Below are 121,896 nucleotides of genomic sequence, written 5' to 3' on the forward strand. Positions count from 1 at the left end.
CAACTGCTAGTTGCAGGAAAAACCATGAGAACCAGGGATCCTTACCACCCAGTCTTTGTGCCGAATAATATTAATTGGTAAATCACCTTCTTCCCATAGAGTAAAATTGGGTGTTTGGAAAACTTAGTCCCATGATCTGGCACTCAAGGAGATATGCACAGCAGAGGATCAAAAAGCTGACGATTTGGCCTCCCTGGATTACAGCCAGGAGAGGGTGGCTTCACTGTCCAAACCAGCGAGCCAACTTGCTTATGCTTTGGGGCTGGTCCCCAGCCCTCTGCACAGCCTGGCAGGCCCTGCACCAAGGCTCGTCCCAGAAGGAGATGGTGTGCACGGCAAAGCTCCGGCGCCAGTTGAAGTAACGGCGGTAGGCAGAGGGATTTCGGTTGAGGAAGCGCAGGTAGGCGGCCAGGGAGGAGGCACTTGGGAAGTCGTCCACGTGGATGAAGGCACCGCGGGGCAGAAAGCGCTCGTAATTGGCACGATTGGGGCCCAGCACCACCGGTACCGCCCCAGCCAGTAACGCGTTATGCCAGAGCTTCTCGGTGATATAATCTAGATGCTGAGAGTTCTCGAAAGCCAGGTAGAACTTGTAGCGGGCCACCGTGTGCAGGAGCCCAATGTTAGGCACTCGCCGCCGGGATCCACTCTTACCGAACACGTCCACAAACACGTGCTGGCTCAGCTGGTGGTAGTAGCGGACCCGGGCATGTCGCTCATCCCAGTTGCTCACCACCCAGGCCACTAGCCCGCGTTTCCGGGCCAGCGAGGGAACCAGGCCTCGCGGCTGGTCGCTGGGATGGGTCCTGGGGTAGAGGTAGCCATAAGGTACAAAGACGTCCGAGTCGGCCCGGTAAGAGAGCGTCCAGTTAAAGAGATTATCTTCCAGGTTTCGCAGCCCGGGGGAGTGGGAGGGTGACTCGAAGTTCATCCACACCCAGCGCTGGCCGGGGGGCCTGGGGCCAGGGGCAGCCAGGGCTTCGGCAGCCACCGCCGCAGCTTCCTCCTCGTCGTCCAACACCCGCAACTCCAACTCCTCTGCCGTGCGCACCCGGACGCGCCAGGGTGGGGGCCAGTCGGGGGGTCCATTCACGAGGTCTCGGTGGTGGAAAAGAACAGCCTGGGCCTCCCCGTAGGCCGCACGGTCAGTGAGCAGGCGGCAGCCGGTGATATTGAAGCGCAGCGAGCAGTCGGGGGGCGGCCTCATAGTGTTGACACGCCTCCTGAAGGGCTCCCACCACAGTAGCACGCCCACCGGCCGCGGCGGGGCTTTGGGGGCCCAGCGCAGCGGTGGCAGCTGCCCCCAGCAGACGTAGGCGGCCAGAGCCGTGCACACCAGGCAGGTGGCCGCCAGCGCCGAGGAGGTCCGTGGCAGCCCCCAGGCTCCGCGCCGCCCGCACCACCAGCGGTCCACGGGCCCCCACGGCTCCCCCATGGCGCGCGCAGACAGAGCCACCGCCGCGGGCCGCGCGTCCCCTGGCTTGAAGCAGCGGCGCCCGCTCTCATACTGCCGCTGCGGCTCAAGCCGTCGTTGCCTCTCGCCGCTGGCCCTGAACCCGGCGAGGGCAGTCCCGGAATCCCAAGGCCCGCAGGTCCCGCTCTCCTCTCCGCGAGTCTTTATGGGGCGCGCCGCCAGGGCGTGGTGAGCGGGCTGGGTAGCCCAACCGGGCGCCGCCGCGTCCCTCCCTTTTTCTGAGCCCCTAGCCCCACCGGCCCGGCCAGGCCCCGGGCGTATCCTGCTGCACCTCCGCCCACTTCCCACCTCCTTCATTGCTCCCGGACTCCCCGGCCACGCCCCACAGGTTCCCCACCCGCTACTCCCGAGCCCGTCTCAGGGGGCCCGGGGCCATTCTGCGCGCGCCCACTGCTCGAGTTTTGCGCCCGGGCCCGCCCAGAGCTCCCTCCCAGCTGCACTCCGGCGCTCAATCGCGGGCCCAAACCCGCGCCTTCCAGAGTGAGGACCCGGCTCATCCCTGGGTGAGTGCTGCCGGGGCGAGACCTTCCAACAGTCGCTGCGGCGCGAGGGCAGGCGCAGGAACCCAGGGTGGGCGGGCCGGGGATACCCAGCCTCTTGGCAGAACTGAAGATCGGAGCCCACTTCCTTTCTCACAGCCCTGCTGCGGCAAGCGACGCCTGCCGGAGGGAGGGACCTGGAGAGGTGTCGGTGACCTTGACCTCGTGACCCACCGAGACTGGCCGGCTGTGCAGTCATCTCCCCTCAGCGCGGACTATAGAGGTTGCGCGTTTTGTGAACTCAAGTTTTCAGGTGAATAGTTAAACCGTACTGTCGTAAGAACATTCCCTTTGCCTACCGCCCAGTAGAGGATAGATTTCTGAGCAATCGAAATACGTCCTTTGCTTTGCTCCCATGCTGAACACTTCTGACTTCCTGCACGTAGCATTCTTTGTACTAGGGCTAAGAGGACCCAATAAACCAAAGATACAGATAAAGGCCTTGAGGCCTTTGTCCTCAGGGAACTTCCTGCCTATTCAGTGAGGTGGATGTTTGAACCTCACCTGTAATTTTACTGAGCACTTAAGAAATAATTAACACGTTTAAGATTATGCACAACATTGGACTATAAACTGATGACTAAGATAAATATTATAGCACCCAAGTTTAGGATATAGAGAATAAGTAGCACACTGGCCTCTCCAGGTTTATTAATGAGGCAACAATCAAGACATTTACTTATACAGTCACTTGAGGAATTTTTTCCTCTACAGCTTGAATTTTAATTTCTGGGTTTTGGCCTTCATTTATGTTATTAAGCTTTTATTCAGCGAAATTCTAAATAGGCCAAAGGAGGCAGTTATTCTGCAGACCTAAGGAGAGGAGGCAGGTTTTGAGAAAACTTTTAGTAGATCGCAACTGTGCCGCAGCCCAGTGCCACTTAAGTTACCGGATGTTAAGGGAGAAACAGACTTCCTGGGAATGGGGTCAGCCTGTCAGGTGTTTTTGATGTTATGCATACAGAAAATAAACTTGGGTTTGCCATTTGGATTTTTTTGTGAAGAACTTTTTGATTAAAGTTCAAGTACAGGTTGTAAATGCTTTTATAAAAATGGCTTCCCAGCCCATAGTAAGAGTTCGGGAGCTTAACGGACAGCGTGTGGTGCTTTGGCTATACCCAGCAATCTAGGAAGATTTTCTCCTACACATTAAAACCTTTTGTAATGTTTCTATTTTTTTTAATTTCATAGAATCATTTTCAAGCTATTAAGCAAATTGTCATTGAAATCAGGAATTTCAGTGATGCTCCACTGTTATTTTTAATTAAAAAGAAAAAGCTATAAATGCACAAATAACTTTTTTCAACTAAATAAAGGAAAGGGCATATTGGTTTTTCTTTTTATGCAATTCAAAAATCTATACATCTATGCACATTCGTCCCCCACTGTTAAGTAAGGCATCTTAGATAGAGCCTGTCATTGTCTTCAGGACATGTTAACCTGCACGCTTGCCTCTTTCCCCCATACCCAGTGTTTCCTTATGTCCTCCAGATATTCCAATTAAACCAACTTTTTCCTGGCAGGATGGCTCAGATCTCATGAGTATCAACTTCCATTGTGTCCACAATAAGCGTTTAAAAATACTAATCTCTATTTTGCTCTCCTGATTTATTAAACCTTTCAAGGACTCTCCACAGCCTTCAGCATAAAACCTCTTCTCTTTAGCCAAACTAAACCCCAGTAATTCCTAACCTAATGTCCCAGTCAGTCCTCACTGCCTGGCCTTTGCAATATATTGCTCCTTTTGTTAAGACTAATATCTCAGCCCTCTTCCTCCCCCACTTTAACCATTCCTAATTATTCCAGGAGCCACTTTCTCAAAGCCTTCCATGAGCCCTTGCCCGGCCACTGTCTGTTTCTCTCATAGATTCTTGAAGGTAGAAATAGTGTTTTTCATCCCAGTTTCCCAATTGGTTAAATGATTCAATGAGAACAACTGGCATTATTGCTTTCCCTTAACACCTTTCCTCTCTTTCCCTCCTCCCCTCCATTCTTTTTAAATAGGAACAAACCATTGACGTGTGACTAAATCAAGGTGTATGACCTTCAACTAGTACAGTCATGTGCCACTTAACAACAAGAATATATTCTGAGTAATGTTAACATTAGGTGATTTTGTCTTTGTGTGAGTATCATAGAGTGTTCGTGCACAAACATAAATGGCATAGCCTACTGTCGTTGGCTACAAGCCTGTACAGCACGTTACTGTACAAAACAACAGGAGACAAATCAAGCACAAGATAAATGATACAATCAAGAGATGCAGCATTCACCAGATGTATGAGGCTGCTGCCGGTGTAACACAGCATACTGTTTACAACAAAATTTCATAAGTAGAAAGAGTATACTCTAAAATAATGACAAAAAGTATTGTATGGAAAATACATAAACCAGTAACAGTCGTTTATTATCAAGTATTATGCACTGTACATAATTCTATGTGTTATACTTCTATACAGCTGGCAGTGCAGGTTTGTTTACCACCGGCCTTACCACGAATTGAATAATGTGTTGCACTACGACCTTCTGATAATTATGATGTCACCAGGCAAAAGGAATTTTTCAATTCTCTTATAATCTTATGGGAACACCGTCGTATATGCAGTCCATCGTTGACCGAAATGTCCTTATGGGGCATATGACTGTAGTTTGTAGAGAAGTCATGATTGGTTTCCATGAATCCAGCCATACCCTCCTGCTACGAATCCCCTCCCCACCACACCAAGATAAGACTAAAGTAGGGACAGTCTGTGGTCTTGCACCTGACCAGTGTCTAGCAGCATTTATCATCTGAATAGATACTTGTTGAATGAATGAATGCTTTTAATGTATTAGTGAAATGATCTGTCAGTATCTGTATTCCCCACTAGGATGTGTGTAGGTATCAGGAGGAATTGGCTATGTGAATGACTTATTATGACCTTAAGAAGCCTCTTAAGCGTTCAGTGGAAGATTCTACACATGTATGAATCAGAACTCTAATGGCAGGCATCACAAACTCCATCAAATTAGGCTGGTTCTTATTGGCCCAGCCTGGACCAACGGCTCATTCTTGAAGCAACCACTGTGGTCAAAGATGTCTCTTTAGACCCTCTTCTTGAACTACAGGATAGAATCAGCCCCATCTAAACCTCAGAAACTAACAAGGGGGGAGGGTGGGAGTTCCCCAAAGGGAGAAATGAAGTGTTGTTGTTACCTGAAGAAGAGGGAAGGGATGGTGGGCAGGCAAAAACATAACCATTTGGAAGGAATTATTATTATTCTAAATGAACTGTAAATCACCTGAGAACTTTAAACATTCTATGATTCTTTTTAATTTGGTAACAACAAACACATTATTCTTTGTGTATTTAAAGGTCTCTCCGTTCCCACAAAATATTACACAGAAAGAACTGCTTTTCAGTTGCAAACATGAAGACAACAAGGCCAGGTATAAAGAAGGACTTTTGGAACCTGAAGATGGATAAAGCACCACAGAAGAGAGCTTCATAAATCAAGGCTCATTTTATCAAGCTGAATGAGTAATCAACTCACCATGTGTCCAAGAATGACCTATTCAGTTCCAAATTTAATATAGGACACAATGCATGGGGGGCAAGAACCAGGCCAACTGTGGTTCCTAAAAGTCTAACTCATTCTTTGTTCTTCCCCAGGGAAATAGTTCATTTTAAGCCTGTCTTGGTGTTCCCACTAGAGACATTTGGTCTTTCCTTGGGAAGCCCCAGAACACTTTCTGAGAACACGTTTCCTACCAGCACCAAGCTCTGTCAGCCTGGGCTCCATGAGCCTACCCTCAAGTAGGTTGCTGTTTTTGATTGGATCTGAGATTTCAGTGACTTAACATTGACCTGCTAAGTATACTTTCAATTATTTTGTTCTTGGAGAAAAGGGCAATTCAGAGTCCCCTCCAGTATTATGTGCTCACTGGGAAATGGCAAGCAGCCAGTGAACAGGTGTAGTTACAAAGGTTAATCCGTATGCAAATAGGTGGAGATTGTTTCCTTTGGCAGGTGAGTACGGAAATTATTATTAAGAAAGAATAGAGGGAGGAAAAAAGAAACAACTAAAACAAAAAAAATTTATTAAGATTTGTATAAATTCAACAATAATCCACGGTATATTGTTATTGCCGTATTAAATCCATGATAGAAAAATAAACCTAACGACAATTTACAAGGTCTTTTCCTTTTATCCAAGTGCAAAATCTTACTTCCTATAAAGGGCGCTGTTAGGAATAGTCAATATGAGAACTTACTATATTTATTTTAGGGTTTTACTCTTTTGTGCATTCAAGTTCTTCCTGTGTCCTTACTTGACTGAACAGGTAATGCGAGGATTTTGGATGTTCAGAAAAATGTATGTAGTGAAATTTTGACAACAGTCAGAAATAAACATGTTAATATCACACAGTGCAATGCCTCACACATACGAGGTATTTAAAAACTATTTGTTAAATAAATGAAGAGATAAACGAGTGAATAAATGAATGAACACCACTATTAATTTTTCATGAGGCACTAAACTTACTAAACTTCAATTTCTGCACTCATGAAGATTATGCAAAAGAATTTAGGCTATAAAATAATGACTAAGATAAATAAAATAGTACCCAAGTGTAGAGTGAAAATGGTAAGTATCATACTGGCCTTCCCAAATTCTCTTGAGGTTCACCAGTACTATCCTCCTACCCCCACCCCAAATCTACTTGGGTCCTCAGTCAAGTGAGTTGGTACAATGCTGCAGCTTCAGAAACTCAGATTTGTGTTCTGGGCTTCCTCTGGTACCTGCCCCACATCAGTACTTAGATGTGGCCATACTCCAGGCAACCAGACCCTAACCCAGGGAGGCAGCCCAACTCTCCGCAGACGGAGGAAGGGATCTTGACTACTCTCCTCCTCCCTCTGTCCTGACCCCACTTCTCACACAGACCCAGGGCACACTTCATGGAAGAAAATGGAGGGAAGATGCATTTTCCCTAGAAGTCGGATAATTTTGCCTTAACCAGTACATTTCCCCAAAGCAACCAATCAGACCACAATAGTGGTCGGGCTGGGTTCCATCCCACTCATTCCTGTGCTTCCTCCTCTAAAAGTGGTCTGAGGCACTTGCAATATTAAGAAATACTTGTTGGATTAAAGTAAACAAAATTAGTGACATATAAATGATTTTGGAAAAGTGTGGAAATGGAAGGGTACATGCATGTTGCTCATATGGCAAGGAATAAAATCATTCCTGAAGAAGTGGAACAGCCAAACTTTATAGTTCCAGGTCAAGCTTACTGTTGCCAAATAAACCACAACACAGAAATCTTGCATGATGCATGAGGGTGAAATCACATTGAAAATGCTGGTTATAATAGGATTATTTTCAACCACTCCATAAAGAACCTTTGGTCTGTTTTTACCCTTAATAATGTTTAGCACAATTCAACAAACATTTGGTCTTGGGAGAAAGAGAAAGACGGGTGAGTGAATGAATAAACACTGCCTGCATGGCCTAACTGTACTGCAGGAACTATTTCTGTCTGGCAACACCACTGGACTCTGCATAAAAAGGGAACTTCTTTCTTGAGTGAGCTCACTATTCAGAGACTTAATTTCCTGTATCACCCAAGACAGCAAGGAAATGGAAACTACTCTTTAAGTCAGAGAAGAGAAATTAGATGTGAATGAGAGAGGGAGATGCTGTCTCACCACCCATTTATAGAGCCCACTGCTCGTCACTTCTACCACTGAATAGCTGTTGTTTTGCTTTTTTGGCTCCCTTGAAGCTCCCCTGGGTCCATTTTCCAGTCCACAGTTTGAGAAAAAGCCAAGAGGATTATTGTTAGAAGATTTTGATATGATGACTTCGGGATTTGCTGTGTTCCTTTAAAAGATAAAAATACTTGAGTTTTTCTTTACTTTGATATATTACGGTATGACTCTTAATATTATCACCTTGTAGAGCTGGTTCTTACGTGTTTTCCAAGAAATACAGGACTGAGAATTGGCCTGTATTGACATTTGCAGGGCTATAGTAGGGTTAGACCTTGTTTGAGCTTATAAACCTGCAAAAGTATAACTTCATGCAATAAAATTTATTGAATGCCAATTATTTGCCAGGCACATAAGGTATACGTGAACAAACATTTCCGCCCTTACGGGATAGTAGCTATCACACCCATTTGAATTACAGCTTCAGAGCAATTCCAGACTTAAGGAGTCCAAAGGTTGATGTTGGAACCCTATCCACTTTCCTCTTGAAGAAACACTTCCTTGATTGACTTTGTCACTCTGTCACTTCTGTATTGATAAAGTGCTATTGTCAGAATACAAAGACCTTTTATTTCGATACCCTTAGATGTGTATCTTTTATTTTTTTTTAAATTAAATTTATTGGGGTGACATTGGTTGGTAAAATTATGTAGGTTTCAAGTGTACAATTCTGTAATACATCATCTATATATTGCATTGTGTGTTCACCACAAGAAGGCACCTATCTTTGCACCTTTGTTATCTCCATTTATAAGTAGTTAGGCAAGGTGTGTCAGATTGTCAAGGAAGTTTTTCAAGTTAAAGGAAATCAGGTTTCCTTTGGGGGAGGAATCTCTCCACTCCACAGTTTCCATTCTCCCTCTTTTAGTTACACAGATGTCGAATTATAAACCAGAAGAAAGCTATTTAGCCCACACGTGTGCTCCAAGCAAACCCTATAATTAAGTCAGATAAAACTAAAGGCAGTTGTAGTAATAAGGGTTCCTTTGGTTATAATTACAGGGACTTCCTGGAGGCAACTTTAGAAAAGAAAAAAGGCCAGCGTTGGAGACAAAATTTAGTATCATTTTAACTGGCATCATGTATTGTATAGGCACCAGAAAAAGATAAGGGTTTGTTATTTAAGAAATGTCATTACCATTGACCATCAAAACTGAATCGTACGAAAATAAAGACAAAACGTAACTGAGACACAGTAAGAAATAAAAGATATAAAGGTACCTTGGTATAGTCAGGGAAGATTTTTTCATAACATTTGTTGTGTTTGTCTCATATAGAGAACATATTATATGAAATTTTTAAATAGAAAAAAGTATAAAGAAGAAAATAAAATACTGCTCCTCTCCCATCTCTACCACAAGACAACTGCTATTTATATTTTGGTATTTAATGAATATACAGTATATATAAATTAAGATCATATAATACTATTTGTATTCAACTTTCCTCTTTTAATATAAGCTTTGTCCCATGCCTTTAAATGAACTTTGAAAACATGACTTTATAATGGTTTCTACTTACCACCAAAAAAAAAAAAAAAGTGTATATATATATATACTGGCTAAAAACTCCCTCACAGACAGTGCCATGTTAGCTGGTGCATTGTCCTGATGCAAGAGCCATGAATTGTTGGTGAAAAGTTCAGGTTATCTAACTTTTTCACACAGCGTTTTCAGCATTTCCAAATAGTAAACTTGGTTAACTGTCCAGTTGATAAAAATTCATAATAATGAATAATCCCTCTGATATCAAAAAAGGTTAGCAATATCGTTGCAACAAGTTCAAGAACTTAATTGTCAGACCCCATATATCACTAAAGAAGTGATCACAATCAAAAGTCCAGCAACCAGCTGACAGCATACTACACTATCACAGTATTATTGACTATATTCCCTATGCTGTATGTAACATCCCCATGACTTATTTGCTTTATGCTTGAACGTTTGAACCTCTTATTCCCCTTCACCTTTTCTCCCCTTTTTAAAAATTTTTCAATTACAGTTGACATTGAACATTATTTTATATTAATTTCAGGTGTACAGCATAGTGTCTAAACATTTATATATTTAAGAAGTGATCTCCTAACTCATCTAGTACTCCCCTGGCACTATATATAGTTATTACCACATTGTTGACTATATTCCCTATGCTTCACTTTATATCCCCATGACTATTTCATACAATAACTACCAATTTGTACTTCTTAATCCCTTCCCTCTTTTCACCCACCCCCCTCAACCCCATCAAAATGTTCTCTGTATCTATGAGTTTGTTTCTGTTTTGTTTGCTTGTTTCTTTTGTTCTTTAGATTCCACATATAAGCTCAATCACATTGCATCTGTCTTTCTCTGTCTGACATACTCTACTCAGCACAATACCCACCAGGTCCCTCAATGCCATCGCACATTGCAAGAACCCATTCCCTTCCATGGCTGAGCAGTATTCCATTGTACCACCATTGGAATGTACCACCTCATCTTTATCCATTCATCTATCAATAGACGCCCAGGTTGCCTCCATATCTTGGCCATTGTAAATAATGCTGCAATGAACTTATGGATTCACATGTCCTCTTGAAGTGCTTCAAGAGGCCAAGCCACAAACCAAGGCCAGCTGTCACTAGTGCTGGGCTTAGGGCTGCTCAGCCAGAGGTACGGGATATGCCAAAGCCAGATGCTGCTTGTTTGAGTTTTGTGAATATTTGAGAGATTTTAGGAAAGTCTGCAGCATGAGGCTGTTTGTACGGGAAAGCCACCGGAAGCGGCTTGGTTGTGCCCAAAAGTTGGGTGGGGCAGGGTCTCAGGGAATCACCCAGGCAGGTAAGACAAACAGTGTTAGCCAGGTTGATGGAGACTCAGATATGGTAGCCACCTGCATCTGCACACTGGGAGCCGGGAGGACTCAACAAAGAAACAATAGCTTTTGCCAGCTCCTCCATCCAGGAAAAAGCTGCCCCTCTAACCCTTGCCCTGAAGCAAGACACTCAGTTCCTCCCTGTACATCCCTGGTGACTTTCCAGCTGCTGCCCCAGCACTGGAGCTCAGAGCAAGTGAGTCCATCAGTGAGAATGTCCATGCAGGGGCCCTTTAAGAGGACGCCTAGTACTGCAGCCACCCATGTCCCATTCAACTACAATCTCTGCTGGTTTTCACAGCCAGAAATTATGGGGACTTCTCTCCCCAGCACTGGAACCCTGGGCTGGGGAGCTTAGTGTGGGGCTGGGACCCCTCGCTCTTCCAAAGAGGAACTCCACAGCTGAGATATCCCTCCTGATTTTTAATGGTCACACGTGGGTATGGGACCAGCAAGTTCTGTATCTCTGCCCCTTCTACTAGTCTTGAGCTGGCTTCTTCTGTATGTCCTTAGTTTTAGGGCTTTGGTTCAGCTAGACTTCAGGCGATTCTCAATGATAGTTGTTCTGTAGTTTAGTTGTAATTTTGATGTGGTTGTGAAAGCAGCTAAGCACAGCATTTACCTCCTCCGCCATCTTGACCAGAAATCTGTGATAGTATTTTTATTTTAATAAGACCTCCTTATTGAATGATTTCTATCACTTTAAATATTTCAGTTGTAAGACAAAGAATAGGTTGATAAGATAAACCAAGTGATATATTTCTTTAAAAGTAAGACTGAAAAATTATCTTTTCAGAAAAATTGTGTCCCATCTCATGCAGCTAAATAGTCTTCCCAGTTGTTTTGACTTTTTGTTTTCTACTCCTAATCTTTTCATCTGTGTGGCTCACAGATACTTTTACCACAACTATTTGGCCAAATTAGGGAGTGAGGTGCAAGTCTATGGCACCAACTTGTCCAGTGTGCTGCAGCAAATGTCTCTGGCATAAAGGGAGGAAACTCAAGGATTCCAGGTCCAGGAGCATATAAAATGAAGAATGAATGTGAGCAAATTATAAACATCTTTAGAAAAAAAGCATTTTTGTTTTATTCCTCACCTCAGAAGGAATGTTTCTATTGTATTTCATCAAGTATGAAAATGGCTGTTGGTTTAAGATTGCTGTAGATTATTATCATTTTCAAGAAGTGTTATAATCCTGGCATTCAATGAGTTTTTATTTTTAAAATGCTTAATAAATTCAAAACAGAAAACAGATCTATCATATTATACAGTAACTTTTTAAATTACCCTCTACATTTGGTGTTTAGATGGTTTCAGTTATTCATTATTACAAATAATCCTGGCATGAAAGACTATGTACGTGAATTCAGTTAGTAAGATGTGCGATGGGGCAATGAAGAACAGAGTTTAACCACAAAAGGAATCAGGACCCCAAAGTAGAATAAGGACAGATACCCTAGAAAGGAAACAGTGCCATGAAACCAGTCCTGGGTGGTGTTGGTGCTGCTCAGGCTAGAAGAAGCTGTTGTGGAGAACTCAGCCCAGGCAGTAGGGCTGAGGTTAAATGGGGGAGCAGGGGGGGACTTGTTTACCAGGCAGGAGTGGAGTGGAAGTGAGGGAGGACATCCCTGAGCCTGTTTGTAAAGTCACACTGCAAGCTCAAGTGCAAACAGGATATCATTTCTAAAGAACGAATAAGAATCAATACTGCCCACCCACAGCACTTTCTCTGTGTAATCCTAACATTACACACAAAAAGGTGGATGGTAAGAATTTTTAGAAGGTTAAGGTTTTCGATTTGTAAGAATAGTAAATGCTTTACCCCAACCCCAGGTGGGTTTTGGTGTTTATTTCTTTAATTGAAGATGTAATCTCTCCAATTTTAACCACTGGCCTGACCACTATTACTGAAGTAGCCGGTGATGAGAGAGTTCCATAAACATGGTGGTGTCTGGAACTGGCTTACATGTAGGATCTCTCCTGGTGTCTGGAACTCACTTACATGTAGGATCTCTCCTAAATGGAAATTTTTATATTAAATCTGGAAAAGTTTGACTCAAGAGGTTATTGACTGTTTCACAGTGTAAATATTTTTAAGTAGGGAAGGGAAATACCCAGTCAGCAAATCTTTGTTTACCTGACTTGATTTATTATATTAAAACTGGGAAACGAACTTGAGAACCAAAAACTGGAGGAATTTTTAAGGTGATCTTTGCATAGAGAGGAAGGAGAATGAAAGGCGTGTAACCAGAATACTAGGGAAAATGATTTTTTTAAGGGGAGGAGGGTAAGTAAATCACAACAGTTATATATAAAATAAAAAATCCAAAAAACCCAAATGTCAATAAAAAATGGAGTAATAAATTCAAATATTTAGTACAAACATATATAGATTTTTGATGTAATTATTTCAAGTTATATTTTAATGAATGAAAAATTATATAATGTTATGTTAACAGAGATAACGAATACAGATATTATACAACGTGATTTCAAACATGTAAAGTAAAACATATGCATAGGAAAAAATAATAAAATGATATCAACATGCTATCAGTGGTTGTTTCTGGGAATTGAATTATAGATGACAGATGAGTTTTTTTCTTTATTTTCCAATTTTTTTACTGCACATATATTGCTTTTGACAACTGGTGTGGGGCGGAGATTGGGTTTTTTTCCTCCTTCTTTTAACCTCTTTTTAACCTACTAGTATTAGCAAAATTCCTTTTTTCTTCTTTTTTTTTTTAAGACCTCGCCATAAATTTCCTGGCAGCTTACTATTTAGTGGACAAATTCTAGAAAAATGATGAGCTCTATCAAGGCTAGCATGAAAACGGTTGCCTGTGAGTCAGAGACTTTTCATCTACGTCATTCATTTACTAACCTGTACCTATACCTGGATTTATCTGTTTTATTTTGTTTTTAATAGATGAACATGATACCCTAGTAGAAGGTTAAGGTTTACAAAGTTTACTTTGAAGTAAAGACTCAATAAACGTGCCTTTGTTTGATCATGTTTTACATATTTAATAAAATAATCTGAATTAGAAGCCCAATGTATTCCAAATGTGACAACTAAAAACAAGTTTAATATTTTCCTTCATTGTTTTCAGGTTCTTAGCAAATGTCACCAATAGTCTCTCATTACTTTGGATTCATTTATAGATAGGAAGTTACACCAATAATAGAAACTATAGATTCATATACATTTTTCAAACACATCTTAAACTGTGAAACAAGCTTGGGTTTCTTCTCTGTTTTTTAGACATCAGGAGAAGGAGGTTTCTTCTCAACAGAAAAAAATGTACTCTTCTTATCCTAGTGTAAAGAAATATGTGAACAAGTAAGTAAGTTTTTACTCTGGGGAAATGCTCTTTAATCCCAACCCCAATTTAATCTAAATTTGATTTAACGTTCCCAACAGTACTTCATTTGGGAGAGCAGAATGTAAAAGCCACACCCACATGACCTAAGTAACTGAGAAACCACTCTTCCGTCTTGTAGACTGTCATTACTCAGAGTGTAGTGTCTGGACAAGCAGCATTCGAATCCCCTGGGAGCTCATTAGAAATGCAGAATCTCAGACCCCACCCCAGACCTACTATATCAGAATCTGAATTTTAATAAGATACCCATGTAACTTGTAGGCACTGGGCTAGACAATTTAGGGTTGTTGTTGTTATATGCCACAGAGTAAGAAGGAAATTGATAAATATAAATGAATAAAACTTGTTGGTGTGATAGAAGTGAAACTTCTGTTCACAGTCTCTACCAGAAATGTGTTTTAGAACTACAATTAGGTGATCGTGGTCCTAAATTTAAATTTTAAATGATGTGTACTGAGTGTTGGAAAACTCACAGCTATAATGATCGTGTTGTTCATGGGAAAGAGGAGAGCAGTACAAGTGAATAAGAAAAAAGATGACAAGAAGGGTTGACTGAAACTTTTCTTGGTTCACACAGTCAACAGGTTCCCTTGCTTCTCGCTGTATTGTGTGTATTCTGTTTAATTTAGCCGTCATGTGCATTAGCAGCAAGAATATTCTGAATGTGTAGTATGCATTCAACATATACTTCCGGGTTCATCATTCACTGATCATTCTCGTGACAAAATGTAACTCTGCCAGGCCCCGTGCGAGGTTCTAGACACACAGTGGTGAGTGAAAGAGACATGGTTCCTGTGTTCATGGAGCTTCTGATAGCGTATGAATTACTACTGGTCAATTTTTGAAAATTGTTTGTGGATTTTGTTCATCTATGGTATTTCTGTGCCTTGCATCTACCTTTTCTCGTCGATAATGAGAAATGTCTAATTCTTAGTTATCAGTCTGAGTCATAAAGATTCATCAGTTGTGATTTGTATAGCAGAGAGTAGCAGTTTATATAGCAAAATGCAGCTGGCAACTTACAGAAATGAAGCTAAAATGTATAATAATAAAAGTTACATATTATAACGATCACTATAAGGGCTTGACATGGCTGGGAGGTAGAAGACTGGGGGCTGCTAGGAAGATAGTGTGGATGAGTAACAATGAGCAGAAGCCATGAGCAAGTGTCTCCTAAATTGTATGGATGAAAGTAATGCAATTATGGTCGAAATGAAATACATATTTTTATCGTATGTCCCCAGTTGATGAATTGGGTAATCTATTAGACTTCCATATCTTCAAATGAAGGTAATTTGTTCTTCAAACCAGTCTTACAATATGGCATTTAGAAAATTATTCACCTTTAAAATAAATTGCTTCATGAGTTTTCTTGGACTGATGGATTTACCCACTATAATTGGGACCTGACAAATTGGTTGGAAAGTTGAAATAAACAGCCCCCAATGGGCAAGTGGCCCAGACTTGGGTTAAATCAACCATTACTTCAGGACACTGAAATCTTTGTGGATTTTGAGTGTAGTTGCCTCCCAGTTTCCTAACCCTGCATTCCCCAGTCCTGGCACATGAGCCTGTTTAACCACCACCCACAACTGGTTCCACTCTTGTTGTCCAGTGACTGGATTCTCTGCCATGATGGCCTAGAGATTACGAGCATAGTCTCAGAAGTCAGATGGACACAAATTTGTAGTCTGACCTTACTACCTCCCAGACATAGGATCTTGGGTAATATAATGTCTCTATGCCTCAGTTTTCTCACCTGGAAAAAGGAGATTAAAATCTCATCCCAGGTGATCGTGTGGATTGCATAACTATATAAGACACTTACTGCCATGCCTGGCACATGGTAAATGGTAGCTACTACTACTTTATTATTGTTAAACCCAGGTCTCCATACTGGTTCCTTTCTGCTACATGAATCCCCTTTAGTAACAAGTGTTTTTGTTTGTTTGTTTATTTACTTTGTGTCTCAGTCTCTTAGTGGCTATGTTTTCACCCTACTGAATTCATATTCTCCAGGCTGTCTCCCTAGGGACCCTCTTCCTTTGTGACACCTTTGCTGAGCTCTCACTCCACTCGAGATTCAACAGACACCCAGCTCCTGGACCCTGTTTGTCTCATAGAGGCAGTAGTGCCTAGTGGTTAAAAGCCCCTGGAAACTGGCTGCCTGGGTTCAAATCTCAGCGCTTCCACTTACTAGCCGACTGACTCTGGGAAAATTATTCAACCTTTCTGTGCCTCCGTTCCCTCAACTATAAAATGAATTGCACCTGTTTCATGTGATTGTTGTAAAGATTAAATAGATTATTATATACGAAGAGTCTAGCATCTTAAGTGCTACATAGCATGTGCTATAGTAAGTCATACCTTAGGTAACCCCACACTTGGCACTTTCCCACCTCTCTCTTCTCACTCTGGGGTAACCTCCCAATCGTAGAGCTATTTTTAGGATCTGTACACCGCATGTTATGTCCCTAGACTATCTGGACACTGCCTGTGCTTCCATGTCAAGACCTGATTTCGCTACATCCTGCCATAAATGTTCCTGGCGGACCCTGGCTGCGACAATGAGGAATGAGGAATGTTTTCTTCTCAACTTTATGTCTGTGAGGAATAGTACACTGGGCCCAACCTGGTGTCCTCTTATATAGAATAGGGTGAAATTAAGGGAGCCAAGCAAAGCGCTTGCCTTATTCTTCCTTACTTCCCTCATCTCCCCTTCCCTAGTGCCACCGATAAACAAAGATACCCCATCTAGAAGAAAGGATGGTGCAAGATTCCTCCACACTGAAGCCAACTTGTGCTAGAAATTCTTACGTAGATAAAAAGCAAAGGAAAGAGTCCGGAGTATAATTCAGCGTATGAATTTCTATCGTGTCCCTAGGATAAATTGGTTAGCTAAACTGTTACTGTTACACAATGAGGCAATGTGGCTAAACTACAAGTAGCCTAGGAGAAGCAAATCAAAACAAGATTGAATTTTGACTGAGAACTTTGAATAAAGCATACACCACGGTGTGTAAACTGTCCAGCCTCCTCAGGGGCTTTGGGGGAAGTAAAGGGTATTGGGTTCTTACTTCTCAGCCCTCCATGCCTCGAATAGTACTTGGCTTGTGGCAATAAAGAGTTTCTGCTCGGCATTCCTGGTTTCAAGCCTCCCACCGGGAGGTTCCTTTTAATGCTCCAAATCCCTTCCAGGGCCACTGTTAATATTTTCAAAAGTAAGATGATAATTATTAGCTTATTCTAGTTTTAGCACAAAGTATTTTTTATTTACTTGGTGATTATTTTTTTTCAGTCATTTGGATGGAGGCTTATTTGGTTTAAATAATCAAACCACCCTAGGTATTTATTATTTGCTTTATCTTTTATTCTAGTCCGTTCATTCAGTTACTCCCTGTGCAATTAAACCTCTACGGTGCTTAATTATATAAATAAGCAGATGAAAAGCCAATATACAAATATAAATAACAAAACACAAAAAAGAGTAACAATAAATAACAGTTAACATATAGACTTCACCCAGTCTATCTTGTCTGATCTTGATTTAATTCCTAGAGCACAAATATTTTGAAAGATAATATAACCCAAAGTTACCACATTAATTTACCCAATAAATCCAACACTTTTTAAAAGCCACGAACTAGAGATGTTGTTTAATCTCCCCTTGCAAGAAACAATAAACTCACTGGAAAACACCATAGCAAAATATTTGAAATGTGATGTCTATTCATTTGACCAAGGCAAATTATAGTCTTAACATACCATTCACTAAGTATTGGTTTAGTAATGATTTCTACTGGGCTTTCCTCCGTATCCTATAGTGAATTATTAAGTTTTCAGTGTCAGTCAACAAGCATTTGGTGAAAATCTACTTTGTAGAAAACTGTGACCCAAGTCAAGTAAGGTAGTGAATTCAGGTTAGTGCTGTAAGTTGTTTTTCCCATTTCTGAAGCTGCAAAATTCAATGCCAAATTATTGTCCACAGATCCAGGTCGCCCTCTGGCATCCACACTGACATTTGATCCCTCCCTAAAGGATTCTGTACCATGTAATGATTAGGGGCACAGCCTTTAAGGTCAGAGGCGATCTGGGTTTTAGTCTCTGCTCCACCAGCTACCACTTGTATGATTTGGGGCAAGTTATTTAACCCACTATGCCTCAGTTTCCTCATCTTTGAAATGGGTATAATAATAGCTGCCTTGAAGGATTATTATAGGATTTGGATGAAATGGATAAAAAGTGCTTTGCACTCAGTAAGTAGTAGCTATTATTTTTACAGTGTCAATGGTTTTCCTCTCCAATCATAGACTCAGATTCCATTTTCTAGCGGCACAGTCACTGAGCTGACTCATTGAGCTGGATGTCATTGCTTGCCTCTCCTTTCCCCTCCTGAATGGAGGAGCTGAATCAGCTATCTATCAAGATTAGTTTCTCCCTCTTCTTCAAAGACCTTCAAGGAATACTCTACAATCTCCTTCTGTCAAGACTTACAATGTTTCAGCTGTTCCTTATATCTAACCTAAATCTTCCCCCACCATTCAGACTAGTTTCCTCTTCTTCTATCCCATCTAGAGATAGAAAAGGGCTGCTTCCCAAGCCTCGGGGTAACAGACTCTCAGATTTAGGAGTCCACACGCTTATTAAATACTGCCCGTACGTGACACCCTATAAGAGACCAAGGAAATGGATTTAGATTTGTTCTACATTGTGGGAAGCTCTGGTAAATGGAAAGCAATTTAAAATCAGAAGTCAGAGCTATGTAGTAAAACCCCATCAAATTAGATAAAAGAATTGTACTAGTCTAATGTAGCTGTGCTCCTTCAGATGTAATCACAGGCATAGCTGGAAGTTTACAACTTAATAGGGAAAATACCTGAAATGTAAATGCAGATATTCAGAAATTAATGAGAAAAAAACTCAAAGCAAAATATAGTGACGCATAGGTATTTACTATACTCAGGGATAGAGGCTGCTGGAAAAAATAGCACTACTTTGATCTGATATGATGTTTAGGTGAAGAAGTTAATGAAGGGTGATATATTCAACTGGAGAAAAAGAGATCTGGAAAGAAGCATGAATACCCTCTGAAGAAAATGCTTCTTTAAAGAGAAACCCAACTCCCTCATCTCTGGCCATGCACATTCCAAGGGGGAGAAAAGAAGACAAAGTGGGGAGCAGGACCAGAGAAACTTCAGTGTTGACACGCTTAACCTGAAAAGGTAAAGGGCAGCAGGCACAAGAGAAAAGCTAAGAGAAAAGAATTCAATCCTTTCCCGAAGATCAGAATCTTCTAGAGATTCTTCTTCTTTCTTCCCTTTTCATGCCCCCAACCCCTTCTACTCAGAGACCTTTTTAGGTGTGTTTGTATCCTGAATTTTAAAGTTACTAACCCATGCTTTTATGCTGGAAAGTTTAGCTACTGGGACCTGGCCGGGTTTTTGGGGGAAGGCAAGCTCACCCTTTAAAAATATTTTTGTTCCCTTCAGCTGTCTCTGGACTGTGAATAATGAACATTAAAGCTTGAAAAGCCAGTTTACAGCCATATAGTCTATGCCTCCTTTGTGCAAACATGGTCAGAGATTTGACCAAAGGAAGAAAAATTTAAGTAATGTTATGTTTGGTGACTTCTAAGCACTGTAATTATCTTGACATGCCTTTGGTGTCTAGTAAATTCCTTGCATGTTGTAGGTACACAAAACATTTTTGTTGAATAAATTAATGAATAACAAACATATCTATACTTGCTGAGCAACATCTTACATTTGCTGAGTTGGTACTACACATAATAAATAAACCAGAATCAAAATTAACTTTGTACATTAAGGCACATAGAGACACAAATTAAGGGATTTGGCAGGGCACTATTGAAGGTCATTGGTAAGTTTCATTAATCAACTTTTTCATAACTACTTAACCTCTGCAGATTTTAGCCAGAAAAATACGAAAGTCCTTGTAATTTAAAAACATTAAATTAGATCATTAATTTATTTCTGCAAAGTTCTCTACAGAAGTTCTTAGGAATATGGAAATAATTTGAAGATAACTGGTAAAAATGAATGCTATCATTCCATGATGTATATCTCACAAGCTAACCTCTTCTTGTTAAAAAGTTGTAAGAAGGGGAAAATCTTTAGGAACTCACTAAGAATATGTGAATGATGATGTTCACTAAATTCTTACTTGTCCAGAAAGTTCCATAAGTTGCCCCAAATTCCATTTTCATCTGACAGAAGATCTGATAAGAAAATTGCATTTCTTCTCTTCAGGATGATGAGACTCTTTCATGTAGATCCCGGGCCCTCTCCTTATCTGACAGGCATGTGTAATGCCTGGGAAACCTTTATTCTACCACAAGTTTGAACCTAAACTGAACCTGAAACCAGAGAAAATTGTGTCAACTTTTTTTCTTTTTTTACCGAAGAGAGTACTATTTGCCACCAATACAATTCCAAACCTTTTTCATCTCAAAAAACATAATCTCATGTTTTAAAGAGAGACAGTATAACCCAATGGCTAAGAGCAAGGACATCAGCTTCTAACAAGCCTGCATTCGAATATGAGATATTTCACTGTTGACAATGGGCAAGTCACTCACTGTACCTCCCTGAGACTCAGCTTCCAGATCTGCAAAATGGGAATAACAAGAGCACAGCATGGTTGCAGGAATTAATAGAGATACTTTGTAAAAAACTCTCATGTCAGAAGACACACTGTGAATGATAGCCATTATAATAATAATTATCATTACCATCATCACCATCATTAATATATACATATATATAAATATACACATACATACACTGGGGGTGCCAAAAAAATGTATACAAGTGGTTACTCTGGTCAACATTGCTCAAGCAGTAGTTCACTGTAACCAGAAGTGTCTGGACGCTGATGGTAACCACTTTGAGGACCTCTTGTAATTGCAGAAGTCAAATATAACTTGTATTCATCTTTTGTTATCAGTATATATGGAGTATTACAATTTTAATACAGTTTTCCCTTCTTAAAATGTATATATACATATATATATATATATAAAGTATATATATTAAGTATATATATATAATATGTATACATATTAAGTATACACACACACACACACACACACACACACATATATATATATATATATAGAGAGAGAGAGAGAGAGCCTTAGCCCACCCGACCCCTCACCCCAGCATCCAATGCTTCTTACTGAGCCCACATGTCTCTCCATCAAGAGCCTGGAAGAAATCAAAAGCACATAGAAGAGAGGTCTTAGAGGCCTGGCAGCCCAATTTTTCTGTGTCATTGATGCCATTCCCTACATCCACGTATGGGGTACACAGTAACAACTACCTAGACATCTTGGCCATTTCAGTGTCTTCATAGCTCTTATTAACTGTGGTCATAACATGACCACAAGAACAGATGCGATAGCTCATTCAGCTGAGGGCCCCAGAAGACTGAACAGCTCTTTTTCCTGAGTTCCCTGTTGCTACACAAACAACAATGCTCGAAAAGAAATGTGATGTTCACTCTGTTAGACCTCCATAAAACCTAACTTCTGGATCTTTTGATCTTTTACCAATTTCGTTCAACCAAAGGAAAAGGAAAACAGCACAGAAATCATTTAAGTCCACTGTTTCTGGACACTTCCATAATTGTCGTCATTAGCTTAGTCACAGTAAAACGTACTATAATTAAGTTGCTTAACTTCAAGATGAATCCCCCTTTCAATAGATGGTATAAGCTCTTCAGTAAGTTCACTCACATGTATTTTGCCGTATGGTCATGTTTTGGTGTTTTAGCAATGGTTGAGGAGAATTCCAGCATGGACACGTTTTCAAATCTCGTTTGCACCAATCATATTATTGTGAACGCACATGGAGTCGATTGTTGAAAAATTCAAACAAAACCAACAAATGCATACATAATTACATAAATACGCTTGGATACATGTATACACCTTCGGGTCTCTAGAATTTAGATAGACTTGGGTATATCGAAGAAATCATGCTTTTTCTGGTTTGCAACCAGAACACAGGTGTAGTAAAAAAACACTGCTATATCTAACCCAAAATGGGAAAGGAAAAGACACATATTAACATCGATGTCATTGGACACGTCGATTCCAGCAAGTCTACCACTACTGGTCATCTGATCTACAAATGTGGTGGGATCGACAAAAGAGCCATCAGAAAATTTGAGAAGGAGGCTGCTGAGATGGGAAAGGGCTCCTTCAAGGCTGCCTGGGTCTTGGGTAAACTGAAAGCTGAACGTGAGCGTGGGCTCACCACTGATATCTCCCTGTGGAAATTTGAGACCAGCAGTGTTACGTGACCATCATGGATGCCCCAGGACACAGAGACTTTATAAAAAACACAATTACAGGCACCTCAGGCTGACGGTGCTGTGCTGATTGTTGCTGCTGGTGCTGGTGAATGTGAAGCAGGTATTTCCCAGAATGGGCAGACCCGTGAGCATGCCTTTCTGGCATATACACTGGGTGTGAAACAACTAATTATGGGTATTAACAAAATGGATTCCACTGAGCCACCCTACAGCCAGAAGAGATCAAGGAAATTGTTAAGGAAGTCAGTACCTACATGAAGAAAACTAGCTACAACCCTAACACAGTAACATTTGTGCCAATATCTAGTTGGAATGGTGACAATATGCTGGAGCCAAGGGCTAACATGCCTTGGTTCAAGGGACGGAAAGTCACCCATGAAGATGGCAATGCCAGTGGAACCACACTGCTTGAAGCTCTGAATTATATCCTGCCACCAACTCATCCAATTGACAAGCCCTTGAGTCTGCCCTTCTAGGATGTCTACAAAATTGGTGGTGTTGGTCCCATCCTTGTGGGCCGAGTGGAGACTAGTGTTCTCAAACTCGGCATGGTGGTCACCTTGGCTCCTGTTGATGTTACAACTAAAATACACTCTGTTGAAATGCACCGTGAAGCTCTTCCTGGGGACAATGTGGGCTTCAATGTCAAGAATGTGTCTGTCAAAGATGTTCGTTGTGGCAGTGTGGCTGGTGACAGCAAAAATGACCCACCAATGAAAGCAGCTGGCTTCATGGCACAGGTGATTATCCTGAACCATCCAGGCCAAATCAGTGCCGGATATGCACCTGTGCTTGATTGTCACACAGCTCAGATTGCTTGCAAATTTGCTGAGCTGAAGAAGAAGATTGATCATTGTTCCGGGAAAAAGCTGGAAGATGGCCCGAAGTTTTTGAAATCTGGTGATGCTGCCATCACTGCTATGGTTCCTGGCAAGCCCATGTGTTTTGAGAGCTTCTCTGACTACCCTTCTCTGGGCCATTTCCCTGTTCGTGACATGAGACAGACAATTACTGTGGGTGTGGGGGCAGAGCCCCAGAAAGTAGTTTCCAGGCTCTCGGCCTCACATAGACAGGTGCTGGCTCAGGTAGTAAATGGCCATCAACTGTGATGGGATGGCCATCAGCTGTGGCTAGTTGGCCGTCAGCTGTAACCAGTGAGCCATTGGCCACTAATATAACTGCCATGGCTACACTAGCAGAGAGAGGGAGGAAGAAGGGGGCTAGCAAGAAGATGGCGGCTGGGCTGGCAAGTGTGGATGGCGGTTTGCGGACAGTGTGGATCCAGCCTCCATTGAGAGTATAGTGCCGCCAGCGAGAATATAGTGGTATGACTTCCCTACCTATGGCTCCGTGGGTGTTCCTTTTTGGCCTCACCATATCCTGTGTTCTTGTATGGGGAGCGGGAGCAGAGACCCCGCAGGCCTCCCTGCATGACAAATGGTGCAGCGAGCAGGGTCCCCCGCATGACAAATGGCGCAGCGAGCAGGGTATGGTGCCGGCCAAAGTTCTCCAAAGGACGGTGGAGCAGTTTGTGTGTATGAACATTCAGTCTCTAGAAGACCAGGAGGAGCAGCTGCCGGAGAGCTGGACCCCCGTGGAGGGGTGGGAGGACGTGGACGGTTCTCCCACCAGCATAGGAAAAGCCATGCAGCTGCTGGAGAGATGGAGCCCCGTGGAGAGGTGGAAAGATGTGGACAGTTCCCCAACCAGCACAGGCCGGAGAAAGCGAAGGTTATTGCAGCCCTGTGGGCCGGGGAAGTTCCTGCTCAGGCAGCCCGGATGCGGGACTTATAGTCCCAGGAGGTAACGCTTGCTGAGTCCTCCGTGGGAGATGAGGGTGAGGTCCAGGTCATCCCTCACCCCCAGGACAGCCCTGGTGAATGACTATGGACTATGGGGAATTGCCTTCTATCCCTAATTTAATGGACCGCTTGACTGTTTGGGAACTGTTGTTAGTGGAACTGGGGGATATTTGCTTTTGTCTCTTGACTGGCCGCCATTGAGAATATGTAAGCACCTTGATTGTGAGTCGCTGTTGTTCCAGCAGGGTACCCTGAGAGGCACAGAGACAGTGGCAGTGCCCTGAGAGCCCTGGCTGAGTCCAGGAAGTCTGGCTGAGCCCTGAAGATACCCTGGCTGGGCCCAGGAAGTCGGGCTGTTCCCAGAGAGAGTGGCAGTGCCCTGAGAGCCCTGGCTGAGTCCAGGAAGTGTGGCTGTGCCCACAGAGAGTGGCAGTGCCCTGAGAAATCCTAGCTGTGCCCGGGGAAACTAGTGGTACCCTAAGAAGTCCAGGAAGTCTGGCCGTGCCCAGAAGTACTGGTGGTGCCCTGAGAAACCCTGGCTGTGCCCGGGAAAACGAGTGGTACCCTAAGAAGTCCAGGAAGTCTGGCTGTGCCCAGAAGTACTGGTGGTGCCCTGAGAAACCCTGGCTGTGCCCAGAGAGCCTGGCTGTGTCCAGGATATTGCATTCACCCCCAGGCTCCTCGCACAGGGCCCCTCGCGGAAGACGCTTTTCACGTAGATTGTGAGGCGAGAGCCTGTAGGGGTGGAGTGTGGGGGCGGAGCCCCAGAGAGCAGTTTCCAGGCTCTCGGCCTCACATGGAGGAGTGCTGGCTCAGGTAGTAAATGGCCATCAACTGTGATGGGATGGCCATCAGCTGTGGCTAGTTGGCCGTCAGCTGTAACCAGTGAGCCATTGGCCACTAATATAACTGCTGTGGCTACGCTAGCAGAGGGAGGGAGGAAGAAGGGGGCTAACAAGAAGATGGCGGCTGGGCTGGCAAGTGTGGATGGCAGTTTGCGGACAGTGTGGATCCAGCCTCCATTGAGAGTATAGTGCCGCCAGAGAGAATATAGTGGTATGACTCCCCTACCTATGGCTCCGTGGGTGTTCCTTTTTGGCCTCACCATATCCTGCGTTCTTATGGGGGGAGCGGGACCAGAGACCCCGCAGGCCGCCCCGCATGACAGTGGGTGTCATTAAAGCAGTGTACAAGAAGGCAGCTGGAGCTGGCAAGGTCACCATGTCTGCCCAGAAAGCTCAGAAGGCTAAATGAATATTATCTCCAATAACTGCCACCCCAGTCTTAATCAGTGGTGGATGAAAGGTCTCAGAACTATTTATCTCAATTGGCCGTTTAAGTTTAACAGTAAAAGACTGGTTAATGATTACAATGCATCGTAACACCTTCAGAAGGAAAGGAGAATGTTTTGTGGGCCACTTGTATTTTTGGTGTGTGTGGCAGTGTTTAAGTTATTAGTTTTTAAAGTCAGTATTTTTTTAATGGAAACAACTTCACCAAAAATCTGTCACAGAATTTTGAGACCCATTAAAACAAAGTTTAATGAGAAACCTGTGTGATCTTTTGGTCACCACTGTAACTTCCTATATACTACTTAGATAAGAGACTAAAGAATATGTTTGGTGCTACATAGGCTGAAACTTTAGAATTTGATAATTTTAATTAACATTATTTTTCTGGGTGGGAACTTTGGTTTTTTTCATCTTTTCTTAAAGGAATAAATCATCTGTTAATATAGTAAAAATCTATGGGAGGGGTCTATTGGTGCAATACTTCAAAGGTTAGGACAGATAAGCAGAGTAACTATTGATGTGTCAGTTACTGCACAAAGGCCCAATTCTGTAATATTAAAATCCACATGCTACATATACAATTTTTTATCATAAATATTGAGTAAATTTGTTGGTGTGTCAAATTTTAGTTTTCCAGTTTTTGGAATGTGAATTCTCACATTTACAAATACTGAGGTAGTTCAAAGAACTTGAAATGAGGCTTAAATAGTATTAAGCACTGTCTTGCTACAGGTAATTGTATCCAGATTCTAGGAAAAGTAAATGATACTGGAAATTGAAAAAAAGGAAATAGTATATATCATTGATATAAAGTCACAAATTCAAGTATATAATATAATATAATATAAGTAAGTAAAGCCAGGGGTAAGGAATAATTGACTCTCTTAGTCTTTTTTTTTTTCCTTCCACTTTTCTTGGAGGCATGGACGCCAAAGAAGTATTTTTTTTATGCTTCTACCATGAGGCGAGAAAGTCTGCAGTGAATGTGTGATCATAAATAGCTTGTGCTATGCCCAGCTTGATTGGGGAACCTGATGAGCAATGGTTAACAGTAGACTAGGCAGGCCAGCAGGGACAGCGTAACCCAACTCCAGTCACTGCCAGGTGTGAATGTCAACTCTGTTGTCACATCTTCCTTTATCGTCCCTCCTTTCTCTTCACCCAAAATAATCTAGAAATCTAGGTTTATATGTAAAAGGTCCTGATTTTTGAAATGTTGACAAATGGTTCGTGTATAAGGTCAGACAATTATGTTTGCGAACTCATCCTAGAAAAAGTGCTACATGCCTCACTGCTGAATATCACTATGGTCACCTTCAAATTACTCCCCTTGGGAAGTTATGCACAGACGCCAGCGCCTAGTCCACCTTTCAAAGCAATTTTGGAACTCTTTCTGGAATGGCCATCAGAGCTGTCATCGTATTACCCTTGATGTCCTGAATGTCATCAAAATGTCTTCCTTTCAATATTTCCTTTATCTTCAGGTAAAGAAAGAAGTCATTGGGGGCCAGATCAGGTGAGTAGGGAGGGTGTTCCAATACAGTGATTTGTTTACTGGCTAAAACCTCCCTCACAGACAGTGCCCTGTGAGCTGGTGCGTTGTCGTGATGCAAGAGCCATGAATTGTTGGCGAAAAGTTCAGGTCGTCTAACTCTTTCATGCTGCCCTTCAGCACTTCCCAATAGTGAACTTGGTTAACTGTTTGTCCAGTTGGTACAAATTCATAATGAATAATCCCTCTGATATAAAAAAAAAAGTTAGCACATTGTTGCAAGAAGTTTGCAAACTTAATTGTCAGATCTCATATTTATAATAAAAAATACAGTGCAGAAATACAAATCAACATGTCTACATGCTTGCAAGATGAATCTATCCTAGGAGTCAACAGCTTGGGATCCTAAGCCAAACTAAGATACCGCTGAGAGCCTAATGAGAGGTGCAATGTGGGGATCCGGAGTGGGTGTGGAGGATGGCTCCCTGGTTGTAGATTTGGACATCAAGCCACGTCATTCATTGCGATGGGTAACATGTGGGAAGGAGCAAATGGGGGAGATGTATGAGTTTCACTTTGGACATGTTGATCCTAAGTACTTACGGGACATCTAGGAAGAGAAATTTCACATGGAGGCGCAGGTTTCAGGGGCATTGCAGTGGTGTCGTGGTGAAAACTATGGGGATGGCTGAGATGATCTAGAAAGAGCTAATGGAGCAAGATTAGAAGACTGTGGGTAACACTCCGGGGAACATCAATATTTGGAGGTGGGGGTTAATTTTAAATGTTCTTAAAGAAGGATGAGAAGGAATATCCGGAGAAGTAAGAAAAGAATGAGGACATTTTATTTTAGTATCAAGGAACTTGAGGAAGGAACAAGGTTTAAGCAGAGAGCTATCAACTACATCAAGTGTACAGCAATCTCTAGCCAGCCAAGGTGCAGCAGTATCCACTGGAGTTAGCCATAGCGTGTCACCAGAGACACTATAGTGAGTAGAAAGTCAATGGCCTTTGCGGTCAGACCTGAATTTGGAATCCAGTTTTGCCACTTACTTAAATGACCTTGGATAGTAAAAACCTCTCAAAAATCTCAGTTTGCTCATCCGTAAAATGGAGATCATTATACCTGTATCACATGGTTTTTGTGAGGATTTGTGGTAAGCAAAATAAAGCCCTTGTCATCAGGTAACTTACGTTCTAGGGGGAGAGATAGTAAAAAACAAAGTATACAGACAAATATATAATTTCAGGGAATAATAGAAAACAGCAGAAAGTAATGTAAAGGATTAGAGAGTAACTTGTGAGGGTAGTAGTTTCTATTTTAACCTCGAAGTGAGTTTACCTCTGAGAAGGTGAAAATTTGAATTGAAATTTGAATCAAGAGGGGGAAGACATTTGATGGCCCAGGTGAAGTGTAAAGGTTCTGAGGTGGGAGTGGGTTTGGCATGTTCCAGAATATCAAGAAAGCCTGTGTGGCTAAAGTGGAGTGACAAAGCACAGATGAGTTCAGAGAAGTGAGCTCACCACACGAGGAGATTAAAATGTAAACTAAGATTAAGAAGGAAGCCATTGGAGAGTGTTGATACTGGAGGTGATGTGCAATGATTTATGCCTGTGAGAGAGCTTTCTGTTTCCTGTATAGAGAATTGACTGTAAGGGAGAACAGTAGAAGCTGTTAGAAGATGTTACTGCTGAATCTGCAAGAGGTGATGGAGGCTCGGGCAAGGTCGCACCTGGGGAGATTTAGGATATATTTCAAATGTAGATTCATCAGGATTCCCTGATGGACTGGATATGGCTTTTGAGGATTTCATTTCTAGGTGTTTGATTTTGTCAACCAAGTGAATGGTGGTACCCAGTTTTGAGATGGGGCAGACCTGTTGAAGAGTGGGATTTTAAAAGCTGGGGTATGGAATAGGAGTTCTGTTCTGGACATAAAAGAGGCTTATTAGACATCCGAGTGGAGAGTTAAGTAGGCTTTTGGGACTTCGGAGGAAAAGCAGAAGCTAGAGATATCAGTTTTGGAGTCATTAGCACAATCGGCGTGATCACCTAGGGAGTGAATATAGGTAGAGAAAGGGGCCTGTGAATGACTTCTCCAAAGTTTAGAGCCTGGGAGGAAGGACAGTCAGCAAAGATGAGAAAGAGTGGCACGAGCCAGACCTGGAGAGTAGAGCATAGTGACCTGGAGACTAAGTTGAGAGAGTGTTTTTAAAAAGAAGAGCAGCATCTGAAACAACTGTCAGATGCTACAGAGAAGTTGAGTTTGATGAGTTTGTGAATCGTATTTGACCTTCAAGAGGAAAGTCATCTGCAAACGGAAAGAACAGCTTCCCTGGACTCACGGAAGCAAACACCTAGTTGGAATGGGGAAAGGAGCAAATGATAAGTAAAGAAGTGGTGACAATGGGTCAAGTGTACTAACTCTTAACACCTATGGGAGCCATACAAGTCCCTAAAGGTTTTGTGCAGAATTCTGGGTGTATGTGACAAGCTGTGTTTTTCAGGAAGAGAAGCCATAGCTTTCATCACGTATTTAAAGGAGTGTGTCTCTGAAACCCTGCATTAGAAGGTCCAGTGACTGGCCCAGAACTGCCAACACTCAGACTAAGTGGGAAGAGTATGGCACCCTCTCTAGGTGCTAGTTTCTTGTTGTGAACAAGGACATGTGGCTTCCAGCCATTTAAAAAAAGAAGAAGAAAAACAGCAGTTTCTGTTTTCCATAAATAGAACCTCTGTAAAATTTAACCATACAGAATCGATTCTCAGCTTTGAAAATAGCACCTCTGTGCGACCTCTAGTGGATGTTACAAAAAACGCAACCAAAGCCTTATCCATTTTGTACGAAGGTATTCGAAAAGATTGCTTAGAAAAATGAATTTTTATAAACCGAATGATATTTCCTAATCACTTAGAATGTCTTATAATCAAATGTATCCAATAAGAATAATACAACATCCAACTATATAGAATAATACAATATCCAACTAAATAAGTATATAACTTATAAATTTATAAGTGTATAAATGAAAGTAAACCCAAAATATAATAGTAAATACTTAAAAAAGTAGTATATGTTTAAAAAAAAATTTTAAACACCAGGGAAATGGTACATGTAAGCTGGGTTTCAGAGAAATAATTATTAGGTTATTCTGAATTCATTCACGGCATTCAAACTAGAGTTTAAACTTTCCTTCAAGTTACCATAGGAACAAAATTGGCCACTTTGCTGGCCTCTCCTTTTGTAAGAGTGGGTGATACGGAAGGCCTGAAAGGAGTTTCTATGGCTGATTTTGAAACATAAAGAGAGAAAATATGTCATGGAGTCTGAAATGATGCACTTCTGGGACTGCAGCCTCCGCTCTTAGGAATCGTTAGAGAATTTGGGCCTTACCTGCCAGGCGTTCAACAATCCTCCTCAGAAAATGTCAAGTTCTCTGAGTATAGGAGTCATGTCTTACAATTCTTTTATTTCATCTAGCAATACTGGTACCCATGAAGGTTGCAGTAAAAACCTGATGATTTAAAGAACATGAAGTATGCACCCAGTGATCACTGTGAGAGTGATGGGCTCAGGCATCAAAATTAACACCAGCGAGGATTCTGGAATTTCTAGAGCATATCTTCTTTCAGTGAACCATCAGTGAGAGCTATCAATACCCAGACTGTATAATTCAGACACCATGTGTATGTGCAATAAAATCCTTGGATGAGTTGACCTATTTAAATGACAGATTCTTCTGGGTCAGTGATTTGCAAAATGGTGTCCCTGGACCAGCAGCATCAACATCACTTGGTAGAAATGCAAGTTCTTCATCCCCACCCCAGACCTCCTGAGCCAGTTACTCTAGGGACGGGGCCCAGCAATCTGCTTTTAACAGCATCCCAGATAATTCTGAGAACGTCTAAACTTTGGGAACCATGTAGTTATTGGTCATACCTATACTGATAAACATCGAAGATGTTATTGTGCTTTTCAGGCACTTGAGAAAAAATTCTGCTTGTCACTAAGTAAAAATAACTCCACCAAAAATGTGGGTTAGCAATGTCGATACTGATACCTAGCTCATTTTTCCTAAATGTAACAGTTTAATTGGGCATAGGCAAAATAATTATAAAATTAGCTCAAGAATCAAAGACCCATTTTTCTTTTGATAGTCATGGTTTTGTAATAAATCATCACTCTGCTCTCAAACAGCAATTTCATATCCATTTCACAAATACAGTTAGTTCATTTGTCACTGAGATTACCTGCAGGTGAGTTTTTAATGTGGCATTCATCTCTCTTAATATAAAGTTCTTCTTCCAGTACTTCCTTAATCCTCTTATGTGGTTCACAATATAAAAATTTCTTCCCTATAAAGACATTAATAAAATTGGTTACTTACCGTAAAATTTTCCCAACCTTCTAGCCATTGCACCTAAATGAATAATCATTTTTTAAAAAGACATATCCATGTATACAAATGTAGATGATTTACCCTGCGGACTCTTATTTTTGGGAAGATCTCTTTCATTGTAGCTTCTGGTTCTTTTGGGACTTCGCACTTCTATATAATTCCTGTACTTTGCGAGTAAGTTTAAGATACCTCTTTTAGGTAGTATGACGAAACATATGGAGTTTTCTTCATTAGCTTCAAGAAAACTTTCATTTATTCAATAAATTCTTACTAAAGACCCTGTCTGTGCCAGGCATTTGGCTAGGGGCGAGGGCACAGCAATGAATAATTCAGATGTGTGTATGGAGTCTGCAAGACAGATATATAACAGAACAGCCTCCACATTATTTAGCCATCAGTTTTAGAGATTGAACCTGAATGGTAGTGAACCACTTATGGGGATATGACTTTGTCCTGATCTCTAAACCTGGCCTTACAGGACATCCCTGCTATAGTGGAGGACTGTATTATTTGTTCTAAGTAGCTTAGCTATGTTTCTGTCTTTCTTTCTTTCTTTTTTTTTTAACAAGAAAAGGTAAAGTCACCATTGTTTATTCTTAGATAATCAGTGCATAACCATTTTATGGAATAGATGTATCCCTCAGGAAAAAAAAAATGCCCATATAATGAGTTTCTTGAACACAAATCTCAACTTCAAGTGGTCATCATTATAAAGCCAGCAAATGTGTTCTTCTTTATACACACAAAAATGCAACTCAATGAGTAAGTTTAATTGTTAGAAAAAGGAATCAATTAAAATAATGGCCTATCCTGGGCGGCTGGTTAGCTCAGTTAGCACGGTGCTCTTAACAACAAGGTTGCCGGTTCGATCCCCACATGAGCAGATGTGAGCTGCGCCCTCCACAATTAGATTGAAACAACTACTTGACTTGGAGCTGATGGGTCCTGGAAAAACACACTTAAAGTAAATAAAAGTTTTTAAAAAACCAAAAACTTAACTTTAAAAAAATAATAATAATGGCCTATTCTTTATATAACAGGCATTGTAAAACATGAGGAGTCCCTGCCTCTTGGGAGTTATAGCCCCAAATCATGAGCTTACCTTTCCCAACTTGTACCTCCTCCATCAGGGGCCCAACTGCACTCAATTCCTGAACCCAAACAAAGTAATTATTTCTCTTGTTAGACAGGAGTCAAATAAGGAGTTTCTACCCCTGAGCTATGGCTGCCTCTCCTCTTCTCTCCCTCCCTATCTTCTACCCTCCTCTCTAAATCCAGGTTTTACAATGTCTAATAGAACTGATCTTCACCATCATATTTTTCTCAATGATTCCACCAGTCAATAAAAGGCAATAATCAAAAAAATATTACATTTTAGATAAAGTTTGTTTTCAATTTGGAAATCCAAATTCTATATAGTCAGTTCACCTTAAAATTACGCACTTCAATGATACATGAAAATGGAAATACATTGCAATCAACACATGAATACTAATTCTTCTGCCCACTACCTTGTTCATAAACAGCTGTGTCCTCACATAATAGTAGGACCAAGGGAGCTCTCTGGGGGACTCTTTTCTTTTTCCTATTTATTTTTTTTATTTATTTTTCAATTACAGTTGACATACAATATCATATTAGTTTCAGGTGTACAACATAGTGATTATACATTTACATAACTCATGGAGTGATTACCATAATGAGTCTAATAAGCATCTAACACCATACGTTATTACAATATTATTGACTATATTCCCTAGGCTGTACTTTACACCCCATGACTATTTTGTAACTACCAATTCGCACTTCTTAATCCCTTCCCCGTTTTTATCCACCCCCTACCCCTCTCCCATCTGGCAACCATTAAAATGTTATTTTGTTTCTGTTTTGTTTGTTCATTTATTTTGTTCTTTAGATTCCACATCAAAGTGAAATCATATGGCATTTGTCTTTCTCTGACTTACTCCACTCAGCGCAATACCTTTAGGTCCATCCACGTTGTTGCAGATGGCAAGACTTCATTCTTTTTATGGCTGAGTAATACTCCATTGTATATATGTACCACCTCTTCTTTATCTATTCATCCATTGATGGACACCCAGGTTGCCTCCACATCTTGGCCTTTGTATACAATGCTGCAATGAACATAGGGATGCACGTGTCCCTTTTGAAGTACCGTTTTGGGTTTCCTTGGATAAATCCCCAGAAGTGGGGTTACTGGGTCCTTCTCAGTCTCTTGTTATAGCCTTTGTTTTAAAGTCTATTTTTCTGGTATAAGTATAGCTACCCCAGTTTTTCTGTTGTTGTTTCCATTTTCTGAAATTTCTTTTTCCATCCTTTTACTTAGCTATGTTTCTTCTGCTCTGTGCTATCTGACCCAACCTATCTCTCCAGTCTCTCCTGGCAGCCTTTCTCTTTTGCTTTCTGAGCTCCAACATGGCTCTTCTGCCCATTCCCATATCAAAGCTTTCGTACATTCTCTTTTTTTTTTTTTTTTGCCTGGGTAACTTCTAATCAAATTTCAGGTGTAGCCTTAAATTTCAATTCTTTAGGAAAACTTTCCTTGACTCCACAATCTTGAAATGCCTCTGGTTACTTTTCATCATACTCTCTTCTTTTCTCTTATTTCATTTCATTGATTGCAATCTGTACATGGTTTTGTTTACTTTATATACAATCACTTATGTAACCATTCGTTTAATATGCATCCTCCTTACCAGACCATAAATGCTCTAAGGGCAGGGATATTGTCTATTCAGTTCATCAGTGTCCTAGAACAGAGTTTGGCATAATCGTAGATGCTCAGCAAATGCATGCTCAAACAGAACTAAGCATTGTCAAGTTAGAGCTCAAAGACTATGCGCATGTCTACCCATTCAGCCTTGTGAACGTGAGAGAACCAGTAGTTCTAGTCTCAGTACTCAAAAGCTCAGTTCAAAGAACCATAGAAAACCTAAAGAACCAAATATTTCAGCTACTGAAGATTTGACTTTAAACTCACCAAGATATGGCAGACTAACCAATAAAGAACACAAATAAATAAATTTGGCTTGTGTACAGACTGGCCCAAATGGGGCAAGAGACCTGCTGCTTCTGGCCATGGCCCTGGGTCATTCCTGGTCACGAAGACCCAAGCATACCCTTAGGGACAAGGGAGAATTAGATACTTTCTGGGTCTCGTTCTTATTTCCCAAAAGTTAGGAGTCATATAAATGAGAGAGGGGATCAGCATTACTCCAGCTTAACTTTGGTTTAAACTTTTTTCACTAAATCGTGATCTTCAGGCAGAAATGGGTCTAAGAAGGAAGGAAATCTGTAACAGGTCAGTAGAGAGGAAGAGATCACTTGCTTTAAGTTCAAGTCTGACAGATTTCAGCCTTATTGCTATGAGAATTTACAGAGTAAATCACTAAAGGTTTTGAGGAACTGTGAACAATGGAAGAGTAGAAAAGAGCTGCTATAGGCAAATATTCCCTGCTCCAAAAAAGAAATGGAAGGAAAGAAGGGAGGGAGGGAGAAAGCAAGAGAGAGAGAGAGAGAGAGAGAGAGAGAGAGAGAGAGAGAGAGAGAGAGAGAACATTTTATAAACTAACATAGCAGCTTAATGTTGCTCTTCACCAACGTTTTGAATGGATTGGTCAACAGATTGATTGTGAGTACAGACAAGGAGGAGCTGTGATCACTAAATGTTAAGGACTGCTAAAAACAATATTATTCCAGACTAAACTGCTTTCTTTTGTTAAAAGCTGATAATTGCTACAATTTATTGAATGCTACCACGCCCTAGACATCTTACATATATTATCTCTCTCACGATCACCCTATGGGTAAGTATAATTATTCTCATTTTCATAGGTTTAAAAGTAACTCCCAAAAGTCACAAAACTCAAAAATTAAAAGCCTTGCCTACCTGACTCTGCCACACCCAAAGTTATTAGCTAGAGAGAGGTAGCCGGAATGTACCTGCATTTCAGCAAGGTATTTGAAAAAGTGTATTTGTAGGAGGCAGGATGCCCATGCCAGAGATGCTGATTGACACGTCAGGGGCTTCTAGAGACTCTACTTGGAACTGTTGGGATCATCATCTAATTTTCTAATTTGGATATAGGAACTGCCAACAAACTCCTCAAATGTAAGCATGATACAAACGTGGGGAATGGCAAACTCAGGACTACTTCTACAGAGAAGGGCTACTTCTACACCCAGAATGAAGTGCTATAATCCTTAGGATAGTATTGATGGGAATAATATAATGACTTGTATTTAGGATCAAACAAATGCACAAGTATATGATAGAAAAAACCTGGTTTAAATATTTTCCATTGAAGAAAGGGGGAAAAGAGAAACTATGGATGTCATAGACTGCATTTGTTATATGTGTTAATAATATAAAGCGTCTGCCAAAACATCTAATGTAATTTGTGATCCATTTAATAGAAGTGTGATGTTCAGATCAAAGGAGGTTATAGTCCCACCACACTATTCTGATCTGATTATACCTAGAATTCTGGATTCAGTGATGTAATAAACAGAAGAACATTGGAAGAGGTCAGCCAGCTTGGTGAGAGTGCTATGAATTATTTTAAAGGTGATGCTGAAATCTATGAAAGATTTGGTGGGTGCTCTAAATGCCACCTTTATATAGTTCAAGGTTGAAATTATATAATTTCGGTGGGAAAGAACCACACTTTATCTGTATGTATTTGAGAACAGCTCTGTGATGAGGGAGTAGAAGCTGTAGAGAGACTGAAGACATTTCCAAAAAAAGAAAGACTGAAGAATTTTCCAAAAAACATTTTAAAATTGAATGGGTACTTTGGGTGTGAACAGCCTGTCTCTACTTAGGCTGAGGCCCTAGACAGAGGTTTTCAGGGAGGCTGAGGCAGGAATTCTTTGTATGCCCTGACCCTGACTTTGTGAACTCCAGGATGTTTGGTCCCCTGCCTTAATTCATGACTCGTTTCTCTGCAAGCACTCAGGACTCAGGACTTGTTGAGTTGAGGAGTGAATGATTAATTCCACCTTTTACTCCTACAGCCACATTAATAAAGAACCTTTAAATTCTAGCATCTTAATGGTAAAAGTCCCAGATAGAACTTTAAGTTGGAGTAAGGAATTAGCGACTTATACTGAATACTTAAATATAATGAATTTAGTTGCTCTAAGTAAGGCCTCTCCATGCTCTTGATAATAATAAAAGGAATGAGGTATCATAAGCAGTCATCTTAGGGCTGATGCTGAGGAAAGAGGCCCTTCCACTGGAAGGTAGCAGTTCTGCGTGGCTCCTTGATAAGGTCTCAAGGGAGAAGGGTGTGTGGTCCCCTGAGGCACCAGAGCTTAGCTGCTTCTGTCCAACTCTCCCCTCTGGGGACGGCTGAGGCAGCTTCCAGAACACAGACCGCTCTCTAGAGAGGCAATCAAGGAGATGCTGCTGAAAGACTGGAAACCGCTCCTGCTCCTCGTTTGCCTATTATTTTCATGATCATCATTCCTTAGCACCTACAATATGGAAGAGCGCTGCGACCAGAACTGCCATTACTTATTTGAATATTGTTTGTGTGTTTGGCAGGGCGGGGAAGAAACAGCAGTGTTAAAATGTGGCCCATAGTTGTGAGATTCTAAATGGATCAGGTAATAATTTATGGACTGAGAGTCCAAGAGATGGGAGTTTAAGTGTTTTCAGTATTTCTCCAGCACTGACTGAGTGACAGCGGGCAAATCACTTTTTTTTTTTCCAGTCTAGACTTCAGTTTCCTGGTCTGTAAAATGAAGGAATTGGCAAAAATGACCCACATGGTTCCATGTGTATAAAATGTACATATATTATAAATTTCATATTTTATTATATGTAAGTTTTAAATTTACATTGTATGTAACATTTTTATCATTTATATTTTTATACATTTTTATATAGACATATGTATAATTTTTTTTTCAATACCTTTCAGGCCAATGCCACTTGTAATTAAGTCAGAGGCTACCCCGGCTCAGATAGCCTTTCGCAAAGGAGAGCTTGGGGAGATGGACAGGGTGTTACTGCCGCAGTGCCTTCCCTGCTGCCAAAACAGCAGCTCCACCCTCTGCCTCCGAAACCTTCACGGCTTCAGCCAGTTTCACTCTGGTTTCCCCCGGTTTCCCTCTCACCAGGTTCTCCCCCCGTTGCGTTCTCACCCGGGTTCTCCACACCGCGCATCCCTACGCGCAGGATCCGCGGCTGGAGGGGAACTCACACTGTTTGCCGGACTCCTGTAGGCCATCGACGCCGTGCTCCCCGCGTGCCCAGCACCCCGGCCCGGCCAGCTGCTCCCCGTCGCGGCCCTTCTCCGGCGCCGTCACCGTCGTCACCACCATCGCCTCCTCCCCACTCATAACGCCGGGGTCTTCGCGGTTGTTCCTCGCGGTTCCACTGCTGGCGTCCGGGAAACGCCAGGCGTCTCCGGTTGCCATGGTGACTGCGGATCCTCCCCGCCCTCAGACGCTCTCCACCGGCTTCTCCGTGGGCCTCCTTGGCGCCCAAGAAGGCCCGGAAGTTGGGGAGCTGCGATTAGTTACTGACCAAAGCAAAGGACTTGTCTTTAATCTTTCTTTCGTTCCTCACGCAACTTTCGCAAGAGAGGTTTTACTGTTCCCCGGTATGGAAACTGAGATTCAGAAAAACTAAGGAAATCATCTCAAGCTATTCAGTTAGGAAGTGGCAGAGCCGGAATCCCAATTCAGAAAAGTCCGGCACCAAAGCCCAAAGAATAGATCACCACCTGAAACAGGTAGGGGCGGGAGCAGGTACTGAATAGGTGAGTTCCAGGTAAGATCGCGGGTTTCAGTCACTCAGTGTCATGCTTGTTGTTTCCTGCTCCCTGCCTTTCACACAACGTGATCAAATAAATGAATGCTGAGGATTCCCAACTTTGGGATTGTAGGTTTTTATTATTGTTGTTATTATTATTATTATTATTATTAATTATTAAACAATTATTGTAGTTTCCAAGCACTCAGGAGGATATCAAGGGTAATATGACGACAGCTCTGATGGCCATTCCAGAGAAAGAGTTCCAAAATTTGCTTTGAACGGTGGACTAGGCACTGGCGTCAGTGCATAGCTTCCCAAGGGGAGTACTTCGAAGGTGACCGTAGTGATACTCAGCAAGGAGGTGTGTAGCACTTTTTCTAGGATGACTTCGCGAACTTAATTGTCAGACCTCGTATACCTAGAAATGAAATTGCTGAACGGTAATTCTATATTTTTAACTTTTTGAAGAACCTTCAAAACTTTTCAAGTGGCTGTACTAATTTACATTCCCACCAGCAACTCACAAGGCTTTCAATTTCTCTACATCCTTGCCAACATTTGTTCTTTTCTCTTTTTCTTTCCTCCCTTCCTTCCTTCCTCCCTTTCTTCCTTCCTTCCTCCCTAGCTATCCTAATTAGTGTGAAGTGATAGCTCTGTGTTGTTTCCATTTGCATTCCTTAATGACTAGTGATGTTGAGCATCTTTTTATGTGGTTATAGGCTATTTGTATATGTTCCTTGGAGAAATGTCTATTCAAGAATTTTGCCCATTTTTGAATTGTGTTCTTTGTTGTTGAGTTGTAGGAGTTCTTTATACGTATGTTTTGGATATTAATCTCTTACCATGGTTTAAAAATATTTTCTCCCATTCTATGGGTTGCCTTTTTACTTTGTTGACAGTGTCTTTGATTTTAAGATGTTTTAATTTTAATGTAATCCGATTTATCTATTTTTTCATTTGATACCTATGCTTTTGGTGTCATATCCAAGAAATCACTGCTGAATTCGATAACATGAAGATGTCCCCCCTATGCTTTCTTCTAAGAGTTCCATGGTTTTAACTCTTACATTTAGATCTTTGACCATTTGGAGTTAATTTTTGTACTAACGTTATAGTGTGATGTAAGTAGGAGTCCATCTTCATTCTTTTGCATGTGGGTATCTAGTTTTCCCAGAACCATTTGTTGAAAAGGCTATTTTTTCCTCCATTGAATTATCTTGACACCCTCGTCAAAGTCAATGGTTCATAAACGTGAGGGTTTATTTCTGGACCCTCAATTCTATCCCATTGATCTATATGTCTATCCTTATGCCAATACCACACTGTCTTGATTAACACAGTAAGTTTTAAAATCAAAAGTGTTGAGGCCTCCAAGTTCGGCGCTTAGTAACAACATTTAGTACTACTTTAATTGCTTTCATAGATGTTTTGTAGTTCTCAGAGCAAAAGTTTTCCATGTCTTGTTAAATTTATTTCCAAGTATTTTATTCTTTTCGATTGTATTGTAAATGAAATTTTCTTAATGTAATTTTCAGTTTGCTCATTGGTAATGTTTAGACATACAATTGATTTCTGTATATTGATCTTGTATTCTGGGGCACTGCTAAATGTATTTATTAGTTCTAATAGTTTCTCTAGGGGATTCCTTATGCCTTTCTATATACAAGATCCTATCATCTGCAAATAGATGCATTTTCACTTCTTTTCCAATCTGGATGCCTTTTATTTTATTTTCTTGCCTAAATGTCCTGGCTGGAATCTCCAGTATAATGTCTAATTGAAGTGGTGAGAGCAGACATCCTTGTCTTGTTCTTGACCTCAGAGAGAAAGCATTCAGTCTTTGACCATTAAGTATGATGTTAGTTGTGGGATTTTATAGATGCCCTTTATCAGGTTGAGGAAGTTCCCTTTTTTCCCTAGTCTACTGAGTGTATTTATCATGAAGGTTAGCTGTAACCATTTGCTGTGTTTTTTCATTAGTTGCTTTAGTGTTTATAGTGTACATCTTTAACTTTTTGCAGGCTACCTTCAAAAGATAGTATACCACTTCAGGTCTAGTTTAAGAACCTTCCGTTTTTCCCTTCCAGCCATTATATAATTGTTGATATACATTTGGAAAGTAAGACGTACTTGCCAACCTATATGTCATAAACTCTATAAAAATTGTTAATAATTTGTTTAAACAGTCAATTATCTTTTCTAAATACTTATTTTATAAATCTGTATTGTAACATTTACTTGTAAATTTAATCTGTGAGACTACTTAGGGCATTTTGACAACCACAAACATTTGAAATGATGTTTTTTATATGACTAGTAGTTTTTTTTAATCACCTTGATTATTTTTAAGTGTTACGTATACTTATATTGTTGTGTAACAGATCTCTAGAACTTTTTCATCTTGCAAAACAGAGACTTTATACTCATTGGAAAACAACTTCGTATTTCCCCCTCCTTTCAACCCCTGGCAACAACCCATTCTATTTTTTGTGTCTTTGAGTTTGAATACTTTAGATCTCATATGAGTAAAATCATACAGTATTTATCTTATTGTGACTGGCTTACTTCATTTAGCATAATGACCTCAAAAGTCATCTCTTTTGTAGCATGTGACAGGATTTTCTTCTGTTTTAACACTTAATAATAATCCAATTTATGTATATACTACATTTTCTTTATTCATTCATCTGTCGATGGACATTTGAGTTGCTTCCACCTCTTGGCTATTCTGAATAATGCTGTAACTGATGTGGGTGAACAAATATCTCTCTATATTCTGGATATTAACCTTTTATCTGACACATGATTTGCAAATACTTTGTCCCATTCTGTAGTTTCCCACTTGAAACGCCTCCAGATTGCTATTATTTATCTTCTGTATATTGATTGTTTCTTTCCTTATCCCTATACTGATTATTTAATTTCTATTCAAAAATATAAAATCCTTCCCTTTGCCAAGCTAAATAGTTCAAGCTTATATGATTCTACTTTTCCTTTGTGACCTATTTTCTTGACAAGATCATTTGGTCTCCAGTTGCTCACACCCAATTCACTTTTTAATTACCAATAGTCTGTTTCCACTCTCACCACTTTATTGAATTCAGTCTTTTGAAGGTTGGCAAGTACGTCTTACTTTCCAAATCGAGATATGCTCTCTCCTGTCTTTTTACCTCTCTCACAGAATTTAACAGTGATTTATACCCCATTTTCCTTGAAAGTCTCTTCTTGATTTCCAAAACTGCATTTTCCTGACTTTCTAGCTATCTCTCTAGTGGTCATATCCCTGTTACTGTCACCATTCTTTTCAGCATTCCAAACTCATCAATTTAGACATTCCTTCATGTCCCCTCTTTGCTCTTTGCTCTCCTCTTGCTATTTCATTCCATCCCAACACTGTTATTAGCACCTTAAGGTGCTGTGCCTCTTAAATATCTTCAGAACCAATCTTTATCCTGACTCCAATCTCACATTGCTAACTGCTGGTTGATCATCCCAGTCATGAAACTTCGGAGCAGTGAGAAGCTGAGAGATCATCTAATCCAGTAGATTTCAGCACCTAGAGACAGAGCAGATGCTCCTTTATCTCAAGCAGCTGCACTTATCTCTGCATTGTTTGTTCATTTAATAGGTATTTATTGAATGACTCCTTAATGTCTTATAGACATTAAAAAGGTATTAAGATATTATGAATAATTTGATGCTAGTAAATTTGACAATTTTAATGAAGTGTACAAATCACTTAAGAAAACACAACTTTCCAAAATGGGCACAGGAAGAAATATAACCTTAATAGAAGTAGTTATAGAAATATAACTACTAAAGATACTGAATTCAAAATTAAAACCTGTCCCACAAAGAAAACCTAAAGCCTCACTATTGAATTCTTCCAAACATTTAAGAATGATATAACAACAATCCTACCCAAACTATTCCAGGAGTTAGAAAAAAAATGTTAATATTTCTCAACTTGTCTTTATACAAAATCTGAAAGAACACTACAAAAAAGGAAAAGAATAGGTTAATTTCCCTCATGAAGACTTATTCAAATACTAAATAAAATATTAGCAAATATAACCTAGCATGTTAAAAAATGGATAACACCATAATAAAGCTGTGATTGTTCTAGAGATGCAAGATTTGTTTAACATTTGAAAATCATGTAATGTAATTTTCTGCATTAAGAACATTTTTTAAAAAGGAAGAAATTAAACTGTTTTTATTATTAGTCAACATGGTTGTGCACATAGAAAATTCAAATGAATGTATAAACTATTAAAATTAATAAACTTATTAAGGTCACTGGACATAGTCAATAAAGAAAAATAAATTTTATTCTTCTATACAGCAACAAATAAATAGAAAATGGAATGTAAAAAACAGTATATATATAATAGCATTAAAAGCCACCAAATACATAAGAATAAATCTAAGAAAAAACCTCCGCTTATATACTCTAAAACATTATCAAGAAAAATTCATGAATATCTAAATAAATGAAGGAATATGTTATTTTCAAGAATTGTAACAATATTATAATGATGTTAATTTTCCTCATATTGATGTATTATATAACTCCAATCTAAATCTCAGCAGGGCTGTTTCAAAATAGAAACTGAAAAAGGATTCTAAAACTGAAAAGGAAACGCAAAGGGCCAAGAATGGCAAAAGCAACCTTGAAGAATAAAAGCAAAGTTGGAACATTTATATTACCAGATAGCAAGATTTACTGTCGAGCTACAGTATTAAAACTGTGGTATTGAAGGAAAGCTAGATCAATGGAACAAAATAGAGTTTAGAAACAGACCCAACTATAAATGATCACCAGATGTATAACAAAGGTGTCACTGCAATGTAGTGTGTGTATGTGTGTGTGGGTGGCTGTGGGGTGGTGGTGGTGGTAATCTTTTTAATAAGTGGTATTGGATAAATTGGATATTCATATGGGAAAAAATGAACCTTGACTCCTATCGCACACTAAACATAAATATCAACTCAAAATGGATTATAGCACTAAAGGTAAAATCCTAAAGTTAGAAAAGAACAATGAAAAATATGTTCATGATCTTAGGGTAGCCAAGCATTTCTTAAAAAGGAAACAAAAAGCGCTAACCATAATGAAAATTGATAAATTAACAGTCATTAAAATTAAGATATTCTCTTCATGAAATCACCATTAAGAGAGTGAAAATGCAAGCCACAAATTGGAAGAACATTTTTGCAATCCATATATCCAACAAATGACTAGTGTCCAGAATACATAAAGAACTCCTACAAATCAATAAGAAAAGGGCACACAACCTAATAAGAAAATGGAGAGAGATGAACAAGCACTTCACAAACGAAGAGATCTAGGTGGCCAATCAGCACCTAAAAAATTGCTCCACATCATTAGTCATCAAAAAATTGCAAATTAAACGTACAATGAGATATTACTACATACCTACTAGAATGGCTATTTAAAAAACCCAACAAGGTGGCAGTAGGAAGAGTTGGAAGGATATAGAACAATTGGAACTTGCATTCATTGCTGCTAAGAGTGTAAATTGGTACACCATTTTGGAGAACGGTTTTGACAATTTTTATTAAAGCTGAATATAAATATACTCTATGGCCTAGCAGTCCTAACACTAGGTATGTACAAAAGTGTGTAATGTGTACACCAAAACCATATTCTAAAACATTCATGCCAGCACTATTCATAAAAGCCCCAAACTGGAAAGAATTCAAAGGTCCTTCAGAAATCAACAATGTGTGTGTGTGTGTGTGTGTGTGTGTGTAGTATTGTGTGTGTGTATAGTATTGTGTGTGTGTGTAAAGTATTGTATGTATTAAATCATGGAATACTCTACAGCAATGAAAAAAACCTCTGCTACATGCAAAAATATGGATGAATCTCATAGATGTATTATTGATTGAAAGAAGCAAACACAAAAATATACATAATAAATGACTCCATTTATGTAGGCAAAATGAAACAATTGTGACAGAAATTAGAATAGTGGTTCCCTTTCAAGGAGCACTGAGAGGGAGCACGAAGTAGACTTTTGGGTTGCTGGTTGTGTTCTATATCTAGATCTGGGTCATAATTACATGGGTGTGTTCCCTCTGTAGAATTCATCAAGATTTCTGAACTTTACTGTGTTTTCTATACCTCTACAGACTATATAAAATTAAGCATATTTTAGTTAGAAAAAATTGGTCTGAAAATTATTTTACTCATAAAAAAGTGTGGTTTATTTTGATCAAATAATAAAGAATTATGCAATTGTGGGTTTTTTTCTGTTTTTGTCTCCAATATCAAAAGCTTGGAGATAATTTAATTGTCAATTGAAGTAACCATACTATTAATTTAGGTGGTGTATTTCCTTTCTTCTCCTAATGCCTTTTGGTTTTCTAATCATTATATGTCTGTTTTCAGTTATGCACCACTCAAATTTTGGAGGGATAAATTATTGATAAAAATTAGTGTAAAATTTGCTGTTTTATCTAGGGACTGTTACTACTATTTTTCTTTTTTTAATTCCAAAAAAATTAAAAATGAACAACAGAAACAGGACGACTTGTCCTTCTTTCATTTTAATTAAATGTAAAAGACCAACATATCCACTAGATGGAGGCAAAACCCAAGCCTAATTTTTTTTTCGTAAAAAGTTAAAAATTATATTTAATGTAAAACATCATTGAGGTCTTTATCAAAGAAATAAAAATTTAACGTATTACTAGAGTTAATATATTACTTTGTATTACTTAACGGTATATTAGCAAAAACTAAGTAGACTTTTACATTTTGTGATTAATCCTATAGATTTTGAATACATCTACAGAAATCATCTCAGTCTTTTCTGCTTAGTAACAAGGCAATTGAATAAGCAATGGATGATTAAATGTATTGCTTTTTTCTCTTCAGCTAAGTATTAGGTTGGTGCAAAAGTAACTGCGGTTTTTGCAATTATGTTTAACCTTTTAAACTGCCATTACTTTTGCACCAACTTTTGCAATTATTTTGTTTCCTACCCTATCATTTAATGGAAAAACTGCTCCTTCCAATTACAAAGGGCATTTTACTCAGGATTTTAAAATTCCAGTGAATTGGTGAAATCTATGTTTTTGGATAACTCACTGGACTCTGCAGCCCCAAGGGAGATACATCCTTAGAATTTGATGACGAGGTCCTCATATGTCCCTACTTGCTATGGAAAATGAGAGGATGAAATTAGTTAGCGCTGGATACCTACTTTTAAAAATCAACTTTATTGAAGAATAAGTTATGTGTAAAAACTGCATTCCATTTAATGCATAGAATTTAATGGCTTGGGCAGGTGTAAACATCTGCAAAGCTACCACCACAATCAAAATACAGAACATTTCCACCATCTCCAAAAGATTCTTTCTGCGCTTTTGCAGTCCTATTGCCATACCTGTCACCAGGCAACCACTGCTCTGCTGTCTAGAAATGAGTTAATTTCCCCCCCAAATGGATATTCAGTTGGTCCAGCACTGTTTAAGAAAATACCTCACTGAAATCTCTAACAATTTTGTCAAAAATAAATTGAGCATTTCTATCTGGATCTATTTCTCGACCCTATTCTGTTCTATCGCTCTATATGTCTATTCACCCAATACTACACTGTCTTGATATTGCTGTTTCACAGTTGGTTTTGAAATCAGGTTGTATAAATCACCCAACTTTATTTTTCGTTTTAAAAATTGCTTTGGCTCTTATGATTTAATGGAATTTTTGTTTGTTTGTGTTTTATGATATAAAAGGCAATTTATTCCTAATAGTGGTACATTTTATGCCCTCAAACACTGTCATAAATAAATGATGTAAAATAATATTAAAGAAAATGGAATTTTTTGTTACGATTATTTGATAGACTAACTGGTGGTACACGGATAGTAACATTCAAGGACACGATAGATGAAAAGCTATAATATTTGAATGTGAGCTTTCTGGAAACAGTTCATAACAATGGGTGATTTACTTAAACTTCATAAGCCCAATTTCCTCATGTGTACAATGGCATCTGCCTTACGGGGTTACTGTGAGCACCTACAGTACAGTTGACACACAGTAAGCACTCAATTGTTAGCCATGAATATTATCACAGTGGTTTGGTGTATCACATCTTGGATATACAAGAACTTTCATAAACAAGATCAGATGAGATTGCTTCATTCGTGCATTACATAAAAGATGAGTGGGGAAGGAAGGCTGATTAACAAATGTAGAATTTTTTTAAATGTAGAATATTTTTACATTATGGTTTTGACATATTTCATCTTATAATTAATTTTTATTTTTATTTCTTAATTTTTATTTTTTTAAGGAGGGCGCAGCTCACAGTGGCCCATACGGGGATTGAACCGGCAACCTTGGTGTTATTAGCACCGTGCTCTAACCAACTGAACTAACCGCCCACCCCAAGAATTAATTTTTAAAGTGAAAGTAATTGCCAAAATAAATTATACCATATTATTTTTCTATTTAAATAACTAAAAGAATTTTAGATCTGCAATGACATTAAGAGATTATCATCTATTTCCCCAGTTTTATGCCTGGAACCTGTTAGCTCCCTCCCCACTTCACGCTTCTCTGACAAAAGCTGTTCGCTTTGCTTATCCTTCTTTTCTAGAACTAAAAAGGCTGTGTATCAACTTTATAGCATTTTATCCAACAATGCAATAAAAAATTTACACTTTAGTGGAGCAACCTATTGAAAATCAGGATTTGGTTATCATTTCCATTAATACCCAGAAGTTAGAATTTCTCTAAATTCATCTGATCTAAGGGGTACATTTCCTAGAGGCCAAACCTGGGAGTTTTTCTTACAAATGACACTGTGTGGAAGTTTTCTTACCCTAACTGTACGTTTTAGCCCAATTTTTAAATGTGTTTAAATGATCTCATTAATAAAATACTAAAAATTTTAAATAGAATTAATGATTATGTAACTTTTGAATGTACACTGATGAATATTTGGAATCAAAGGAGAAGGTGCTTTAAATAAAATGTAATTGCATGCTAATAAAACAGCTTTGAGGCTAGCCAAGTTATGAAATCTCTTGCCTTACTTTTGATGACATAGAACAGGGCACGTTCAGCAATGTCTGGAGACATGTTTGGTTTTCATAAGTGCGGAAGGGAAGTGGGAGGTGCTGCTGGTGTCTAGGGAACAGAGGCCAAGAGGGCTACTCAAGATTCTGCAATGCACAGGATGCCCCACAGCAAAGAACTGTTTGCCTCTAATGTCAATAGTGTGAGAATCCCTGACATGCAATTACCTCTCCAGATGGACTCCAAAACCTCCTCACTATCTAAGGGTGAAGAATAAAATCAAAAGAATGGATGAAAGGACCCTAATATACGATTCTTCCTTTTGATTCTTCTTACAAGACTTGCCTGTCTTCAAATAAGAAATATGCAAAAGCAAATCTGAACTCGAGTGCTTTTTGTCTGGTAAGTCTGGTATTACGTCTTAGTAGGATTTTCACAGCACAGCTACGTCTTGGTCCTAGAGTTGATCCCTTCAGTAAAGATGTTTTCTATTTGAGTTATTAAATTTGGGTCTGGAAAACCCTGATAGGCATCTGAGTTTTTAAATAATGGTAGGCTCACTTTCTCATCTTTTTGGTTGCTAAAAGTTGCCTCTGTTTAAGGCAGCTGTGTCTGAAAACAGAATTCTAATGACTGCTCGAGAGACAGTGCCCCTAATAAACTCACATTAATTCTCCCATGATATTTTCTTAATTTTCAACTATTGTACATCTAGTAGAGATGAAAAGCTGAACCTATTATAATAGAAAGGGAAGGAAGGAAAATAAAATTAGGCAGCAGCTTGCTTTTCGATTTTTATAAGCTATATATTTCATTAAGCAGATTTTCTGGCCTACAAACCCTGTCGTCATGGGCATGGCAATTTCATTAAATTCATAGTGAGAACTATTAGATTTACTTCAGTTTTGATTAATTCAAGTGATAAACCAAAAATGAGTATTTTTGTGTTTTTATTCCATTTGCTCAGTGTTAACAAGACCCACCCTGAAAAGGGGGAAAATTTGGTATAAATTCACAGAGAAACTCATTTGATAGGCCCTGAGAAGCTGCACATAGAGTGAGCAATAAGCCATTCTCAGTTTCAAGGTCCTGGATCCATTCTGGAAATACACGTTCACTCAGAATCTCTTATCTTTTAAATTCTTATAATTATTTGCTGAAATTCTTTTGCTTTATTTTGCTTATGTCTTGAGGTTTTTCTTCTGTTGGAGATCTTTGACACCTGTCAGGGGCCTTTTAAGATGGGGTAGTTGTTTTCTAGGTGTGGAGATGTTTAGATTCTTGAAAAACGCTCTATGCTGCATACTTTACTGGAAGCCATAAGAGGGAACTATATACAGGAATATAAAAGGGAGAGTTTGGGATCTTCAAGGATCCAACTATCCAAAACAGGAAGGGCATTCCTGCTTGCAATGCTGGGCAAAGGAACCACTCAGTACCACGTTTTGAGTACCTATCATGTAATAGGTACCTTATATACATTATAGCTCATTCCTTAGAAAACTGTAACAAGATAGATATTATCTCCATTTTATATGAGACACTGAGGTTATTTACCCAAAGTCACACATGGGTGGTAGCCAGGATTTGAACTCAGATGTGTCTGACTCAGAGTTTAATGCTCTTCCTCCTAACCATTCTGCTGTGCCTCCAGGGAACATTTCAGGTATCTGGACCTGCACTGTCCAATAGAAAAGCCACGAGTCAAACGTGGCTAGTCTGAACTGATGTGCCATAAAATACATAAAATATTTTGAAGACGCATACTATCAAAAACAGTAAAATAACAACAGTAATTTTTAAATATTTATCCCATGTTGAAATGAGTATTTTGGATTATGTTAAATAATATGTATTATTAAAACTAATTTCACCTGTTTTTAATGTGGCTACTAGAAAAAAACTAAATTACATATGTGGCTCTCATTGTTTCTTTGTGATAGTACTGATTTAGACTATTTCTACTTAGGTTCCCAGAAGTGAAATTTTAGGGCTCCAAAGGGAAATTTTTAGGAATTTCAATCATCAGTAAGCAGCACTCAATCCTTCTTAGATTACTGTCTTCTGAACTTAATAAACAGAGATCTTAATCTCCCTTTAGAGAAAGCACTTCATATGACACACGTTGAATGGTTATCTGGTAATCCTATAGAGACCAGAGCATCCCACGATACTAACTACTGTAAAGGCATAAGCAGTTGTTTTATGATCATATTTTGTACCTCCCTGAGCCAAAGCAGTTCCATAAATTCCTAGAGCCATTTCAGGTAGGGTGAAGGTGGTATATGTGATCAGAAATCCAAAATTAATCCAGAGGTTTCCTTTTGGTATTGGACATAAGTCTCAAGAGCAAGGGTTACTTCTCTGGGCCTCTTTTGATCATGATTTAGTATAGTTGGGGATGTGGTAATTGATGTCGACAAATAGAAATAAATGGATGTTTTCACATCCAAAGACTCTAAATCCCATCACTGTGGTAGGTTGTGGGCCAGAAAGTCCCCTGGAGAAGCGTATTTAAGATTAAAAAAGCAAAGCCAACTAATTTCACGCTGGGCATAAGAATTATGATGTGTCCATTGAACAATGACAAAAAGTTACCTCTTCTTCAAGTGTGTAACTTAATCACAATTAAGCCCTTGGTTGTGAAAAACATAGATTTTTTTAAGTCTTTGGGTAAAGTTTGTAGGATTAGAGAAAATTTTGTTTGCAAACAGCTATTTAGCCTTCTTAAAGCAAATTGGAAAGTACAGGTAAGTAACATAGTCAAAAGCATTAGTAAATACCTCTGCAGACAGAAGAGTCTACTAAGGAAAGTAAAGGAAGCAATCTAATTTCTGTCCTCAGGGATTTCCATGCACTGGTTGTGTTGAGGCCTGGAAACAAGGGAGTAGTCACATCTTAGCTCCTGATCCGAAATGAGGTGGCTTCTTTGGCTCCATACTTAAGTGGGACACTTACATAATATCATGGATGCAACTCATTCCCAATTAATAAAGGAGCTATTGGCTCTGGGATTTTAAGCTAACTAGGCAGTCTCAATTAGCAGTCTACTGGGATAGATGGGGTCCTATTCTACTGTCACTATCAGCTTACCTGCCATTTGGTTTCACTAAATTGGGCCAGATCAAACAGAAAGTGACCTCTCACTTTCTACCAAAACTCCTGTCATTGATGTTGATACCCTGAAACCCAGGCATCTCCTCGCCAGAGATCACGAAAAATTGAAGCTCTCCTAACTCTTGAGATCCTGTTTATCACAATGATTCAGTTCATATATTATTTTTAACTTTTCTGAGATGATCCAATTTTGTTCTAAGCTAATATTGCCCCACATATTTGATTAAATAACATTCTTACTTAGTCTAGGATGATTGGGTCCTAAGGGCTGACTCAAAAGAGACAAACCTTGGTGAACATTTAAAAATTATAACTGAAGAGCCACTGATGTAGTTCCCTTTCTCTAGTGTGTTCTTGTGTCGAAAAGTTAAGGGAAATCCCTTTGGGAATAGTCACAGAGGGGCTAGGTAGCCAACGGGAAACCACTGCTGGAGAGGCGCAGAGTAGAGATTAAATAAATGTATGCTGATGAATAAATATGTTATGGATCCAAGGAAGATGTATACAGGTAAAAAAAGAATTCATGGCCTTTTTTGTTGTTTGAAACTTTTATTTCTTTGAATACTTGTATTTATGCTTTTGTCACTATCCACACTGTGGCTTTTTTAAAAAGCCTGAGCCACTTTGTGGTTCTAGCCCTAATAATCATCCCCTCACTCGTGGAATTCCTTTTCCCTTGTCTCTTTCCCTTTATAAGGTTTGTATAAAGTGAGGACCCTAGAACAATCAGTACTTTTTGTGAACTTGAGAGACTATATAAGCAGTGACCGAATCAGGAGGCTTAGGCAGGTAAAACCAGCAAGATAGTAGATACATTACGATCTCTTGGACCAAGGTATCATTGTGTTCATATCTGAAAGGTCACGCTGACTCACCAGGAGAATAAGGATTATGTAGGTGGACCCGGGTGAGGTAGGACTGTCCATAGGATTGTGTGAATTGTGGTAGGGGAGGCAGTATACAACATTCATGGATTAAACACCCAGCTAACTACTTTCCTGAAATGGTCTAGGTTCTAAAAGACAAACATCGTGTTTTTTTAACTTAGGAAGATTCAAGACACTATGTTAGTTCTTACGGTTTAAAATTAAAGCAAATGGCTATGGTAACACAGTGGAGAGAGCTGAACTGCACCAGTATACTGAAGACTTTTAAATTAAATTCTGAGTTACCTTACCTTATAAAAATACATGTCAGTATACTAAGTACTTTCACAAAAACCTTTAACAAAGATCCAGGATGGGGAATATTTAAAAATACATTTTTCTTGGATCAGCACCAAAAATATCATTAGTTTTCCATACCACCCGTGACAGGTTTTTAAGTATAGTTAAAATTATTTCTGATAAAAATTACACACTCCACAGAAATCATTAAAGATCAACGCAAACAACTCTCAAAACACTTCTGACATCAAGGTCAGGCAATTCACTTGGAAGGAATTTATATAATGAATACCACTGAATATTTTGTTGTAAGATGTTTGATGTCAACTTTGTATTACGGGGATTTTTCACATCTCACACAGAAGAGGCACTGGTACTTCGAAACTTAAAAGGATCAGAAGCGTTAAGACTGAGGTGAAGAATTTGTGCAGCCTTCCACAATTTCAAAGAGGTACTCATAGATACTGGTCCTCCTGGCGATATCAAATGCTGTTTCTTCCAGGTTGTTCTTCAGACCTGGTTTGATGTAGCGGTTCATCAGGAGAAGTTCCAGGGTATCTTTGCTGTCTCTGTTCCCAGCAGCGAGATGCAAGGGGGTCAGGAGGCCTTTTGTTTGGGCATTGATATCTGCGTCATGCTGAAGCAAGAAAGAAGCTACTCTAGTATTATTCCACTTACAAGCACTGTGCAGGGGTGTCCAGCCATCCACGGTCACCGCGTGCACATCTGCTCCTTGTGCTATCAGCTCACGGACAACATTTAAGTGTCCACTGTAGGCTGCGCGATGAAGAGGGGTGTACTTATCCTCATCTCTAGTGTTCACATGCGTGGCCTTTTCAGCAAGCAGTCTCTGCACTGTCGTCAGCTGAGGAGAGAAAAAGACGTCTTTTAAAAATCCAGCTAAAACTGAAAAGTACACCAAGAAAATTCAGCAGACTAATGGTGCTATTATAGATTTAATTAAGTTAAATAAAAACTTCCTTCTTAGCAGATGACTTTAAACTGAAAGCAAGATTTCGTTCTTGGAGGGGAGAGGGCAACTGATTTAAGAATGAACAAGTTGGTGTTAAATATAAACTGCTGATTCTAAGAATGTGATTCTCTGACTATCTAACCATGTATTTACTTCTGGTCCAATTAAGGCTTACTGCACAAACGCTTTAGTCCTACATGAGTAATACAGGCTATAACTGTACTTAGTATTTTATATGTCTGCTGTGAAGAAAACATAGTAACAGATTGATTTTTCTGTAGTAGGAGTATCATACACATAAACACAATGTAAAAACTTTTAAAAATAAACTTTATTAGAATACAATGGTAACGAAGAAATATATAAAGAGCTCAATTCCTTCTAACTAAAACAACCTTAGACATGTGTTTTCAGGAAGTGATCTTTAGTTTGATCTATGGACCTCTGGTGGGATAGTGTGCTCGTGAGCTAAAAAGCTATCCAAAAATGCAAGACCTTTTTAGTTATGAGTTTACTAACAGAGACATGGGGGAACTTAGCAAAACAAGGCAGAAGTGGTTGAGTGGAAGTAGACTTTTGATGTTAAATTGGATCATCCTACTTGTATGATCCTGGGCAAATTAATATTCCTGAATCTCAATTTCTTAATCTATAAAAAGACTATTATTACCTATCTATAGGGATATATGAAGATTAAATCAATAATGTAATAAGGCATATTGTATAATTGGAATTCAATAAAAGTTAGTTCCCATCCTCCCTTTCCTAAATACTTGTCTCTACGATTATCCTAACGGTTTAATATAAATGATTTAAAAATAGAGATGATTGCTTGTGATCTTTATAGTTAATTATCCTTCAAGCCCCCCAAATACCTAATTCTTTGTAGCTTAAGATGTGCTTTCATGTACATTGCCTCATTTGATCCTCAAAAACCTGCATAAAAGAGGCAGGTATTATGGTGGCCATTTTTACTGATAAGAAAATAGAGGTTCAAAAATAGGATTTGCCCAAAGTTACAGACCAAGTAGAGGTTCAGGGAGAGGTGTTCTGGCTCCAAATCTAATACTTTTCCTACAATACTACGGTTTCTTTCTTAATTGATAAATTTTTTTTTACCCGATTTTTTTCGGCAGCCCAAAGGAGCAATTTGCTAGGATCTTTTTCCATTTTTTTTTCTTGCAATTGATACCACTCTTCAGTTTTTTCATCTTGCTCCTCATCTTCATCAGAATTCCCTACCCAGAGACTTTGGGTTCCAGTGGGAATAAGGTGTCCATGTGTTTCCAACAATTCAAGTTGGTTAAAGTGTTCAGAAAAGTCCAAGGAATTCTCTGGGTCTGGTTTTCCGTCATCATTTACTTTCTCTTTTTCCATTTTTTACTACAATTCTAAATACAAAGCATTTCAAATCCCAGGCTATAAATAATCTTTTTAGAGATGAATTATGACTGCTTTATTTTATTCATCAAGATCTGAAAACAGAAACAAAAATTATTAGCAAAACAGTAATTGAAGGTTTATCAAAAGCACAGGTAAGTCTCGCAAACACACACAAATAAACTCTGTCTAAACTCTTTGGTGTTTCTTGACACCCTTTATATTCACTAAATGTTGGAGCTGATAATTTTAGTTATCTGTATCTTTAATGGCCTAATATTAATTTTGTTTTGTTTTCTTCTACTAATTCAGTGGCTATCATTGTACAGGCATACTTCGTTTTATAGTACTTCACTTTATTGTGCTTCACAGATGTTGCATTTTTTACAAATTGAAGGCAAGACCCTCCACCAGCAAAAAGATTACAATCGGCTTTATTGTGGTGGTCTGGAACCAAACTCACAGTATCTCCAAGGTATACCTGTACTTATTTTGAATCTATTTGTTTAGATACTTTCGTATTATGCTAAGAGTGATCAATGCTTGAAGCTTTTAAATTATAATACAGACACATTCATGATTTTTATAAACTAGACATATAGATACGATACAGCAGAAACAAAAACTTTGAGCTCCTAAAAAACTTCAAAGAATCAGGGATTCTTAGAGCTGGAATAGCCTCTAAAGGACATCTGTCCCAATCTCTTATCAGGACAGTATCTTTATCATGACATCTGTAATAATTATCCTTTTACTATTTTAATAATTTCAGGCTTGGAAAAATTCACTGCTTTAAAAGTGTTTCTAGTCTTTGATAGAGAACTATAGTTCTTAGTTAACTTCTTGTTTCGTAACTGAATTTTGGCTATCATTCACTCCTTTGTTCAACAAATATAAGCAGAATGCCTGGGATGTGCCAGTCTCTGGGTACTGGGATTCAATAATGAACAAAGTCCATGTCTTAACCTCAAGAAGCTTACTGTCTAGTTGGGGTGACTGGCAAAGACAGGGGGGATAAGCACTAAGATAGGGCCACATCCAGACACAATGAGTATGCTGAAGAGTCATAATTAACCCAGTCCGAAAGGATGAGGGCTTCCCAAAGGAAATGCTTATTCTGCTAGCCTGCCATATTAATTTACAAACCAATATCAGCTCAGAGTTACACAGTATAATTAAACTTTAACCTAAGAAAATAATAGATATTTTAAAAATACCATTTCTATTTATTGGAGTGATCACTATGTCAGGTTTACAAAAGTCTAATCACTATGTTGTACACCTGAAACTGATATAATATTGTATGTCAACTGTAATTGAAAAATGTATTTATAAAAATACCATTTCTCAGCCTCCCAACTATACTATTTGTTGCAACCTTACCAGTCTTGCAGAGCTCTTCTCAGATGTTACCTCTTTCATTAAGTCTTTCCTGATCCTCCAAATTAGATCTCTAACCTTTTTTGTGCTACATATTGTCTTATTTTACTACTAATTTTGTTCTTGTTTTAGCCTCTTAAAACATTGTAAGTTTAAGGATAGGGACCATATTTAACATGTATTTATGTCCCACTTTCATACAACAGGCATTCAGAAATACAAAATTAAATTTAATTAAAACCCTATCGCTTGATTTTGACTGGAATGGATTCTGAGAAGTTTGCGTTAGTTATACCCCTAAGAAATTTCTTTCTTTCTACCTAGTTTTGTAAGTTTAATAGTATTCATTCTTAATGCAGCATTCGAGTTTATTACTAGTGTCAAGAGCATTAAGCTTAAGTTTAAATCTATCACTCATGAGTAGTACCTTCTCTGGGCTTATTACTTGATTGTAAAATGTAAGGATTTCACTAAAGAATTTCCGAGGCCTGTCCAGCTTTTCAGTCTACCAGCAATACTATCAGAATTTTCTTGTTTTAACAGTTCCCACTTTTTTCTTTATTCACAACCTCGTCTCTGAATCTTGCAACACAAAAGTGATCATACATCAACACATAAAACAATGCCAGTAAATAACATAAAATTCACTCGTTAATTGTAACAAATTATAGCATAGCTCGAGGCCCCCTTTTCCGTTTTATAAAGCCCCCCTTTTCATAAGTTTTTAATTTAGTGCTCCAGATACAATAAATTACATATAAAATTTTCTTGGTGAATTTGATTTAAAAAGTTAAACCCAGGTCCATCTCCGATTCAGGATTTAAAAAGTCAATCAGGAATCTTACTTGATGATATTCCACCGGGAAGAAATAGGGTGTCTTAACTTAAAGGACACATTCCATTTTGAAAGTGATCTAATTTGCCAACTCCTCACAAACAACTCAGGGACAGGCAGGGCCATAAACCCCATTTTACAGGTGAAGGCGCTGAGGTTCGGATAGATTAAAACAACTTGCCCTAGATCAAGGAACTTCAATGGAACCGAAAGCCCAGATTTTCTAAATCAAGATGCACACTGTTGTTTACTGCACCGTATTTTAGTGCTGCCAGCACAAAGCAATACAGATGTGCTGAACCCGAGATCCAGGGCTAAGCAGGGAAAGGCTTGTAAAACTGAGGATCCGAATGTTCTACCTCTGGGGAGTCGGAGTAAGGGAGGCCACCAGTCCCGGCCCTCCGGCAACCGCTGGTCACTTCACAGGCCCGGGCGTCGCTCCGGCGGCCTTGCAAACAGCCAAGGGCGCAGTAGCGCTTCCAGCCCTGCCTGGGACCCACGACGCAGCCGCGGTCGACAGGTAACCCACCGCTACAGGCCCGGAGTTCTTAGGTGGCACAACGCAACACGGAAGAGTGCTCCCGGGGAGGGAAGAGCTACCCACCGCACACAAGGGAAAATCGCCGCCGCAAACCTCGCTTCCGGGGTTCGTCCCCTCGGCCCTCAGGATTGGCTCCTGTTCGAGGGCGGAGCCTCGCTGCAGTTTTCCTTGCGCTCGCACGGCTTTCAGCAGCCAATGAAAACCGAAGAGGACTTAAGGCGTTGTGTCATCAAAAAGGTATCGCGAGAGAAAGAACTGCCTTTTTCTCTCCCGCGTAATTCAGGTTCACGGCCTAGCGGGTTCTCAGAAGCGATCTCAGGTCGTGTCGTGGCTTGTCTGCTTGCGAATAAATCGCTCCTTCTTCTCCGGTAAAAGACAACCTCGGGTCCCGGTGCGGGTGCTTTGGAGAGTCTAAGTGTGAGGTAATTTAGGAATCGTGCCCGCCTCCTATCTGTGCAGGAACCCGGGTGTAGCCCCAGAGTGGATTGAGCCTCTGGGGAAAACGGGCCGAGTGGGGTGGGGAGGGGTGCTGGAGCGTTACGCGTTCTGGCGTCTAGGAGTCCAGTGGTGGGGGCATAGCGAGGTTTGCAATCCCCGAGAAACTGGGAATCTGGACGTGGTGGGGGTGGTTTCCCGTTAGCAGCGGCTTCTCCCCAACTATGCTGGTGATTTTCACTGGTTCTATTGGCGCCTCAAGGTGTTTCTCCGCAGACCACGTGTTTCTGTTTATTTACATTCGTTTTCAATTTGGGGCCATTCTCTTTCCAAAACAAGCCCATTCCTTTAGAAAATCTTGAGTTTGAGTGGAAGTACCTACAGGGTCGCCTCCGTGCTCCAGAGTAGCATATACAAGCACCTTAAACATTTCTGTACATCCAGAGTTTTTGTGCTGAACCTTAATTACTGTGTGTCACCCTTTTTGCCCATTCATTTAAAGTTTCCCGTAGGGCAGGGAAAAGGAAAATAGGAAGTGAGCTTAATCAAAATGGTGAACCTAGAATGGCACTGAAGATGGGCTGTTTTCTATAATTTACTTTTAAAAGTATAGTAGGTGCTTAGGTGAAAATGAAACTCTTACAAAATTGACAGTCTGCTTTTTTACAACGTGTGTTTTATAATAATATAATTTTGTTTTTAGAATTTGGAATCGAGTGAGTTTTCTGACATTTCAGCGCAGAACCCAGTGGTACTTGGAGAGGAAACTGGTCCTAGAGGAGCTGGACTGATCATAGAAATGAGTCGTTCAGATGCCCTGTAAGCACCTGTCTTCTGGAATCTTCTTTGTTGCTTAGGGTTTCTAAAGGTCATCAACTATGATCACCCTAAAAGAAATAGCGTGACTATGAACAGAAGTGACAGTCACCAAAAGAATATTTGGAATGGTTAACATTCATACTAGAATGTTTATTAACTAAAAGATAATATACAGCTATAGATTGGGTCTTGCAGTAATTTGGTATCTATTGCTATTGTATGTACGTTTATGTTCTTAGGTTTTGTCTTAAAATATTGAAGCTATAAATATTCTTGAACTTTTATGACAAAATCTGAGTGGTCAAGACAAGTCTGTTGTACAGATTTTTAGAGAAGTAAATGGCTCTAGTATTGAATAAATCAGAAATGAATTTGAGTAAAATGAAAATAAATAAAAGGACAAGAAACAGTTATGTGGAAAAAGCTTTAGGCTTGGAATCTTTTGCCCTGGTTTTAATTCCTTTGTTAAAATACTGTGTGACCTTGGGCAAATTAGCAATCTTCTAAACTGCTTCAGTTTCTTCATTTGTATAATTGGAATAAAAATGCCTTTCTCAGATTAATTTTGATGTTTAAATGAGAGACTCATGGGACAATACTGTGTAAGTTGCTATGGAATCATAGGGTAGTAATTTGATCTGAAAGTATTCTGGTTTCTCCGTGTGTACCTAGGAGTCAGAACTATGTGCATATTATTTTTAAAGTTTCTGAAGATAAATCTTTTCTGGAAAAATATCTTGTAAATAAAGATTTGAATTTTGGAGATATATATGAAAGATTTTTTTTTTAAGTTCAATATGGTTCCAAGAAAATAGCTTGAGTGTTAATCTTGAGTTTTAGTCTTGTTTCTACCACTTAGTTGTGCAATAACTCAGTTAATTCTCAGTGTTTAGCCTTCTCATTTTTCAGAAATAACAATACTTACCTCTTCACATGTGAGTTGATATGAGATTATAGATACAAAAATATTTTAAAGAATGTTAAAAATTACATTAAGTTTAGAGAATATTAATAACTTACATTATTGCTTCACATGAAAATACCTTTGAATACTACCAGATATTTTTTTTTCCCAAAGATTTTATTGGGGAAGGGGAACAGGACTTTATTGGGGAAGGGGAACAGCACTTTATTCGGGAACAGTGTGTACTTCCAGGACTTTTTTTTCCAAGTCAAGTTGTTGTCCTTTCAATCTTGAATAGTACCAGATTTAAGTGGAATTGTAATAATTGTTGTGTTACTTGACCAAATTGTAAACAAAAAACTAACTTTGTGCAGAGAACATAGTCAAGCAAGTGTCTTCAGGGGCCTGAATGTAAGTTACTAGCTTATTAAGAAAAATTCTACTTATAAAGTAAGAGGAAGGGCTTTCTGGTTACCTCTGATTTTTTTCCTGGAAGAGTGCAAAATAGGCACATAGCAATTTTAGATATGGGGTCAAATCTTCTTGGGTTTTTGCTGTGGAACAGAATAGGAAAACAATCAAGTTTTCAGCTCCAGGGTATAAATGAGTATATAAAACTGGTTGTAATAAGGCTGTAAATTTTTGAAGTAGTCACAGACCTTTTAAAAACTCATATATATTTGTTCTGTATTGAATTAGGGGTAGGCAGACTATGTGAAGTTAAAGAGCTGTTAAATACTTGATATTTTCAGAGTTAAGACTAGAAAAGTGGCTTTACTTCATAACTTGTTATTTTATAAAGTTGGGTTTCAATTTGCTTGAACATCTTTTTAATATACTGAAACATTTCTTCTTTTTTAATACAGTGATGATGAAAATACATTTAAAATCTTAGTGGCAACGGACATTCATTTGGGATTTATGGAGAAAGATGCAGTCAGAGGAAACGACACATTTGCCACACTTGATGAAATTTTAAGACTTGCCCAGCAAAATGAAGTGAGTTTGGTTTACATTTTTACAGTTTCTACAGTGTTCCCTTACTTAGCAGTGTTTTTTCCTCTCTTAAAATTAGAGGTTTGTTTTATAGGCTCATGTTACCTGCTTAAATATCAATATACTAAAAACTCAAAGCAGGTCTTGTGTGCTTTGTGCCCTTAATTCAAGTAGGAGCTACTTTTGTAAATAGTCTAAAAAAATTTACAAATATTTATGGGGTGTTTTCTGAGTGCAGGATCCTGTGGCAGTTTCTGTTTGAAATATAAAGATGACTGTCACAGTTTCTATTTTCAAAGAACAGTTTGCGGACCGGTATGTGAGATAAGACAACTGTCCAAAATGCTTAGAGGCAATGTCATTTGTGCTAAGAGCCATAAGAAAATTATAAGCAGCCTTTCCTGGGAGTTTAGAGGTGGAAGAGATCATATTTAGATGAGGATGGTGAGATGAGTTTAATTTTGGACTTTGAAGGCTTTTGGTAGGTGAAGAGCATAGAGACTTTGAAAGCTTTTGGCAGGTGAAGAGGATAGAGAATGTACATTTCACAGGAAGCAGGAGGAAGGCCTCAGAAGTGTGTGTTAGGAAAAATGCAGGTCTGTTTGGCTCACTGGGAGACCATGTTTTAGAAAGTATGCTGAAAGACCAGAAATGTGGTTTGAGCTGCATTAATAAGAGCTTCCAATGCCTGATTGAGGAGTTTGTACTCCATCTCCTGGCGATGGAGTACAGCCTGAGTTGGAGACCACTTTGAGGCTTTTTCAAAGTTGTAGCATGGGATGGAAAAGTGGAAGTGAATGCAAGAAATATTCCCAAAATACGATTTGCCTACTTTGGTTAGTTGTAGGGGTAGGGATGAGGGACAAGGGGATGGCAGTGACTCTGAAGTTGGTTAAGTTCGGGTGAATGGTGGTAGCAATAATAGAAATAGGTTCTTAATAAGGAAGAGGGGGGAGCAGCCGGGAGCTCCTGGTTTCTGAATGCCCAGTTCCCAGAGCTGTTTGAAAATCGCGCCATGGCAGAGCCAGCGGGTGCTTGAGGATACAGACACTGAGAAACACGTACAGGCGTGTCGTGGTCAGGCAGCTGCTGCGCTTGATTTCTTTTTTTTTTTAAACGCAGCCACAGGTGCTCCTCACTAGTGATTTCCTGCCCTGCATTTTTTTTTTACTTCACATGGCAGGAGCTTCACTATGTCATTGATAATCACACTAAAACCAGTATAATTTTTAATGCTTATGTGGGAATCTTTCACAGTTTTCCTGAACCATATTTTAACACTACCTGTGCTTTCCAGTGTTGCTCCTTCATTGTGCCACGTTGCTCACTCGGGAAGTGGGTGTTGTGGAAATGAACCCCACCCAAATAAGGACACCCAGAGACCACTGTAGCACGGGGTTCACCCACCATCCCTTGTGTTTGGTAGAGACTGTAAGGCAGGCAGGGAATGGGGCGATTTATAGTGAAAATAGGAAGATTCTCATTGGAGATTATGGGCTGGGGGCAAAAAAGAGAAACAGTCATTAGCCAACCATGTGGGCTTGTTACCACAGAGGTTGTGGGTCAGAGTGCCACCGTCATGTAGGCTGGCTTTCGTCTCTCTGAATATTCATTACCTACGTGTCTCTACGTCTGTCTTGTCTCCAGATAGCTCCCTGACCATGGGTAGAGCTTGATGAAAGTCCAGGGGCATTCCATGCAAAGGCTTTGAGTTCATGCTGTAAGTTCCTTTGCAGGTAGAGTTGTGCTAACCACTTATACTCACAACAGCAAGGGTCAAAGTGCAGATGTACTTTTGACGTCAGCCATGCCGTTTCTGTTTTTATAAAAATATAAATCTGATTGGGAGTAAACCAGAATCCGTTATCATTAACGTTGTAAAGTGGGTTCCCAAACCCAGTTCCATAGTAGGGCAGAGAGCATTTTCCCCCACCAACAATTTTCATACACCAGCAAGGTCTCAACTCAATCCTGACGCCATCTACCCGGAGATGGCATCAGATTCCACAGATTAAGGGTTTAGTCCTACAAGACACATTCTTCAGATGCCGGCCCAGGCTCTGTGCTTCTCACCAGCTGGATATAGATGGGTGGTTCCAATGACCCCCTCCAACTCAGAATTACCATTTGTAAGCCCACATTGTTACCTGCACTTCTGACCCACTGGCTATAAATCAGAGGTTCCCACACCCCCTCCTTGGGTTAAATTAATTTGCTAGAATGACTCCGAGAAACGTGTTACTTGGCTAGATCACTGGTTTACTGTAAAAGGATAAAAATACATAAATAGATACAAATAAATGCGGAAGAGGTACTTCTTTATGAATTCTGATGTAGACTATTTGAGTTGGGAGATTCCAATAGGACGTTCAAGGAAACATTCCAGCAGGCAGTTGAAATGTCAGTGCCAGAGAGAGCTGGGGAATAAACGTAAATGCTGGTGACTTGCAAATTAATATCTTCAACTTTGACTTTTTCCTCAGAGTTCTAATCAGTTTATCTACAAGTCCTTTGGTTTTTCCTCCTGAAAATATATGGAACGTTTCCACTACTCCATTTTCATGCCTACAAACTTAGTCCAAAACTTTTATCATATTTTGCTGGACCGCAGTAGCTCCCCCTTGGTCTTTCAACGGTCATCCTTTCCCCCTACATCTGTTCAGCATAGCAGCTAAAGTGAACTTTCAGAATCATAAATCAGATCATATGACTGCTGCTTAAAATCTTGCAAGTGGCCTTCCACTGAATGGAAAATGAAATTGAAACCACAAGGCTCAACTTGATCTGGTCCCTGCTAGGATACTTCATCTCCTTACAACTCTGCCGTGTTCACTGTGCCTCATCCACACTGACATGTTCTGTTCTGAGACCTCTGCGTGTCTGGTTCTCTCTGCTTACAGCGTCTTGATCTTGGCAGGGTTGGGTTCTCTGCAAGTTTGAGCTTTCTGGTGAGGTCTTCCCTGATATCTCCAAACACTCTTTTATCACATTACTCTGTTTATTTTTTCATAGCACCATGTGAAAGAATTGGTTGAATTGTTCAATGTTTATTATCTGTCTTTTCCACTAGAAGATAAGTAAACTCCATAAGAGTGAAAAATCTTTTCTGTTTGCTCATGCTGTGTCCTGGTACCTAGAAGGGATCTAGAAGCAGTAGCTTCTCACATATTTGATAATGAATGAGGGAATGTTTAGAATTATTTCCTTTTAAGACGGATTCCTCTTTCCCTGAGGGCAGACAAACGTGCAGCCAAAGGAGGTCTGTTTCCTGCCAGAGAATCCTGTGGCCTTTCTTTTCTAACTCTTAGGTGCTAAAATATTTCTTTCCCTGAGCATAAGCTTTTTTTTCCTACTCTGTCCTTTCCTTCTATTTCCTCATGTTTCCCTTCCCTGCATCGCTTAATATTAACTGCCCCCGCCCCAGCCCTGTGATGGCACTTCCAGATACATAGTATTGTGTTTACTGCTTGTCTTCCTGACTTTTTAAGCCCTCTATTTGTGGGCCTATGCCACCTAACCAGTTTATTTCTACTCCTTAGTTTTTGTTTTTGTTTTTTAACTTTTAATTTTGAACAGTGTCAATCCTACAAAAATGTTACAAGAATGGTACAAAAGTTTCCTTTTCACCCAGATATTCCTACATTTTACCACATTTGCTTTATGCTTTCTCTTTACACACACACACACACACACACACATTTTCTGAACCATTTGAGAGTAAATCACATATATAACAACCATGTACTTATCAAAACCAGGAAATTAATATTGAGTCAATGCTATCCTGTAATTTTAAGATGTTATCTATTGTCTCAGTAATGACATAGCAATCTGGGGGCAGGTGGGGAATAATCAAGTCCCTGTCCAGGATTACATTCTGCATTTAGTTGTCATGTCTCTTGTAATCTGGTACATTTCCTCAGTCTGCCTTTGTCTTTCATGACTGACATTGTTGAAGAGCACAGGCTAGTTATTTTGTAGAATATTCTTCAGTTGAATATGTCTGGCATTTCTTTATGATTAGATTCACTTTGGGCAGGAATAACCACTAAAGCAAGTTGTGTCCTTCTCAGTGTTCCCTGGAGTAACAAACCAATTTTTAAAATATTTTTAAAAATTTTTTACTTGTGGTAAAATACGCATAACAAAATTTATCATCTTAACCATTTCTAAGTGCATACTTCAGTAGCATCAAGCACATTCACATCGTCATGTAACCAATCTCCAGAACTTTTTCATTTTGCAAAAGTGAAACTACCGTTTAAACAACTTTTTCTTACCTCTTCCTCCTAAAATTATTTTTAATTTGTTTTGTTTTGTTCTATACTGTTGATTACTGTCATTTTCTTCTTTTACTTAAATCGTGTTCATTTTTGAAGACCTAGCTGAAATTCCACATTTTTATTAAAACTTTTCTGACTACTGTAGGAGTGGAAAACTTTCCCCTTCTTCCTGTCTAGGTTCTTTGACTGGTCTGATAATTAAATTGACATGAGACAGATTAACAAGAGAAAACAAATTTCATATATACGAGAGTCCCATAAAAATATCAGACTCCCTAGTAGTCAGGTAATTGAGGCTTATGTGCCATCCTGAGCTGAAGGAGAAAGAGGGTTGGTTGTCTGGGGCACTAAAGGGGAGGAAGGCACAGGAAGATGGGATGAGCAAATGTTCGGTAAACAGATATCTGCCATACAGATAAGTTATCTCTGGCAGCTGATAATAGCTGCTTCCTAGTATAGGCTACCTATGGAAATCCTTTTAGGCAGTTCAGGGAGAGGTAGAACAGTTTTTCCTAAGTCTGCTGGGTCTTAACTGTCTTCAGCTCAAAACAATCACACACGCCAAAGTGGGACATTTTGTGGGGGAGTATTCTGCTCCCCCTCACTGCTGTAGCCCACATCAAGTTTCTTTAGGTAGATTATACACTTCTTGAAAGCGTTGGACTTTTTTTCTGTACGATTTTCCTCCTTCTCTCTGGTTGCTCCTATAATGTTCTTCCTCAAATCTGAGTTATCCTTCATAGTGCAACTCAGATGCCACCGTGTGTTAGCACATCCCTCCCAGACTCACTGTCCGCAGACAAATTTTCGCCCCTTAGTTAGAATTCATTGTAAAGTCATCTCTGCTCCTGGTTTGTTCATATATCCATTCTAGTGCACGGCAGAGTCTGACTTATCTTCAGATGCGTAACAGGTTGTCTCCCATTAGATTTTGGACATTTTTTTAGAATAGGGATTGTATTTTATTCGTCATTGTATCCTCAGGGTAGTATAGGGTATTGCACATTGTCAGTGTTTCATGAGGGCAGGGACATCATCTATTTTGTAGATTGCTATTTCTTCAGCTGCCAGTGCCCATGGGAGCTCTAAATAATTGACGAATGAATTGAATGAATAATTTGGATTGAATTGGCTCTCTCTAGGTTTTGTTAAAGTGCTAAGTTTATGTTTGATGTGACTGACAAAAAAAGAAATGTGATCGCTTTGGGTTGCATGAGTCAGAGTCTTGGTATAATAATTTGAAGGTGGCTTTTTGAAGGTGGGCTAGGAACTTAGTTGGAGTCAGATTAATCACCAGATTGGAATGGAATGTCCTTTGAATGAATAAAATTTTAAACTTCCATATGTAATAGTATCACATATGATATTTTGTTCTATATCTTTCATCTATAGTTTAAAAACTTTTAACTATAAAACATATTAATTTTAATACTATTTTCTGTTGATTAGGTGGACTTTATTTTGTTAGGTGGTGACCTTTTTCATGAAAATAAGCCTTCAAGAAAAACACTACATACCAGCCTTGAGTTATTAAGAAAATATTGCATGGGTGATCGTCCTGTACAGTTTGAAATTATCAGCGATCAGTCCGTCAACTTTGGTTTTAGTAAGTAAGTATTGTTAAGTGCTGACATGAATATTTCGTTGTGTATAATGTTGTCTAAGACTTAACACTTTAACAATTAGTCATTTCACCTTTTATAAGCTATTTTCATAGTAAATGTAGTTCTTTGAATTTTCTATACATCTTTATATTAATTTGTATTAACCTAGTAATGGTGGGACTGTGTATCTTCTCAAATTTTTATTGTACATTTTGGTATCCTCTTCTGTTCATGCTTTGTCCATTTTAAAAATTGGAATTTTTCTATATTGCTACTGACTTTGCTGAAGTTATTTATATATTCTAGATACTAAACCTTTGTCAGGTATGTATTTTTTTCCCATTCAGTGGATTATCTTTTGACTTTGTTTATGGTGACTTTTGTTGACTGAAATATTTAATTTTGATGTAGTCAAATGTGGTGCTCTTTTAAAAAAAAAAAAAGATTTGTGCTTTTGGGACTTATTTACGATAGCCATCTAGAACCCCATGTCATAAAGATACTCTCATTTTTTTCCTTAAACATTGTATTAGGTAGGGATACCACATTGCAATTGAAATGGTCTGTTAGTCTTCTTCAGCTTATGCCAGTTTCTCTCTTTCCTTGTCTTTCATGACCCTGATACTTTTGAAGTGTACTGGTCAGGTGTTTTACAGAATGGCCCTCCATTTGGGTTTTTCTCATGATTTGACTAGGATTATGGGTTTGGGGGGAAGAATATTCCACAGGGGCCAACTGCTCTTCTCACAGCATGTCAGGGGTACATGCTATTGACATGGCTTATCACTGGCGAGGTTAACCTCCATCTCTTCGTTAGGGTGGTGTCTGCCAGGTTTCTCCGCTGTCAAGTTACTATTTTTCCCTTTCTATACACTGTTTGTTAGAAGGGAGTCGCTAAGTCCAGCCTGCACTCAAAGGGGAAATTACGTTCCATTTCCAACAGAGAGAGGAAGGAGTGTCAAAGAATTTATGGCCACGGTTAAAACTACTGTAACTATTAGCTTGGTACAAAAGGAATTACCATTTTTCAATTCAATTATTTTTAACCTTTTAAACCACAATTACTTTTGCACCACCTAATAGTAAATATTTGGGGGGAGATGTTTTGAGGCTATGCAACTGTTCTGTTTCTCCTTAAAGTTTGTCCACTAATTTTAGCATTCATGAGTGGCTCTTGCCTACAGTAATTATAATTGTGATATTCTAATGGTGATTTTCTATGTCCCACATTCTTTCTACATGTATTGATTGGAATTCTTCTGTAAGGAAGATTTGTCCCTCATCCCCCATTTGTTTATTTATGCAATTGTCTATGTCTATGTATGGTTTGTTTATGTCAGTATGAACTCATTTTTTCCCCTTTGAGTTATAATTTAATACTATTGTAATCCGTTCTGTTGCTCAAATGAATTGTACCAGCTTTAGCCATTGGGTGTACTTTCAGATTGGCTCCTGTAACCTTTTTACATACCCAGAATCCAGAAGTAACCTCAATATATATAGGAATTTAGTATTTGATAAAGGTGGCAATCTCGTATCTCCACGAAAAATGCGGATTATTCAATAAAAGTACTAGAAGAAGCTGTTACTCATTTTTTGAACATCTAGATGCGGAAAAGGCTTTTCTAAGTATGACATATACTAGGAGCCTTAAAAGAAAAGATTGGTAATTTTGTCTTTGTAAAAGTAAATTTCTGCATGGCAAAAACTGCCCAAAGCAAAGTCAAAAGGCAGTTCAACCAGGAAGAATATTTGCAACTAATTGCAAATTAATATCTGATGTCCCCAGTAGATTAATAGTTCTTTCAAATCAATAAAAATATCCATGAGTAAATTTAAAAAATAGGTAAAGAATGTGGACATGGTTCACAGAAAAGGAAATAAAGTGGCATTTAATCATATTAAAAGAATATGAAAGATAGAAAATGAAGCTCATTCATAAGAACGATACAAAATGAAGTATACGGAAGTATTTTGCTATCCGATTGGCATAGGTGAGTGATTCACCATTCTGGTGCACATTATAGTTACTGAGGAATCTTAAAAATAATACTTATGCCCAGTCTCCAGGCCAGTTAATCTCTCTGAGTGCTTCATGGGCGTTGGTAATTTCTTAAAAGGTTCCTAGATAACTCTAACATGCGCTAGCATTTAGAACCACTGGCATAGACTTGAAAGCTTGATCAAGTATTCTGTGAATAGAATAAGGGGAGACTGTCTCTCTTATGCATTGCCATTGTATTGTGTGTAAATTTGTATAACCTCTATGGAAGGAAATTGGCAATAGCTCTCCAAATTTATATCTGCACACTTATCCTTTGACCTAAAAATTCCCTTCTACACATTTTCCTATCCTCTTAAAAGGGCAACTCTGTATGCAATTACTCACTGAAGCCTTATTTGTAAAACAAAAGACTGGAAATGGTCTAAATATCCATCGGTAGATAACTACTTAAATGCATTATATTAAACAATACAGTGGAGTCCTGTCCCTCCTAGAAAAGCACAAGGAAACTATGCCCTGAAGCAGAATGATTTCTAAAGTATGTTAAATGATAAAAGCAGGGTATAGTAATTTATATCCTGCTATCATTTGTGTAAGAAGGTAGATGTATTCATTTGCTTGTACAGGTAGGAGATAATTTTGCAAAGGTACGCTAGAAACTGCTAACATTTGCCCTGAGAAGAGGAGCTAGGTGACTGGGGACAGGAGTGGGTGGGAGATGAAGTTGCTGAGCTGGAATTTTCAGTCTGGTCTATTGGATTCCAAAGTGGATGTGTTTCTTGCCTTCCCCTTTCTACAAATAAAAAACCTTATTCATAGGCTTTTGTAAAATTCTGAAAAACTTTTTAACTTCCCATTGATTAGATATGCCATTCTTTCAGACAATACACAGCATCTTGTATTGTTGGGTTTTCTTTAATACAGTGTAGTACTTCGACATATGTGACTTGAATTGAATTGTTGCCTATGATTTCATTTCTTTTAAAGCTCCAAACTAGTGGTAATTTGCCAACTTAGATTGTGTTGGGCTACAATTACATTAATTTTTTGGAGGAAGATCCTGGGGAGAAATTTTTGTCTCTTTACAGAAGCTTTAATTACTTTTTTTTTTTTTTTTTTTTAAGGTTCCCATGGGTGAACTACCAAGATACCAATCTCAACATTTCGATTCCAGTGTTCAGTATTCATGGCAATCATGATGATCCCACAGGGGTAATTATTGGGTTCTTACAGTTTGTTAAAACTGTAGAAATGACCGGTTTATTTTGTCTGTGGAAAGCCAAGTTTTAGTCAAATTAAGTCAGAAAGTCAAATTGACTTTTTATCATTTATATAAGCTTTTATAGTGCTTTTCTGATAATTTTTAAAATCTGGAATACTAATTGGTGTGTGAGGTATGCTTTTATTTCATTAGTGCTGAGGTTAAAAATAAGTAACCAGGAGTAGGCGTAAACACCTAACATTTTATGATGCTTTGCAGTTTACCAAGTATTCTTGTCTCTCATCTCTTAAAATCTTATCTGTAGGAAATGATTTTTTCATAAACAGTTTTAAATCTAAATTAGATCATCTTAATGGCTATTTGATACGGAAGTAGTAATGGAGGTCCTAAACTGAAAATATGTTTGTTTTATCTGTTCATTAATATCATAAATCGCTAGTTAATCTATTCTTTTTCCCCCCACATCTTAAAAAGTCTGCCTAATATTACAGAGTGCTTATTTCATGGCTACTTTTTGTCAGTGGCCAAGGTAGCATAAGTTTTGATGAAATGTTAATTTTGCGTTTAGTATGTGATTCCAATTACGGTAGGTGATTTGTAATAGGAAAAAAGTAGCAAATGCTTTTAGAATTGTAATTTTGTTTTTAGAAGACACTGTCCTAATTTTGTAACTAGCTATAGACTATACTTTAATAGGTAATAATATGATTTGCAGATAACTTATTGTTAGATATGTATTAATATTTTTTGAAAATATTTTGCATAGGCAGATGCGCTTTGTGCCTTGGATATCTTAAGTTGTGCTGGATTCGTAAATCACTTTGGACGTTCAATGTCTGTGGAGAAGATAGACATTAGTCCGGTTTTGCTTCAAAAAGGAAGCACAAAAATTGCTCTATATGGTTTAGGTAAGATGGTTTTATTTTAGTGTTTATGTCAGTAAATATTTAATTGTTTAAGCAGCTGACAAATTCTGGAGTTAACTTTGTTGCTATTTGGAAAAAGCGGGTCAAATCTAATCATCCCTTATGAGTGACTGTAAAAAATGATAGGTTTGGGTAGAAATTTTTTAGTATTTAATAAGGACCAGTAGCCCTTGATACTTGCTTTTAATAGCAGTTTTCGTGAAAACATATTTTTTCTTTAGTATCTACTTATTTATTTTTTCTTTCTTTTAGACTCAGATATAGAATCCTGAACGTTAGAATTATAGAGTAACTATAAAAACTGCATTTTGATACCTTGGAAGTCTTTGAAAGGTCTAGAGCTTAACTGCCCAGTGCAGTAATCACTAGCCTCTGGATTATGAGCACTTGAAACGTGGCTCATAGAAACTGAGACAATGCCAGAAGTGTAAAATACACATCAGATTTCAAAGACTTTGAAAAATGTAAAATACCATATTAATATATTGAGTTAAATAAATTAATTTTACCTGTTTCTCTTTACTTGTTTTAATGTGGCTACTAGAAAATTTAAAATGACATATTTGGCCTGAATTAGTGGCTCACATATTTTTTAATAGACAGTATTAGTCTACAGCTGTCATCTATAATGCTCAGAAAATTTGCTTTTGTCAACCTTACTGTCTTCAATTTATGTGGTGTCCAGCGGGTAAAAGCGTATTTACTTGGCTTTATTCCATGTGAATGAAAAATCAAAGATTTTGTAGAGTGAGAGTCCATTGTGTCTTCCTTGGATTCAGTTTAGCTTGATATTTTATTTGTTTTATGAATACAATAGCTTTTTTGTTTTTACTGTGTATAGAGTATTTTTAAAATTATATTTCATGTTAAATCAATCTTAAAATATTATGAGAGAAATTGGGGGGAAATTTCATACTGTAGCCTCAACATAGATTTTATTATGTTTTGATTTTAATAAAAATAAAAACCTTAGGAGATTTACTTCAGTTGTCTTTGTATATGTTTTTAAAAGAATAATTATGATAACTTATTTGAATAGTTTCTCAGGAGCTTACAGTTTTTGTCCAGTTTATAATTTCTCTAACAAGTAGAAAAGCATCGTGATTATATTTTAGAGACACAGAAAATGAGACTGAGGTATTATGTCTGATTTTACATTTACAGAGCAGAAAATCAAATACATATTTTAAAAAAAGCTACTAACAGATGTTTTAATTACTACAATGTTAGAGATCATAACTGCAGAAACTGGTTGATCCTCTCAACTTTTCAGACTAAAGACATCCTGTTATGCTTCAGTCGTCCATTTTATCTCAAGCTCTCGTTTTGTTTCCTTAACTGCACTCTGTCCTCCATCTCCTACTCTCACCCCCACCCCTTCTCTGTACATTCTAGGACTTTTTTTATAGTTTGCAAATTCCTTCATACCATCAGCTTCTCTGAATATTTCCTTTATTCTCTGATCTTCAGTGAAACTGGCCCCTGAGGTTACTCTGTCCCACAGAGTTCTTTCAGAACCCTTTATGGGCTTCAGGGCAGAAGAGAAGGCTGCTCCTTGCCACCACTTCCTTTCCTGCCTACAAATGCCCCACCCTGTAGAAGCTAATTGCCCGATGGCTAAACTGCCTTCTCCTTTCCCCAAATTGTTTACCTGCCTACCAGTTTTGTGAGTGTTCTCAGTGCTTCAAGACTTAAACAGATCGACCTTCTGATGCCCTGGATTTTATGCCTGACCCTTGTTAGCCTTTCTTCCAGGGCCTTCTCTAATCACTATATAAAGTAGCAACCTTGTACCACACTGATATTCCCCATCTTAGTTAGCATCCTGACTTTCCCCTCTTTTATAATATTTAAAATTGTAATTTGTGTTTGTTTACTTGGTTTTGTTGGCTTCCACTAGATTAAAGCAGTCGTTTAGGGTACAGGAAGAATTCTTTAAAAGACATTAAGTTATTCAAAATCAGTTTTTTTTAATTTGAAAACAATATATATAAGACTTTTAAATACATTTTTTTTAATCTCATCCCTTTTAATATCTCTTTCTGTGTATTTTATAATGTTTATTTTAGATCAAAAGTACTTATATACTTAGAATAAGTAAAAGGATAGTGAAAACAATATTTTTCAGATTTTGAAGGTATGTAAGCTTGACATGGAAAACATTCTTTGAATGCATCTAACTGCTCAGCAGTTGTCGTACAATAACCTGGAACATATTCATGTGTAAATACCGTGTTTCCCTGAAAATAAGACCTAGCCAGACAATCAGCTCTAATGCGTCTTTTGGAGCAAAAATTAATATGTAATATTAAATTATATTATATTATGTTTATTACATATATGACATGATATGATATGAAATGATATGATATGATATGATGATATGATATGATATGATATGATATGATACCTGGTCTTATATAAGATAAAATAAGACCGGATCTTATATTAATTTTTGCTCCAAAAGACACATTAGAGCTGATTGTCTGGCTAGGTCTCATTTTTCAGGGAAACATGGTAATGATTCCAGACTTCAAATATATCTTTAATAGGAAAATTAAATACTTCGAAAAGCACATAATTTAGAAGCAAAACATACTCATTTTTAAAACCAAATAAGAAACCAGTTTTAAAGTAATGTAATGTCCATTTCAGGATCCATTCCAGATGAAAGACTGTATCGAATGTTCCTCAATAAAAAAGTAACCATGTTGAGACCAAAAGAAGATGAGAACTCTTGGTTTAACTTATTTGTGATTCATCAGAACAGGTAAAAGCATTCTCTGGAAATTTTCAAGTCAAGTGTTGAGGTTCCCCAAATCTCTGTTTCCAAGCTCCCTATTTGAGTAAAATATTCCTCATCCTTTGAAAGTTGTCAGTGCAGGATTGGTCAAAACTTAGATATGCTTTGTGTGATTGTGTATTGAAATTGTTTTCAATATGTATTCATACCTATAAAAGAATATTTATGGCCTATGGGTGAGGTATGAGCATAACCATAAAACGAATATTCTTTAACTCAGCAAAGAAGTGAGCACCACTACCGCGTTGTCCCATGCCCTTCCTAGACCCCATCTCTTTCCACATACCCCAGAGGGAAGCACAATCTTCAATTTTTATTTACTCGGTCCCTTGTTTTCCTTTATTGTTTAATCACATATATGTCCATAATGAGTATTTTATTTAAATTTGGTATAACTGGAACCGTGTTATGTATTTTGCAGCTGGCTTATTATGTTGAACATTATGTTAGTAAGATTTGTCCATTTTGATGCTGAGAAGTGTAATTCATTTGTGCTGATGTAGACAGTTATACTTTTCAACTGTTCGTGACTGTTTTGTGTTATTTCCAGATTTTTGCTTTTTAAAACCTTCTTACGAACATTCTTATACTTGTCTCCTGGTACATATGTGCAAGCATTTCTCCAGAATATTAAATATATTAATAGCTAGATCAGCTTTCTTTTGTAAGTAGTTTTAAGAAGTTTAATCTATTGCTAGGGTGCAGGATTGATTGAAAAGAATAGAGACTTGAAGAAGCAAGATTTATTAGGTGATCATTATAGTAAAAAAGTGTGAGATGGTAACAGTGATGACAGTGAGAATGATATGTAAGGGGGAAAGCTGAGAAGTTATTAAGGAAGAATCCAAAGGGATTTGGGTTTGATTTTCATACCCTAGATGCATGTTTTCTACATACAAATATTCCTAGATCGCTGATTCTGCTGCTTCTCTGATTTCACTTCCTGCTCTCCCTGTATTCATTCTGTTCAGCGACACTGATCTCCGTGCTGTTTTTGAAATCACTGAACACATTACCTCCTCTGCACCTTTGCCATCTGCTTGTCCCTCTCCTTAGGTCTTTCTTCCCTTCCATGCTGATCCCTCATCTCAGTTCTTTGCTCATTTGTCACCTGTCAGAGAGGCCTTTCCTGACCACCCTGTGTACAGTAACATCCCCCTTCCATGTCACTTTTCTTTTTATTTATCTTTATAGCATCTATCACTACCTGACCTGACAAATTATATACACACACACACACACACACACACACACACACACACACACACACACCATACATACACATATGCATATACATCTTACATTGTTGCTTGTTTCCCCCACTAGAACTAGAACAAGGACGTGGTTCACTGCTGTGTCTTCAGTATCTAGAAGAAGCCTGGGACACCTGGCACACAGTAGACACTCAGTAAATATTTTTTGAATGAATGAATATTGGTTTGCATTAAATGAATGCTAGGTCAAAGTATTTGAACACTTTTACTTAAATTCCCAACAATGTAAGTCAGTGTCAGCAAAAACCTTTCCTTCTTGTCTTCACTCACCTTGGGTTTTCACATCTTTCAATAACAACAACTAATCTAGGTATAAAACCAGAGTTTGCACATCAATTATGCACATGATATTTTATTTAATATGCAAAACTCTTATCTCTTATGTAAGATTGTCATTCTTAACCTTCATTATTTTTATAATCAGTAAGAGAAGCATGTTAAAAAAATGGACATGTTGGGGCAGCCGGTTAGCCCAGTAGGTTGGAGCACGGTGCTTTTGACAGCGAGGTTGCCGGTTCGATCCCCACATGGGCCACTGTGGGCTGTGCCCTCCACAGTTAGATTGAAACAACTACTTGACTTGGAGCTGATGAGTTCTGGAAAAACACACTTAAAATAAATAAAAGTTTTTTTTTAAAAAATGGACCTATTTAGAGACCTGTTTTTATTATACAAAGTTTAGGCTTGGCTCATTTTCATTTTCTGTATTTATTTATTTATTCTTTGGTGTATAATCAGACCATTTTACAGGTTTTTACTATTGATAGAGCACATGCTTTTCAGACTTGCCCAACGAGGGTTATTCCTCGTAAAGCCTTTTGTGATCTGCCTCCAAGCGTAGAATTGACTGCTTTCTCTTTTTGTGCCTTTTACTTGTCTGTGTCCTGCAAATTTGTAAGCCCTTTGAGGGCAGGAATTAGATAGTATCTTTGTATTCTCAGTCCCTAGCCCAATTTTGGCACATAGAAGTTACGTAATGAAAGAAAAAAAAAGACCTGTATTTACTTAATATGAAATTTTCTCTATATCTCTGAATATTTATATTATTCAATTTTAAAAATCTTGGTATAGGAGTAAACATGGAAATACTAACTTCATTCCAGAACAATTTTTGGATGACTTCATTGATCTTATTATCTGGGGCCACGAACATGAGTGTAAAATAGCTCCAACTAAAAATGAACAACAACTCTTTTACATATCACAACCTGGAAGTTCAGTGGTTACTTCTCTTTCTCCAGGAGAAGCTGTAAAGAAGTGAGTAATTGTTATATTTTCCAAATCAATTAAAAAAAAAAAGCCTGCTGTAATATTCGAATCACCCCATAGGTTCAAAATACTGATGATATTGTTATTTATAAGATAGATTTATTTACGAAGATTGATCATTTGATGTAGTCTTGCTATTTTCCCTGATTTTAAACTGTTTTCCACCTGACAGCATCCCAACGGGGTTAATGATTTTGCTGCTCATTAGGCAAATTCACGACTAACATTTTTATTTATTAAATTTCAAGTTAGAGTGCTATAGATGATTACTAATTTCACAATGTCCATTTATAAACGTATTCACCTAATACCATTTATTAGATTTTTCTGGTTATAAATGTAATATTATAGTTTATCTTCTTTCTCTTAATTCTTTGGGGGAATTATGTGATAAAGTAGTTAATAATGATTAAACTCAGTTCTCAGTTTTCAGAACAGGTTTCATCCATTTATCCACTCAAGTTCTGATTGTTACAACAATAATAATAGGTTTTTAAAAGGTGGTAGTAGGATGGAAGTTTGCTGCTTTTCATAGTTCTGCTGTTAATTTACTTTATGTGTGTGTACGTGTACACACACAACACATAATATACGTAATAATGTATACTATATATATTACTGTCATTGTCCTGATAGCATTTTATTTCCTTATTGTTATATCTCTCTTCTACTAAACTGTATATTTAATAATGGATGAGTGGATTTTATTCTGATGAAGAAGAATATTTAATATTCTTTTCTGTGATACAACATTAATATTAAATTGCTAGAAATATTTTTGAAGGGTATGATTTTTATAAAGAAATATTTTGTAGAAACATAGAAATGTGATAGTTTTGGTATGCACGTTTTCCTGAGGAAATTTACAGTGTGACTAGGCTTTCATTTCCCTCCTCATTTCAGACATGTTGGTTTGCTGCGTATTAAAGGCAGGAAGATGAATATGCAGAAAATTCCTCTTCACACAGTGCGGCAGTTTTTTATGGAGGATGTTATTCTGGCTGATCATCCAGACATTTTTAACCCAGATAATCCTAAAGTAACCCAAGCCATACAAAACTTCTGTTTAGAGAAGGTAATTCTAGACAAAGGTCAATGAGATCTACTTTAGTTGAGAGATTATTGAGATTGAATTAAATACTTCAGTAGAGTAGAAGGAAGTCATATTTGTTCCAGTCTCATGAAGCGTGTAAGGAGCCAGTATTGTTTAATAAATGAGTTTAGTTATACCAAAGATTGTTTTTTTTTAAGTCTTCAAGATGAAGGAATGTTATCTATAGGAGAAATTTAATGTAGCCCGTCTCCTAGTTTCTTTTCCTCTTTCTGAAAAACATTTACATAATCTTTTCTCTCTTTTCATCCTGATTTGATAATTTGTTCATTTTAAATAAAGTAATTCACCCAGTATCCCAGCTTTACTAGCAACATGTAAGTCACATACCTGAAAAGTTTGAGAGTATGCTGGTTTCAAGATGACTAGATTCAGAAATTAAGATTAAGATTGTGGGTTTCTCTGTCTCTATTTCTAGCCCCATGTCACCCGTTCTGATGGTTTCTGTCTTACTCTTCACCACAAAGTAGGCATTTTTACTTCATTGGCTCACAGACTTACATTATCCTACAGCTGAATCGTTTTTCCCAGTAGTTCCAATAAACACCTAGCATTAAGTTTCAGTGGACTGAGGTCATGTACTTCTCCCTGAACCCAGTTTCTGAAACCAGTTTCTGAGATGGAAGATGAGGTAGTTGATCAGTTCTGGGTCAGGATCCCACAATCTCTCACCTTGGCACCATTGATATTTTAGACTGGGTAGTTTCTTTGTTACAGGAGGTTGTTGTGTGCATTGTAGAATTTTAACAATATCATCCTCTCTGACCTTACCCACTAGATGCCAGTAGTATCCCTACCCCCAGTCATGACAATATTTTTATTTTGAGATTGAAGAAATGCTTGAAAATGCTGAACGGGAACGTCTGGGAAATCCTCAACAGCCAGATAGGCCTCTTATACGACTGCGAGTAAGTCCTGTTTTATATAAATGAAACTTGATTGGTTTTCCGAGGATAGTATTGCTAAGTTTCTTTCACTCTGTCACACCTTTGCCCATGCCGGTCCTGCCGTGTGGAATGTGCTTCTCTCCTCCTCCCATAATAGGGCCTTCAACACCCATGTAAAGCTTCCCCTCTTCAGAGGCCTTTCTTGACCTCCCTCAGAATTGATGCTTTTTCTTTTGTGTCTTCAGTCTACTCTGCACATACATCTTTTTTTTAATATATATATGTAATTTTTTTTTTTTAATTTATTAGGGTGACAATTGTTAGTAAAATTACATAGATTTCAGGTGTACAATTCTGTATTACATCATCTATAAATCCCATTGTGTGTCCACCACCCAGAGTCAGTTCTCCTTCCATCACCATATATTTGATCCCTCTTACCCTCATCTCCCACCCCTCACCCCCCTTACCCTCTGGTAACCACTAAAGTATTGTCTATGTCTATGAGTTTCTGTTTCTCATTTGTTTGTCTTGTTCTTTTGTTGTTTGGGGTTTATATACCACATATCAGTGAAATCACATGGTTCTCTGCTTTTTCTGTCTGACTTATTTCGCTCAGCATTACACTCTCAAGATCCATCCATGTTGTCACAAATGTTCCTATATCATCTTTTCTTACCGCCGAATAGTATTCCATTGTGTATATACACCACAACTTCTTTATCCATTCATCTATCGAAGGACATTTTGGTTGTTTCTGCACATACTTCTTACAGCACCATTCACATTCTGCTTACAGTTATTTATGTGTCTGTGTTCCTAGTCAGCTTGCAGATTTCTTGACAACCAAGGTTGTGTTTTATTCATGGCCGTATTGCTCCCACCCTTAGCGGAGTGCTTAGCACATTGTGGACACTCAATAAAGTTTGCTTAATGAACATGTTTTATGAAAGCTTTTAGGAGCAGAAAATTACAAATGCAGCTAGGCTGGAATATAATTGTTAAAATGTTGAAGAGTTTTGGGGAGACCCAATAGCTTGAGTATTTCACATTTGCTGTTTTATAACATGGCGTCTGTATAGATGGCCTTGGTAATACAAATGTAGTTGCATTGGGGGGAGCACATAGTTCTCTTTATCAGGGCAGAAGATCCCATGTTTCTCCTCTCCTTTGCCTGATGCCATTAGAACCAACTAGACTTAAATAGAAAATTAGTTTTTCTTTTCCTAAACGCGGTGAATTATTAATTCATTCATGAAACAAAAGAAGAGATTTTTCATGTAAGTAATATTCCAAAAGTACACTGTATGGATTAGAGGACCCTCATTAATTCATCGATTCAGTGAACGAATATTTATCAAGTACCTTCTGTTCTGCATGATGCGAGTCACAGTGATGCTAAAACAATGAGGTTTTGAATTTGTGGAGCTCACGGGAGGTGGAGATGTGAGACATTATAAACAGCAAATAAATGACAAATGTCAGCTCATGCTAAGTGATGAAGAGTGTGAGTGGGTGGAGGTTAGGGAGTAGTCTGGATAGGCTGGTGATGTGGTACAATGCCGGTTCCCGGAGCGTTACTTAAGAACAGCTAGTTTAGGAATATGATGACAGTTAACCTTTGAGCAATAATGGATTTGAACTGTGTGGGTCCACTTATATGTGGAGTTTTTTCAGTAACTACTGTAAATATATTTTCTCATCATTTTCTTAAGAACATTTTCTTTTCTCTAGCTTACTTTATTGTAAGAATACAGTATATAATACATAAAACATACAAAATATGTATTAACTGTTTATGTTATCGATAAGGCTTCTGGTCAACAATAGGCTATTTATTAATAGTTAAGTTTTGGGGGGAGTTAAAAGTTATACATGGATTTTCGACTGCGTGGAGGGTTGGCGTCCCTAACCCCCAGTTTGTTCAAGGGTCTACTGTATATCTCTTAGAAAGAAATGTAGTATTTGTAAAGGTCTTTCTACCACTACAAACTTCTCTAAAAAGAGATTCCCTTGAGAGCAGTTTTGAGTTCTAAGTAGATCCTGTATTTGAAGGTAATCATTTCTCAAAACTCACAGATTTGATTCCTACATGGATTTTTTCCAGCATTTATTCTTGTCAAGTGTGAAAGCATATCCCTGTGATAGACCGTTTAACTAATGCATCTAGGGCCTGCATTTTATTTTGGTGGGGAATTTTCATTCTGTTTGGAACATTTAAAAATTTGCTTAAAAATTCCACCTCTTTGGGGTGGCCAGATGGCTCAGTTGGTTAGAGTGTGAGCTCTGAACAACAACGTTGCTGGTTCAATTCCCACATGGGATGGTGGGCTGTGCCCCCTACAACTAAAAATTGAGAATGGCAACTGGACTTGGAGCTGAGCTGCGCCCTCCACAGCTAGACTGAAGGACAATGACTTGGAGCTGATGGGCCCTGGAGAAACACGCTGTTCCCCAATAAAATATTTTTAAAAAGTCACCTCCTTTTCAGATAGTATTCCTGGTGCCTAGGTTAGTAATGTTATGGGGGAAGTACTCATTCCTACATTGTGGGAATTCTTCCTGTGTCTTGAGTCCATTGAACAGAGTGTTTTGTGTAAGCTTCTAAAACCTTTGAAGCTTTATATTTTCTCAGTAGAATAAATAGTATAATACCATCATCTTTAACATGAATTGTAGAACATTAATTTATTAACTTAAAAGTATTGAGCATAAACCTAAATTGAAATGGTAAACTCTTGTTTCCTAGCCTTCAGAGCTTATTCTGTATTTCCAGGTGGACTATAGTGGAGGATTTGAACCTTTCAGTGTTCTGCGCTTTAGCCAGAAATTTGTGGATCGAATAGCTAATCCAAAAGATGTCATCCACTTTTTCAGGCGTAAAGAACAAAAGGAAAACACGGGTAAGCTAGTTATTTTTACAAATTAAAAACTGCTCTTACAGGGTTTATGTAAATCTATCTTTAGTAAAAGAAGTATAAAATAATGGAAAATGTTGTAGTATGATTCTTTCAAGTATCTTAGACAAATAAACTGGTAGTTGGAATAATCTGTCTTCTAAAAATTAGACAGTAACCAGTCTTAAACTTGTTGGATATCAGTAAAGAAATGGAAGCCTTCTCTATAGACATGGGTTTTTAAGTGGTGCTGCTTAGTAATAATATACAGACTTTAGAAATTTATTGCTCAAAATAAATATTATTTACTATACATTATCGTTCAGAGAAAATACTCTGAAATTTTGCATTATTAAGTATTATTAAGTATGTCAGCCTTAGAGTATATAGAGATTTAGGAAGACTCCAGTCTTTTGAAATATGAGGTGTGCCATAGTTCAATGTTTCTGATGATCAGGTAATTAGTTTCAATTAAATTTTATAAAAACTAATTGGCCTTATTTTAGCATTTGTAAAAAGTGCTAAAGGGTCTGACTGAAGCAGTTGACCCTTGAACAACACAGGTTTGAACTGCATGGGTCCACTTATATGTGGACTTTTTGTTCAATAAATACGTATAATACTGTATGTGTCTTTTCCTTATGACTTTCTTAAGAACATTGTCTTTTCTCTAGTTTCCTTTATTGTAAGAATGCAGTATGAAATATATATATATATATCATACAAAATATGCATTAATCTACTGTTTATGTTATTGGTAAGGCTTCCAATCCATAGTAGGCTATAAGTAGTCAAGTTTTGGGAGAATCAGAAGATACACGGATTTTCAGCTATGGAAGGGGTAGGTGCCCCTAACCCCCAAGCTGTTCAAATGTCAACTGTAGTGCCTCTTCATAAAAATATTATGTTAAATATAGAGGCTCGTCTCCTTAGAGTTATTGAGTCAGAATTTTCATAGAAAAATATGGCCCTCGTTTACAAGTAAGCTACGTAGGCTTTTATTAACTCGGATTTAATGGGCTCCTATTTTGAATGCCAAATTGTGGTGAAAATTGTGTATGCTGTTAATTCAACTTGAAATAATCATTTAGATATTTAAATGCAGCTCATAGAATACTGTTTTAGGGGAAGAAATCCGTATCAGGGAATTATGGTTTCATGCTATGAATTTTAATTAATTACTTATTGATAGTACTTTATTTTAGTTGTCTATTTTTACCAATTCCTTGACATTTTGTGGGTGTAGCATTCATAAGAGTATGGAATGTAGAACTAGCACCATTGTGTTACTTGAGTTTGATCCATAGTAAGTTTCATTCTAATGATTCCTTTTTTTGTTTAAACATAAATTGCTGAGTTGAAACAATGACCTATTTGTATGTTTTGAAAGAATTTTTTTTTGTTTTAAACAGCTCTGCTACTTAGCGACATGTGTGACATTTTGCAAATTACCTTTCTGATGTCTGTAAAATCAGTATAATAACTGTGCCTCATGGAGTGTTGTGAGGCTTAGTTGATATACTGTGTGCAGATGGTCCTAATGTAGTGTCTGGCATTGTATAACGTAGTAATCCTATTTATTAAGTTACATTAATTCCACTGTCTGGAAATTCAAGAAAGATTTCTGGTCCCTTGTCCTCACCACTTTTCAAGAGGCACACTGAATTTTGTGCCTGTTTACCCTCTAGGCTGTTGCATATACTTTTTCCTCTGCCATATATATATATATATATATGTTATATATGTATATAATTGGTGAGTGAATCTTACTTGATTCAAATGATAGCTGCATTGGATATCTGCACGTTACTTTTAACTTTCTTTGAGAAGAATTAGTTTATTCTCTGTGTGTCTTACTCTGTTCTTACCTCTGTTGTAGCGCCAATCACCTTGTATTTTAATCATCTGTTCTTGTGGGCAGGGATCCTATCTTTTTATCGTTCCTTTTTCAACACCAGGTCTGACACCTAGGCAGTGACTATTGATTTCCCTGACAAAGGTTATGAGCAGAACAGATACTGGACCCTATGCTTCTTGACTTCCTCCCCAGTACTCTTTTTATTCCTTACCTACTGTTTTTTGAGACAACCGTCCTGCTTAGGAATGCAGCCAAATTGCCTTAAGCATACATCTCATTTATCTCACAGAATATTAAAAAGGTATGTACATGTGGGCTGAGATTTAATTAAATGAATAACTTTTACTGTTTTATCAAGGACATTTTTAAGTGAAACTGGCTTGTTTCATTTTGTTCTGCACTGTGAGTATATGGTGGTGACTGTTAGTACAGTTCTGAGTTGCTGCATTGGCTCTTCCTAAGGCACCAGCAGTTTTACCCACGATTGCTTTTGACGTAGCAGTGCAAATGCCACTGTAATGGAAAAGGTAAATAACACCTTAGTATTGTTATGAAAGTGGTCTTGATCTTGAGTGCCCCCTGAAATGGTTTGGGCCCCCCCCCCGCCCCCGTCCCCCAGAGGTCTGTGGACCATCCTGTGAGAATAGTTGGTAAGAGATATACCACTTGGAAATATGGAAAAAAAATACAGACTTTGGGGAAAAGACTGGCTATTAGCAGAAATGTCGTGTTTTTACCTCAGAATTGACCACATTGAGCAAGCTGACAATTGATAAAGTTGGGCCCTACCTTCTGCACTGACAGCAACTTGCAGTGAGTTTGGGCACTTGAACATAACAGAAGCTGCTGTTTTTTCATGGACTTCTTTTTTCTAGGAGAAGAGATCAACTTTGGGAAATTCATTACGAAGCCTTCAGAAGGACTAACTCTAAGGGTAGAAGACCTTGTAAAACAGTATTTTCAAACTGCAGAGAAGGTAATTTAATTACAGGTCACATATTGAGGAATGGCGATCTTTTAATAACAGATTTTAATTTAGGATATGTATAATTGATAGTTTAAATAAAAGGAATGTTTCCACGGAGTAAGTAGGGTGGCAATTAATTACATTTCATTTATAGCTATTGTACACCAAGAAAAACTGCATGCTTCATTAATGTTATTTATTAATGTTATTGTCGCTCTTATTGTTGATGTTGTTATCCTCTTTCTTTTTATCTCTACTGCATAAGTCTGAATCCAGGATTTACTTTTCTTGCATCTTGAATTTGATGTAAGTTCAGAATAACTTTATTAATAATATGGTTGCAGGGTGGTGAAGTTACTCTTATTGTCACGAGTATATGCCTCTTTAAGATCTCTAGTTATATTGGTGTCTTATCATTGCTGACACAAATTTCCACAAACGCTGTGGTTTAAAACAACACAAATTTATTAACAGTTCTGTAGGTGAGAAATGTGACATTGGTGTCACTGGACTAAAATCAGAGTGTCAGCAGGGCTGAGTTCCTTTCTGCACGCCCTGATGTAGAATCCGTTTCTTTGCCACCTTCTTTCTAGAGGTGCCCACATTTCGTGGCTCATGGCCCCCGTCTTCCATCTTCAAAGCCAGCACTGTTGTATCTCTCTGGTCATTTTTCTTGAGTTACTGCTCTCTCTGACACCTTTCTTCTGCCTTCCTCTTCCACTTTTAAGGATATTGGTGATTATACTGTGCCCACCTGGATAGTCCCTGATAATCCGATTTTACAGCCAGCTGATTAGCAACCTTAATTTGATCTATAACCTTAGTTCTCCTTTGCCATGTAACATATTCACAGGTCCCAGAGATTAGAATGTGGACATCTTTAGGGGGCCTTTATTCTCCCCACCACACTGGTTAACCTAATCTCTCTTAATCATCTGCTGCCACTTCTGGCCTCTGTAGCCCAGCCAGTCAGGCCTCTGCATTTTCACCTGTCCGGTACTCTATTCTCGTTTCTACTTTGCTTTATCTGGTTCTTAATTACTGTCCATTGTTTTGTTTTGTTTTCTTTCTTTTACTTTCAATAGCTAGATAAGTGTTTTGTCTTTTTACCCCGGAAACATTATTCTGTAACTTTCCTTGCTCATACAGAATTATTTTGTAAGGAATATTTTCTACATCCAGTGATTTGTATCTCTCTTACAGAATGTGCAACTCTCACTTCTAACAGAGAGGGGAATGGGTGAAGCAGTACAAGAATTTGTGGACAAAGAAGAGAAAGATGCCATAGAGGAATTAGTGAAATACCAGTTGGAAAAAACACAGCGATTTCTTAAAGAGCGTCATATTGATGCCCTAGAAGATAAAATCGATGAAGAGGTGAGTAACTAATTTGGGGGGGGATAAGTCTGTTCAGACAGTCTCTTAAGTGTAGCTCTGAGTTTCTTTCTGGTAAACCACTAATTAGTTTCTCTGACTTGTTTAGTTTCCTCATCTGTGAAGTTGAGATTAAAATGAGGATGAAATTAGAAAATGTTTAATAAGTGTCTTAAATATGATTGATACCAATAAATGTTAGTTTTGTTCCCCGTGGATAGTATTGTCTCTTGAAGATCATGAAAGTGCTTTAAAATGAACCTTGTGGCATGAAAATTTCTAGTCATTTCAAATTTTTAGTAAGTTTTGATTGAGATTTTGAATTTCATCTAGAAAATACATTTCTCTCTAAGCATAAAAGTAGTGGAAAAAAATCACAGAGGAAAAGTTCTTTAGATTTAACTACATAAAAATTTTAAATGTGCATGTCAAATTGTCAAAAACCAATTAGAAAGTATTGACATGGAGAAAATATTTGCATGTAGGCAGAAAAAGGGTTAATATTCCTAATATAATATTAAAGTGCTCTTATAAATCTTAAGAAAAATATTAAACATTTCAATGGAATAATGAACAAAGGACTGGAATAGGTGGTTCACGAAAGAAACATAAGAGGCTAATAAGCATATGAAAATAGTGTTTAGCCTAGGATGAGCAAAAGAAACTCAAAATTAAATGTCTGTTTAATCCTTGAACAACACGGGGGTTAAGGGCTCCGATCCCTGGACAGTTGAAAATTCCCATTTAACTTTGACTCCACCAAAACTTAAGTACAGTGATGCCTCAGTATCCGTGAGCCACTGGGTGCAGGATCCCTCCCACAGAATTCATAGATACCACATTTCACAGATACGCAAATCCCTTATAAAAACGATGCCTTAGATAAACAATCCCTTCTGTGAAAAATAGAACAATGCATACATACAGTGGACCCTCCGTATCCGTGGACTCCCAAGCTTGGGTGGAAAATACTACTTTTGACTCGCAGTTGGTTGAATCCACAGATGTGAAACCCGGTGATAGGGAGGGCCAACTGTATATTTTTTGAAAAAAAAGACAAATGTAAGTGGACCTATGCAGTTCAAACCCATGCTGTTCAAGGGTCAACTGCATTTTTTATTTGTCAAAGCAGCAACAATTTGAGAAAAATATTTAGTACTCAGCTGGTAGGAGTATCAAGTTTGAAGAACCGCTCAGAACACTGTTGGCACATCGAGCCTGCTCATTTCTTTCTGAACGAGAGCACTTTTGGTATGTCACATACCACCTAGAGCACTCTTACATCCTGTGTTATCTTTTTAAAAAATTGTTATTCCTGTATTTTCCTTCTACTGAATCAGAATATGTTGTTATTTCTTTCAACAAACAAAACTGGACCCTATTTCCCTTTAGGTACAACTCTATATTTCTTTTTTCCTCTTTTACAGCAGAATTGCTTCAAAGACTGTTTTATATTTGCTGACCTGGTACTTCGCTCTCCCTTTTCTCTTCAACCCATCTATTCCCGGGGTTTTGATCTTCTCATTCTAGCGAAACTATTCTTGTCAAGGTCACTGATGACCTTCATTGCTAAATCCACTGGCAGTTCTTCATGTTAAATCTCATTTGACATTTTGAGACCTTTTTTTCATTGACTTTTAGGACTCTACGTTCTTCTGGTTTTCTCCCAGCTCATTGTGTATTCTCAATTTCTATTGTTGATTCCTCTCATCTCTTCAACAGCTTAAGTTGGAGTCCCCAGAGCTCAGTCTTTGGACCCCTTCTTTATCTACACATTCCCATTGTCATTTCATCCAGCAGTACCATGTTTCATGGTGACTTTCAGAAATCTAACCCAAATTTCTCCTCTAAACTCAAGACTTCTGTAGCCTACAGCCTGCTAGGTATTTCCCCTTGGATGTTTACTAGATACCTCAAACTTTTAACATTCCCATCTGAATCACTAATTCTCAGCCTCTGCTCTCTGTGCAGTGTTCTAGTGGAAGCACCATTCTTTCATTTACTCAGACCAAAATCACTGAAGTCGGCCTTGACTCCGCTTTCTGTACCTGTATCTTGTCTATGAATCCTTTTGGCCCTCCCTTCAGAACACATACAAAATGTGACTATTTCTCCCCACCTTCGTCGCTACCAGTGGTATACGGCACCCCCAGAGAGCCTCCAAACTGGTCTTCCTGTTTCCGTCCTTGCCCTTCCTCCATTCCCTGTTCTGTCCTCAATTCAGCTGTCAGTGATTCTAATATATTTCAGATGAAGTCACTCCTGCCTGAAAATTAGTCTTTATAGTTGCCCACAAGGCCATATTCAGTCTGGCTTCCTGTTACTTCTTTACCTTCATATCTGCTTTAGCGACAGCGACCTCCTTGTTGTTTTATACCAGGCATGCTTCTGCCCCAGGGCACTTGCATATATTCTTTCAAGTAGGATGATTTTCCCCAGTTATTGGCAAGACTCATCCCCTACCTTTTAAAACCTTTGCTCGTGTATTACCCTTAGTGAAGCCTTTCATGTTCATCCTATTCAGATGTAACCCTGTCCTTCCTGCTTTAGTTTTCTCTGAACACTTACCACCTTTTGCAGAGATTTCACAGGGTCAGATATTTGAAAGGACTCATAAGACTGCACTGAGCAGACTCACTAAAGGTTTTTATTTATAGGCAACTGTTATAGTATAGGAAGAAAAAGAGTATAGGGAGGCATTTGGGAGCTGAGAGGCACCAGATATAACTTCCCATGTCCAGTTTGCACACAGTGTACCCTGGATTGAACACCAAGATTTGTGCAGAAGTTCCCAGGGGATCTTTTATACCCCTCTGGTCACATAACCAATTCATGCCTAACTGGTTATTTAGGTTGAAAACCATTACTGAATAAACTGGCCCTGGGAGTGCCAGAGGTTCCTCAGAGATGACTAACTTCCCAGTCTCACTGGAACTTGATCCTGCACTGTGACTTGATCCTTCTAAAATACAATATAATTTTTTGTTTTGTTTATTGACTACCCTTACGCACACACACAGTCACTCTCACACACTGTAAGCTCCATGAGGGCAGAATTTTTAACTGTTGTGTTCATTGTTGTAGTCTCAATTCCTACAATTGCACTTGCCGCATAGTAGTAGCTTAGTAAATAGGAGCTGAGTAAATTAATAAATGAGTGGAGCTTATGAATAACTATATAAGAACCTTGTGAGCGGGAACCAATACAAAAGGTATCTCTAGTATCCTTCATGGTACCAGGACCATGGTCAGCAAACAGCAAACATTCAATAGTTGGCTGTTCATAAAGTGCAGATTCAGGGGCCCACCCACTTCAGACACCATTTCACAGAGCCTCCTGGGTGTCTGCAGCTGTATGCACAAGAACGATTGGAGCGATGTAATAAATAATTCAAACTGTTCAAAGAGAGATTTTAAAGTGCTTTACTGGAGTATACCACCCATAGCATATTAGAATTTTCCTTGGCAGTCTTACAGACTATTTTTCAGTGACTTGGAGCATTTTGGCAGCAGGTAATAAAATTTTGATTAGGGCCAATGTTTTTTAATCTTTTTTAGAGTACATTTCCTTACATTAAAATTTCAGAGAGCCATTGGGAAAATATAATTTCTTAAATCAATCTTTTGTGAGACAAAACTACTTAAATTTCCAAGTTTTGTGTTGTAATGGAAACCATCTGTTAATCAGTTGGAGCCCATTATTGTATCATTTACGTTACAGAAATAAGCAACATGTTTGTGATTTACTCTGTTGTAACCCAGGTACGTCGTTTCAGAGAAAGCAGACAAAAAAATGCCAATGAAGAAGAAGATGAAGTTCGAGAGGTAATTTTTCTGCTGTAAATTCCTGTGCTTGTTTGTCAGTTTGTTAAATTAGAATAACTAGTAGGTTTATTTAGAATAGTCAGTCCACAGGACCTGAATTGGGTGAATAGGACAGAGCAGGGGGTGGCTGAGGACAGCTGCTTTTGACTTATTCCAGTTCAGCCTACAGATATTCTGCTTGCCAATATTCTCCTGTTTTCCTTTTGCTCTTGTCTAAGATTTGTTTAATTGTGTGTGTTTGGGGGTGGGGTAGGGCTATCATATACCACAAGAACCCTTATTAATCAAAATTATACTTAATTGTTATCAAAGCATCTTAACCAGTATAAGGTAAACTACCCCATTGAGCTAATATTCGGGGCAAAAAGGAAGAAACTTAGTATTTTGGTTAGCAGCGTTATCGTAGGTAGGTACAGTGTCCCCTGGCCTTTCTAAAATGTTGAAATTAGCTTAATCACCATCATTTCTGTCTTTTCAGTCTCTGGAGTTTAGGAACTTGAGGTTAGCAACCATTTGCTTAAATTTGGGCCTCTATCTGTTACTTTGTGAATCCACGATTGAAATATATTTTATTTTCTTCTTCTTAAAGTTTTATGATTGCTTTCTAGTATTTAAAAGTTATTTATATGCTGTTGGGATTTTGTCTTGATTGTTTTCATTCAACATTTTGTATAGAAGCTATTATGGGTAGCCATTCTGCTTTGTATTAGGATTACAAATACGAAAAAAGGTATAGTCTGTGTCCACCAGAGATTCTCAGTTTAGTAGTTGAGACAGACATGTAGGAAGAGAATATATTAAACCATATGACCTGGAGTTTCATCCTCATTGAATTAGTGCGGCTGTCCTTAATAGTCCTTAATAGTCCATTTTCGTTTCCTAAATAATTCAGCACTGTAGCAGACAGGTGGTGAATTTGAAAGAGTTGAAGCACTTGACACACCCTCTAATTAACTTTTACAAATCCCACTATTTTCTCTGTTACAATAAAAGAGGAATTACTAGGAGTTCTCTCCCCACCGCCTTAAATACTACTTTTGCTTTTAGCACACTCCTTTGCTAAAAGTCAATACCTGAGACACTAAGAAGGAAAAGGGAAAAAACCTTGCTTAAGGAGATGGGGACTTTTTCCCCTGAACTCTTCCAGTGGAACCCCTGTTTAAGTAGCTGAAATACCACAGCCTTTGATGTCAAGCAATTTTAGACCCTGAAATAGGAAAAATCAGTTATCAAATAATTCTTCTGTACCATCTCTAGAAGCCATGAGATAGTCTCTAAGCCTTTAAAAAAATTTTAAATAAAACTTCCAAGTCTAAATCTGATTTACTTCATAATATGACATTATGTCCTTGCGATTTAGGATTTTAGATTGATCCAATAATGCTACTTACCTGGAATTTTAAGAAATAGGAAAGTGACATTTTTTGACATTTTCTTTCCTCTGTCTTATAATAAAAGTTTGACATTTTGTGACGCTCCCCTTCCTCACCAAATTGTGTCCCAGTTTATTAGAATATGTATAGATATGAACAGTATAGTAACTCAGTTGATAAACTTTCCCTAGAAAGAATATGCCAGGAGAATCTTCTAAAGGTCTAGTTGTAAGTTTCACAGATATCTTTCCCTTGTACTACTTACACTATCTCCATGGAGGAGATAGGAAGTTTGGCAACATAAACTAAACTGGCAGTACTGCCAATATTCAGTACAGTTCCCCCCCCCCCCACACACACACACACTGTGCCTTGCATTCTAGCCTTCAGTAATTGATTACCAAACTAAAAGCTACCACCATCTACTAAATTTCACACTCAACATTCCTGACATCAAAGTCATTCTCCTAAATAAATGTATTGGTAAAAACAGAACTGATACCTACATGGCTTTTTTCATTACTATTTTCAAGGGGGGAAAGGAAATGGTATTTGTTGCATTTTTGCTATATGCATTACTCACACATTATCACAGTTTTCATTTTACAAATGAGGAGACTGAGGCTAGACTGAAGGATACATGGTGGGGCTGGAATTTGCACCTATTTCTACCCCCAAGTATAGACTTTGCCACCATACTATGTCCTGTCAAAATTGTATATTATAATAACATTAATACAGTGCATAGCCAATGAATGGCTAAAAATGTAAGACTGCTAGAACTATTATGCAGCACATCACAATCACTGTTCATAGTAAGCCCAGATGCAACTGCTGTACCATTTATAAGATGGTTTTTGGAAGCTATGAGGAGGAGGAGGATGTAGATTTGGGACCCTTTACCACATTTATTATATTTGTACTCATCTTACGGAGTGCCCTTATAGGAGAAAGAGTGTTTGAAAAGTGGCGAGAATGAATGCTACAGAGAAATGATTCCTGGTTCTTAGATTATTTGGCTTAAACTTGATTACCCTTTTCAGTTGAATAGGTTACAGAAACATTTCTTTCCAATGGATCCTTTGTGTTTGAAGCCACTAACCTCAGTTTTTCATTAACCTTTTAAAGAGTAAGAGTGAACATTTTATTCAAGGAAGGCAGGAGAGGTCATAACAAATTATATATGGGAGTTTTTCAGAAGAAAGAACTTCTGGGTTTGGATTTTCAGCTTATGTTTTAAGACTGGTAATCAGGGCTTCCTAGGTAGTTTTTTTGGCATTCTATGGGGTGTTATAAATTTTTTCATTCTCAGCATACTATTTAGAACTTGACTTAATGGAGTTTGAGACTTTCCCAAGCTGTAATTTACAGCTTTGCAGAATCATTTAGCTCAGAGTATGAATCCCAGTACCCTGCTTAAATGATTTAAACAAAGAGGCAAACAAAAGCATTAGCCCTTTTATTTAGAGAAAAACATGCTTTAAGTTCTCTTGTTCATATGGAAAAACTCTTAAGTATTTTCTTTAATTATAAATTCACATGTAAATAAAAAGCCAAACAATAATTATTTTAGGCTTTGCAGGCCCCATATGGTCTGTCTCATTTTTTTTACAATCCTTTAAAAATGTAAAAACTATTCTTAGTCTGATCCACAGTCTGTAGTTTCTTTGGTCTCTAATGTCTTATGTTGTATCCGAATATGAGGCAGGGTTGATAACCCTCTTTCAAACTGTAATACCAAGTACTGTCAACAGAATGAAAAGGCATCCCACAGGATGGGAGAAGATATTTGCAAATCATATATCTGATACAGGATTAATATCCAGAATATAAAGAGCTCCTAAATTTAACAACAATATAACAACCCAATTTAAAGGTGGACAAAGGACTTGGATAGATATTTTTCCAAAGAAGAATACGTATAACCAGTAAGCACATGAAAAGATGTTCAACATTACTAATAGTTAGGGAAATGCTAATCAAAACCACGAGACACCACTTCATGACCCGAAGGATGGCTATTATCCAAGAACTAGAAAATAACAATAACAAGTATTGGCAAGAATACAGAGAAATTGGAACCTTTGTGCGTTGCTGGTGGGAATATAAAAGCTACTATGGAAACTAGTATAATGGTTCCTCAAAAAATTAAACATAGAATTACTGTATGACCTAGCAGTTCCACTTCTGTGTATTTACCCAAAAGAGTTGAAGGCAGGGACTTGAACAGATATTTATTTGTACATCAATGTTTAAAGTGTTATTGACAATAGCCAACAGGTAGTAACAATCCAAATGTCCATCAAAAGATTAATGGATAAACAAAATGTGATATATATATATATATATATATAGAGAGAGAGAGAGAGAGAGAGAGATACAGAGATAGAGATAAATACATATCCAGCAGAATATTATTTAGCTTTAAAAGGAATGATAACTATGATACATACTACAACCTGAATGATTCTTGAAAACATCAAGTGAAGTAAGGCAGACACAGAAGGACAAATATTGTACGATTTCACTTAAATAAGACACCTAGAGTAGTCAAATTCATACAGAAAGTAGAGTAGCGATTAGCAGGGGGTTGGGGTTACTAGGGAATGGGGGGTTATTGTTTCAATGACTGGAGTTTCAGTTTGGGATGATGAAAAAGTTGTGGAGCTGAATGATGGCGGTAGTTGCACAACCGTGAATGTGCTTAATACCACTGAATGATACACTTAAAAATGGTTAAAATGGTAAGTTTTTATGTTACGTATATTTACCACAATTTTAAAAAGTGTAATACTAGGACAGTATGTTTTCAAATCTCACAAAAAAGTGTATGGAAACATCATCTTGCCCTTGGCTCTAGACCTGCGCTCATAAGGTAAATTCTTACAAGTAATGTACTTCAAAGATATCAGTAAAGTCTATTGCACAGAAAAGGTAGAGTAAAACTACTATTTAAATGTAATGTTGGAACGCAAACATTACATAAAATGAAGACACAATATTTAGACAAAAAGAAAATACAAAATTTGGAAATGATGGTAATTCATTCCATGAAATAATAATCCTACAAAGGCATATGCATTTAAAATTTTGCTAGATTCTGCCAGATTGTTCCAAAGATGTCAAAATAGTTTACATTCCAACCAGTAGTATTTGGGAGACTTTATGTCCCCACGTCTTTGTCATAATGATGTATTTACTACCTCTTTTGATCTTTACAAATCTAAGGGGTGAGAAATTATTTCTTGTTGTTTTTAATTAATAGACCTTTCATTACTAGTGAATCTGAACAGTTTATAAGTCACATTTATATGAAACACCTGGTCATGTTCTTTGTCCACCTGGTCATTTTCTTTCTGGCTAGGACATTGGTCTTTCTTTAATTGATTTGTAAGATCACCCACATGAAAGTGTGTGTGTGTGTGTGTGTGTGTGTGTGTGTGTAGCATATTTAGGGTTTTTGTCATATAAGAAGGATCCACTGATTCCTGAGGGGTTTTTTGTTTGTTTAAATCCAGAATGGATGATGAATTAAATGCCTTTTTTAGCATCTGCAGAAATAAGCATGTGGAATTTTTCCTCCTGTGTTCTATGAATATGGTGAATTGCTACTATTAATACATATCCTCAGTGTCTCTTTGTGAACTTCCTGGTAATGGGTATACTGGTCTTTCCACATGTTCCTGGATCTTCTTTGTTTGCTTTAATATTCCTAAGTAAGATACTGTAATTTGCTTTATGCTTGCAGTCCTTTGTCAGTTTTCAGTACCATGTTCTGCTGGCTTTATAAAAAGAAATTGGAATTTTTCTTTATGCTCTGGTACTATTGAAATAGCTGTGGAATTATCTGTTCTTTGAGGATTTGGTAGAATTTACCTGTGAAATGGTGTAGTTACTTTTTGGAGAGTATAGTTCTTTTAACAATTTTCTCTGATAATTAGTCTGTTGAGACTGTCTTTTCTTGGCTCTGGTTAGGTCATTATTTTCCAAATTATTTAGAATTGAGCAGAATATTTTGTCATGATTCTTTCATTTTCCTTGGATCTTCCCCCCACCCCCATTCTCATTTCTTTTTTTTAATTTAATAATTTAATTCATTGCTTTCATTATTTCATATGTTCTGACATGCATTATTATTTTCTAGATATGCTACAATTTTAGTTTCGTTTTACAGTTTGGAGTCAGGGTTTTTGTTTTCCTATTCTAATTTTATTGTGTGTTGATTAGACAGTATAATACTCTTTTTACTATTTAGAATGTATTGATATCTTTCTTAATACCCGATTATACAGTTAAAATATCCCATAGGGTCTTGAAAAGAAGTATATTATTTATTTTCCGAGTATAGAGTTCAACATGTATTAGTTAGATCTACTTTATTAATTATGTAGTTTAGGTCTCAGTTTTTCTTTTAAATCTACTTTTTTTCTAATGTACAGCCGCAGCTGCTTCTTGTTATTCGTGGTAGTTATGTTCTGTAAATTCACTGGAAGTACTAAATTAGTGAACACTGAAATTTGCTTCTGTTACAGGAAATAAAAGAGAGGTTCTTGGCTTCATGTAGGAAAGAATTCAAACATGAGTCAGTGTAGAGTTTTGAAGTAAAATGAAGTTTATTTAGCAGAGAGTAAGGAAGGAAAGAATGGCCACCTTTCAAACAGTGGCAGTCTCTAATTGGTACTGGAAGAGAGACGCCCTCCATCCCCGGGGCTAGGGTTTATGTTTTGTGCTTTCATGGAAAATTTAATTGGTATGGGGGGAAAGGAGGACAGACGAACAATGGTAAGTTTATCTTTAACTTCAGTAAGGTGATGCAAGAAAAACAGGGGCAGGTTGGTTTTTAACTCTTGGAAAGCACAACCTGTGTGTAATTTGCCATGGACTTAACTGTAGGGATCGTCCTAACAGAATGTCTAGTCTTCTAGGGAGAGATTGCTTTGTGTCATTGGCGAATATCTGCCTGAGTTCCGTGTCTTGGAGCACGTAGGCAGCAGGCTTGGAATCCAACCTCTTCGTTCCTTCTTCTGTAAAAATAGTCCTCAAGCCCCTTCCCTATATTACTTCTAGGGGATTGGGTTCCTGCCATCCACTGTTTACAACATTTTCGCCAACTGGTCAATATATAATTTTTTCCATGTGTGTTTCTATTAAAAGACGCCTTATGTAATATACATTCTTGATTTGTTAACATTGAATTCATGGCCAACAGCCCTGTAACAGCCCAAGCTGCCTGAATGAAGCTTATCTGACACGTGTATTTCCTCTAAGGCATATCACAGTCTTCTTGGAGTTAAGAACACGACACAACATTTCAGCAGTGCACTCTGGGGCCATTTAAAATGTGAAGTCACCAACCAAAAGGATGAAATTGTAAAAAATGGGACATTAAATATGCTATGAAAGGGACACATGTTTAAAGTACAAGAGCTGAAACAAGAAGGCTGAGTGTCACATTGTTTGACCTCACCTGTGCATGTGTGTGTTAGGAGACTCAGAATTTTCACCACTTTGTGCATGTCCATAAATGGCCATGAAAGTATCAAGAGTGTTGTTTTTGGGTTACACATAAATTTTGGCAAGTAGGTGAATTTCTAAGTATGGAATCCAATAATGAGGAGTGACTATTTCATCTGGGATAAGAAAGATGAATCGAAATCTTTTTCTACTATTTTAAAGTATTTTTCGTTGCATTCCCTAAAGTTGTTTTCTTTTTGCGTTGTAATGCCATGTGAGCCCTCCCTGTACTGACACAGGTGTGTTTCACCGCAGCTCAGAGCAGCATTATGAAGCTGGATTACTTCGCACCTCCCACCACCCACTCCACTCCTATTTCTATTCTACCCTGCCTGCTTTGTTCTCATCTCCTCATTTAGCCCTGTCTCTTTATTTCATGGCATTACAGAGAGCTTAGAAATGCTCTGTGTGCCTCTTCTTAGACCCAGAATTTATCATTTGAAGCAAGAAAGACTGTCTTCATGGCGTCTTTGATATATACCGGGGATGCCAAAAAAATGTATACACATGACTTGTATTCATCTTTTGTTATCGGTATATATTGAGTATTACAATTTTAATACAGTTTTTTCCTTTCTTAAAATGTGTATACCTTTTTTTTTTTTGGAACTCTCTGTGTGTGTGTGTTTGTTAATTTGTAACTCTGTATGTAGATCAGTTTTGGAGAGCTCTACACTGCCTGAAACTCTTCCCCACGTACTCCCTTAGCAGGGTCAAATATTCACCATACCCATTAACTCTTCATAGATTTTGTGTTTTGAAGTTAGAGTTCTTTTCTAGTATAATTGAAAATGTATTGTATTTTACTTTTGTTCTCATTGTGTTACATTTTGATTGGCTTAAGGGAAGAGATCAGGGCATCATTGTTTTTATTCTATTTTTAATCATTTCAGCATTAATCAGAACATTTCGTTAAGTCTCAAACGTGTTTTTTCTAGTCATTTTCTCATCAAACTGAAATTTGTGGCATATTCTTGGTCCTAAGGTTTGTATTCTTTTTCCAGGCCTTCAATTGCTATATTTTACTTCATTCTTTTTATCATATATTTATAAGAGATTATTGCTCTTGTTTTTCTGATTATAAAAGTAATGTTTTATAAAAAGTATGATGTAGAAAATTTGTAATATTCAAGAATAAAGAAGAAAACAAAGCACCCTAAAATTTTATCACCCAGAGATAACAGCTATTTTTGTATAAGTTTTTTTCTTGTTATTCATTAAGAGCCTGTCATACAAAGTAGCTCAAATGGTGCCAGTCTCTTACAAATGGAGCTGTTGAATTAGGGACAGTAGCCAATATTCCTCCCAGTTCTGAAAGTGCTGATTCTGTGACATTTTATCTTTTTTGGTAACCCTTTTCAAAAGGTCTCATTTTCCAGGTAGCATTTTAAATTGATTGGACAAATCATAGGCATTGAATTTGATTGATGGGGTTCTCCTGTTTTACATTTTTATAGCATGGTTAGTAAAAAATAATATAGACAGTTGACAATGTTTAATGTTCATCTGAATGACCAGACTCATGACTTTTAGGATCTTGCATTGTCTACTCACGTGTACTTTTTCCTCTTGTCCCTCACAGGCCATGACCAGGGCCAGAGCCCTCAGATCACAGTCAGAGGACTCCGCTTCCGCCTTTAGTGCCGATGACTTGATGAGTAGAGATTTGGCAGAACAGATGGCTGATGATTCTGATGATAGCATTGTAGTACCAGCCACCAAAGGAAGAGGCCGAGGAAGAGGCCGAAGAGGAGGAAGAGGGCAGAATGTAGCATCCAGAGGAGGGTCTCAGCGGGGAAGAGGTTGGCATCGAGTACAGTCTTTTGCAGATAGTCAGAGTTGGCCATTGAGTGGGAAATACAGAATTGTCCTTTACAATGTATTTTTATAATGCATGAAGTCAGTCTTTCATGTAATTCTGACATGTACATTTTACTTAAATAAATTCTGAATGGCTGCACACACATAAATGTACCTTTTGAGTACATTTAATGTCTTATTTACTCTTACATGTACAAAGTAATGATAAGGCAAGTAATGAGCTGTTAAGGAAAATGGCTAGCAAATGGCCACGACGACAGGAAGAAAACTCCAGATCATAAAAAGTATTATTCTTATTACTGTCATAAGATACAGATGCCCACATTTTTATAAAGTGGCTTCGTAAAATTTGTTTGAAAAGGAAAACCACCCCAAAATAATTTGATTTCTTAAAGCAATTATTAATATTAATTTCTATCATTGTTTAATGTTACACTGTTATCATTGAATAGTCCAAACAATAGAAAATAGTCATCTAGTGACTTCCTTATGCATTTATAAATCCATCCCTAGGAATATTTTTAAATTATTTTTATTAAATATTTTTCCATAGGGACTTTATTCTGGTAAAATGGATAGTACCTTAGTTAAAAATCTCCAGGGAGAGAAATCCTCCTCTTCTAGTGATAATTATTTTCATTATCCTTACATTTATAAAATTTTTCCTTAAATTATAATTGGAACAATATGAACCAAATGTGGCCTAAGTACAGTCTCTGAAAATTGACTGATCAGACTCTAGATGTTTCTTTTTATATACATCTTTGGCTTTTTACACATAAACTATGTTTTGACATAAGTTTATTTAGATTTCATTTTGGTATTGTTTTAAAAAAAACCTTAGCTGCTGATGGACTTGTATATTGACTGCTCATTATTCTAACAGCAGGCACTGGTCTGGAGACATCTACTCGAAGCAGAAGTTCAAAGGCCACTACGTCAACATTTAGAAATATGTCTATTACAGATGGTGAGTATGGACTGCAAATGATTATCTAGCAATTATTTGTAAATTCCAACCAAGCAAGACCTAGGAAACCCCATTAGTAAACCTCATTGGTTTGTGTTGCCATCATGAGGGAATCAAAAGGGTCTTAGAATCACAGGGTAAATTGTTCTAATTTAAAAGATTTTCACCATTTATTGAAGCTCTTAAGGTGAGCTTTAAAGATTAATTTTTATAATTTTTTACTTTCAGACAAATTTGATTATTTCCCTTTTATAGAGTGATCACTAAGACAGAAAAGACAATTGGTCAGTACATTAACACTGATCAAGAGAGGAGAAACTGCTTGCTAATGTATTATTTACTTTCTTTCCTCATGCTGCTTTTGCCTCTACTGTTAGTATAGAGAAGTCATGTGAGCTGTATTTAAGGGAAATTATGGTTAGGGTTCTTTGAATTAATTTCATGTACATGTTGTGGTCTAAAAATGGTCCTCAAACTAAGGGGACCTATTTCTGTGAACTATTTTTAATAATAATACAAAATTTTAATAGACTATTTTAAATAGTATGGTTTAAAATATGGAGAGCCACTGAAGTTATTAGTCAGATTTGTGAAGATATGTGTTAAAATAGGTTGTGATTTTTTTTTCTACCTAGTATTCAGAGTATGTCCATATACATGTATTTTATTTACATTATCTTATTATTTGAGATTACTTTTATAGCTAGGATTAATTTTTGACAGATTGAGGAGTTGGACTAAATTGCACAAGGCGAAATTTATCAAGGATAAATATAAAATGTATTTACTTCCCAAAGTTCAGCTGCACAAATAGAGTTTGGAGAGGAATGTGACATTAGCAGCCATCCAAGTAAAAAAGACTTAGGTCAGTAAGTTGTGCAGGTTGACCAACCTGTCCAAGTCTAATGGTGTCTTAAGCATTAATAATAGAAGTTGTGCGTCTCTACAGCAGGGAAGTGTTCCCTCTGTTCTGAATTGGATGACTCATGCCAAGAATACCGTGCTCGTCTTTGGAACTATTTCAAGAAGGATATCAGCTATATAGAATCATTCAGAAAAGAAATCATATAATATAAAAAAAGGTAGAAAGAACTTGGAATATCTGACCTGGGGAAAATTCAGGTCTTTATATAAATTAAGTTCTATCATGTGAAAGATCGCATAGATTTGATTTGTATAATTGCATAGGAGGTGGTTTTAAATCTATTTTGAGTTATAGATTCTTAGGAATCTACTGAAAGCTATGTCTCTTCATTAAAGAAGTACTCATGCAGTTGTACTCAAAGGACCCGCATGAAGTCCATCCATGGGTTCCAGATTAATAACTACTAGCCCGATGAAGATAGATGGGAAAAGCTAGAACCATTCAGATATTTAAGTTTATTATTTGATAATAAACTTATCAAATAAAATAGACTGGGAAGACTCAAGAACAACTTCACCTACTCCCTCATTTGTAGGTGAGGGAACTGAGCTAAGCAAATGGCCCTAGGTTGATAAAACCACTAATAGTACTAATAATAGCTAATATTTACAAAACAGTTACTGCATGCTTCTCAGCAGCTCTGTGGCATACATACTTAAATTATCCCTGTTTTACAGAAAAGAACTGAGGCCCTGAAAAGACAGGCAACTTACCCAAGGTGTCACAACTAGTAAATTCTAGAGCTCAGATTGATCTCACAGTTTTTAGACTTCACAAGCAGCAGTTAACTAGTATACCAGTTTCCAGAGCAAGATTACATTAGAGACTTAGCTACTGGTTCTCAGTAGAGAAGAGTCTTTGCATCATATAGAATAACCTATCAATATAAAGATGGAAGAAGCTGCCCCAGAAAGAGGTGAGATGTGACTCCATCAAAGGAAGTTTTCAACGTTTATTGGATGACAACTGACATTGGAGAAAGGATATAAACAAAAGATCCATTAAATGACTCTTAAGGCATCTTCCTATCAAAAATTCTGTTGCTGTATTTTTACTCAAGGATTATTCAGTACTTAAGGAGAGCCAGCTGAGATCCTGAGCTTTTGACTTCAGAAGCATGATATTGTTGTTGCCATTTAGGAAATAGCATCCAGAAAGGTGCATTCTTGTCAAGTTTAAGATGAAAGCAGAGAAAGACAGAGACAAAAGACAGCATGGTAAATATCTAGGTTGAGTTCAGCACATAAAAAGCCTTGTGATTTTGGACAGATCACTCACTCTCCTGGTTTGTTTACATGTACGTTGGGAATAATAATCCCTGCTATATAGGGTTATTCTGCAGAGTAAAAGCAAAAAACCTGGCACATAATAGGCGTTTATGAACTGTTAGTTATTGCTATTATAAAAAAAGAGAAAATGGAGTTAGAAAAGTGGAGTCAATAAAATATGAGCAGTTCCATGTTAAAACACCAAAAGTTGGTTAGCATGCAACACAGAGGCGTAAATGTTATAAATTAGCCACCTTTACCTTACCCCAAACTGCCTTTTTTAATCCATGGTTTAGTTGTTTTATGTGAAGCTTTTCTTGACACCACTGGGTAGAATTATTTAAAGCCTGTCTTCAGGTTTCCATTGTTGTTAAGAAATAAGTTAACCTTGTTATTTTTTTAAGTCGTTTATTTTTCCTCTTTGGTGTTCTGCAGTCTCCCTATGATGAATCTAGATATGGGATTCTTTTTTTTGTACTGCTTAGGATTTATTGGGTTTCATGAACTGTGAATTGGTGTCTTTCATCGTTTCTAGAAAATCCTTAGCTGTTTTCCCTTTAGATAGTACCTCTATACTATTCTTTTTCTCTTCATTTCTGGGTCTTCAATTAAATAAATGTATGACCTTTTAGCTCTCTCCTTCCTATGATGCTTAACCTCTCATATTTTTTGTTTTATTTCCCAGAGCTACATTCTGAGTAATTATTTCTAATCAATCTTCCAGTTAACTCATCTATTGTTAAAACTGTCCATTGAATTTTTAATTTTCTTTTTTTGTGGGGAGGGAGGGTTGAAATTCTTTCTGGTTCTTTTTAAATATGCTATGCACTTTTAATAGTTTTTAAAATTCTCTACAGATATTTTTAAACCTGTTTTTAATTTCTTGTATGTACATAACGTGTTCCCCAAAATAATACCTAGCCGGACCATCAGCTCTAAGGCGTCTTTTGGAGCAAAAATTAATGTAAGACCTGGTCTTATATTAATGGGGAAAACATGGTAGTAAGGATTTTTTGTGTGTGTGTGTGTGTCTAATAACCCAGTACCTGAATTTCTTTGGCCTTTTTCTATTCTTTATTTCTGATTGCTGTTTCTCTTGGTTCTCATTTATGGTGACTCGTTTCCTTGTGTGCTTTGTTATCTGTTGTCCCTGCCAAAAAATTACCAGTAGGGATAATGTGAGATCTTAGGTGAAAATGTCTTCCTCCAGAGAAGACTCATATTTGTTTTTCCAGGTTTTTAGGAGCACCACAAGTCTTAGACCACTTTAGGTTTAAATGTATGTGTTGAAAACTAGTCAAGTGATAGGTATTTGTAAAATCGTGTTTATGTCTGCTTCCCTCCTTAACCATTGGGATCCCAGCTTAAGGTAGGGAGAAAATGCATTAGGCTCCCCATCTTGGACAGGCCTCAAACCTTGGTTAGCTCTCTCCTTCTCCCTACAGAACTGTCCAAACCAATGTTAACATTGCCCAAAGCAACAGGGGGCGTCAGGGAAAAGGATTCTGCTATACTAGCCTCTCTGAGTTCTAGCTTTTCTTCAGTTTGGGCCTGTTAATTCCTTACTGTGTGATCAGCTCTTCAGTGCCATTAAGATTTTTTTTTTTTAGTTTGATGTAATAATTTGGGTTGTTTTCAGCAGAAATGTTTATCTGAATAATCTAGCCTATAATGAAGAGGTACAGAGGGTTTTTTATTTTCTTTATTTAAAACTCTGTGGCTGCCTCCTTTGCAGCTAGAACTCTGTGTCTCATAGGAGTTTTGTGGGCATTTTTGTTTTACTTTCTAACATCAGCTCCTTTCAGATCCACTATGCCAGTGAGACTTTCAAAGACATTCTTTAATGACTCATGCTCTGTTCCCCATTGATAATGTGGAATAAAGCTTCTATTTGTGTGGAGAAAGCAAGAGACCAGTTATAAGAGTGCTTTAAAATGTTCACTCATTGGCATGACTAATCACTTTTGAAGTAATAATATTCATTTGTAGAAAGAGGCCCTGTACGTAAACCAAATTAATAAGAAACAAGATTTCATGCTCTGTTCCCCATTGGTAATGTGGAATAAAGCTTCTATTTGTGTGGAGAAAGCAAGAGACCAGTTATAAGAGTGCTTTAAAATGTTCACGCATTGGCATGACTAATCACTTTTGAAGTAATAATATTCATTTGTAGAAAGAGGCTCTGTACGTAAACCAAATTAATAAGAAACAAGATTTCTGGAATTATGTTCCAGGCAAAAATCTTACTGTGGTGCCTTTTGCCACGGATGGTTTAGAACCCATGAGCTAGAGTCAGACCTGCTGTGGTTGGCCAGCTGTTTGCTGTCTCCGTGCCCCTGCGCTGTAAGCACCAGAGAACAAGGATCGCGTGTTCATTGTGTCCATAGTGCCTGGCACATAGCAGATGCTCATTAAACACTTGAGACTGGCTGAATAAAAATGACTTACAGGTGTGTAGCATAAAAGTTCAGAGCATGGTTCCAAAGTCAGAAAGACCTTTGTCTGAACTCTGACTCCTTGATTTACTAGCTGCATGTCCTCCAGCGGATCAGTTAAGCTTTCCATCTCTAAGCTTCAGTGTCCTCATCTGTAAGATGAGGTGATGGTTGTATCCAGCTCATTGGGCTATTTTGAGGATTAATGAGAAATGCATGTGAAATACCTGGCCTAATATCTATACACATTAAGCCCCAGTAAATGTAAACTATTATTATTCTGTCAGCTTCAGATCCCTTAGCTATAAAATTAGCAATGTGGTACTGACTTCACAGAGTAGTTATAAGTATTAAGAGAACTTATGCATGTACATCAATGAAAATAGCACTTAGTAAGAATCAAATAAATGATTGCTGCTACTAGAGTTAGTGGCGATGTTTACAATAAACTTATACAAATGGAAGTTTTATAAATTAGTCTAAATTTTCTTTTATGTAAATGACTCATTCTAATGGTTTAGCAATTTAACTGATTACCTCAACATTGGGCCTTTTTTTGAAAAATGAAATTGGCTTTTTATATATCTGTGTAAACCATTTTTAGCAGGTTAGATTTGATGGTTAAGTCTCTGAAAACTAATCATGGGGTATTAACTATAGTTACCATAAGTTTGGGACAAAAGCACCTTTAAAACTATAACTTCGAGAGCCCTGCTATAAGTAGAGATGAAGAGAAAAATCAAGGTCAAATTCTCTAATAACAAGCTCCGTGGAGTACAGAGATTTGTTGTTGTACTGGACTTTTATTGGGAAAGGTGGATATTGTGTTTAAAGCCAGCAGTGGTTGTAAATAAAAGTTGACAGCCCAGAATTTCCTGTTGAAGTGTATCTGCAGAGGGTGGTGACTAAAACAAATGAAAGGTGCCTCTGAAGCCTCTGCCTTTGCATTTAGTTTGTCAGCACGGCTACCACTGCCGCTAATACATTTACTGCTAGGATTACTAGCTGCATTATTTGAATACTTACTATGACTGATTGTGTATTTGCCAAAGCAATTTATGTTAACTACCTCTTTTTATCCTTTCAACAAATTTCGGCATGAAGCATTACTAGCACTATGTTACAGGTGAGGAAACTGAGACTTAGGCCAAAGAACTTGGCCATAATTGCCCAGCCGGTCAGTCAAAATGGGTCTGAATCTAACACTAGAATTCTTTTTTTTTTAAATTAAAGTTTATTGGGGTGACAATTGTTAGTAAAGTTACATAGATTTCAGGTGTACAATTCTGTATTACATCATCTATAAATCACATTGTGTGTTCACCACCCAGAGTCAGTTCTCCTTCCATCACCATATATTTGATCCCCCTTACCCTCATCTCCCACCCCCCACCCCCCGTACCCTCTGGTAACCACAAAACTATTGTCTGTATCTATGAGTTTTTGTTTCTCATTTGTTTGTCTTGTTCTTCTGTTGTTTTTTGTTTACCACATATCAGTGAAATCATATGGTTCTCTGCTTTTTCTGTCTGACTTATTTCGCTTAGCATTATACTCTCAAGATCCATCCATGTTGTCACAAATGGTCCTATTTCATCTTTTCTTACCGCCAAATAGTATTCCATTGTGTATATATACCACAACTTCTTTATTTATTCATCTATCGAAGGACATTTTGGTTATTTCCATGTCTTGGCCACTGTAAATAAAGCTGCAGTGAACATTAAAGCACACTTGTCTTTATGTATAAATGTTTTCAGATTTTTTGGGTGGATACCTAGGAGAGGGATTGCTGGGTCATGTGGTAATTCTATTCGGAATTTTTTGAGGAACCTCCACACTGCCTTCCATAATGGCTGCACCAATCTACATTCCCACCAACAGTGTATGAGGGTTCCTTTTTCTCCACAGCCTCTCCAACACTTGTTACTATTTGTCTTGTTGATGATAGCCATCTAAGTGGGGTGAGATGATAGCTCATTGTGGTTTTTATTTGCATTTCTCTGATGATTAGTGATGTTGAGCATTTTTTCATTTGTCTATTTGCCATCAGTATGTCCTCTTTGGAGAAATGTCTCTTCAGGTACTCGGCCCATTTTTCAATTGGGTTGTTTGTTTTTTTGTTATTGAGTCGTATGAGTTCCTTGTATATTTTGGATATTAGCCCCTTATTGGAGGCACTGTTTGCAAAAATCTTCTTTCATTCAGTTGGTTGCCTCTTTATTTTGTCGATGGTTTCTTTTGCTGTGCAGAAGCTTTTAAGTTTGATATAGTCCCAGTCATTTATTTTAGCTTTTACTTCCCTTGCCTTTGGAGTCAAATTCATAAAATGCTCTTTGAACCCAAGATCCATAAGTTTAGTACCTATATTTTCTTCTATGCAGTTTATTGTTTCAGGTCTTATGCTTAAGTCTTTAATCCATTTTGAATAAATTTTGGTACCTGGTGAGAGCAGTCCAATTTCATTCTTTTTCACGTGGCTTTCCAATTCTGCCAGCACCATTTATTGAAGAGGCTGTCTTTGCTCCATTGTATGTTTTTGCTTCTTTGTCAAAAATTATCTGTCCATATTTATGTGGTTTTATTTCTGGGTTCTCAATTCTATTCCATTGGTCTGTGTGTCTGTTTTTCTGCCAAATACCATGCTATTTTGATTATTGTTGCCCTGTAGTACAAGCTAAAGTCAGGGAGTGTGATACCTCCATTATTCTTTTTTCTTAAGATTGCTTTGGCTATTTGGGGTCTTTTGTGGTTCCAAACAAATCTGATGATCTTTTGTTCTATTTCTTTAAAAAATGCCATTGGGATTTTGATGGGGATTGCATTGAATCTGTATATTGCTTTGGGTACTATGGCCATTTTAACTGTGTTGATTTTTCCAGTCCCATGAGCACAGAATGTCTTTCCATTTCTTTGTGTCTTCTTCAGTTTCTTTTAAAAATGTCTTATAGTTTTCAACATGTAGGTCTTTCACATCCTTGGTTAAGTTCATTTCTAGGTATTTTACTCTTGTTGCTGCAATTGCAAAAGGAATTGTGTTTTTTTTTTAATTTGTTTTTCTGAGATTTCATTGTTAGTATATAGCAATGCAATGGACTTTTGTATGTTGATTTTGTAGCCGGCCACATTACTGTATTCGTTGATTGTTTCTAATAGCTTTTTGGTGGTCTTTAGGGTTTTCTATGTATAACATCATGTCATCTGCAAAGAGTGATAATTTAACTTCTTCATCCCCAATTTGGATGCCTTTTATTTCTTTCTCTTGCCTGATTGCTCTGGCAAGGACTTCCAACACTATGTTGAAAAGCAGAGGTGATAGGGGACAGCCCTGTCGTGTTCCTGAATGTAGAACAGAGGGCTTCAGTTTTTCACCATTAATTATGAGATTAGCTGAGGGTTTGTCATATATGGCCTTTATTATGTTAAGGTATTTTCCTTCTATACCTATTTTATTAAATGTTTTAATCATAAATGGATGTTGTATCTTGTCAAATGCTTTTTCTGCGTCAATTGATATAATCATATGATTTTTGTCCTTTATTTTGTTTCTGTGATGTATCACATTGATGGATTTGCAGATGTTGAACCATCCTTGTGCCCCTGGGATAAACCCCATTTGGTTGTGATGAATAATCTTTTTAATGTATTACTGCATTCGATTTGCTAGAATTTTGTGTAGGATTTTTGCATCTGTATTCATGAGAGATATTGGTCTGTAGTTTTCTTTTTTTGTGTTATTCTTACCAGGTTTTGGTATCAGGTTAATGTTGGCCTCATAAAATGAGTTAGGGAATATTGTCTCTTCTTCAGTTTTTTGGAAGAGTTTGAGCAGGATTGTTATTAGATCTTCTTTGAAGGTTTGGTAGAATTCACTAGTGAAGCCATCTGGCCCCGGACTTTTGCTTTGGGGAAGGTTTTGGATGACTGATTCAATTTCGTTACTGGTGATCGGTCTGTTTAGATTTTCCAGTTCTTCATGGTTCAGCCTTGGAAGGCTATATGTTTCTAAGAACTTGTCCATTTCTTCTAGGTTATTGAATTTGGTGGCATATAGTCTTTCATAGTATTCTTGGATGATCCTTTGTATTTCTGTGGTGTCCATGACAACTTCCCCTTTTTCGTTTCTGATTTTGTTAATTAGTGTCTTCTCTCTTTTTATCTTAGAGAGTCTAGCCAAGGGTTTGTCAATTTTGTTAATCTTTTCAAAGAACCAGCTCTTTGTCACATCAATTTTTTCTATTGTCTTTCTGTTCTCTATTTCATTCAGTTCTGCTCTAATTTTTATTATTTCCTTTCTTCTGTTGACCGTGGGTTTCATTTGTTCTTTTTCTAGTTCTTTAAGGTGTAATGTGAGGTTATTTAGTTGGGATTTTTCTTGTTTTTTGAGATAGGCTTGTAATGATATAAATTTCCCTCTTAAAACTGCTTTTGCTGCATCCCAAAAATTTTGGTAGGATGTATTTTCATTCTCATTTTTTTCTATGTATCCTTGATCTCTAATTTCTTCTTTGACCCGGTCGTTCTTTAAAAGTATGTTGTTTAATCTCCATGTATTTGTAGTTTTTCCTGCTTTCTTTTTGCAGTTGATATCCAATTTCAAAGCCTTGTGATCAGAGAATATGCTTGGTATGATTTCAGTCTTCTTAAATTTGCTGAGGCTAGTTTTATGCCCCAATATATGGTCTATCCTTGAGAATGTTCCGTGTACACTAGAAAAAAATGCATAAGGACTAGAATTCTTAACCACCCACTGTGATGCCTTCCTAACAAAACGCAGTGCTTATTTTGATAACAATATCTCACAAACATTTATTCATCTTTTGCTATCCACAGGAGATAAAAAGAAAGGAGGGCTCTTGCTTTCAAGGACCTGAGAGCTTGAGGAGTCAATTAGTGAATAAATATTGAGCAGAAATAGTCTTTGAAAGAATCATGATGACTGGCTTTGTACCCAGTTGCCCTGTCCAACCTTTTGAGTAGGATGTGAAGCCACTAATTGAGTAGAGTGGATAAGAACTCTGCTTTGCCCTTTGTCTCTGCTCTCAGGTAGACATCACAAATTGGGGATAGAACCTGGAAAAAGAAAAATGAGCAAATTGTAAATTTAGGTTAGGGAGAAAGATTACTCAGTTTTCTGACTAGGAGGATTTTGGACTTTGTGGGATTCTTTGAGCATTTCATTTATCTTTTCAAGTCCTGTGTCTTTTGTTTTCTCCTCTTGCCCAGTTGTTTGATTTGGAGGTTGTGTGTGTGTATGGGAGGGGGTGGGCTGCGGGGGCATTTTTTATATTACTAGGAAACTGGTAAGGCTTAGGAGAAAATAAACCTTTATTTGGTTGTTTGAAATTTATTCTAGGTTTTTAATATTCTAAACCCAATTCCAATATGTGTGGGGGGAGGAGGAGGGGAGTTTCCTACACCACCAAGCATGGGAACACCACCTGGGAGTCCTGCAATTCAACTGAATTCTGACAATATTTAGTGAGAGAGAGCGTCAGATTCCTCAGGTTAAGGCTCATTTCCACAAGACTGCTCCCTTTCACGTCAGATGCCAAACTGAACCCAGGTACCTGTGCTTTTGATCAACTGGCTATGAATGAGAAGTTTCCATGACCACCTCCTTGAGTTGACACGTTTCCTAGAGCAGCTCACAGAACTCAGGAAACTAGTTTACTCACTAGATTACTGGTTTATTACAAGGGCTGTTAGAGGATATAAATCAACAGCCAGATGAAAAGATACAGAGGGAAGGAGCTTGTGTCCCCAGAGTTTGGGGCTTGGCTCAGTGGCTTGTGGAAGTGTTCTGATCCTTCATGTGGCAGTTCTCCAAACCCCTTCCTTTTGGGTTTTTATGGAGGCTTCATTACATAGGCACGATTGACTGAATCATTGGCCATTAGTGATTGGTTTGAGAGGATTTTGGTATTTTTTTTCAATTACAGTTGACATTCAATATTTTATTAGTTTCAGGTGTACAGCACAGTGGTTAGACATTTATATAATTTACGAAGTGATCCCCGTTAAGACTAGTACCCACCTGGCACAATACATAGATATTGACTATATTCCTTCCCTATGCTTTACTTTACATCCCCGTGACAACTTTGTAACTACCAATTTGTACTTCTTAATCTCTTGCCCTTTTTCACCCAGCCCCCAAAGCCCCTCCTGTCTGGCAACCCTCAGTTTGTTTTCTGTATCTATGAGTCTGTTTCTGTTTAGTTTGTTTGTTTACATTGGTGATTGATTTAACCTCCAGCTCGTCTCCCCTCTCCAGAAATCAAGGAGTGGGGCTATTTCCCTGCCAACCAGCCTCCAATTTCAGGTATAATCCTAAAGTCAGACATTAAGGGAGGGCCAGTTAGCTCAGTTGGTTAAAGCACAGGGCTCAAGTCACGACATTAACATAACAAAAGACACCTTTAGGGCCCTTATCACTTAGGAAATTCAGAGGGTTTCAGGAGCTCTGCTTCGGAAATAGAGCCAAAGACCAAATGTGTATTATTATAAAGAAAATCATAATTCCACAGTTTTGGGCTCGGAAAAAATAAATGGTTAAAATAAATGGAAAAAAATAAATGGTTAAACTTCACGTTTCTAATCAAGTTTATAAAATTAAAAAGTAAGCATTCAGAAGAAAGTTTTATCATGGAATACAAGGTAGCTGTTTTTTAGAATTAGCCTCTAGACTACTTCTTAGGTACTGAACATGGTTAACAAAATAGGGGAGAATAAGAAAGCCCTTATTGGAAACATATGTCACCTAACATAGCCATAGGGAAGAGTGTTGCCAGCTATAAGAGAAGGAAGACATTATTACCTTCAATGTATTTAGAGTTCAATCCATTAGATGATCAGATTTTATCCTTCAGGTATTTTTCTATAAAATATTTTTCGTGTAGATAGGTTTGTGAACACAGTTTGTTAACTATATTTGAGTAAGCCAAGAAATCATATGAAACTGGCAGCTGGGCATTGATATATTTGAACATATAATTGTATCTCCCTTCAGATTTTAAAAAATGTAAATGGTTTTATAATTAGTCATCTTGGGTTTTAGCAGATAGAACTTAGAAAATCTTCAGCTAAAGAAATGTGCAAATTTTTCTAAGTTATTTTAAGAACGACATAATGAATATTTTATCTTTTTCATTATAGCCTTTAAATCTGCAAGACAGCAGCCCTCCCAAAATGTTGCCACGAAGAATTATTCAGAGGTAAGGAAAAAAGTTTTATAGTTGTGTTTTAATAATTTATGTTTTCTGCATTATGAATCGTCTATTCTTTGATCTAAAATTAAACAGAGGAAGAAAAAATATAGAACATGAAAGCTGGGGAGAAGTTGACTAATACCTAGACAGGGCTTCTAGCATTTTTTTTTTCTTTTTTTAAAATAAGGATCACATGATTAGAAATCCATAAATGTGTGGACCTGGTACTATTTTTAAGGATAACAGTGTTGAACCAAAAGGGCCCATGCGTGGAATACTAATATCGAAGATGGGAGTTCAGTACATACAAAGTGTTTATGTATGCCTGGCTTCCTTTTGTTGTGTATATTCTCATAATACTCTAGTTTGTATCTTAATGGCTGAAGCTGTATCAAGAACTAAAAGGTTGGAATCTAAGGACATCTATGTTCAGCTCTAGATATAACACAGGCCTTCTGCTCTTCCTTTGGATTCCAAGAAGAGTCCGATATGGACTTGACTTCTCCTGTTACCTCACCTTCAGAACCCATGTGTCTTAACTCCCGAGCCAGTTCTCTTCCCTCTGTATGAAGGTTTCTTAGCAGCAGCACTGTTACATTTTAGACCACATAAGTCTTTGTTGTGAGGGACTGTCCCATGCATTGTAAGATGTTTAACGACATCTTGGCCTCTAACTACTAGATACCAGTAGTACCACCCTGGTTCTGACAATCAAAAATGTCGCCAGTCATTTCCAAATGTTTCTGGGATGGAACGATTCAATGTATAGAATCATTGTTGTATATCACACTGCCCTAGCAGCCTTTTCTCAATTTTTGTTCTTCTTACTGTCTCAAGTATGGGATACAATTTACCACCCCCTTTTCGAGAGAACTTCTTTTCTATCCTGATTCTAATCTTCTTGTTTTGTCTCTCTTAATTTAATCTTTTTTCTCTTCTTCCTATTATTCACTTACATGTGCTAGTGTTTATCCTGAGCTCCATTTCATTATTTCTAATCAACTGTTGCCTGCTAATGCTTCAAAATCATCATATCTGAAAACAAAATTATCATCATGTTTGCAAGGTAGCTTCCCTGATAGATTTTTCTATCATCAGGCAAGAACGTAAGTTCAAAAAGAACAGATCATGCCAAACTAAATTTTTTTCTTTTTTTGGTTGAGGATACACAGTGGTAGATTAGGGGAGTGTTGAATGCATTTGATTCCGTCAAGGCACATGTGACAGACAATCTTCTGATAGTTTTATGGACAAAATTTAGGAATATTGGCTAGATTCATAGCAGCTTGTACAGCAACTTCTTCATTTAATGACTTTTGATTAATAAATAGTTCAGTGTCAGCCTAGACAGGGAGGGCTCAGGTGCTGTTTTTTTCAGTATTTTATCCTTGGCTTTATCAGTTAGATGAAGACTTAGAAAATGTGAGTATTAAGTGTCAAGATAACACAAAATGTAGAGGAATAGGTAGCATTTTTGATGTTAGAATCAAGAATCACAAATATCTATGGTGGGGTTTAAAACCAACAAATGGCGTTTAACAGCAATAAATGGAAGAGAAAGATAGATACCCAGCACTTGCAACACAGTCTTAGACCTCATTTAAAATTGGAAATGGGACACTGATGATCTAACTCCTCATTAGAACCCAAGAAAATCACAGGGCACTATCTGCACACAGCCCCCTGCAAGTCATTCACCAAGCGAACTGCACGTTCTTTTAGGTACCCAGGCTGCCATGGTGGCCAGGAGAGAAATGAGGTCGCACGTGTTGTATAGAATACGACGAGTATGTGTGAAAGAGGACTGGTGACATTAGAGGGATGCCAGGCTGAGCTTTAGTTTTAATAATTGTTGTTTGCATGGTTTCTGCCTCCACTTTTGACTTTTTTTTATATTAAAAAAAAAATCTGAGATTCAGTTATCGAATTCATTTTTATGTAAATGTTCTATTGCCACAAAAATTATTTGCTGCTTTGTTTTTTCCCCCCTTAGGTGATTGAGGTGGATGAGTCAGATATGGAAGAAGACATTTTTCCTACCACTTCAAAAACAGATCAAAGGTAGGTGCAGTGACTTCCTGCAAAAAGAAACATCTGAAAAAATTAAAAATTATCCTGAATTCTACTTATATGTATTTCTACGCCATAGATGTTTAACAGATTTATTTTCAACTAGTCAAGTATGTAGAGAAGTGAAAAGCAGACCAAGGACTATTTCATAGAATCGATAAAGAATTAATTACAAGTATTTTCATTGAAAATTTAAATAACATGTAATTCATTCCCTTTTGTCTTTATTACCCAATGGTTTTCTTGATGGAGAGTACTGTATTCTCTCCAATTAACAAAATAGTTTTGTATTGTGCTAATACTTGATTTCAGCTTCTGTTTATACTCATTTTTATATACTAGATTATACAGGGTGCTATTGCTAAACATTAAAAAGCGAATCACATTGACTTTCTCTGCCTTCAAAGTACTTCCATGTTTTTTCTGTCCTCTTTGGGTTTTGCTTATTACCGTAAGTCTTGACTTAATTCACTATTAATCATTTTCTTCTATGTGTTAACATTTTAGGAATACTGTTTTTTTCTGTCCTCTTTGGGTTTTGCTTATTACCATAAGTCTTGACTTAATTCACTGTTAATCATTTTCTCCTGTGTGTTAACACAGTGACTTAATTCACTATTAATCATTTTCTTCTGTGTGTTAACATTTTAGGAATACTGCTTAACTAAAGCTCAGTTAATGAAAATTTCTTCTTAAGAAAATAATCGACAGCTTTTTTTTAATACTTATTTTCTGTGTGAGCATTATATTAGGTCTGATGGGGAACATGACAAATATTTACATATGGTTACTATCTTCAGGCAATGTAAATTATAGTGGAAAAGAGAGTTGAACACATTTCAATCCATTAAGGGATGATTGAATCAGTACATAATTATGTGTGAAATTTTTGTGATACAAACTAAGTATGAGTGCTTGTAGGCCCTCAGAAAAAGGAGCAAGAAATGTGGGCTCTCATAGAAGACAAAGCTTTTACCCCAGGAGTAAAATGTACCTGAGATTTTAAAGATAGAAATTAGTTGGATTAGTGGGCTGGACAGTGACAGCCGAGATTAATGACATGAGCAGGAGTTACAGAAATAAGGGGGAGATTGAGGGACAAGCTCTGGCTCAGTGTTTCTCAAACCTTTTTACGTGATTTCAACCTTTTTTCATTACCTAAGGATACAAATAAAATTTGATTTAAATTAACATGACTTAAATTTAATTTGGAAATTAAATACTAAAGAATGAAATTTTGTTGGGTAGGATCAAGCTTGGGGGGGCCAAAAACAATTGTAATATCTAAGAGTTTTCACCCACCCCATCCCCTGGTTTTCATTCCATGGGTGTGATATTGACCCCACTGAGAATATATGCTTTATGTGAATTAAGGGTCTATGTTGGAAAAATTGGTAAGTAGAGGTCCGCAGGTAAACATTATGCTAGGTGCTGGGGATAGAAATATAAAAGAAATGTCTCCTTCCTTCCAGAAAGTGACACTTTAGTGGTATCCTAATCAAAGCACTAAAGTCCACCAAGATAAATGTTTTATTCAAAATTAGTGAAATCTAAGGGAAGTGCCAGTGCCTTCCTAGGATAGATTATTGAAAGTTTTACAAGGAAGGTAGGTAACATTTGAGCTGATAATCAACATATGTGTCAGAATGCTTGAAGGAAATCATCAGGGTGCGGCAACAAAGAGTAAAGTCACAGGCCACAGATTCCTGCTTTGAAAGCGTGATCAGAGACGGCCCCTGAGGAGGTCACATTTAAGCTGAAATTTTACTAAGACAGAGTTGGCCTTGCGAAAATCAGGGAAAAGCACATGCAAAGTCTCTTGAAGAAGAGACAAGCTTACTGCAATTTAGGAGCCAGTAACTAAAACGTGGCGGGAAAGGAGGTGGTTAGAGATGAAAATAGAAAAGAAAGGCAGGAGAACATCATGAAGCAGGAACACATGAGCAGGGTAAGGAATTTGGACTTTATTATAAATGCGAGGGAAGCCAGGGAAGGATTTTGAGAGAGTAGTGGTACCATCTGATTTACATTTATAAGGATCCCTGTGGTGCAGGAGGGCAGGAGTGGAGTGGGCTGACCTGAAAGGTAGGTATTCCAGGTGAGAGAGATGATGGAGGCTTGCACTGGAGTGGTAGCAGCGGAAAGGGAGAGAATAGACAGTTTCAAGATAGATTTTCAGGTAGACGTGACAGAAATTGGGGATGGATTAAGTATCCTTTTTCTCGCTCTCATTTATTTATTTATTTATTTATTTATTTATTTATTTATTTATATAAGCATGGACTCAAGGGTATTTATTCTGTGGATGATAATTCAATATGAGTGTCATTTTGCTTTCCAAATTACATTAACTTTGGTCACCAGGAACCTTTTCAGATTGAGTCTTGGGTTCTTTTGACATGCCCTCGTTTAAAAAAAAAAAAGTTTTTGAGTACTTCCTTACTTTGCGGTGCTAAAAGATGTTCTAGGATCATTTTGTATTTTCCTTGCCCGGGCCTTACAATCACGGACTGGCCCATGTGGTGAGAAACTGAGGATTCCTGCCGACAGCCATGTTGAAATGAGATACTGCAGCCCCAGTCAAGCTTTGAGATGACTGTGGCCCCTGCTGACATCCTGTCTTACTTGGTGTACTATACCTAGATACCAGGGACTGGGGGGTTTAAACCACAGAAATTTATTTCTCACAGTTCGGGTCCCTGGGAAGTCCAATATCAGGGTGCCGACAGATTCGATGTCTGCTGAGGGCCCACTTCCTGGTTTGCAGACAGCCATGTATCCTCACGTATTGGAGAGAGCTGGATTAAGTATTTGGAGTGAGGGAGAATGAGGAACCATCGTTGATTTCCACGTTTCCTGCTTGAGCACTTAGAGGGTACCATACATTGAGAAAGACATCAAAGAAGAGAAACAGATGTTTGTAGGGGGTGATAGATAATCAAAAGTTCTGCTTTAGTTGTGGAATGTTTGAGATGCCTGTGAAGTTTACATGAAGGGAAGTTTTAGGTGATTGAGTCCAGAGCTCAGTTTATTTGAGTCCAGAGCTCAGTTAAGAGGTTTGACTGATAACCTAAATTTTTGTCTCAATAGCATATAACTGATACCGAAAGCCATTGGAGTGGATCGATCACCTTGAAAGAGCAGTAGAAAGAAAAGAGGGCTATGTTCTGATCCTGGGGTTTCAACCATTAGAGCTTAGGTAAAGCAGAAAAGACAACAAGAAAGACAGGAGAAAAACCCAGGACACTATAGAGTTGCTGAAGCCAACGCTGGCCTTTGTAGGAGTGAAAATTACCAAGATGGGCTCAGATACAGGTCAGTCTGTGTATCTGTGGTAGATAGTTGAGGATAATTGAGGTAATTAGCGCATATGAAGATTTACTTGAATTTCTCGAGCTTGAGTTACATGTATTGAACAGGACTGCTTTGCTTCCAGCTGACAGAAACCTAACTCAAGTTTCCTTAGGGAAAAAGATATTTATTGGAAGACTATCAGGATATCTCAGTCCATTGAAGGAAGAGTCCCTTTCTAAATACTTGTTTGGTCGTTCTTGTCTTTGTAAATTTTTTAAAGCAAAAAAAAAACACACCAAAAATAGTTCTAGCTTTTGGGGTTGTTTTTTCAATAGAGGATCGATAGTTGAGAGGACCGTAGAGATTCAGCTTGTATGGGGTCCTTAGTTTTCATTTTTTGAACTAATGAAAATACTATTTTGGTATATTTGACATATTTTTTCTTTAATACCCTTAAATATATCTTGATTTTGTTAGCATTTTGGGTTGTCTACTTTTCAGTAGAATAAATGTCTGTTGACTTCTTATTTACTCATGAGGTAATAATAACTGAATTGTGTAGCACTCCTATGTGTCAGGTACTATTCTGAGCCTCTACATATGAATTAGCTTGTTTGGGGCTCACAACTACCCCAGGCGTTAAATGTGGTATATACCGTCATTATCCCCATCTTACCTTTGAAGACAGTGCGGAGGGTGGGCTAAGTAACTTACCTGAGGTCACCCGACTAGCCACACAGCCAGGCAGCCTGCTGCTCCAGAACTTGTCTCTGCTGTTGCTTCTTAACATAATAGATTAAGCTCTCAGACCACTGTGCAGGCAATAAGACTTATTTAAATGATGAGAGGCAATTTAGAAATTAACATCTTGGCAAGAAATCTGAAATCAGTTTGGCAGATTTGTGTTTCTGATGGCAGCAACTGAATAATACAATTTAGGCTAGTTTTGAAGAATTATTTAATAATGGCATGGTTTGTATGGTTATTTCACTCATAATATAAACTGTTTAAGCTTTGCCACTTACTAGGTGTAGTCCTTATGTAAGTTTTTTGACTTCTGTGTGCCTCAGTGTCCCTCATTGTAAAATAAAAATAATATTTACCTCAAAGGGTTGTTATGAGGTTTAAATGAGTTAAAATTTGTAAAGTGCTAAGTACAGGGCCTGGCACATAAGCTATACACATGCTTATTAAATAAATTAAATAGCAGGCTAGGGAAATAGAACAGGAGTGATACCCTGTTTCCCCGAAAATAAGACCTAGCCGGACAATCAGCTCTAATGCGTCTTTTGGAGCACAAATTAATATAAGACACAGTCTTATTTTACTATAATATAAGACCCGGTCTTATATTAATTTGTGCTCCAAAAGACGCATTAGAGCTGATTGTACAACTAGGTCTTATTTTCGGGAAAACATGGTGTTGACATATATTAACACATTTAATCTTTAAAAAACTATTCTTATCCTCATTTTACAGTAGAGAAAATTGAGGCACAGAGAGGCTAAGTAACTTAACCTAAAGCCACATAGCTAGTAAATAGCAAAACTGGAATTCAGACCCTGGCTTCAGAGTCTTTTTCCTCACTATTAAGTTTTTACTGCTTCTATTATAGGTTGAAGGGAATGTTTTAGTTATTTTTATACATAGCTACTACTAGAATGAAAGCCACCTTTGCTGAATTCTCTGGTTCATTTTCTTTGTTTTTTTCCTTGTTTTTGCTTCAGGTGGTTGAACACATCATCATCGAGCAAATCCATGTCCCAGAGCCAAATAGCTAAAGGGGTCAATTTTGAATCAGATGAGGTAATAAAGTACTATTGTTAAATCTTAATTTTTCACTCTATAAAATTTAAATAGGAACTGCTAAGCTATTTGCCGGAAATTATTTTTAAACATGTTGTCATTGATGCCCTTCCTTTGCACTATAGCTAACCTAATGTTGAGTCAATAAGCAGTATCCGTTGAGTGCTCATCAGTGTAAATACCTCAGATGTAAAAGGCCTGCAGATTTTTAAAATACGATATTCACTCAAGTCTTATTTAACTTGCCCAGTTAACAGTAGGATCAGAAGCCTAGCTGTTTAGGCTTCTGTCCTTTATATTTGGAGAAATGTTTGTGATGATATCCTAAAAGCTTTTAACGTTACTTACTGTATGCTTCACACATTTCATATGTAAGATGGTCCATGGTGATGATTTGCTTGTCATAGGGGTGTTCAGATTTTGACTGAAATGCCATATGGCGGGATGTGTTCGAGACTGTCTGGATTAGAAAACTATAAAATCTCTAACTTAACTGAGAAGACCTTTCCTTTTCCTCCACGGCTGCCATTTGAGGAGCCTTTTCTAGTTTTTGTTGAATTGTTGGAAGACGTTTCTCTTAAGCCTGTCACCCCTTTCATTTATTTATTTTTATTTTTAAACATTTCTAATTGTGGTAAAAATACTGAACATAAAGCTCGACCACTGTAACCATTTTTAAGTGTACAGCTCACTAGTGTTTAGTATATTCCTATTGTTGTGCACAGAGCTACAGAACTTTTTCACCTTCCAAAACTGAAAATCTCTGCCCATTGAACAACAACCAGTCCTGCTTTCTCCTTCCCCCCAGCCCCTGGCAACCAGCATTCTACTTTCTGTCTCTACGAATGTGTTATCATATAGTGTTTGTGTTTTTGTGAGTGACTTATTTGAGCATAACGTCCTCCAGTTTCATCTCTGCATGTGACTTACCCATTTTATTTTGAGCTTCAACTGTTGCTGTCATGTTCCCTGTATCCCAACTGTGGTTTTGAAACAGCTTGAGGAGAAAACTCACCAGAACTCAGGCTGTAGAGAAAAAAATGGCAGCATGAGCTCATCTACCAGTTAAATACTAACATGTTTCCTCCAGGAGGAAAGTGAGAGATTGTTGACTGGTTGATAATTTCAAAGCATCTAAACTTTGAAAGTGGTTGGTTATATGTTAGAGTTTAAAATTTATATAGTTTATGTTTACTGCAAAGAACTATTAACAGATACTCTACGAACCTTCAATTTGAATTTATCTCAGTTTTATTAATAGTAGTAGCAGAAAATGAATCAATAAATGAAAGTGAATTTTTATTTCTTAAGGCCTTCATTTCTCAGCAGAGATAGCTAACTTAGCTAACATTTGAATATGTTAATACCACCAATGAAGCCTAACACCAAGTAATTATTCCTTTTTATTAATGTCTTAGAAGAAACAAATCAAAAATTTACAGATTTGCTTTTTCTTCTGAATATTTAGTTGTAGAATACAAAAGAATCAACTTAATGTTATCCTTGTCAAATTATGTAACTTGGACTTCTCTGCGGCTCATTAGTTTTCATTCTCTTTAATTAAATTCTTAGTTAATTTCTGATATTCCTGTCTTCTCTTATGATGCATATAATCTACAGCCCAGCAGCATGGGAACTCTTTGAAACTGAAATATTCTATCTATTTCTTTTTCCCAAAAAAATATTTGAAAGATTACTTTGCTAAGTTTTTTTTTGCATCAGTCTGAGAGTAGCAATTTATTTCTAGCACTAAATGAGTGATGAAAAATAAGAATTACAGCTATTTCTGAGTTAGGTCATCTGGCTTCATTATTTTTCTGGCTGTGAGTTTTTAGAACATCAGATACTTCAGGAATAAAACATAAACGAAAAAAACCTATTCAAAAACCAAATAGAAATGATGTGAAGAGTATTTATTTTTCTGGTTTGCCCATACCTTTATTTAAGGTTAATAGTTGAGAGAAATATATTTGGTCAATATTGTAGGTATATACACACAGATATCTATCAGGATAAGTTTTTATTTTATTTTATTTTTTATTGGGGAATATTGGGGAATAGTGTGTTCAGGGCCCATCAGGTCCAAGTCGTTGTCCTTCAATCTAGTTGTGGAGGGCGCAGCTCAGCTCCAAGTCCAGTTGCTGTTTTCAATCTTTAGTTGCAGGGGGAGCAGCCCACCATCCCAAGTGGGAATCAAACCAGCAATCCCTTTGTTAAGAGCTCACGCTCTAACCAACTGAGCCATCTGGTCACCCCAGATAAGTTTTTATTAATGCTTGCTAAGAATTTAAATGTATTTCAACAGTGAAATAGCTACTAATAAGGAAGGGAGGAAGAAAAAACATAAATTGACAAATTATCCATATAGGAAAGGAAATTAAAAAATGAAAGTCTACCTCATGTGAAGGGGGAAAATTACTCTTTGTTTTGGGTATTGTTTTGACCATAGGAACTTCTGTTTTTATCTGAGTGAAGTGTAGAATGATTATTAACATAACATTTGTATATCATTTCAGGACGATGATGATGATCCTTTTATGAACACTAGTTCTGTAAGAAGAAACAGAAGATAATATATTTAATGGCACTTTGAAATTTTCAAGATTTCAGGAAAAGTCAAAATGTTACAAGCTAAGAGTTTACAGTTGAAGATTTTTAAAGTATTTTTGTTAACTGAAGAATTTGAAAGAGACTGACTTAACACAGAAACTAATGTATAAGAATTTCTCTGTTTGAGTATCATTTCCTGAACATGGTACCATTACTTGAGAAACTTCCCAGCTCAAGGACATGTAAAATAGCATTGGCTTTCCTTATTTTTTTATCTGGTTGTTAACTTTCATGGGGACGCTGTATAAAATTTAGGCTGTTATTTTCCTGATATATATTAGTGTATGTCTTAGTCAGCTCTGTGCTTGAATATCATTCTTGTTATGAAAGAATTAGAATAAATATACCATTACACCTTTCTGCTTCACAATCAAAGACTATGTTGGCATTTTAATGTGGTTACATTTAGCCAAAGTTGAGAAAAAGAGCTTGTAAAATTTAACCTCTTATAATTTTATAATTAAAATCTTATAATTTTAATAATTTCTAGAGATTCTTGATTTCATGAAGGTGAAACAATCTATGCGAAACTGTGCCTAAACACACTACTGTTACTGAATGTGTGTTCTCTTTCTAATGCTTATGATAGTATTAGCCACAGCGACTTTGAATGGTTAAGATGTACCTTATCCTTTGAATAATTAGATATAAGTTTGTATTAAAAAATAGAACAAACTCAGAATTATTGAGTTTTTCATTTTGGTTAACATTATGTTCCCATTGAGGTAATAATTCTCTCCATTACTCTCTGTTATCAGTCATGGTTCTCTCTCTTTCTGTATCTCTCATCTATTTCTAGGGGGAAAAGGAATGTATTTTTCTTAGAGATATTGAAGAACTTTTTTAGAAAGAGTGGTCAGTTTAACCTTCTGGTCCTATTAACATACGTAAACATTACTTCTGTGGACTATCAATGCCAGTATTTCTAATTAATAACATTTTGTCTTAACATTAGGCATGTACAATTCCAGAAATCTTAGTGAAGCAGCTCATGTTAAGTTTATATTTTCTTACTTGAATTCAGGGGGACATAAGAATTTGGCCTCTATAGATTTAAGTTCAATAATTCTATTCTCCCTTGTAAGACTCTGTTAAAGGACCCCTGAGGGTATTCCTTCTTTTCACCTAGGAGGCAGCTATATTGAAAGGCTCCTATCAGAGTTATAGATCTTGGCAGTACAACAGCCTAACAACTTCTTCATAAGTAGAAACAAACACTTGACTATGCAGTATTCATGGTTATTGGCATAGTCATACCTGGAACATGTCAAATTATAAAACAACATTAGCATAGGCCACCTTTATATTATAGCTCTATGAAATGGCCTAAGTCCATAATTGTGATGTAACATTCTGAGTTTCTTTAAAAAATTTTTCTATACCTAACTTGAGCATAAGGATTATTTTAGCAGGTCGTATTAACTCAGGGGAAGGCATTGTCCTATGAAATATTCTCAGGCACATCTGTCCACATCTTTAATATTCCCAGTGTTTGAATGAAGCAGAGGTGAAAATCAGGAGTGAGCGCTACTTTCCATGGTGGATTGGAAACCAGTTTGGCGGGCAGCCTCTGGGCCATGAAGCGCTCCCCCTGACAGGTGAGGGTCCTAGTGAGGGAGATGGCCCTAAAGGATCCTGACCGATCCCTGAGCAAAAAGAGCAAGGCTTTCTCCCTTTCTAAAAATTGCTCTACAGTATGAAAGAAGTACTAAATGTGATGTGGTTAGCTCCCAGGAAAAGTGATTCTACAGCAGTTAGGTGAAATTCCCTTCAATTAATTCAAGTCATTTTGTAACTAGTTAGTGTGTGTCACTTCCTGGAGATATGGTAAATAAAACATGAAAGAAAACCCTTGGTGATTGAATATTATTGCATAGTTATTCAGTTTCAGACATGTTAGTATAGAAGTGTAGGGGTGATTCCAGATGATTTCAGGGTACCTGCAGTTGTTCTTGGAGGCTGAGAAAGAGTAGTGATGAAAACATTCTGAGGAAAAAAAATCCTTCCATCATTTACCAAAGAATATATTAATATCTCTTTCTGTTTTGTTTGCTATCATAAAAACACAGTAGTGCATTTACAAGGTTATGGCTGCATTGTAGTTCTAGGAAGCATAACTGGTGCTTAGAGAATTCACGCATTTAGGCATATGACTTAATTCAGGTGCATGTATAAAAAAACTTTTTTTCCCTAAACTTTTAAAATTGCAAAATACAATATCAGAAAAGTCATGTAGTTTATTTAACAAATAATTATAAAGGGAGCCTTCATGACTTCTCTATACAGGTTAGGAAAGAGAGTATCACTAGTGTCTGGAAGCTCGAGTGTTCTCTGCTCTGGGTAACCTGTCTTGACTTCTGTAATTCGGAAGCTCTTAACTTTTGCCACAAGGTGGTGCTTCCGCTATTGAGATGGCAGATAGGATGAGGCAACTGCAAATCTAAAATTAAAAAGGGTAGTTTTGTAATAAATTTGGAACCTATGCAATAATACTAAACCTATGCAGTAATACCAAAATCAGCCTTCTAATCTTATGTGTAAATTGCTTTATATATTTCATCTGGCTTAAC

General features: G+C 37.7%; 4 protein-coding genes across 8 annotated transcripts in view; 1 reads left to right on the forward strand and 3 right to left on the reverse strand.

Annotated features, from left to right (window-relative positions):
* The window catches only part of FUT4 (fucosyltransferase 4), a 3,262-nt gene extending 1,139 nt beyond the window's left edge, over positions 1-2,123 (reverse strand). Inside the window, exon 1 of the mRNA XM_074335590.2 lies at positions 1-2,123. This exon is cut by the window's left edge and continues 1,139 nt beyond it. Within this exon, the coding sequence (XP_074191691.2) occupies positions 221-1,771 (1,551 nt within the window). The 5' untranslated portion in view covers positions 1,772-2,123 and the 3' untranslated portion in view covers positions 1-220.
* Positions 2,124-13,820: 11,697 nt separating this feature from the next.
* On the reverse strand, positions 13,821-37,912 carry C14H11orf97 (chromosome 14 C11orf97 homolog). Its single transcript, XM_019737498.3, has 4 exons — positions 37,563-37,912; positions 31,184-31,288; positions 17,087-17,212; positions 13,821-13,941 (listed from the first exon to the last, which is right to left on the reverse strand). Exons 1-4 carry the CDS (start codon positions 37,777-37,779, stop codon positions 13,937-13,939), a joined length of 453 nt encoding a protein of 150 aa, XP_019593057.3. The 5' UTR covers positions 37,780-37,912; the 3' UTR covers positions 13,821-13,936.
* Positions 37,913-49,833: 11,921 nt separating this feature from the next.
* On the reverse strand, positions 49,834-56,761 carry ANKRD49 (ankyrin repeat domain 49). 3 transcript variants are annotated; one of them, XM_019737566.3, is made up of 3 exons: positions 56,633-56,761; positions 53,553-53,908; positions 49,834-52,325 (listed from the first exon to the last, which is right to left on the reverse strand). In XM_019737566.3, the coding sequence occupies exons 2-3, from the start codon at positions 53,808-53,810 to the stop codon at positions 51,864-51,866; spliced, it is 720 nt and encodes a 239-aa protein (XP_019593125.3). In that variant the 5' UTR covers positions 53,811-53,908; positions 56,633-56,761; the 3' UTR covers positions 49,834-51,863. The 3 variants fall into 3 exon arrangements, with proteins under 3 accessions (XP_019593125.3, XP_019593124.3, XP_088647629.1); XM_019737565.3 differs by having other exon boundaries at positions 50,824-52,325; positions 56,388-56,663; XM_088791503.1 differs by lacking the exon at positions 56,633-56,761 and adding an exon at positions 56,039-56,177 and having other exon boundaries at positions 51,725-52,325.
* Positions 56,762-56,794: 33 nt separating this feature from the next.
* MRE11 (MRE11 double strand break repair nuclease) lies at positions 56,795-119,427 on the forward strand. 3 transcript variants are annotated; one of them, XM_019737562.3, is made up of 20 exons: positions 56,795-56,937; positions 57,708-57,823; positions 59,594-59,726; positions 65,456-65,616; positions 68,740-68,827; positions 69,604-69,745; positions 72,419-72,533; positions 74,912-75,097; positions 76,013-76,184; positions 77,048-77,128; positions 79,884-80,010; positions 82,738-82,838; positions 84,033-84,206; positions 87,966-88,028; positions 96,498-96,717; positions 97,623-97,706; positions 109,493-109,551; positions 111,539-111,606; positions 116,638-116,716; positions 119,233-119,427. In XM_019737562.3, the coding sequence occupies exons 2-20, from the start codon at positions 57,804-57,806 to the stop codon at positions 119,287-119,289; spliced, it is 2,130 nt and encodes a 709-aa protein (XP_019593121.2). In that variant the 5' UTR covers positions 56,795-56,937; positions 57,708-57,803; the 3' UTR covers positions 119,290-119,427. The 3 variants fall into 3 exon arrangements, with proteins under 3 accessions (XP_019593121.2, XP_019593118.2, XP_074191692.2); XM_019737559.3 differs by having other exon boundaries at positions 56,801-56,991; XM_074335591.2 differs by lacking the exons at positions 56,795-56,937; positions 57,708-57,823 and having other exon boundaries at positions 65,475-65,616.
* Positions 119,428-121,896: the final 2,469 nt, after the last annotated feature.

Source organism: Rhinolophus sinicus, chromosome 14, assembly GCF_057876585.1.
Source record: "Rhinolophus sinicus isolate RSI-liver-muscle chromosome 14, RSI-T2T, whole genome shotgun sequence".
NCBI lineage: Eukaryota > Metazoa > Chordata > Mammalia > Chiroptera > Rhinolophidae > Rhinolophus > Rhinolophus sinicus.

What these genes read in the sequence shown, in the direction of transcription:
- ANKRD49 (XM_019737566.3), bottom strand. Translation starts at nt 53,810, where the DNA reads ATGGAAAAAGAGAAAGTAAATGATGACGGAAAACCAGACCCAGAGAAT. An exon ending in GGGCTGCCGAAAAAAATCGG is followed by an intron (nt 52,326 to 53,552) that starts GTAAAAAAAAAT and finishes TTCTCTCCTCAG; the next exon opens with CTGACGACAGTGCAGAGACT.
- MRE11 (XM_019737562.3), top strand. Translation starts at nt 57,804, where the DNA reads ATGAGTCGTTCAGATGCCCT. An exon ending in ATGAGTCGTTCAGATGCCCT is followed by an intron (nt 57,824 to 59,593) that starts GTAAGCACCTGT and finishes TTTTTAATACAG; the next exon opens with TGATGATGAAAATACATTTA. An exon ending in AAAACTTCTGTTTAGAGAAG is followed by an intron (nt 76,185 to 77,047) that starts GTAATTCTAGAC and finishes TTTTATTTTGAG; the next exon opens with ATTGAAGAAATGCTTGAAAA.
- C14H11orf97 (XM_019737498.3), bottom strand. Translation starts at nt 37,779, where the DNA reads ATGGCAACCGGAGACGCCTGGCGTTTCCCGGACGCCAGCAGTGGAACC. An exon ending in ACAGGAGTCCGGCAAACAGT is followed by an intron (nt 31,289 to 37,562) that starts GTGAGTTCCCCT and finishes ATGTCTTTATAG; the next exon opens with GGAAGAAATTTTTATATTGT. An exon ending in CATTAAAAACTCACCTGCAG is followed by an intron (nt 17,213 to 31,183) that starts GTAATCTCAGTG and finishes AAATATTAACAG; the next exon opens with TGGCCCTGGAAGGGATTTGG.